This window comes from Rhea pennata, chromosome 2 (genome assembly GCF_028389875.1).
Source record: "Rhea pennata isolate bPtePen1 chromosome 2, bPtePen1.pri, whole genome shotgun sequence".
NCBI classification, from domain to species: domain Eukaryota; kingdom Metazoa; phylum Chordata; class Aves; order Rheiformes; family Rheidae; genus Rhea; species Rhea pennata.
Window position 1 is genome coordinate 130127532 of NC_084664.1, and position 144179 is coordinate 130271710.

Below are 144179 nucleotides of genomic sequence, written 5' to 3' on the forward strand. Positions count from 1 at the left end.
TACTTTGTCAGTGCATGGCTTGTTATGCCAGTAAGGTACTGCAGGATTTTTCAGTAGTTTTCTGTGCTTCATACAGCTTAGGCACGTTTTTCTTCAGCAGTATTTTACAACAAGCTTCTTTCTGTTCACCAATGCAAACCATGTAACCATGTAATTGAACTGTATGAAACATTTTAATCGGCAGATTTAATACCCTGTAACTCATGGCAGCCTCTGGTAATTTGCTGTGGCCCAACTGAGTGCCCAGATTATTATTTCAGAGCCACTGAATTTAGCTAGTCCTCCTACCTCCTCCCCTGTTTGCAACACCCTATAGTTGTGCTATAGTAGGAGCTACTGTGCTTGCTGTGGCTGTGTGTTTTAAATAGTAGTGGAACTAGAGCTGGGTATTACCTGTGTTCATGGGACTGTGTGAGCTGTTGGGATACTCTGGCCCTCTTATACATCATATGATCAGCATCCTCCCCTTCAACATAAGAATTCAGCCCTGAGCATCAGCATTAAGTCTGTTGTACCTGGGAAAGCAGCTGTCACCAAGTGGTGGACTAGCACTAACCTTATCCCCTAGGCCCTTTGTTAGAGTGGTCCATTTTTCTTACTAAGCATTAAAGCTGTTTTCTAGTCACTAAGCTACAAGTCTCAAATTCCACCATTACTCTTTATCTCCCTGTGATCCAGCAAGGCTATTAATCAGCTTTGCTGCAGGGGCAAGACTGCAAAAACAATCTTGGACAATTTCATTGAAAATACTGCATAAGCGGCCAGCCATATGACAGCTGTAAACCTGCCTGGATAGGGACTTGCCTAGCCAGAAAGTATTGCTATGCATCAGAGCCTGTATTTCATATTGTATCATCTTTAGTTTAGATTCTCTTAGCTTGTCTCACAGTGCTCTTTTGCAAGTGTGATATTAATGCACAGCAGCAGGTCCCAAATTGTGATCCCTGGTCCATTGGTGGTCAATGAGGCCACAGGTAAGGTGGCTGTGAAACCTCATCTGCCTTGCTAGTGCCTTCAGTTAAAACCTCAGTGCATGGTGGTAATGAGAACCACTGCTTCCTACTCTTGAACACACAGAGTACCTTACTGGGGAGGAAAAAAGTAACAGGCAACTGTTTGGCAATGTGTGTTTGAAACTTGATCTTGTTATTTATAAACTAGGGTTTAATCTTTGTAAGTGTTTATTATTATGGCTCCGTTCTAAAGATGAGCTCTAAAATAGTGTCACAATTCTTGCAGATGTAGTTGTTCTTTGCATTCTGAATTTTTTAATGAAAATATGTTCATATTTGCTACTCCAGGAAGCCATTTGTTCCACCAAAAAAAAACCAAACTCTACATATGAACTGAATTCTTTTCTGCTTGTGCTTTTAGTCAAAAAATGGTTAAGCAATGGCCTAACCTCAGAGCAAGCTGTGTGTATGGACTGGCTTCAAATAATGGTATCACTTTCACCTGTGCAATTGATTATATCAGAACTGCTTTCATGCAAAGCAGAATATCATCTGAGGTCAATGAGGTGTGTCTGGAAGCAGCATTTGGACTGTAAAATGCTATATGAGTAAGAAAGAATGTAACTTGATCATCAAATCCTAAACTGAGATCACAGAGACTGACAGTAATGGAGAAAAAAGAAAACTTTGGTTTAAAACTGGGGGGAAAATCCTAGAAATCACTAGGGTACAGGCTGAGGAACCCCCCCTTTTTTTCTTTCTTTCAAAGTAGGACTGTAATTGAAGTACTTAGGAGATAAATTTGAATCCTTTAGCAAGATTATAAAGTAAGTTAGTAGAGACACAATACTATCTTTATACTGTAAAGCAGTTCCTAGAAACCATTGAATACTCAGGCCTTGAAGGGTTTGGTGTATTGTACACCAAACAAATGCCCAAAGAAATAAAGTAATGATTGTGGAGAAGAATACAATTATACACCCTTAAACTCTTTAAAATCAGTTTTAGATTTCAGTTCTGTCCATTTCATATTTTAGGCAAAAATCTTCCACTTAAGAACCACAATAGTAGTGTACCTTGATCAAAATCAAATTCTACTTTAAGAGCAAGGGATATGTTTGGTATGTATCCTCTGTTGTACCATGTTATATCCATATAGTTCTTTAGATTATAAGTCTCTCGGTATCAGCACCATCTTCTGTCATGCAAAGCAATGAATAATAAAAGTAACATTAATAGCTAACAAAAAGTTCTTGGTATATGATTGAAATATAAACAGGTGTATTCAGCAGGACTGATTCTGTGTTCCTTCTCAGCTTGAAGCATAGATTAGGTTGAGCAGCTGTTGCAGCATCAGATACACAGATACGTTTTACTTGTAGAAATACGACACGCAAGCCTGGAACATGCCCATCGCAGCCACAGGTTGTTGTGGCTGTGACATACATACTGCAGCTTTGGGGTTGCAGACTGTATATTCCCGTGTTGTCATTTTTAAAAGCTGCTGTTATCCATTTGTTCTCAATGACATTTTAGGCAGCCAGGGAGCTCAGACATGCCTGTTTGCTGCTAATGTATTCTGGTTCATACAGCTTCCTTTTTCCTTGCATTGCTGTTGCAATAGTAGTGACATGGGAGCTGCCTGGTGCTTTGCAGTGGGTGGCCCTGGGAAGGGAGCTGCTCCCCCTGGCAGCGCAGGCTTGCAGCCCTACTCCGCTCCACAGAGGGCTGCACTGCAGCCCCCACACCAAGCCCACAGTAACGTTGGAGCTGAGCGTGGCTGTGAAGTGCAACAAGGCCATCCTGCAGTGATAATGTCTCACGGGACGTACTGTGCCGTATCATTGGCTGCCTTACAGGGAAGTCACGTTTATTAAGAATATAAGTCTGGCTGGTTTTAAATGTGCTTTAATTGCATTCATGTTGAAAGAAATTCCATGTCCCCCTGCTCCAGCCTCCAGCAATCAGCTTGAGACAAGAGAATAAGTTGAATCAAGTCTCTTTAGTTCCCAAAATATTCCCCTCTTCATGTTCAAAATTGAATTCAGTAGATTCCCAAAGAACAATGCAACACCCATGCCATAAATTCCTTGCTCTCTCCATGACTTGGTTTAGGAGTCAGCATCACTATAGGCTGAAACCTGAGATAGGAACAGAAAGGTTTTTAGCAGAAAAGGGTAACAAGAAAATTACTTTAAAAAAAGGACAACCAGAGGAATGGGAGGATGTGGATTTTGAAAAAAATGGTATGAAAAGTCTAGTCTATCCTCCCAAATGAGACTTCAGACAAAGAAATCTGGGAACAGTCCTAATACAGACCCTCTGTTTTATGAGCTTATATTTTATTATTGTGTTCTGTAGCATTCAAAATCCCTACGTATACTCCTATAATTGTCTGCCTGCTTAACAGCCCCACTCTCAGACCTTTTCTCCATGCATCCTTCTTCCCACTCCCTCAGCCAACTTCCCCTGCCAAGCTTCTCCACTACCTTAATCTAATGAAAAGAGGCTGTAACAAGTACACTTCTCTCACCAGAAGGCTGAAGTTATTGGCGAATTTATAGCAGGGATTGTCTTTCTGCTGTTTTTATGTAGTATATGTGGGCACAGAAGCCTATGCCAGAATTACTGCCCCCAATCACTCTCAGAAAATAATGAAGAAAGCTTTCCTCTTTCCAATACAGACTCATCTGTCTATTGCAGCCTGTCCTTTTCATCACAACTTACTCCCCCAAAATACATTTTCTGTGAAATTTTAAGTGCAGACTTTTGCTTAAAAATGTAAAATGACAGTGCTGCTCAGAAAAAGAGTATAGAATACCCACTGCCCCCATGGCTGCTTACTTTACTGCATTCTTAAAATTACACTCAGGTTTCTTTGGTCTTTTTTCCCTCAAAGTGTCCCTAAGTAGCTTATGTTAATGCAGTGCCTTGGGCAGCAGCAGGATATTGCCTAGTTGTGCCTTACACCTGTGATGGCTGATCCCTGAAAGATCCCAGGGTGGGATAGCACCAAAGGAATCCAGAGACCTTATTTACTATTAGGTTCCCTTCTGATAGGGGCTAGAAAAGGGGCACCTTCTGTTGTCAGGAAGCCCCACTGGCAGCAAGGGCTGTTGACAGGCCCCTCACATCCCTAGGTCTCTGCACTCCACTATATAACAACTTCTATAATGTATTATTAACACCTATTTTTCTAAATCCTTCCCAAGTAACTTGTATCACATTAACAGGTGATAACACAGATTCGCCATCCTCATTAATCTCTGCTCCAAGTTCATAAGCTTGTTTCGCTGTGAATTGCAATAACAGTTTTCTCTCCTGACAGTCTCCAGTCTCAGTACCAGATAAGATCGCCATCTCTGAGTTGCTATAGAAAGATGTGTTTGAAACCCTCTGGCTGAGCTGATCTAGAGTTCAAATAGGGTCAGAAGATGTCTTTGGGACATTAGGCTTTCTCATTTGGGTAAACAGCTGAACCCTTCCCAAGGCAGAGAATTTTCCAACTCTTCTCTGCTTCCGCATGTTTTGAGTGCTGCTGAGACTCCTCTCGAAGCATCCGCACTGCATCCTGCTCACCAGTGAAGGAGAACAAGAGGAATAGAGAACAACAGGAAAACATTGCAGGAACCGTCTGCAGAGCCACTGCTGCCCAAAGGTAAACTCAGGAGGAATGGGCACCACGGACCTTTGAAGTCCCATGAAAGATCGGTGTCAGATGTCAGCAGAGCTGACATCCAACTGAAAGTGGTGAGGGGTGAGGAGGCTGGAGGTAGTGTCAGGTTTTCCAAGATACTTAATTGTCTAAAGTACAGAAAGATACTTCCTGAAATGTTCAAACTATTTAGCTGCATAAGTCCCAAAAGAGTGCTCCAGTGCATGGGCAGTGCAGCAGGTAACGTAACACTGAGGCAGTTAGCATAAGCATTATAAACCTGTGAAAACAGAGTCAAGAGAGCAAAAGCCACTCTGAAAAAGTATTGAAAACAGGAAGGCAAAGCTATGTTTGTTTGATTTCTACCAGAACGGCTCCATAACTTTAGCAGTAAGTTTACTAAACAGATTCTTGAAATAAAACACCCATCGTACTGACCGCATGGGATGTGATGGGAAGACAAGACAAAATCTCTATGTACAATGCTAGTTACTATATCCAGCAGGTGAAACAGAGCAATCATTTGTCTTTGTCCTGCTATTAACCTGGCTGCTCTCTGTGGACAGACTTGAGCAGCTAAACCGGTCCCCTTGTTCCAGTCATGTTTAAGTGACAGTTCTCTATGAACTCACTTTAATATATGTAGTTATTCCTGCCACAGGCTAATCAAATGCTAGCACTCAGTATTTCAGCTGCTTCCTCTGACAGTGACTTTGAGTTGCTTAATGCATCTGACAGTGATCATTCTTGCTTGGAGCCATGTGAAATGCATTCACCAATCTCTGTGGTTCATTTACTGCTGGGGCATTTTACTGGAGGCATTCAATAGATAGAGTATCTTTCTTTTCTCCAGATCTGACAAATTACAAGAAATACATGTGAGTTAATATATTTCAGTTTAGAAACCATTTGCCTTGATGTTCTAGAGATTTACTTAAGGGTTGGAGAAGAATGTTTACAGCTGAACCTGGTTGGGATTTAACTAGTAGTGACAGATGCAATTCATCTGGCAGATGCAAAGAGAGGATAAAACAGACTTGGGACAATATTGCAGTTCTTTCTGTCAGGGGGACTTTCAAGTCTTTTGTCCTAGTGATTGCTTGTCCTTCTCTACATTTCACTATGCCGTCACCTATCCCTCTCAACCGCCTTCTTCCTCTGGAGTTTTCCCCACCTGTGGATTTGCGACCCTGCAGCAGCCCCTTAGTGATCCCTGATAAAGGTGGAAAAAACTTCTTGGGGGGAGCCCCTTCATGCCGGACTCGCCGCCTGCCCCCTCGCCTGGCCTGGTGCTCCATAGACTGGGACCAGCTCTGCCTCCTGAAGCCCCTAGGCTCTGGGGGCTTTGGCTCTGTCTACAAAGCTACCTACCATGGTGCAACTGTGGCTGTGAAACAGGTGAAGAAGAGTAGCAAAAACAGGCTGGCATCACGACAGAGCTTTTGGGCTGAGCTGAATGTAGCCCGTCTGCAGCATGCTAACGTGGTACGTGTGGTGGCTGCCAGCACCTGTGCTCCTGCCAGCCAGAACAGCCTCGGCACTATCATCATGGAGTATGTGGGCAACATCACCCTGCACCATGTAATCTATGGTACTAGTGATGTATGGAGGCAGGGTGAGGATGAAGGAGGATGTGGCAAAAAGGCCCTGAGCATGAAAGAGACTGTGTGTTATTCTTGTGACATTGTGACTGGCTTAGCCTTTCTTCACTCACAGGGTATTGTGCACTTGGACCTGAAGCCTGCAAATGTCTTCATCACTGAACAGGGAGTGTGCAAGATCGGAGACTTCGGGTGCTCCCAAAAACTGGAGGATGGCTTGTCCCAGAGTCCCCAAGTTTGCCAACAAGGGGGCACATACACGCATCGTGCCCCTGAGCTCCTCAAAGGGGAAAGAGTCACTGCCAAAGCAGATATCTACTCATTTGCTATCACCCTCTGGCAAATTGTCATGCAAGAGCAGCCCTACCTTGGTGAACGGCAATATGTCCTCTATGCTGTGGTGGCCTATAACTTACGCCCTTCTCTGGCTGCTGCAGTCTTCTGTGAGTCACCTGTGGGCAAAAAACTTCAGAGCATCATTAGCTGCTGCTGGAAGGCTGATGTCGAGGAACGCTTAAGTGCAGCCCAGCTGCTTCCTAGCCTGAGGTCCCTTAAGGACAGCCTCTAGGAAAAACTCAAGATTCTTAGCATCTCTTTTATTGTTGATTTTTTTTTTTCTTATCCTCCTGTCACCACTGCCTGAACACAATGAATTTAGCCTCTGTGTGGTCTAAGAGCTTTGTTGCCCCTCCTTTTTATATATATAAAAAAGGAACTGCTTTGTTATGAGAAGATTACAAATAAAGAGATTAACAAAATTGTTTTATTAATGTGGGAAGGGATAGAATCAAAGATGAAGATGTTGGCAAATATGGCTCTGATTATTTTGTTGTCTGCTGCCTCGCTCAGGAAAAAATGGGGAATGCAGAAAAAAAGCTATTTTCGAACAAGTGGTAAAGGAAAAAATCTGTTTCTGAAAGGTTCTTGGTACATAAAAACTTTGGTATTTCCAAAATATGAGATATAAGCAGTACTTTAGACTTGCTGCATTTGTGCATTTGAACCTTTCCTCTTCATTTTCCAGGGAACAATTATGCATTGTGAAACAGTGGATGCACCAAAACAAATGCAGAGAACCAGTGTTTCTCTCCTGTTTTTAGATGTACTTAATTTCAGAAAGTATGTTGTTTCTGAAATGGAAAAATGTAAATTATCCAATCTCGCTTTTGAAAAAAGGAACCTTTTCATCTATGACTATTAAAGGTAAGAAGATGGCCAAATTAACAAGCTGTGCTTATATAAAAACTTCTATGCTGTCAAGTGTCTCTGTCATAAATTGCTAGTTGATATATTATAAACTATTATAAACTGGTATATTATCTGAAGCATCATAAGAGTATCTTGTATGAAATCAGTTTCTAGGTTTTGGAGATAAAGTGGGAGTTTAAAAAAAAAAAAAAAATCTGTAAAACCCATGAACTTGAAGTGAGATATGTAAATATGAATGCCTCAACTCCTGGGAGTTGGAGAAAGGTTGTTTGCTCTCCTTAATGCAGGGTCAGTACTATGTAAGATACTCTAAGTAGTCAAAAGGAAGGTCACTTAAAGTAGTAATACTGATATTCTGCCGGTGCTTAGAACTTACACTAATGAAGTATCCGTTGCTCATGTCATTGCACCTGCTAATGTTTTATCTACTTGCTTTTCTCATTTGGTTGTAAAGTGTTAGAGACAGCAAATATTCTAAGCAATGCTAAAGACAAAGAACTCTGATCCTTGATCTGTCAAAAATTGTAATTATAGATCTGTGTAGATCACAACCCTTATCCAAAACTACAGATCTGGCTGCTCTAGTTCATGTTGCCATTCTTCTTAGACTCTGCTCCCTTTTAAGAGGAGAGAAAGAGTGATGTTTCAGTTAAATTCTTTTTCATCTCCACTACCCATACTTTCATTCTGGGAGGAAAAAATCCCAAAAGAATTCAACCAGTTTCTTGATTTCTGGCATGCATCTGTTCTAGTCCTGTGAAATCCTGGAAATGAACAATGGTGAATTTGAGGTGATTCTGTAGGTCTTTATGGTATTTGGGCTGTTAAAGTAAATGCTTTATAAAAGCTTAACTTAAAGCTTAACTTAGCTTTCTTGAGTGCTGGAATTAAAAAAAAAATGAGGTAAACAGGTAAATTTTGGAATAGATTTGTGCTTTCCCCTTCAAAATAATTATGCTAGAGAACAAGAAAGTTTTTCACATTACATAAATTTTTTCAATAAACCAGGACTGTCTTATAAAGTTATGATAAGCCAGTTGCCTTTTAAAATGATTAAACAAAGGGCATTTAAAATAAAATTTCAGATAAAGCCACTGGTGTGCCTTACATTAAACAACAAGTCTTCAGTAGTGCTATTTCTCTATTCTTATGAGCTGTATTGTGTTTTGTCATTCTAGACAGCTTATTGCTTAAACTGCTAGAAACATAGTATCTTGGGGGCTTATCTAGGCATGTATTTCTACTGTTCATTGTAAGTTAATAGAAACTTCTATCTTGATATATCAAAATGAATTCCTTCCTACAAAGGTATGTGAAAGACATGTTTATACCTATGGCCTCATAAACTTGCATTGCTTGAATATTACAAAAGATTAGTTGGATCTTCTCTCTGGAAATTCTCTTCTCTTATTATAGTCTATCCATTCAATGGACAGAACTTCATATCAGAAATAGCAGTGACAAACCCTTTCCCTGTCTTTTCATAGATTCACAGAATCAGTAAGGTTGGAAGGGACCTCTGGAGATCATCTAGTCCAACCTCCCTGCTCAGCAGGGTCACCTAGAGCATGTTAGACAGGGTTGCATCCAGGCAGGCCTTGAAGATCTCCAGAGAAGGAGACTCCACAACCTCCCTAGGCAACCTGTGCCAGTGCCCTGTCACTCTCACAGGGAAGAAATTCCCCCTCACAGTCAGGTGGAACTTCCTGTGGTTCAACTTTTGCCCATTGCCTCTTGTCCTGTCACACGGGACAACTGAAAAGAGTTTGTCCCTGTCCACCTTGACACCCTCCCTTCAGCTACTTGTACACATTGATAAGATCCCCCCTCAGGCTTCTCTTCCCCAGGCTGAAGAGGCCCAGCTCTCACAGCCGTTCCTCATAGGGCAGGTGCTCCAGCCCTCTGATCATCTTCGTAGCCCTCCGCTGGACTCTCTCCAGTAGCTCCATGTCTCTCTTGTCCTGGGGAGCCCAGAACCGGACACAGTACTCCAGATGAGGCCTCCCCAGGGCTGAGGAGAGGGGCAGGATCCCCTCCCTCCACCTGTTGGCAACACTCTCCCCAATGCACCCCAGAATACCATTGGCTTTCTTGGCCTCAAGGGCACATTGCTGCATCATGGTCAACTTGTCATCCACCAGCACTCCCAGGTCCTTCTCTGCAGAGCTGCCTTCCAGCAGGTCAGCCTCCAGCTTGTACTGGTGTCTAGGGTTATTTCTCCCTAGGTGCAGGACCCTGCACTTGCCCTTGTTGCACCTCAGGAGGTTCCTCTGCCCAGCTCTCCAGCCTGTCCAGATCTCTCTGAATGGCAGCACAGCCCTCAGGTGCGTCAGCCACTCCTCCCAGCTTGCCATCATCAGCAAACTTGCTGAGGAGGCACTTTGTCCCCTCATCCAGGTCATTGAGGAAGAAGTTGAACAGGATGGGACCCAGTACTGAGCCCTGGGGGAGGCCACTAGCCACAGGCCTCCAGCTAGACTCCATGCCACTGAGCTCTGCCTTTCAGCCAGTTCTCAATCCACCCGACTGTCCACTCATCTAACCCACACTTCCTGAGCTTGCCTAGGAGGATGTTGTGGGAGACAGTGTCAAAAGTCTTGCTGAAGTCAAGGTACACAACGTCCACTGCTCTCCCCTCATCTACCCAGCCACTCATTCCATCCTAGAAGGCTATCAGGTTGGTTAAGCAGGATTTCCCCTTGGTGAATCCATGCTGACTACTCCTGATCACCTTTTTTTCTTCCATATGCCTGGAGATGACATCCAGAATGAGCTGTTCCATCACCTTTCCAGGGATGGAGGTGAGGCTGACCGGCCTAGAGTTGCCTGGGTCCTCCTTCTTGCCCTTTTGGAAGACTGGAGTGACTTTGGCTTTCTTCCAGTCCTCAGGCACCTCTCCAGTTCTGCAGGACCTTTCAAAGATGATGGAGAGCAGCCTGGCAACAACATCCACCAGCTTCCTCAGTACCCCTTCCCTAGGTGTCCCTAAAATGTCACCCATCTACTTCTAACATTGCATAATTGCTATTCAATCTACTAGACCTGACTTTGAAATACATTGCCAGTCAAATATATAACCCCGAAAATGCAGATTCCTAACATTATCATAAATTTGTCACAGAAATTGCATAAATTTTTCCCTTGTAACCTAAATGCATTAGGGATATGTTAAACTAAAGTGTGGAGTTAGACTAACTGCTGCTTAAATAATGTGCTTGGGACACAGTTGTCTCATCAAGCAAAAATCAAGCAAACCAAAATGATACTTACTATGCCACTAAAGCAGAGACTGACAAATATAATTCCTAAGCAATACAAAGCTAATGCTCATGCTCAAGTTATAAACTTCAGCCATGATATATCTTTTAGCAGAGGAATTCATAACACTGTCTCAATATGAAGAACTAGAATGTTTGAACAGGATACAGGCAGAGGGAAGGGCTATGGTATATTAGGTCTATGGAGAAAATAAGACACAAATGCAGAGATTAGCTCCTTTCCCTCGCCCCCCCCCCCCACCCTGGAAAGGGAAACAGTCACCTTGAAAAATCTCAATAAGCTGCACATTTCTCTCAACAGTGGATGTCAAGTGATAGGCTTTGAGCTGAAACTTACTAGCTATGGTAGTTATCTTTCAAGAAGCTCTAGTAGATATTCTCAAATCTATTTAGTTGATCTTTACTTTAGAATGAAGTGTTACCTATTCTCCTAGTAGCTAACTGGCTGAGCTTAAAAGCCTGAGTGATTTTAATGGCTATCTACCTCTGATCTGACTTTGTATAGCATAGCTGTAGCCTAAAATATTCAAGGAATACTTTAGCATCAGTAAGTACTATTTGAGTCTCTGAAAGATCAGGCTTCTTTCAAATTTTGTTACACTTGATCAGAAGAATATTGGGTGGCCTAAGATCCTCCCTTGCAGTAATATCAGCTCTGAAGATGTCTCTGTCAATTTTGCTGGATGCTCTTCTGAGATGAGAATTTTGTACAGTAGAATTGATACAGGCACACCATCTACTGTCACAAGTGTTCTTTTTTAATAATTTTAATAATTTCTAACATTTGATTTGATCTTTTGGACTGCTACTAAGAACTGGTTTCATACTAATAAACAAAAGATCTCAGGCCTGATATGTCAGAGTGAGTCCATCCTTTATATGCATTAGAGATTGTTTTACCTGTTTGCATCACTTTACCTCAATCTGTCTTGAATTTCATTCTGCCAATTTGTAGTTGGCCCTTGCCCTTACTGTCCTGAATAACTTCATCATCTTGCTCCTCTTATGGCTTACCCTCTTGCACTTCATTTAGCAATATGCTGAACAGCAAAGAACTCTGAAAAACAGTAGTGGAGTTTGCCTAGGTGAAAGAACTAACATTTTACTTTCACCCTCTGTTCCTATCTGCTAGGTTATCCAGTCCAGGATTTTCCCTCTTAGACATGGCTGCTCCATTCCTTTAAAAGTTCTCAGTGAAAGATTTTTTTTTCAAAAGCCCCTCTGCATGCGGTTGGCTCTTCTAAAGAATTCCAATAAAATTAAACACAATTGTAAAGCACAACTCCTTTCAACAAAATCAATGCTGACTCCAAAACAAATCATATCTGTATGTGACTGTTAATTCTTTTAATATAATTTCCACTAATGTACCTGGTCCAGATGTTAATTTCAGAGCTATTTCTAAACTTACTAAAAAGGTTACTGGGAGTAGTCAGCATGGATTTATGAAGGGAAAAACATGCTTGAGCAACCTGGTAGCATTCTACAATGAGGTGACTGGCTTTTTAGATCAGGGGAGAGCAATGGTTGCTATCTCAGCCTTAGTAAGACTGAGATAGCATAGACTGAGATAGCCTTAGTAAGACTGAGAATGCTGGCTCCCATACCATCCTCACAGATGAAGTGATGAAGCAAAAGCTAGACAGACAGTGAGATGGACTGAAAACTGGCTGAACTGCTGAGTGAAAAGGCAGTTATCAGTGGCATGAACTCCAGCCGGAAGCTAGTCACCAGTGGTGTAGCCTGAGGGGGGTTGATACTGGAGCCAATACTGGTTAGCATCTTCATGAATGATGTCACTGATGGAACTGAATTCACCCTTAGCAATTTTTCAGATGATACAAAATTGGGAGAAGTGGTTGATACACCGGATATTTGTCCAGAGGACACACTGGAGAAGTCACCAATAATCACAAAGTCAGTAAGGCTGAAAGAGACCTCTGGAGATCATCTAGTCTAACCTCCCAAAGATTTCCTGGTGCTGGTTCCACTGTGGCTTGAACCCAGGACCTTCAGTGTGTAAAGCAAATGTGATAACTGCTACACTATCCCTCTACCCCCAAGTCAGCTGACAAGAATAGTCAGAAGTTCAGCAAAGGGAAACAGAGGAATAACCCTATGGACCAACACAGGCTAGGAGCTGTCTGGCTGGAAACTAGCTTTGCAGAAAAGGCTCTGCGGATTCTGATGAACACAAAGTTAAACACAAATCAGGAATGTGCCCTTCCAGCAATGAAGGCCAACAGCCTCCTGGGCTGCATTAGGAAGAGTGTTGTCGCCCTTCCAGCAATGAAGGCCAACAGCCTCCTGGGCTGCATTAGGAAGAGTGTTGTCAGCTCATCCAGAGCATTGCCAGAAGTTATTATTCCCCTCTAATCAGCACTGGTGACACCACACCTGGAATACTGTGTTCAGTTTTGGACTCTACTTGAACAAGTGCAGCACAGGGTCATGACGATGATCAACGAATTGGAGCATTTGTCATATGAGGAGAGACTAAGAGAGCTAGGGTTATTCAGCCTTGCGAAAAGAAGGCCTGCAGGGAGGGGGGTCTTACAAATGTGTATAAATAGGTATTAATGGGAATGCGAGGAGGTAAAGAAGGCAAAGCCAGGCTCTTCTCAGTATTTTTCAGTGAATAGACAAGAGCCAGTAACCTCAAGTGGGAATAAAGGAAATTCTATTTAAAAATAAGAAAAAAAAAACGTAAGGATGGTTGAATACTGGAACAAGTTACCCAGAAAAGTTAGGAAGTCTTCATCTTTGGAGATATTCATAACCTAGTTAAACATGGTATTGAGCAACCTATTCTAGATGACCCTGCTTTGAGCAGGGGGTTGGACTAGACGATCTCCAGACATGTTTTCCAACCTCAACAATTCTGTGATTTGGAAGTAACATCAATAGTTTTTTGACTTTCAGATAGTTCCTGAGTCCTCCTATAAAAATGTTTCTAGTATGGGACCTTCTCCAGGAATAGCATAAATGCAAGGAACACTCTTTGAGTCTTTGTAATGACTTTGTTGTCTGGGGGGGGGGGGGAGGGAGGGGCGGCGATTTTTCATGCTCCAGTTCTGAATTCTGTGTTCATCCAGATATTTCCCTAAGTCTGTCTAGAAGCTATTTTTGCTCATTATCTCTTCTTCCCTATACGTATTTAACACAGCTCTAGATTAGTTAGGTTAGTAAGACATGGTTGTAAGTCAGGAAAGACTTTAAAGGTTATACATCCCTAATTTATTCTCATAATTCCTGGAACTGATCACTAATGGGTGATTGGCCTAAACAGAGCTATCAAAGACCTGGAGAAATTGCTACAACCAGGTAGTTAGTTTCTTAACATCTTCCAGTGCTTTCTGAGCCTGAAATATTTCTGAAGTCAGTGCTGCCCCAATCATCCAGCCAACCATTTCTAGTTTTGGGGAGAGGGAACAAGGAAGGGGGGGAGCATTCTTTTTTTTTACCCCTGTCTGTGACTTCTGAATGAACTAAAAATATGTGGTGATGGAATGAAGGCACAGAGCATAGGTTCCAATAACTGTGTAACCTTGCCATGATACAAAGTATCGAAAGAGACCTCACTTTTTCTATGGACTAAGTTCTTGTCTTGACAGGGTTTCCACATCAAATGGAGGCAGTTGTGCAGGCCTCATGAAAATGATTCAAGGGGAGAAAGGGGAGAATGATCTGCTGGAAAAGATGCATAATGAGTTTTGCTGGACAAGCATTCTTCTCTAGATCAGCTCTATAGGGTCCAGAAATTCTGAAGTACGAGACTCAATCTTGCACAGATTTGGATGATGTAGTAGTACTGTAAATCTAGCGCAGTGGTATTCTAATGTGTCTGTAAACAGTGCCCTCTAGCCTTCTGCTAGTCAGTGTGCAAGTCCTCTGATACTAAGGCAGAGAAAAACTGGCTGGACTTCCTCAAATAAGAGTGACCGAGCATCTTGAGTGTGCTCTTACAAAGAAATAAAGTCTCATTTGTCCTGATTGGTAAATGTCAGATCTCTTCATGTCTTAGCAATAAACTTGCTTTTGTAATCAGGTAAGTAAGTGCCACAGTTTGCCCCAGTCCACCAACATATATCCCCAGATGGGCATGTGGAAAACTTTACAGGATATGTTTAACAGATTTTATCTAACACCAAAAGAACTGAAAGCCCAATAAGAGCCTTCCTAGTTAGTGCTGAAATAGTTTTATATCAAAATTAAATTACTTTTTCTCTTTGTTCTAACAAAGAACTTCCATGTGTGCATGGAATTCAAAAATTACCCTAGAAGTCAAGTGGACAGAATATAAGAAAAGATGGCTACAAGCTACTGTACAACTGTACTAACAAAAAAGTAAGTTTCTAAGAAGAATGAGAAAGAAGGAAAAGAAAAAGCAAGGATTTGGAAGTGTAATTAATTTTATCATTCTGTATTACTTTTGATTTACTGTCCTACAGCTGTTACTGAAGGTTTAGTGTCCCTGGTTCCCCAAATTAAATGTTCAGTGGATTAAGAATAACAAAATTGAACTTAAAAAAAAAGAAAAAGAAGTAAGCATACTGCAATTCTGACTCTACTCAGGATTCTTTTTTTAGCGGGGGAGAATCATAATTAAACACATTTGCTAATTAAGGGGGCAGGGCTATCTGATTCACTTTTACATAGCTTCTGATTTCCCATCTCTATAACCTTGCCTTTACCTAGTTCTATTGTATGCCGCTCTTTCCTTGGAGGCTTTTTCTGTATCCACTTACTTCATATTCTGTTTTGCGCTTCTCTAGTGTGAGAGAAGCCTTATCTCAACCCAAAAGGACAGAGTTAACAGTATCTACCAATGATAAAAAATACTCCATAATTTGGAGCTGGAGACGTCCTTAATTCAGAGGGTAGGATGGGGAGACATGAAGATGATATATGGGTTCCTTCTGTATACTATGGGAAGATATGAATTACAGGACATTTCTGAAGTAGACTTTTTCATATTATTTTCCGCAGAACTCAAATGTAAATAATTTCAGCAATCATGTAATCCAAGGTTACTTTTAAACTGTTTTCCACTTTCATATCTTTTATGATTATGATCTAAACATAGGCATCTACCTTCATTCTATGCAGTAAAAAAAAAAAATCCACAAATACTTGTAAATTCAGCGGGACTACTCTGATTGAATTAGACTCATGTATCAATTTCTGTAGTATTAGCATTTGGGTTTATAAATTCATCACTGGAATTGAGGTGAAAATGGAGGTAAAAAAGTGATGATTATTTTTAAAATTAACTTGGCTTTGAACTTTTTACTTATATTTTATTTTAGCTAGTTATCTGCTACCAATACTCTACATAGTATTAAGATAGCTGGCTTTTGTGCTTCAGCTGCCAAATATTTGTCTGCCTCTCAAACAAAAACACTTAAAACCAGCTCAAGAAAGAAAATGGAACAAAAAAGGCTACTGATGCCTATCCGATTATTCCATCAGCTAAGGATGTCATGAAACAATGTGATAGTAGAGGCACCATCAGACCCTTGACTTCCCAGAACATATGGTTGAGATACTATGCTACCTACACAACCTGAAGTTCAATAGCCTGAGTGTTCAGCAAGGCAAGGAAGTGATTGCATTTGCCTTTGCAGGGCACTTGGGATAATAGGGTAATTCATAACTTAATAAATATTCTGCTGCACGTGTGCCAGGCTACAAAGAGCAAAGTAGGCTGAAAATTGGAAATGTAAATGTCCAGCTCTTTTTAAGTTACTTCCCCCCCCCCAAAAAAAAAGGGGGGGGGGAGAAGACAAACATTTTTACTTTCAAGTCATGTATTTTTCTCGACCATTTATTTAAAAACTGGTGAAAAGGTTTTGACTCAAATATGCACCTGGCCTCAGAGACAAGTATGGAAAGTTGTGCCTGAGTATAAAGCTGAGTTTAAATATGGGAATAGATACACTATGGATGCTGAATTTTTAAAATAGTAGTTAGTAGTACCTGTTATGTATTACAGTATGTTTAGAGGAATATCATGCACTTTTTTTTAGCCACATCCTTGTCTGTCTGTTATCAAGTAGTTCCGTTTAAACGATTTGCAGGTAACATACATCTATACACAAAGCTTTCAAAGGTATGTATCATTGTATTGCTATGCCAGTGGATGAATGTCATCTGAATCTCTATTTTCATAAAAAGTAACAGAGCTTTTCCAAACTTCAGTTAAAATCATCAATACTTATATAGCTTTTAGAAATTAAATGTTTGTTATTAGATATTTTCTAATTTAATGTGGGGGGAAAAAAGGATATTCCTGTCAAAGGCTGACTTTGGCATGGAATCAATTTCTTTAATTTTTTTCAAGTATTTTTCAGCTTTGAATACTTTCATGTTTGCATAGTTCTTTGGAAAAGTTGTGTGTTGAATTGCAAGCAGCATTTGAAAAAGCACCCCAGCCATAAAAATTAGCACTAACTGACAAAACCATGATAAGGGTAGTAGGAAAAAGCAATGTGTGCAGGGAGATGGGGGGAGGGGGGGTTGCTGGGAGAGGCAATAAGATCCGCCAGAATCAGGAAAAGGGGAGTCACTCCAAAATTGAAGCCACTTGCTACAGCTCTTCAATCAGGAAAGCTGTCTGAAAAATAAGTTCATGATGGCTCTTGAATTTTTCCTTTGTGTTAGAGGCACCTGCCACACAGACTAAGTCAGGCTCTTGTATAACTTAAAGCTAAGGCTTGAAATAGCGCTTAAAATTAGACAAGAACACCAATTCAGCGCAGATCAGTCAGATAGAAATGGTCTCCTGTCTAGTTAAAAAGCACAGCCTTTTCCTCTGGTCCCCTCCCCTACACACCCCCTAAAAACCCACAAATGTCCTGGCTAATCAAAATGGCTAATAATTGGCAAATTTTAAATACTCTGTATATCACTATCAAGAAAAAAAAACCTCACAGATATTTTCATAGAATCACAGAATCAGTAAGGTTGGAAGGGACCTCTGGAGATCATCTAGTCCAACCTCCCTGCTCAGCAGGGTCACCTAGAGCATGTTTGACAGGGTTGCATCCAGGCAGGCCTTGAAGATCTCCAGAGAAGGAGACTCCACAACCTCCCTGGGCAACCTGTGCCAGTGCTCCGTCACTCTCACAGGGAAGAAATTCCCCCTCACGATCAGGTGGAACTTCCTGTGCTTCAATTTCTGCCCATTGCCTCTTGTCCTGTCACATGGGACAACTGAAAAGAGTTTGTCCCTGTCCCCTGGACACCCTCCCTTCAGGTACTTGTACACATTGATCAGATCCCCCCCTCAGTCTTTTCTTCCCCAGGCTGAAGAGGCCCAGCTCTTGCAGCCGTTCCTCATAGGGCAGATGCTCCAGCTCTGATCATCTTCGTAGCCCTCCGCTGGACTCTCTCTGGTAGCTCCTCATCTCTCTTGTCCTGGGGAGCCCAGAACTGGACACAGTACTACAGATGAGGCCTCCCCAGGGCTGAGTAGAGGGGCAGGATCACCTCCCTCGACCTGCTGGCAACACTTTTTTGGGGGGGTTCCTTGATGATTGCACTATTTCCAATTATAATGGTGACTAGACATTTGGGCACAGCTCTTTACTGTGATACTTTATTGAGACAACATAAGTGATTTAACAATGCATACTAATACACAAATAATATTGGATCTTTCACTGAAGAGCAAATTTTCTGTTATATATACAGATGATTTTACAAGCTGGGAGTTCATTTCTGCCTGTTGAAGCTGTGTTTTTTGTTACTAAGAAATAAGAGAATCAAGTCTTGCATCCCTAAATATTTGTATATGTATCTGTGCCTACAAAAACAAAGTGACTGGCTTTACCTCACACCAGGAATAGTTCACAAGAATATATTAGAAATGGTCTTTTTCTGAAGAGAAAAGGGACTCTCAAGCTCTGGAAGTTTTCAGAAAGTGAGACACTGACAGAATAAAGTACATGCTGCATGGTCTCAGAACTGTCTTTCAGTAATTAGACTGTTTCAATGTATTTTGTAATGTAAGTATTTTGTACTTAAAAAGAAAAATCTGAGATCATAATGATGAAAAAAATCCCCATTTTTTTCCCCCAATCCCCATTTTTTTTCCCCAGGGGTCATGACCACCATGCTTACATCCACCTTATATGCATACTACAAGAATTGCTTCATTTGCCTAAAAAACTGAATACTTAACCACAATCTTCCTAAGCCATAGCACTATATTTCCTCAGTTCGAACAAGGAGACAATACCTTGATCTGTGCCTGGAACACCTGTTGCTAGTGTTTTCACTGTGCATAGAGAGAGGCATGATTGGAAAGGAAGAGCAATTGTTCGTGCCTACAGATAGTTGTTCACACAACAATGCAAGTGGTTGTTGCATGGGGAAATACTTCTTCATATTAGAGTGCATTTCCTGGGAGACTAACCAATCCATATTCTCACATCTCATAATAATTGATCATTTGCAGACAGTTTGTACATTTCCTTTCACAGCTATTTTTTTATTACAAGTGAAATAGGAAATTCTGCTGTGTATTTAGGTCACAGTTTATGGGAGACTACAGCAAGTCTCCTAAACTTTTCTCTTAAACAGAACTGCTGAATCTTCTATGAAAACACATTACAAACTCTCCAGTTGTTGTTCCTGCCCCCCAACCACAACCTCTTAATTTCTAAGCAGCAGGCTGCAGCTGCTGCTTTGCCATATTAACTTTTTTAGAGAAGTTAGCAAGCCCTTTGAAATGAAAACTTCTTAATATTTGTTGCCTCTTGGATCACTTTCATGTTACATTGTGCATCTGACCAGTTGTTCTGAACAATCATAGTGTAATGATTTCTTCAGTAGCTATTAACTCCCATTTCCAAAGCACATCTTTAATACTAGAGCATCTCCTTTAGTTCCAGGTCCTAAATTTTACATTGTTATTCCTGTTCCTGTCAGTTTTTGAGTAATTTAACTTTGCTAGTTCACACAGGGTCAGGTCACAATAGGAGAAGCACTACTGAATTGGCTTCAGTCTTTCTTTATAAATAGATTCCAGAGCTCGGAAGGTATCTCTTCTCAAGTCTCACAGAATTCAACCTGACATCTATATGTAAGCTAAAGAAAATCATGAGATGCAACCAATATCCTGCTCTAATGGTCCCTTAATACCAAGATGGCGATAATATCTTGCTTTAAATCTCCTTCTCATCATCTATGACAAGCATTTGCCAACCTGTTCCAGTACTCAGAAGTATTCATCAGCTAAAAGCCAGCTGGTTCAAGACTTTCATGAGGAGGGAACTAATCTTGGTGGGATGAAGAAAAACTTAAAAACTCTTTGAGAGGAAAAAAATGTGATCAGTGACTTTATAACAGGGCTCTAAAATGGTAGACAAAGTTATAAACTACTTTTCCTTCTTCAAGGACAGACTTCTAAAACCGTACAAACACCCTGCTGCTAGTAGCTTTCCAAAAAGTCTTTACAAGAGGCAGACATAAACAGGAAAGACAACTCCTGAAGTTTTTATGCACTACTATATACTGCAAGTTCCTAAATGCTCCACATACAAAGAGTCTGTGGTGAAGCCAGTGAAGTATGTGCAACAAGCCTCAGCAAACCAACAAGTATCCTGGAAGCCATTTCCAATTCACCTGTTAAAAAAGTTTGGTATATTCAAATAGTTCAATTTTATTTGAATAATTGCAGGTTTTCAACACTTCAAACTATGTAATTTCAGTGTTTCAAACTACCACAGAATCTTCTTGAACTGTATTTTTCCAAAATAAAACACCTAGTGCTATGTCGTATTGCCTAAAGTGGCAAAATCTGGGTTAGAGAAATCTATGTAGTTTGGAAAAAACTTTTTATATGATTAAACTTTCCACACAAAAAGACTTCCAAAGTGATTTCCAAAATGATAACTGGATGCCACAATACCAGTTTTGCTTGTATATACACTACTTCTATTCTTACTTGACTGATGTTAGGGATTTTTTGTACAAAAATTGCATGGCCCCCTCTTGGTAATGTGGCCTGGATAACAACAGATGATATGGTAGGAATGTGAGTGTAAATAGTGTGTGTGAACAGAATACCCACATCTGCTTGTTCTGAGAGGATGTTTGCCCAAAAACTGATAACGCTAAGAAGAAATTAACAATGACAAAGTTTGCTTAAAACAATGATCAGCCAGATTAAACAGTAACCAGGAGATTACCAAGAGCCTTTTGAGAAAATGAGTTAGCTTGAAAAGTAGTATAAGCATAACATGAGTATTTGTAATTGTGAGGAGAGATTTTGGAGTGACAAAGCAGTAACAGAGCACTGGTGAAACTAGGCATTACCACTTCTGTCTAGGCCTCACAGAGCATCCTCCCCATCAGACACTGCAAGTAGCCTCACAGAGGGAGTGGGGTGACAGCTAGCAGATCAGCAGCATGAGGTGCAGCAGTAGGGAACCACCCCTCAGGTGTGCACATAGGAACTCGTGGGGTGCCTTCCATGTGGTCTCGATTGCAGGGAACTATGCAGCTACACATGTGTCCATAGTATCCACATCTGCAACAGGGTATATTTATAAAGAGGGGACCTTGCACTCCCCAAGAGGGGTGTGCTCTTTTGACCCACACTTCCTGCAAGACAGGAGATACGCACACAGAACCACATGGAAGCATCTGTGGGAGCAGAATTTTTAACGATTAGTTACAGAAGGTTGTTTAAGAAATGCATATATGCTTTTTAAACTACAATACTAGAAACTTGGTGTTATCTACTGTATTGCTGGTACTGATCTACAATACGTAGTTCACTGATTACTGACAAACTGCAAGCTGCTAATCAATAAACCACTTTTTGATCCTGTTTTGATTTAAAGCATGTGAGTTGAACAATTTTTCCCCTGCAAAAGTTTTTGTTCAGTTTTGTTATTGCCAAAGTCACAAGTGTCACATTGGTAAAGCGAGGAATAGAAAGGCACATACCTTTTCAAACAAGCACAGAACACATAATTCAGCTAAACTATGGCTGTTTCAGAACAAATTCAAATTATATTCTCCTGAAAGCAGTCCAGATGCACAATTTGCGTTCAAAGATGTGTTACAGTGATATACCACGGATTCAGCATCACTGGAAATGCTGCAGGATATTAGCAATTGAGTATTTTGTAACTGTAATTTGTGTTAAGAGAAGACAGCAGCAAAGACTAAGGAGAAGGTCCAGAGGAATCAGGCTCTAAGCAGATCAACAATGAGAAGTCACGCGTATTATGTATTAGGAGAAAAATTATGTCTTTGTAAAGAAAAGGAGCTTGTGAGGATAATTTTGAAGCTGATTCTGCTCACTTAAAAGAGATTCAGTTAGCAACATTTATGGTAACTTTTGTCAAGTGTAAACAACTTCTTCAAATCCCAATTGCTCTTTTTCTGAATCATGACTCTAGTTCATGGCTTCCTCAATTACATAAGAAAAGAAAGAAAACATAATATGTTGAGGGGTTTCCCTATTTTTAAGCTGAACCTTATGCAAGTATCATAAAAATTTAGGGATGGGTAAGCTAGATGCTACACTAGAACTCCAGCTATGGGCTTGTGCTCATGCACAACACATCCTACACATCTGTCTCCAAAGAATGTTAGTTACCAGTTAGCTACACAAATCCACATTTAAAGTGGGATATTTTCAGTTCAGCTGTGAATTCTGGAAGAGTTACAATAGCTGAGGCAGCTGTGGACATAAACGTAGATACCCAAAATTTAGAGAGCACAAAGAAATGTCAGTAGATACTACCCTTCCAGAATGAAGAACTTGTAGAAGACTTCTGAGTCATGATATAATAGAATTACCTCAAGCTGACACAAAGACCTGCACATACTTACAATTAAGATCAAGCAGATCCTGAAGCTTTACTTAAAATGCCTGAAAAGAACTTTCGTTACACTTACGTATACAATTGGACATATCTTGTCAGCCTGCTGACCAGTTTAGATACACCACCATCTATCAATGATTTCATGAGAAATCTTGATTTGCAAAGCTTGTGGAACGTGCCTGTCATTAACAGCAAAGGTGCAATCAGAATTCAGCATTCACAAGAAAGCAACAATTAAAAATGCTGAAATGTAATGGGAAATCCACCACAAGCAATCATTTCAAGAGCAATTAATACAACATTTTAGCATATACTGACAGACAACATACACATTCTTATTCAGTTAGTCCTTCAGTCACATAGGCAGACTTATACCTGGATCCATTCTAAATTTATGACTGCTCCAGCACTACAAAAACATCTAGAAGATCTCTTCAAAGACCCCTTATCACATGATCAAAAGACAACAAAAAGCTAATTAACATCTAGGCTTTAGATTTGTGGAATACTGGGCAATCTTTGTGGAGATATGATTTGCTTCAAAGACAGGATAGTAAAAAAAAATTCTATGGGAAATATCAGCAAGATTAAATAAAATGGCATTCAATAGCTAAAGCATCAGACAACCACTCCTTTAGCACAAAATAAAGACATTCAGGCTAGAACTAGACAAAGGACAAAAAAAAATAACGATGAGAAGAACTTAACTGCCTATATGTGTATTTGGAAGTATAAACTCAATTTAATTGGTTTTACTATAACCTAGTGGAAAATACATGGATTACAATATATCATCAATACTTACAGACCATCTGAAGGACCAGCAGGTCAAAGGAAGGAAGAAAATAGCAGGAATATTTGAAAAGCAAAATAAAGTCAGAAAGGGGCATGAATGCACATGGATCAATGTTCTGAGTGAAAAATCATGCAGTTAGATATTAAATAGTTTCTGCTATAGACTATTAAACAGATTATTATAGACTATAGACTAGAAAAGAATGCCTTGGTTCCTAATCCCTATTAATCCCTATGTGATGCGAGGCAAAAAGAGGTGAAGCTTTCAGGACCTTTTTTTTTTTCCCCTAAAAAACATAGGCCAAATGGCCAAATGTACATTAGATATCCAAAGTCAATCCCATAAATGAAGTAACACTAATTGAGGAGAAAAACCTATTCTGAAAACAATATGTAACAAAAGGAAAACAGGCAGAGTGCAAAACGTGGATAAAAAGCTAGAACTGCAGAAAATTCACAAGACAACAAAAACCTATATTTGCAACAGATGTTTACCCATGCGAGAAAGAGGGAGGAGTCATCTTATATGTATTTCACAGAAAGCATAACATTTAGATAAACATTTCTCTTCTACTTTTGAGGAGAAATACATTCATATCAGAAAATTCTAAATAACAAAAGAAAGCCTTAAATATAGGAAATAAAGTAAACTTTTTTTTTTTGAATATGTAAATCAGCACCTCAAGATTACTTGCATCCAACAATTTTAAGAGCTGGCAAAGGAGACCTCTGTACTTTTAATGTGGATTTTTCATAAGCTTTGAGAAATCAGGGGAAGCTCAAAAAAATGTTTCAAAGAAAGCTAAGGTGGTGCCAATATTCTTAAAAATAAACAAACAGGTCAGAATTTCAGGAACTGTCAACCTTGTACTAATCCCAGTAAAAAGTGTGACTGATGCCTTGACACATGACCAAGAAATAAAGGAAACTATTGCTTAAATTACTCAAATGTTTTTTTTTTTTTTTAAAAAAAAAGTCTATTTAACTTTACTTCGCATACAATTAGAGCATAAGTGTGGTAGACAAAAGGAATAATATCGATGTATCAAATATTTGTGAGCTGACTTTTTCCCTATGACACTGAGAAACTGACATAGTAGTGCACACATTTCATGTTAAAGGAGTTTACATTAAGGTGACAGGTCTATATTTTAATTAATAATAAATTAATAATAATAATAATAATACTTAATTACAAATCAGTCAAATGTATTTCTAATTGAATTTTACTGGGAAAAGTATTCTTGGAAAAGAATTTAATATTCTATCAGTTTATCAGAAAATAAAATTTAATGAAAAAGTTCATAAAAGCTCTAAGTAAATAATGCAGAAATACTGCTGATTCAGAACCGTTTGGATCACTGGAAAACTAAGTGTTTAAGTGTGATCATATCACATATCTAAGAATGATTAAATAAAACACTTATAGGATGGAAAACTTCCTCAAGAAGTAGTTGAACTAGCTGATAACAGAGTAAACACTGGCTTCTTATGCATAATTGAGTCCATATTTGCTAATGTAGTTAATCAGCTCAGAAAATAAACCACCAGAAACAAACACTGCTTTTAGTGTAGGAAGAGGCCAGGGAAATAGAACTGTCATCAAAACAGATTCTTCGGCTATTGTTCTCCATTGGCAAAAGCCATTGCAGGTTCCAGCCAGGAGCTGTGGGATGACTACTTCTGAATTCATGTTTATTGCAACTACTTTATCAAAATATAGCATCTCATTCAAAAAAAAAAAAAAAAAACACAAAAAAACAAAAACAAAAAAACAAAAAAACTAGTAAATTGGGGATTTCAAAGAGCAAGTACAAATGCTAGAAGAACTGCAAGACAAGTCTAAAACAGTGTGTTGCAATGTAATGCTTAGCATATCAAAAAATTACCTCATTTGCATGAAGTGTAAGGATCATACAAAGGAGTATAAAAAAAATTGGTGATGAGAACAAAAACTATTATTGGGGCAAAGGCTTAAAAGACCCACTGTTACAGTTGAATTACAGTTCACATTAAAGTACTGTGCAGACTGTTTTTTTGAAAAACTGTAGTAATTACTAAGCTTCCAAAGGTGGCAGCAGTTTTGCTAACACTATATATACCTATGACTATTGAACTACAAAAAACTCCACAGAAGCTACTAAGTTAAAATGTTATTTCAAAAGCACAGCCAAACTAAAAGATGATCACAATAATCTTAGTATAGGCCATAAATCATAACATATAACATCAAATTTTTCCAATTTGATAAATCTGCGAAGTAGCGATATAACTAGAAGCAGACATACTCACAGGATGATACTTTTGTGAGTGACAGCTATCAGTGCTCAGGCCAAATCATTGGCTGTTCTCATTAGAACACTCTCTCTAATGCAGAATCAGGATAAAGCAAGGGGACTTCAATAAATAAACTGGGTCCAAGTTCCTTAATCCAGGCATGAAAAAAGCTAGGGTTTTTACTTGATACGGTTTAAAGCTTCCATTCTTCCACCTCCATTTCTAATAGTGAGTCTAAGATATAATGCTACTTACACAGGGACGAGTCTGCTACCACTAGCAGCAAGGAAAGGGCGCCTGCAGATCAGAGTCTGATGTTACCTATCACAGAAAGCTGACTTCTACCAGCAAAGAGAAACACGGGTGTAAGGTGAGTGCACAGGCCTCGGCGCAGGGCCGCGGCACGGCGCAGGGCCGCCTCCGCCGCGCCCCCCGAGGCGGCCGGGAGGCGGCGGCGCCTGCCCCCCGCCGCGGCGAGGGAAGCGCTGCCCAGCCGCTTCTCGCCCCCAACACGGCGGGGAGCGCCCGTGGGGCTCCCACCGCTCCGCAGCACGGGAAAGCGGAACCCCGACCCCCCTCGCTACCACTACTGTCATTGCTGCCGCCGAGCCCCGGCCGCCGCCGCCGCCGCCGCCCCCGCGCTTCCGCGTCCGGCGCCGCGGGCAGAGCTCCCCGAGCACCCGGATGGAGGCGGCGCCGCTCCCTATATAAGCGCGTCGCGCCCGCCGCGCCCTCCTCTGCCAGTGCAGCCCGCCGCTGCCGCCGCTGCCGCCTCCTGACTCACCGCTGTTCGCTGGGCCGCCCGGGAATAAGTCGGTCAGGAAGGCTCCGCGCCCGCCATGGTGAGGCGGCGGCCGTTGGCGGTGGCCGTTGGGGGAGGGGGGAGCGCGCGCCGCCTCTCGCGGCCGCCGGCGCCGCGTGGCCGCCGGGCCTGGGCCTGGGCCTGGGCGGCCGCGTGCTGCGCCGCCGCGCGGGGCCTCGGGGCCGCTTTGTGCCGCGGCGCTTCCCTGCTGAGCCCTTCGCAGCCCGCCGGCGCGGGGGTGGGCGAGCGTTTGTGCCCGCTCCCCGCGAAGGAGGGTGTTGGTGCGAAGAGCTGCCTGAGCTCCCGAAGCAGCGCGCGCCGTGGCCTTGGCGCTTCCCCCTCGAAGAGCCCCCTCCGGTACTCTGCATATAAACCGGCCGTGCGGCCCGCCGCAAAACGTCAGAGAGGGAAAGGGGGGGAAAAATCCGTGCCGGCGTGAAAAGAAACCGTGCGTTTGTCCTGAAAAATGGCTCCCATTAGAGGAATGAACGCGAGTTAACAGGCATTGTTTGATCAGCCAGCGAAATGCGATATTTCAGCCCCTCTTTTTTTTTTTTTATTCCCCCTATATTTCTTCACTCATTTCTTTCCTTCCATCCTTCCATACACTTGGGCCTCCAGGTTTTTGTGAGCGTTGGGTTGCATAAGCACTTCAAGTCAGACTCCTAAAGTGGCCTAATTAGTTTTTCTGGCCAGGTGCCCCTTTTTGTTCATGTTGGTCAAGTAATTCACACAGCTAAGTCATCGTTTTGTTGATGTCTTTGGTACTCGATTTATGGTGAGGTTGAGTTGTAAGATGCGTAAAATCTTAAATTTTTTTTATCTTTGGGTGTGAAGAGGATTAGTGACTAGACAGCCTGCTGTATATAGGCAAACCATGTGCTCGCAGCTTTCCAAGGCGAAAAGCAGTTAGGCTCAATATTGCTTATACTCCGAGCAGTTAGAGCTAGAATTTTGCCCTTCCTGTCTGTTCTCCCCCTTTGGTCCTTACTGCTCTACCCTCATCTAATAAGTGTGATAAGAGTATAGCTAGATTGTTTTTTACTTGCTAGACCTGTGTTTAAAGACGCTGCATATAGTGTTTGTTGGTGTTGACTGTGATGTTTGATATTCCTGTCTTCAATGTTTTAGGCATTTAAAGATACCGGCAAAGCACCTGTGGAACAAGAAGTAGCAATTCATCGAATTAGAATTACTTTGACAAGTCGCAATGTAAAATCACTTGAGAAAGGTGAGTGATGCTTTTTTTTTTAATGGTGGTAGCTTTTTAACTAATAACGTAAAATATAATGAGATCAATACCAATTAGCATTTGCCCGTTTGCACTGGAGTTAGCTAGGAAAGCCAACCCAAAGGTTTTCATACGCAGACTAGTAGGTTCCAATTTTGTTTTGAATGGAAACTAGTGCTGGAGGTTTTTCAGTGTGCTAGAAATTCATGTCATGATTGCTTACTTTAGAGAATGCACATTCTGCCCTTTAGTTCTTGTAGGATTTTTAAATATTACTGTTTTAATGTACAAAACAGGAAAATATGATTTCTTAATTTGTCACTATTGTTATAAAGAGTTTAGTTTTAGTTTAACATTCTTTAAGGTTTTATTTAAACTTACTTAGGAAATATCTATGCTAGTGTTTTAACCATATATTGCAAATATTGTAGAATTGTTGCTTGATGCAGGATCTTTGGGCTGATACAGGCTGATTTAAATATAACTTAAACTTGTAGTAATGGCTTTTGCCAGTAACATGATTTTGTAAACTATCGGGTAACTCTTCCAGTGATAGGTAGTTGGCTATGAGGATAATACTTGTATATGAATTACTGTGATCATTTTATACGCTATTCTGAGCCAACATCTCATCTGAAATTTTCTTTGCTTAAAAAACAAAATAAAAGCATTCATGACCCTGAATCTCTGTTTTACAATTTTTAGTCTGTGCCGACTTGATCAGAGGTGCTAAGGAAAAAAACCTAAAGGTGAAAGGACCTGTTCGTATGCCCACCAAGGTACTTAAGCTTTCAAGAAGATGGGAAAAGAATTTTGGTTTTCCTGTACATGAACACTTGGAACATACTGAAAAAAAATGTTGAGGTGGAAAGCAGTATTACTAAACTGAGAAGGGTGATGTAGTTTAACCTGATCATGAATTAACAAATTTCTTTGACAGTTAGGAAAAAATAGTGCAACAAATGTTGAAAGCAGAAGTTTTTTGTCCTTAAACTTACTTCAATGTTGAAATCTTTCTTTTTCGTGTAGGGAATAGGCATTAAGAATGAACATCTGTGGAACAGCTCTTTAACAAGTAACTCTCCAATGACGTTATAGATTACATATAGTATTTTTATAGACTGATTCGAGACAGTCTTCTGTGTACATCAGGTTAATACTCCTTGTTTATGATTTTGTTGCAGACTCTGCGAATCACTACCAGGAAGACACCTTGTGGTGAAGGTTCTAAGACTTGGGATCGTTTCCAAATGCGTATCCACAAGCGACTCATTGACTTACACAGCCCTTCTGAGATTGTCAAGCAGATCACTTCCATCAGCATTGAACCAGGTGTAGAAGTTGAAGTTACTATTGCCGATGCCTGAATGATGGTCATCTACTTTTAATAAAGTTGATTTACAAATTTTTTTTGCTGTCTATTTTTATATGTGTGCAAGAGTCTTGGGTAGTTATGTGATGATTTTCATGAAGTTCAAGTGAGATCATAATGAAAATGCTCCATGGGAGGACTATATTTTAAAGAACACTAGTTCAGTTTTAAACATGAAGAACATGACTTGTGGGCATCATAGTTTCATTAGAGTTTGGTGATTGCACAGACATGAGTATATAAACACAGACAGCACTTAAATTATTAGAAATAGTTTTCCTATATAGGATTTAACTTTGGTTGAGACTTTAGTCTATGCCCAGACAGACAATAGCATTAAAATTGATGTTTAGGTAAACTACAAGGTTTTGAATTCTTAGTTTTTGCTGTGCAAGGCTGAGCTAACATTTAGCTTTCTTTGAAGGTTTTTTTTGAGCTTATTCACAGTCAACGGATCCTGAGGATGTTAGTTACAAAACTACATTTGCAGTGAACATGTTGAATTTGGCAAGTTCTTTGTTTAGACAAATCACAATCAAAAAACTCAGCTGTGGAACTCTAGTTCTCTTTCTAGGTTTAGATTTCCAATAAGAAATGTAAAAGGTGAGCTAACTTAGTATGTCAAATAACAAAACAGCTATTTTCTTTGCTACTACTTAGGGCTCTCAAGGGGTAGGAGTGTATGTGTGGTATGTGTGATTAATTCTTAAACTTACAAGAGGAATAGCCCAGAAATCAGTGAAAGATCACTGTTTCATTTCATGCATTAAGATTAGGTTGCCATCCTAGCTTCTGCTCCAAGCACAGGAGAAAACTTGAATTCTACTTAAGCAAGTAACGGAAACAAGGGGACGTGCATTTGTGTGAAGATTGAGATTCCATTCACATTTTCCGAGACCTAAGAAGGTTGCCAGAACTTGAGCTTCTTTCCTCAAGGGTATTCAAGAATCTCATCTGCTCACCCATCTTAATTTTGTTTAATTTAAGTCTTAGAAGGATTCTGTCACTAGCTAGCAGGTTGAGAAACTTTGCTGGAAGGGAGAGGAGAGGGAGTCACACACTGAGATCACAGTGAGCCTGTTTCCTTGGGAAACAGCTTAAAATAATTGTTTTCTCAAAGAATTGTGAGAATAGAGAAAGTATTGGGTTTTGTAAAGGTCAGTTTCTTGTGATACATTATGATAGAACTATGATAAAATTTTCCAGTCTTCATTTTACAATTTATTTTACAGGGTGCTCTCAAAAGCGTGTTAAAATTTGACTTTGTTGTGAACATAAATCAGACTGGTTAAAAGCGGCTAAACTGGGACAGACAATATATTAGAAGTGCTGCCGGCTGAGGCTGGCTGACCTTTGCATATGAGTATTAACTTACACCCACGTCGTCTTCCCTCTGCCTGTTTAACCCCGTAACTTTCTGACCTAAAGCACTGGGAGGAGGGAGGGCTAGCTTTGAAATGAATATGAAACTTCTTCACTTTTCCCTTCCTGTTGGTCAGTAGCTATTGCTATTGAATAGCTTTCTACCAGCTCACGGGCTGACTGTATCTCAGTGTTAAATTACGCCCCTGAACATACCCAAACGACGTAGTCCCATCTATGTTCTTTGGGTAGCTGGACCTCTTTAAAAGAAGTTCTCTGTAGTCTTTGAAGGTTTGGGGTTTTCTCTTTGCCTTCAACTTGTAAAAACAGGAATGCTTGACCTTACTTTGCACCTACTTGTGCTTTTCAAAAATAAAGCCACCTTCCTACTCTCCTAATGTATATGGTCATCTCACATGTATTTTTTTTTTCTGCCAAATAAGCTGTCAGGGAGGTTGTGTCCATTTGCTTGTGTAATGGCTTAAGTTGATGGCCTGTATGCTCTGCTTCAAAGTTACTCCACTGGGGAAACGTCCCTTCTTTCCGTGGACGTGGTTTATTCCACCTAGTATGTGCATAGTTCACTTAAATTGTCCTCATCGTATTTCCATTATAACCATAATATTATAAATATTATTAAATTACAACGATGACAATGTGAACATTTTTGTGATTTTTTTTATATAAAAGTACTATGTAGCGTCGAAATAGTTACCTAGCAGTCATAGTAACTTTACATAACTTCTGATGGAAATACTTAGATACCTGTTTCTCACTCCCCTCCTCCCCCCGCCCCAGCACGCTCTCAGCTAGCTGAAGACACTTACTCCTTTGGCTGTAACTGCTGGCATCACTTCACGCTGCCCCTCTGCCGTTCATAACAAACCCCCTCGCCTTTCGCCTGTTGAAAGTACCACACCGCGCGTCACGGCCGCACGCCGGCGCAGGGCCTCGCCGGCGCCGCGGCTCGCCGGGCCGCCCGCCGCGTTGCGCTGTGCGGCGACGCCGCCTGCCGGGCGGAGGCGGGAGCCGCGCGGCGGCGGTAACCCGCTCCCTGCCCCCCCTCCCTTTCGGCCAATCAGCGGCCGGCTCCCCCCGCTCAAATCCTCCCGCCGCCGGCGGTGAGGGGGCGTTTCTGGGGTTCCCGCGCGCGGCAAGGTAGCGGCCGTTGGTGCCGCGCGCGCAGGGCACGGTGGCGGCCGTTGGTGCCGCGCGCGCCGGCGGCCGGGGCGGTGCTCGGCTGCCGCCATGCCCGGCCTCGCTCCCGCCGCGGGGCGGCTTGAGACCTTTCACTGCGCGCCCGGCGGTGCCTGCCCGGCCCCTGGGGTCGCCTTGCCGGGCTGGCGATGCTTCGGCTCACTGAGGCCAAACCGGCGCGTTGGTCTCGGTGCCAAAGCGCTGACTGCGGGCTGGGGCTGTGCCTGGAGGGGGTGCTGAGGGGCCGAGCTCCTGGCAGCTGGGGGTGTTTAGCCTTTTGGGGAGTGAGGGATACCGGCTGTGTCCCCAGCTCTTCCAGGTGCATGAGCAGTTAACTGGCTGGGGCAGTTAGTGTGCTTTGGCTTATGTGTCTTAATGTACCCCAGCTGTCTGGTCTTTAATTCATACTTGCAAACTTATGATGAGGACCTTACTTTCTTAAGAAGTGTTTGGTTGCATACAGTTTAACCTGATCCCTGTTTCAGTCTGTATATTTTTGCCTGTTCTCTGACAAAACAATGTCATTTTTTTTTCTTGAAAGTTCATCAGCACAGAACAATGGATGATGGGAAAAACTATGTCTCTGCAGAAGTATCTGATATGTCAGAATCGATTTCTTTTCTGGATTTAGGGGGTAAATCCTCACCTATGGAGTCAACAGTATTGCCTAATACAGAGGAGCAGGAGGTGTGGATGGGTTTTGGAATATGACTTATAATTATGCTTTTTTTTTTCTTCAAGCTTTGATTCTGAAAAATACATCCTCAGTAAGAACATATCTCTTCCCTTGCCTTGAAGATATATTTGATTCTTCTGCTAATTTCTAAATAATTAGATCATGTCCAGTAGTGAATGGTTAATACTGTTCTAGACTTTTGAGAAGGAAGTAAAGAATTTCAGTGCTTGTACTTTGGATGTATTGGAACCCTACTGTTTTGGTTAGCAGGCTGAAAAGGTTATATGTCCTTGCTGAAAACCTTTTAGATGCTTGGAAATAAAAAATGATAATACTGCATATTGATTTTGAAGATAAAATAACTATTTCTGATGAAACTTAATCATTCCATTTAGGATAGTAGGTTTCCCAACTGAGTTCCCTCAGGTGACTATGTTTAGTAGAGTGCTGGTCACCACAGGGCTCTAGAAAAGTCTGGTAAATCTTTCTGCTAAATGAGGAAGTTGCCAAAGTAGAGACATCTGAGCTCTAAGAAAGGAAAGGATGTTGGGATAGCTGTAAAAATCTCCCACTATTATCACTGTGTCTAGATGGGAAGACTTTTCCTGACTGGATGGTAGAAAGAAAGTTATCTGAAGGTAAAAAGGTGTTGATCTAATAACTGAATATGCTCCATATGAAATGGAAGTACAGAACTGCAGAGCAGCTATTAGAAAATACTGCTTGAATTCAGTGCACACAGTGACCAGAAGGTGGAAGCAGTGCAATTTAATTCTCAACGTGCTCTTTTGAAATCATAGTGTTGGCTTGGTCATACGAAAGAACTCTAAATGCAGCAGGGGAAGGGGGGCTTGAATGAAAAAGGGGTTACTTTAGGATGTCAGACAGTCAAGAGACAAATGACTGCTTAGGGTATGAAGTTTACACGGGAGGAGAAATGGAGGCAGTAAGATGGGAAATACTGCATCAGATGTATGCTGATAAGTCATTTTGGGAGTGTCCAATTTTAAAAGGGAAAATTGTAACACTCTTCTCCTTTATGAATAGGCGTATCAACCTTTGAAAGTCTTCTTGAGAGTGCGGCCCTTTTCTTTAGCAGAGCTTGAAAACAATGAATCTCAGGTTAGTTGTAGAGTCAAGTTATTTTTCTCCCTGAAGAACAGCTTATATTATAAGATGAGATTTCCTTTTATAAAAAGTCGTGTTTACTACTTCCAAATAGAATTAGTGGATGCCTGGGTGAATGTGGTGTATGGGGGTGGGTTTTATTAATCAAAGGTTTAGTAATTTGCCTGGTACAAACATGCTTGCACACACTCCCTGTACCTGTAGTTCTGCAAAACTCCACTGGTACCTTATTTAAAAACTGGTATCGCTCTCAGCTCTGTGCAGTGTTTGAGTAACAAAGGATATCATACAAGAGATTATGCACTTTGAGGAATAATACAGGTTTTTGACATTTGAGTTCCTTAAATGCTTGAGTGGGTAAATGCCTTGTTCTGTCAATTTGTTCTATAACATCTGTGGTTTCTTCTATCAGTTTTAGAGGCTTCAGTGTTTTGTGCATGCACGCATGCATGTGTGTGAATACTGTTTTTTCCCCTCATTGTGAACACCGATGAGAAGTTTGGCTTTCTTCAGAGTACAAGGCCGCTGCAGTGTATCTTCTGTCAGCAGTGATCATTGCTAGACCTCATAGGCTTCCTGATAGACTCTTTTTTGCTGACCCATTAGAATAAGGGTTTAATATTGGTTCTGATCTTTAGCTGATTTTCTTCTTGAGGTTTGCTTGTTGTGTGTTTTTCTTCTTTCTTTGCCCATTCCCATGTGTAATTGTCATTTTGCATTTAATCTGCCAAGTTTGGAACCTTCTTATTTTCTTCACTTGAATGCCTTTTCCAGAACCCATTTACCTTTCTTCAGACCTTTCTTGTTCAGCTGTATGACCTGGCACAGTGTTTCCAGTGTGGAGTTATTCAACGATTTGAGATGACTGTAAGGATAAATTGATCAACAAAAACAAATTGTTCTACAGGCTACCTCTTTCTCATTCCTCTTCGGAATGGGAAACCTCTAAATACCTACCATTAATGAAACTACTATTTCATTTGTTTATGTTCTTTAAAGCAGGGGCTGCAAATATTGCAATTTGTATTAAGTTTCTTAACTCTTGCCTTCATGTAGTTCTTCATCAAATAGTTGATCTTTTGATATATTAGCTATATGTATTAGTTTTGCACTGTATGAAGGCTTTCCTTCTCAGCCTCCAAAAACTCTGAATCAATCTGCAAGAAAATTCTTTAACATTTAGTATGTGTTGTGTTACTGATGATCTTAACTATCACCTGTATCCATGAGGAATGTGCTTGGTAACAAATAGAAAAGCCTTCTTATCTCTATAATAGAGAGATCAAATTAATTCTTCTTTCTTCTCCCTGCTATGCCTATTTTTCGGAAACAATCTTTTCTCCAAATATTTAACACATTAAAAATATATATTAATCATAGTTGTAGGTTCATGCTTCAAATGGAGACATTCCACAAGTTAACTCATCTGTTGTTGCTTACAGAGACAGTAACATAAGCAAGCGAGGCAAAAGTGCTCAGGATGAAATTCTATAGTCTTTATACAATTACCAGTTGTATCCAGACAGTATAACAGGTTCAAGCATTGTACAGATGGAGCAAGTGTTTGGTCTGAGTTTAGTACCCATTCTTAAAGCTTCTAAACCAGTTGATAAACTGACTTGTTAAATGAGACTGCTGAGAAACTTGATATGTACATGCTACACAGATTATTAGTATTACCAGCTCTGGCTAGCCTTTAAAATGTCAGATTGAGTAGCAGTTAATAATCCTTGTGCTGATGCTTCAGAATGCTTTTAAGCTATTTTAGTAGCTCAGATTTTATTAGCCTGTCTACTGTCAAATTCTCTGGTTGTTCTGTATTTGTCTAGTTAAATGAATGCTATTTCTTAACTAAGTAAATGTTGGATATAATTACCTAGCAATCAAATTACACATGAAACCAATTCAGATCTCAGTGATGACACCATCTATCTGTCAAAGGATCGTGCTTCAAATCTGTCTTATTTTGTTGATCATAGCTTGTTTTTCACTGAAAATGGTTCAAGTGGAAAACTACTAAGTTTCTATATAGCTCTGTTCACACAGTTTATATATAGGGTACTGTAAGCCAGAATCATAATATAGTAGTGTTCAGGAAGTGTGAGAAAGAGGCTGTAAGGAATCCTGGAACAATGTTAAACCTTCTACAAAACTTCAGACAATTGCCTTAACTTTATTTGCTTTCTTTCATGAGAAAGAAGTGTCTTTGTAGTTGTTGAGTATCTTAAGAGAGAATATGAATTTTGCAACTGTTCATAGCTTCAGTAAATGGATGAAAACACTATTTTCTTTTTAATGTAATTTTCCTTTTAAATGTAGGGTGATGTTTTGTTTTACTTTGTCTTGTTTTTTTTAAGGGTTGTGTAACTATTGAAGATTCTCAGACAGTAACTCTTCATGCACCCAAAGAGTCTTCTGCAATGAAAAACAGTGAAAGAGGGATTGGCCATTCTGTACACAGATTCACGTTTTCTCAGGCAAACATTTTTTCATATTTTTATTTATGATTTTTCACTATAATGCTGAAAATTGAAGCGTTTCTATTGTATTGTACAAATATAATCTTTCATCTTTGAATTATGTCTAGTACATCTTGCCTTAAAAAGCATACTGCTTATTACTTCTAGGTTGTTAAGGAAGCTGTGTTACAGTGGAGATGCCAGTTAGATGAGACAAGGAGGCTTCTTTGAGAGTTCTGTTTTCTTTGATTAGATGCCACAGAAATTTATTGTAGGTGCAGACTCACTGTGGTTTTGCTGTTTCTACATGACCTCATCTGGGAAGTGTTACAGGAACTCAGGTGTTTAAAGGGATTTCTGTAAGCATGTTTTTAATGATGTAGTTCTTTATTGAAAGAACAGCAGCCTAAGCACTTGAACCTTCTACACTGGAAGCAAGTTTTTTCTTGATTTAAAAAAACTCACCTATTGCAAGAACTTCCAGTATTAAAAGATAAACTGCTGCGTGATTAGTAAGTCATTTAGACCATTGTAACTGCTCATTTTCTGTTCAACTGTGGATGATTGTTACAGAGTTAAGAGCATAGCTCTTGAAAATATCCACTAAAAGGAATGTATTCAATAGCATTCTGAGCAGTTTATCTTAGGAACAGGAAGATATTCAAGAGTAAGTGCAAGTCTGAGTGTATCTCAGAGTTAAGCAGACATGCTATGATAACCCAAGAGAAAACCCTGAACTAGAGGGGATTGAGGCAAGACAAACTGAGCTGGTATCCCCTGCTCAGCTTGCTTTGAAAAACTGGTCAGTATTATTCAGTGCTTATATGATGATATATTAAGCATATTTTTTTAAATTTATATATGTTCATCCACTTTTTATTCTCTGCTCTTTCCCTTCCCAAAGGTTTTTGGACCAGAAACTACTCAAAGTGAATTTTTTGAAGGCTCAATGAGAGAAATAGTAAGAGCATATGTTAATGGAGTAAATGGACTAGTGTTTACTTATGGAGTTACAAATTCAGGCAAGACATTCACTATCCAAGGTATAAAATGTTTGCCAAAAAGCATATATAACAACCAAGTCAAATCTATTGAGAAGTTCGTGTGAATGTCTAAATCTTGTTTTTATTGTTATTTTTAAGGGTCTTCAAAAGACTTTGGTATTTTGCCTCGCTCACTTGATGTGATTTTTAAGCACATAAGGGGAAGACAATACCTGAAGATGAATTTTAAACCATATTTGAGTAATGATGTTAAGAAACTAGAAGATGCACAGGTTAAGCAAGAGGAAACCATAAAGACTACCATTCTTGCCTCACTAAAAGAGGTCAGTAACCAAATACTGCTTAAAGAATAAAGATTTTTAAACTTCCTTTCTAGCAATTAGACTAGTTCTAATAAATCTCGGTTTAACTGTTAAAGTCATTAAGTTTATCTTAATCTATAGTATGGGTACTTTGTGAACATTGAAAAATAAGGCAACTTGCCACTTTTAGAACTTGGAGTAAACTGGAAGAACTTTTTGCAGCCATCAGTACATAATTCAAAATAAAAACATTGCAAAAGCCAAAGCCTGAATTTCCATAGGGGAGTGGTTTTGGCACTTGTTTGATGCCAGCCCTTGAAAAGACAGAAAGCTGACCTATCTAAAAGCTGTTTTTTGTTCCCCAGCAAGTCTTTTTTTTGTTCAGTTCCCTTAGGCTGCATCTATACTAGAATTTGAGCAACTATCTACTGGTTCAGTGGAGATAGTGACAGCTTTTTAGCAGAGGTAACAAAGCAGAAGAGTCCCTTCTGAAAGAAGACAATCTTAAGTCATATTTAAAAGTTTGTGAACCTGTAACTTATAGCTTCACAAAGAATTTTTCTGATGCAGAAAGCAAATTGACATGTCACCAAATTAAATTCCTGGAAGGACTGCAATCTGCTTTAGGGGATTGTATATATCTTAACTTGTATTTCTAGTCTCTGAAGAATATAAGTGGAATAGAAAAATCTTTCCTTTGGCAGCCTTCTGTTCTCAATATCTCTATCCAGTTCTTTCAGTTGCAGTGTAAGAAACAAGCTCTACTGAATGTGCAACCCTTATACTTCTAAGTCCGATTGCAAACTATCACAAGATATCTACCTTTTTCCTTGTAGTCTGAATATCTTTAGTCTGGTAAATCAGAAATGGGGGCTGACTTAATCTAAAAGTTCAGTAGGTTCATCTCACTATCATTCAAAGCAAGTCTAGAATTAGTGATTGACTTTTTTTATTTGGTCTTTAATATCTTTAATAAAGATATTAATATTCTTAAAGCACTCCAGTTAGCTCTCAAAGAATATTCTTCTAGAATCAAAATCGTATGTGAGGTTCCACTCTAAATTCTATTGCTTAATTTAAACTCTGTGCACTGAACTTCACTTATTCTGAATTTAGTTAACATTTTTGAGGAAAGACCTCAGATGAAAAATGTAAAACATGCTAAAGATCACATTTCTTTTGTGAATGTCTTAAGTGCACATGCCCTCTGTGTGTGTAAGGGTGGGGATCCTAAAGAAAATGAGTTAAGAGAAGTGGTGGGTAAATATTTTTAGAGTCTTCAGGAAACCAACAGACTTGTAGGAAAGACAAGCGGCAACTCAAGGTGTAGAACAGGAGGTCAGATACCGTATTTTGAATGCAACTCTTGGAGTTATTAATCAAATCAATGATTTAACATAGAGAAGTTTGTCAGTTACTGAATGTTATAGTAAATGGTCTAGATGCTGATGCAGTACAATGAAAAGTAAGCAAGCCTACACCATTGGGAAGGAAAATTAAAATGCATATAGGAAAAAATGCATATAGGAAATAATGCGTGACAGACTGGACTATTTTGGCTATGCTGCTGCTCACAGGTCTGCTGCAATGCTTCATGTTGATAGCTCAGCTATCACCAATACTGAAGCCATGCTTTTTGACAGCTTGTGAGCATCAGAACAGCAATGCTATTCACTTAAGCTTGTAATCTGAGAGCAGATAAGGCTTGGTGGGATGGTTTTTGTTTTTTGTGGATTTCTGTAGGCCCTTTTCCCAGGCTCAATTTACATGTTGTGTAAATTACATGTTGTGCCACTGTTCCTTTTATTCTCTCAGCATAAACTGATCTGAATTACTGCAATACCCTTGTATTTAGAGTTTATATGAACAGTAGAACATTAAAGTACTGCTGCAAAAAGTTATTGTGCATGCTTCACATCCTCTTCCCTTTCACCAGGGGATTAAATATACTGGATTAAATATTTCTTTTTTACTGAGTTAAAAAGCTGCTTTACTTGCACTGCAACTCCCACCTGTCTTCTCTTATTCCCTGTCAATTGTCAGCTTCTGCCTCTGGAAAATAATGTTGGTTTTTGTTCCCACTTGTTTTTAGGCAGTTTTTTTTTTGTATTAAGTCTCATGAGTTGAAGACTAGTACAGTGACATAGCTAACTCAGTTTTGTTGAATTCTCTTTGTAAAAACTTATACTTTATCATGCATGCAAGTATTGGGGCATTGTTTTTGTACTCCATCTTTGACATATGTGCCATACATATGAGTCTTGTACCTTGCTTTATAATCCTGCTGTGTGCTTTACAAACAGAATGAATAGGGTTCCTGCTAGTGGTGTCACTTAACTACTCTAGAACATAAATAATTGAATATATTACCAGTGCCTGTCTTGGCAAAGTGAACATTTATAAGTGGATGTTATAAAATAAATGGCAATGAAATCTCATGCAATTTGCATCTAAAATGCAACAGCTGACTTCCTTTCTGTTTGTTTAAAAAAAAACCTGAACCACTCTGTTTTGGATATAAAAAGTTCAGTAACATAGGCTTACTATGAATTGTCTAGTGCTGCCTGTCACTGCATTGTAACAGGTGAACCATTGTCTGAGACTTACTACTTTCTAAACATCTGCTCCCCTGTTGTACTGTGGGGTGACTGTCTCTCAGGATTGCTTTTTGGAAATAGAAGTGAATGTCCTAATGAAAGTGTGTACTGGTATATAAAATAAGGTGGAAAAGGGAAAGTAGTACTTGAAGATACAGGATTCTCTAGTGGGAGGTTTTAAAATAATTTTGTTTATGTAATGGAGTTCAGTGAAGGTGTATACTTAAACTGTGCTGTTATCCATACAAGACTTATGGCCTTTTAATTGAGTCATAGGTTATTGGTTTATCAGATCTTCAAGTACTTTATAAAGCTATCGTTTCCTTTTTGAGGTCTTAAAATAAGTTTGACTCACCCTGCCAAGCCTGACACAAGCCTGTGACTTTTTCAAAATGTGATTTGTTCCAGGCAAATAAGAAGAAATAAGACTGCTTTAGTCTTTCTTTCCCTCCCCTGCCCCCCAACACATACACACACACAGCCATCTGCTTCTGGAAGACTTACTTCTCCAGCTCGTCTGGTTTGTTGTAATACCATTCAAATTTATGTAGTAGTTCATAAAGGCATTCTTGACTGTTACATTCAGATGGAGAGTCTATTGCCTTGTTTCTCCCTGAACTGTAAAGTAGGTCTCATGTTAACAGCAATTAGCCTCCAAGACAGGCTGCTAGGAATAACAGGAGGCAAAAATTCTTGTGTATCTTAAGTTCAGTGTTAGAAACACTTCATTTGGCGTGGAAGTAAGTGTGGCTTAATATTTAATGTTCCTTGAATATTGAACTCTTAAATAGTGGAATTACTGTCATCTTCTATTTTTCTTCTGCTGTTCTCATCGTCTGTTTATCTAGATGTAACAGTTTCTTATTTTTTTTAAGGATACAGAAAGCATCTTGAATACTGTTACAAATGCATATCATTTGGAATCTACTTCATCTATCAATTCTACTTTGAAAAGTCTACCTTCTGATTCACTAGGTAAAGAAAGTGGAAAATTCCAATGCAATTATGAATAGAAATTCTGGAATTTAGGAATGGAAGTGGGTAACTCAGAGGATTTAAAAATTGCCATACTATATACAGTGTAGAAAATATTTTTTTAACTAAGCTTAAAATGGAGAGAGAAATGTGCAAAGCTACCAAAAATGCTTTTTACCTTTTGGGGAGGAAGAGGCTAATGGACAAACTGCGAAAGCTTGTGGTAAGCAGAGGGAATGGTTAAGAACTTCATCTTGTGCATATTCTGGTTATAGATGACTCTGGAGAAATACAAATGTTCTTGCATAAACTTGGAAGTTATGCACTACAGTGCATCTCACTGTACCACACATGTATATGCAAGCCTCTTCTAAAAGGTTCGGCACACTGCTTTAGTACTGGAGTTTAGTAAGTAAATTAAGGTTCATCAATGAAGTGTTTGATCACTGAGCTCTTCTCTTTTGGTTGTCAGAAAAAAACTTTGTTCCACCTGACATATATAGGACTAACATGCACCAAAGAACACAAGCATCTGTGTGGATTTCCTTTTATGAAATTTATAATGAATATGTGTATGACCTACTAAATGTATTGTCTACATCAAAAAATCAGAAACGCAGAGTCTTAAGAATTTGTGAGGATCAAGGAGGAAATTCTTATATTAAAGGTAATACTATCTTATTACCTGTATGGTTTCATAGAATTTTAACTAGTGATCAGAAGTGTCTGAAAAAAGTCTCTTTTCACAGACTTAAAGTGGATTAATGTGCAGAGCACTGAAGAAGCCTGCAAAATACTAAAAATTGGAAATAAGAACCGAAGCTTTGCATGTACTAGAATGAACGAGCAATCAAGTAGGAGGTTTGTTGATTTGTTTCTCTAATTATAAGCATACCCTGTCTCTTCTCGGCGGGGAAGGAGGAGAAGATTTTATAGTCTCTCTGCAATGAGCAACTCTTCAATAATAGTTTAAGAATTTCCTTGATTATTCTGATTTTAAGAAATCTCCTTTCTGGAAGAAATCTAAGATGGGTGTGGAGAGACCAGACAACTTTAATAGTAGCTGGACTTCAGTTGCCATTCATAGCTTTGTACAACTAAGGCAGATCAAAACACGTTCATTTTGAAGTGCCAGCAGGGCTGCAGGTCTTGGCAAACACTAGTGAAGCTGGGTGGGCTTTTGCTGTGCAAGGATGTAGAAAGAAAATCTGAATAATTCTTTTAATCACTCCTTTAGCAGTATAACTCTTAGAAATCTAAAGCCTGTCAACAGGGACATAGGAATATGTGTGGCTTACAGTACCTTTCATTACTGCTAAGTTATCTAGATCCTGATTGTTGTTCTGTTGCTGACTTTCATTAGTATCTTAAGAGTGAAGAACTTACCTTAAGCACATAGCTCTTATCCAGCTCTGGGAGAATCTGATTTGATGGTATGGGAGGAAATAAATGGAGAAGGTAATATACTTTCTGTTGAAAATAACCTTTCCACACATATTACAGGAAAGATTAATAAGAGGATGCAAAAATGAGTAACAGGGCATGTTATATATTTAGCTAATACAATCACACTAAGGATACTTTTTTCTCTAAAAATCAGGAGTTATGTTCTTCTGTATTAACTATAGGCAGTTGCTGTTAAATTTCATGTTATGCTACCCCCTGAATTTCACTCAAGCTTTCTTTAAGAATTGCAGAAGAAAATTCCATGCTTTTTCTGGTGGAATTCTGTACTTAGAATTTTCTACTTTTGCTCCAGGGAATACACTGACTTCCATTTGCTTCTAAATTGTGCTGGTTTTATATACATCATTCAATTCAGTTTCGCTTTGTGCTGATAGGTAAAACCCTGCTTTAAAATTATACTGGAGTTGTTTGTCTTTTGCAGGATGTGCTTCATGATTTACTGGATAAACTGGGGACAGAGCACTTCTAGTTTTGGAATTTTCTCTTTGGTTTAATATAGCATAAGTCCATCCTCTTGCCTTTGTAGCTTGATGGTTAAAACAGAGGAACTATGTCTTTAAACTATTACAAATGCAACCTGAAAACTGAAAAATCAAAAACTGAGCATTTAACTGTAGAAGAACTAGGCAGAATTTCAGCTTCTAGGCTGTAAATGTGGTATTTTTCCTTCTACTATATAAAAAGAGATAAAGTTGCGAAATATACTTTAACTTTTATTAGCTGCTAAATGAAATGCATTGCAAAGGTAATTAATGTAAATTAGTGAATTAATTGCTGTTACTTTTTCAGCAGTGAATGTTTTGTGGCCTACAGGTTTTACTTTGCTTCAGTGACTGCTTAGTTTTCATAATTCTAGTCATTAACAAGGACTCTTTTCCATTCCAGTCACAGTATATTTTCAATCAGGCTACTGAAGCTAACTGATGAGCATCAGCCGCATGTTCTTGGTGTTTCTGAGTAAGTGAATGCTTCAGTTGATTAAGTTAATGTTAAGCAGCTGACTTAAAGCAGTTGATGCTTAAGTTGATAAGGCATAAGCATTCCAAACTGGTGCACTTTTAATAGACAATTCCTCTAGGAGCTGAAGAAATCAGAAGCGCACTGGTTACATAAACTGACTGTAAACCTGATAGAAGTTTTTCCCTACTTTCTCTGTTAAGGTTTGGCTGCAGGAACCTGTGAAAACTGTTGTTAATTCAGGGAAAATATATAGTCTTAAATAATCAGGGGAGCACTTGGGACAAAGTAGTATAATGTATGTAATACCACACTATTCAGTTAGTAGAAGCTGTATGGCTGTCTGATAGAAGCTGATCTCTAAAGTCAGTGCAGCAACTAGTGCTGAAGATCCAGTGTGGATGCTGTGCCACTGCTGAGAATATCTTTGTACTTTAGGACCAAACCAACTAGTTTATGGGTTAAATTTTTGTGGCTGGGGATGTTCGGTGTGTTCCTGGAACACAGTTTCCAGTGTCTCTTAATCCCAAAAGAATCCAACTGGTATGATCTGTGACTGTTTGGTGGTGCAATCTACAGCACAGTTAAAAGGGATCATCAAGAGATTTGCTTCAAAATTGCTCTTCTGACCTGAAATGCTAATGTAGGCATACCCTGTGAGAGCAGTGCTAAGTCCTTACTGCTCTCTGGTCCCTTCTGATTTGGAGGAAGTTACTTAATGTTTTGGCCTGAAGCTGTTACAATTCTTTTGTGTGTTTTTTCTCTTAATTCTCCACTTAGCTTGAAATAGAGTAATGAGTGCAGTCTTGAATTGGAGTATTTTAGTTCCATACTAATTCCTTGTGATTTGTCTCTTGTCTCTACTGAGCAGAGATGGTAATAAATAAGCATTTCACTATTAAATAATACCATTTAATGTCAGATGGTGCAGTGATAAATACTCTAAGGAAAGATAAGCTGAGGAAGTGACTGGTTCTGTATGCTTTGCCATTCTGTGTCTAGTGTATTCCACTGGCAAAGCTTGCAGCAGCTGCTAACTGAAGGACAGAAAACTTAGATGTTCAAGAAAAAGCTCTTCATCTTGTACTTAAAAGGATTGAGATCATAAGATTATATCCTTTCACACAGATAATATGCATTATTAGTATGTATTAATGTGTACTTATTTCAGCTGTATGAAGGGATATGATCTTAGTTCATCTCGTTTTATATAAATCAAATCTATGTATGGGTGAGCAATAATTAGGTTACATAGGTTAGCTACCTTCTGAAACTTCATATTTTTGAAGAGCTTTGTTTATATTAAAACTGAGGTTCCATGAATATTTGGGGTAGTTTTCTCTGACCATAGCTATAAAGCCATGAGTGGCAATTCAGTAGCCTGAATTTAATAGCATGTAACTGTTGCAGCCAAATAAAGAGCTATAAGGTGATCGTGTTAAAGGACTTCTGGCCTTTTAAATACAGTGTGTTGAAGTGTATCAGCAACAGTATCTTGTTACATTAGTTTTGGTGCTGAAACTAGTGAAGGTGAAAGTCAAGTGTTTTTATAGTGTAGCACCACTGTACAAAAGTGCTTCAGAAATTCCTTTTGTCTTGGAACTGGTAGCACTTGGGATTGTGTTAAAAATTAGGTTCCTGAAGTGAATACTTGTCTAAGAATGCGTATGGAGTTTTAAATGAAGTCTATGTGAGTCTTCAAATGCACTAAAAACTGCCAGAGGAGCCACGGTTTTGTTCAAGAATTTTTACATGTGGGAAAATAGTTTAGTACTGGTATTCTAAATGCTCTGCATAGTATCTTCAGAACAAAACTTCAACACTGAAGAAGTGTAACTTCTTAGGTGTTCTAGGTGGGCTGAAATGAGCCAGTTCTTATACTTTAGACTTAAATATGAAGACATATAGTTTGATTTTTTTTTCTCATATTATTTAGAAACAAGTTTGTATCTCTGTTCTGGTTAATTCTTTCACCCAGACTGTCTTTCTGTGACTTGGCTGGATCAGAGCGGTGTAATAAAACACAAGCCTTTGGAGATAGACTAAAAGAAGCAGGGAATATTAATAATTCTCTTCATATCCTCGGAAAATGCATTGCAGCATTGAAGCAGAATCAAAATCCAAAGTAAGTGACAAATCTTAAACAGCATACTTAGCCTTCAGCCTAAAACTTGGTACCTCATTATGTTTCTGGATGAGATTTATAAGGTAAGAGGACTAAAAATGCAAATCTGCAGTATCTTATCAGTTGTCTTTGAGATGTCACTGGAACTGTATTGAACATTCTTATTTGTGGAGATTGTGGAAAGGGAAACTGGAAACAAAGCTAACACGCTTTTTTAGTGTGTGCATATGAACAATGTTTTGTGTACAGTTTCCATTTTGTCATGTTCCTTTCCATCTGCAAATTATACAAGTGAACTTGTCAGATGACAGAAGTGTCTTGTAGTTAGCATTTGGGTTGTTCTAGTATATGTTTTCTTACAGTAGGGACTGTAGTGCAGAAAGGTTTTACTTGCTCCTCTTGTTTTTAAATACTTTGGAGAGCTTCAGAGATCCAGCAATGACCTTGGTCTTTGAAATAGTTTAGGCTCAGATATGAGCATCCTAATGATAGTTCTCTTTTTATCTTTGAGGGAAGAGATATAGTCTAAGTGAACTTATGGTATCACGTAGGCCTTTCATAACTTTTTGTTGGAATTTTATTATTTTCTCTGTGAGGATGAAGCCAAGCTATATTCCATTCAGAGAGAGCAAACTGACTCGTCTGTTTCAGCCATTCTTCTGTGGAAAAGGCAAAGCTTGTATGATTGTAAATATTAATCAACGTGCTTCCACCTATGATGAAACACTACATGTCATGAAATTTTCAGCTATAGCCAAACAGGTAAGGGGGAAGCTTCTTTCCCAGCTATTCTGCATTCTGTTACTGTAGAGCTGTGAATGATCGGGTTGTATGAACCTCAGGGTTGTTAGGGCTTTTGATATGTCATGTTATTTTTCTACGTGTAGCTTCTCTCTAAAGACTTTTCAGTAGTCTTTTCTATCCTCAAACTTATTTGTTGTAGCAAGATAAGATAGCTGCAGCTGTCTAGCTTGTTTAAATTCTATGCCTCAAATGCTTTGTGTAAAAGACTAGGGACTTTCAGATATGCCTAGTTATAGCATATATTTCAGCAAATGCAGGATCTGAATTCAAGCTTTTGATCACTTAAATGTCTATGAGCTGAGTTATTCAAACCTTTTGGACAACAGCAGTGCTACAAAGAGATGTCCTTTTTCATTTTGCAGTCTACACAAGATCTCTTGTGCCTACACTGTTCTTATTTGGCTAAGTGTAAGTTATTAATACCAAATAAAGTTTTGTGCAAGTTAAAGCTTGAAGGTAATGTGCTGTGCTCTTGTGCTTTGGAGGTCTCTCTTAAAAAAAAAAAAAAAAAAAAAAAAAAAAAAAAAAAAACACTAAGTCTAAATTATTCTGTTTTTCCTGCTAAATCTACTTACCAGTCTCTTTAAATTGAAGACTTGAGTGATGTCTAGTCTTAACCTTTTTCAGTTTCCCTGGAAGGTGCTGCTTTGAAGAGCTAACTTTGAGTGGGGTGGTGGTGGTGGGAGGAGGAATGAAGGGGGGAGGTATTGGTGTGTTCCACAGCAAAAAAATGTCCAGGACGCACAAAGGAACTGTGGATGAGTTTTTGCACCTTTCAAATGTCTAATGATCAGTCTAATATGATCCTAGTCAGTTTTTTTCCATCTTTAGCTGCAATTTCCATTATAAGAGCATGCATTGAGGACACTAGCTTCTCTGACTTGTCTTACATCAAGTCTGTCTTGACAAACTTAGTCTTTACTGGAGAGACTTGTTGGATCCTTGTCACAGTATTTTAGGAAGCAACAAATATCTTAAGGATTTGCTTTCAGTTTTTCAGAAAACTACACTGAAAGTTTCAGGAAACTACACCAGAAACTGACACTATCTGTAGACAACCATATTAAGCTTGTCAGTGTATAGTCTTTCAGTATTCTAACAGCACGGTAACTAGAAGCTTTATATCAATACTGACTTTTTTTTCTGCTAAAGGCATAATAAGTTTTGTTAATGTTTTTGTAATCATGAAATAAAATGTAAATACAACAGTGCACTTATGCCCCTTCTTTCTAGTGTTCCTCTGTCCACAGTATTGACAGCATTGATAAATCTCTGTGGTCACTTCTGGTTTGTGTTTTTGTTTTTCAGGTAATCCAGACGATCCTACCCAAAACTTTAAGTTACTTTACCCCCAAATTAATTGGAAGTGATGGCAAGCCTATCATACACTTTGTTAACACATCTGTAGAGGATTTCCCTGATGGTACTGAAACCTCCATGGAAGAGGAAGTAGACATCACCATTCTTAGTCATGAGGTAGATATACATCTACCCCAAACTGTGCACAAGAAAGCCATTGGTATTAGCTCTAATACTAGAAACTTCTGCTATAAGAGATATGCTAAAGCTCTTCCAAATGAGATCTGTGAACTTCTGCTCATTGTTAGATAGATCCAGACTTAGTAGTCTGGTCTGAAAGAGCAAATGAGGAAGGCCTTTTTTAGCTTGTAGTCACGTCAAGTGCCAAAACGCAAGGTTTGATGCCAAAAGGTATCAAATTAGTAACACTTTTGATAGCAGAAACCAAGATGGAAAAAAGCTGTCTTTGCAGTAGAAGTAACTGAAGTTTAATAATACTTTCACCCCTTACCTTGAAAACATGGGTTTGTAGAAATGGCCTCTGAATATCTGTATTAATAGATCAGTCTTTCCTCTGACACTCATATTGAGATATTTCTGGCTTATTTTCTGAAGTAAAGTATTTTAAATTTAGGATCTCTTGAAAACTACTGAGAACCTAAAGGAAGAGCTAGTTGCAGAAAGGCAAAGTAAACTTCTCCTGGAGGTGAAGATACGTAGAGAGATGGCAGAAGCAATGTTTCGACAGCTACTGGAAACAGAAGAAGCCTGGAGGTAAGTCAGATAGCAATCCTATAAAAGATGTGAAAGATTCACGGGGATCAAACTTAACTCAGTTGGTTAGAGCGTGGTGCTAATAATGCCAAGGTCGTGAGTTCAATCCCTGTATGGGCCACTTGTTTCTCTGCTGTGCAGGGGGGTTGGACTAGCTGATCTCCAGAGGTCGCTTCCAACCTTACTGATTCTATGATATGTGTATGTATGACTTGTGCTGTTTGGAGAAGTTAGGGTGGGCCAGTTCTGAAGCTTCTAATGAAAAGGAATACTAAAACTGTTTTACAGATCGGTTGTGTGACTGTATTTGTGTATGCTTCAGGTAGATTGAATTGCTTATCTTCAAACTATCCTGCTGGCTTTTTACTCTTAGATGATTTATAAACCTTTGTTATTTTATTGCATAAATTGCTGTGGCTGTGTGCACAGATGTTACTAATGTAGGGATTTTTTTCAAGTGTGTCCAGATTACCAGTGACACTACTTCTCTGTTGGAGTAATCTCAGGTGTGCTTGGCCAGAAACACAAACAATTTCAGATCCAGGGCAAGTGTTAAATGATGGTGTGTTCAGTTGGCAAGTTTGCTCCAGCTGAAATCTGAATTGCTGAACAGAGGTTAACCTGAAGTTATGTTCTGTGTTTATGCTAGGGGAATTTTATTAATCATAGAAGAACTAATGCATATGCTCTATTAATTTGAAATAATGAGGCAAGGTGAATTTTGCATTTATTTAAAGAAATATACTTCAAATATTAGGTCAAGTCAGGTGTAGTTGTGGCTACAGTTACATATTTGTGGATTTTTTTTTAACAAAACTTCATTTGACTGATCTCCCAAGAAGAGATCTAAATCCTGTAGCTTAAAATAATATTCAGACTTGAACAGTCCTGATATCGCTCCTGGATGATTCTAGTGTTATAGGTGCAAACACTTCGTGCTATTAGTATGCCAACAGAATTTAAAGTATGTTGTGAGGTTTGAGCACCTCAACTGAAATTGAAGCAAGGGCTGTGCTTACACTCAAAGTTTTCAGGGTGTGTCTTTTAACTTCATTCAAAAGTGACTTGATGCTTAGTTGTAGCTGGAAGTATTGGTGGTTGTTCATGGGGAGGGTTTGTGCTTTGGTATGACAAAAGGCTTGTGGCTCTTCTGTAGTTAAGTTAGTCAACAGAGGTACGTATTAACAGAGCATCTTAAGGCCTCGACTGCCATAATCCCATTTGTTTGGGTGCTTGCATCACATTGAAATAAACTTGATAATAAGTATTTTTTGCAGCTGTAAATAGAAATATTAAAGCCTCATTTAGAAGCTGAGTTTGTACTGATATCTTTAGCTGTACTTGGCAGGTAAATTTCTATTGTCAAACCAAAGAGCAGAAGGGATCAGCATAACAAAAATGAGACTGAGTTCAAGGACTAAATATGTATTCATCTAGATAACTTCTGTTTGCATATACCAAAACAACTTATGTCTCAGTGTGGCTCTGTAGGATCATTAAGAACAGAAAGGAGAAAGGAGAGAAAAGTACTGCTTGGTATCTTAACTTCACTGCAAGTGATTAGATCTGGTAGCTTTGATGTTACCAGGAGAACACATGTTGTCAAATGTATTAAACTAACATTCTCCTCAGCAACCGCTTGGAAGATATGAAAGACAGTTTTGAAGAAAAACTGGAGAGCAAATTTGAAATGTATAAAGAAGCCATCAAGAAACATGCATATATGTGTGCGATGGAACAAATTGAAGATCATTATGTTCCCATAGAAGAATTTCTAGCTGAGCAGGGGAAAGTTGAGGTATGACTTCACTGTTGAAAAATGTGTCCTAAGTATCTTAACCATAAACAATGCTTTTCCTTAACAGCATCATTTGAGAGTCCTAAATGTAACACAACAGTCAAAATAATAGTAGCATCTCAGTTTAGCCTTGTTCTTAGCAAGAGCCACTTGAATAGCTAGAGACATGTTTTGTCTAAGGTTGTGTAGCACATACTTAAAATACTTGATATTTGAGGGCTTCCTGATCTTAGAGCTGTAGGTGTAAAGTAAGAAATTTAAGGGCTGGTGGGAGATTGAGTAGAGAAATAGCTATTGTAATTATAATGGGCCTCTGCCCTGAAGATTTAGAGGGAAGATTGTGGGGTAAAACTGATGTGAGATCAAATTTTAGGCAGTTTAGACTCCTGAATGTACTTAGACCTAGAACTGCTCAGTAGTTGTGGTCAGTAAGTTGCTACTCCTTTTGCAGAACATAAAGTGCATGTACTGTCTCAGAACTGCATAAATATGCCACTTAATGATAAGTACACAAGTATAAAAAAAAATACCCAGCAGCACATCTGGAAATCACACACCTTTGAGTTGTGTGGATAAAGCTAATGGGCACTTGTACAAAAACTAATACTAGATTATTATTGTCGGTTGCATGTTTAAGCTGGAGTACTAAATGATGCTTTGGTTTTAGTAACAAGTCAAAGTAATGTTCTTTTTTTAAAACAAACATGTAGCCCTACTCTTGCAGAATAAAGAAAGTAAGTGTTGTAAATGCTTACTTTAACTTTAGTCTGTCAAACTTGTTTCTGGACTTAAAGTATAGAACTCTTTTCCAGTGGTCTCTTTCTATTGCAGTGGTCCTGAGTTAAACAAGACTTATGAAATCCTTTGTGCTCTCAAATTCATAGAAAGTATCTTACTGTATCAGAGCTGATTAGATAGTTTTGATTTTTTTTCCCTTTTGCCTAGTAGACACTAAGTGCAAATGCTAGGTGTACATGACAGACCAAGTTCTCTGAATAGCAGTTCTTGTGGTCAAGCCTTTTAACCTCAGCTGCTGCACTTGCAAAAGGGCAGAGTAGCTTCAAAGGCCACTTAGGTCTTCCTGTTGCGTATAGGTGGGAAGCAATGTTTGCTGTAACCATTCAGACTGAGATGTGCTATAAGGAACTGAGGCAAGACTTGAATATTTGCAGTGAATCCTTTGCCATCTTTTGTATTGCTTTAGGCCTTTGTGTAGGAGATTCTCATTCTGATGTAAGCAACTACTTTAAACAGCAAGATTCTGGATTTCCATAGAATCTATTTGTGTGAGGTCCTTGTGACTTCAGAGAGATTCCTGCTGTACACTAAGCTGCAATCTAAAAAAAGTTAGTCAGCTTTATGTACCATGTTCATAGAATCATAGAATCAGTAAGGTTGGAAGGGACCTCTGGAGATCACCTAGTCCAACCTCCCTGCTCAGCAGGGTCACCTAGAACATGCTAGACAGGGTTGCATCCAGGCGGGCCTTGAAGATCTCCAGAGAAGGAGACTCCAACCTCCCTGGGCAACCTGTGCCAGTGCTCTGTCACTCTCACAGGGAAGAAATTCCCCCCTCACGGTCAGGTAGAACTTCCTGTGGTTCAACTTCTGCCCATTGCCTCTTGTCCTGTCACATGGGACAACTGAAAAGAGTTTGTCCCTGTCCCCTGGACACCCTCCCTTCAGGTACTTGTACACATTGATGAGATCCCCCCCTCAGCCTTCTCTTCCCCAGGCTGAAGAGGCCCAGCTCTCGCAGCTGTTCCTCAGAGGACAGGTGCTCCAGCCCTCTGATCATCTTTGTAGCCCTAAACTGGACTCTCTGCAGTAGCTCCATGTCTCTCTTGTCCTGGGGAGCCCAGAACTGGACACAGTACTCCAGATGAGGCCTCCCCAGAGCTGAGGAGAGGGGCAGGATCCCCTCCCTCCACCTGTTGGCAACACTCTTCCTAATGCACCCCAGGAGACCATTGGCTTTCTTGGCCACAAGGACACATGGCTGCATCATGGTCAACTTGTCATCCACCAGCACTCCCGGGTCCTTCTCTGCAGAGCTGCCTTCCAGCAGGTCAGCCCGCAGCTTGTACTGGTGCCTGGGGTTATTTCTCCCTAGGTGCAGGACTCTGCACTTGCCCTTGTGGAACCTCAGGAGGTTCCTCTCTGCCCAACTCTCCTGCCTGTCCAGGTGTCTCTGAATGGTGGCACAGCCCTCGGGTGTGTCAGCCACTCCTCCCAGCTTGGCATCATCAGCAAACTTGCTGAGGAGGCACTCTGTCCCCTCATCCAGGTCACTGATGAAGAAGTTGAACAGGATGGGACCCAGCACTGAGCCCTGGGTGACACCACTAGTCATAGGCCTCAAACTGAACTCCAGGCCACCGATGACAACCCTCTGAGCTCTGCCTTTCAGCCAGTTCTCAATCCACCCCACTGTCCACTTGTCTAACCCACGCTTCCTGAGCTTGCCTAGGAGGATGCTGTGGGAGACAATGTCAAAAGCCTTGCTGAAGTCAAGGTACACAACGTCCACTGCTTTCCCCTCCTCTACCCAGCCAGTCATTCCATCATAGAAGGCTATAAGATTAGTTAAGCAAATGTTACATCAGTGGTGAGGTAAACCACTGAGTGTTTTACCTTTTTGCTCTAAAAATCTGAAGTTAAGTCCACAAGGAAAATGCCACTCCCTGATCATATTAACTGGGACAACATTATATTTCAGATCAGTGAGAATGTGCCTCCTTCAGCAGTGGCTTCAGGTGAGAATAGTTTCAGATACTTTCTAGAGTTGTTGAAAACCTACTTTGAAATCCTGAGCCTTGTTAACCATGTGCAACTTTATCACAGTCTAGCCTCTGGATGGATGCATGACTGATCCAGGCAATGGATGAAACTTGTGGGTCTTAACCTATTCAAAGCTCTGTAATGGGAGAATAGAATAACAAAGGTGTATAGTAGAGTTGCTTTCTCAGTGCTCTCTCCTGCACAGGGCTTCTTGCCCCACTGATAGGCAGTGTCCTTTCAAGATGTGAGGGAAGTGGTTTTCTCTTGTAGACTGTAGTGTATATATATGTTTCTGCTTTTACAGTTCTCAGTTTAGGTGTTGACAAGAAATACTGCATTGTGTAATGGCCTCTGTTCTTCCTGTTCCTCCACACTTGTCTTATATTGCAAGCGTTGTGGCTTTTTTTTTGCGCATATTCACTATACTATTCAAATGGCTGAATACCTAATTTTCCATCAGAACATTCAACAGATTAACCCCTAAGGAGACCTCCTTAAGAATTTTGATAATTCTTTAAATCACTCCTCTGTGACTTCTGTTGGATGACTTTTCAGCAGTGGACCTCTTCTCTTTAGATAACATAACCAGAACAATAACATTCTAACCAATGAGTCTGGCTGCTGGAAGGGAAGGAGAGATCCTGGCCTTTGTGATTGGTCTCTGATAAGTTACTTTTGAAAAGTAAGAGATCACTTGTAAGTCTTATCCTAATTTCTTTCTAAAACAATTCTGGATTTCATGCTTAGATAATTCTTATTACATTGTAGGTAAATCAAGATTTCCTTTTCAACATAGGGATGGTGTTATTTCTTCACTTAGCGCATAATCTTTTGGATCTTAGCCCAGTCTAGCTATGACTTTTGCAAATTGGCTTAGAGGGCAATCAGAATGACTCCAACATCCACCTGAGAGCTAGCTATGACTTGTATTACTTCCCATTAAGGGTTTTTCTTTTTTAGAAATAAACTCAGATAAATTCTGGTTGCTGCCAGGAGGCAGATCTAGCACATCCTTATTTGTTAGGTCAGGCAGGCAGACTTGTCTTGAAAGGCTCTCCCTTCTCCCCAATTCCATTTTCCACTAGATGAGAGAAGTAAAACATTTGTTTTCTAGTATTTGATCAATGTAATTGATCTTGCCCTCTTAGACTCAACTTTTATGGTCACTTGAGCCTCAATTATACCTCATTTGGTAGGTTTTTAAATGTGTTTTAATAGTACTCTCTAGTTATATAACTGCCTCTTACTCAGCCTTGCAGCCAATGTTACAGAAGATTCAAATAGGATGGTATTCATAGCAAAACAAAGAACTGATGAAGTGCTTAAGATATAAAATTCAAAACTGAGGAAGGAGAGCACTTCATAAAATCGAAGTGGGCAGCCAAAATCGAAGTCTTGGTGAGACTTGTTTGATCTCTGGTACATAACACTAGCAATCTGGTGGTACCAAACAGCAATGAGGAGATTAATATTCAGCTCAGTGAGATGTATTCTTCCTTTACCAAGCTAACTGGCAATGGTGTTTAATACAGATGCACTGGAGTTTCATTTCTGCATTATGGTTGCTCTTAAAACAATTTGGAAATCCTTAAGCTAGAGGAATTAACTCCTGTATAAAGATTCCTTCCTCTGAGAAGAAGGCCTCAAGATCTGAATGGCATTCTTTACTGTGGTTTCTCAACCATAACTATCATAACTTCCACTTCAAATAATTTAAAAACTGCATATACATGTGTAGTATAGTTGAAGGATGTTCAGTAGTACAGTCAAGTTAAGGAGACACTTGAGACAAATTTTGCCATATCCTCCTCTTTCAGGAGAGAGAGAGTAAAATAATGCAACTGGAAAGGCAACTTGATGAACGATCAGGGAGACTGGCTCCGGAAAGTCCAAGTTCAGATGCACAGACTACAGAAAGTAACATGGAACTGGGTAGGAATCTAATCTGTATATTCATACTTCACTGGCTTTTGGTACTGGGTATAAACAAAACTCTTTTGTTGCCTATAGGTCTTGCAAACAAGAAGATGAAGAGAGCCAATGAAGGATTGCAGAAGCAATGCAAAGAGAAGGAGGAGGTAGCTTTTGCTTAACACTTAATAAATCTGGGGATAGTGGACCTAAACTTTTGAATAGTCAACATTAAAAGATCTGCACTGAAGACAAAAGCATGAGAATTCCTGCAATGGTGTCAAGCTTACAAAACAGCACTTGCCCAGCTGTTGCCTCTTGTCAAGAGACTGGCTGTATTCTGGCTTTGCTCTAGTTTGTAAAGGCAGATGCTATTATAGCTAGTCACATGGTGAATATAGTGGGAGTTGGAAAAGAGGGAAAAGCTGGCCTTTTATTGGAATGTGTTATTGCTGTTATGGCCTCAGTGCTTTCCTTTCTGAAATGCTGCCCTCTTGGACAAAAGGGAACAGGATGAATGTTAATCAATTTAGATTGAAACTATTTAGATCTAGAGCTAAAACAGTGCCTTAAGCCTGTCTTTGCTGTTAGTGCTGAACTCATCCTCTTCCCCTCACCTTAAACTCCAATAATAGACAATTTATCCTTCCATTTAAAAAGTCTGTTTTGCTTGGCATGTGGAGGTGGAAATCATGGGCTTCAGAATGCTACGGAAAACAGAATATTAGTCACGTAAGGTGTGTAGGGGGGAAAGGTGTACTTGAATGAACTTAATGTTAGGCTGTAGTTACTTTTTCCGTGTTTAAAGAGGTTGGGGAGGAGGCAAGAGACTTCAGCCTTGCTCCTTTCTCTTCCCAGAATAATTCCTAATAGAAAATAAGAGTAGAAGTTGGAGAAGGAGTTCCAGCTGGTTCTAATAAAGCATGAAAATGGAAAGTGAGCTTAAATTCTCTTCTATTGAAAAAGTGTACTCCAAAAAGTATACTCCAGAAAGCTGGTTTTCCTTACCAAGGTTAATGTCCCATTTTTATGGCCCTGGCATTTGTTCTCTGCTCCTGTTCTCTGGAGCTCTACAACAATTTCTAGTATCAAAATTTGAAATTGACAGAAAAACTAGAAAGCAAGTCTGGCTTTCATGCTTGATATACAAGTTCAGTATTGTTTTGTGTGGCTAGAAAATGAGAGAGATAGTTACTGCCAGGCAGCAATCCTGAAGTGAGAACAATTTAAAGCAGTTACTTCCGTCAGTGCCATTCTGCTTTGTTTCACAATATCTGAGCGTGTGTGATGCGTGACTTGCTGCTACTTGTCCTTCCCTCCCACTCCCAGCCTTTAAATGTGGACAGGGGTTTTCTTCAGCTGTGTAGGTATTTCCCTCCAACTGTGAAGATGTATGTTTTCTGTCATAATTATACTTCAGTTCAGAGCATGAATAGTGTTAATGAGATGAGCGCACCTTTCTAACTACCCTTACTGAAAAGGAGCAGACTGTTGCAGGAGTAATTTAGCCTGTGTTAGCATTCTTTGTAGTTGACATATGTCTGTGCAAACCCAGTAGCTTTAGCACAGTGGCCCTTGAATGCACCATGACATTATTTTTAACCAGAAATGATGGGTTGGGGCACAGGGGTTTGAGAGAAACGGATTTCATCTCAGTTGCTTTGGTCTTCATTTGTTCTGTTCAATACTAATCACTTAAATGCTTATAGTGCCTGTATGAGTTTTAATTATAAACAAAATTCATATAAAACATGTGGTCTTGAACTTCAATATGTAGGGGTTTTGTTTTCAGCTTATAAAATCTCTGAAGTTTAAAATACAGAAACTAAATGAAACCCTACTGGAAGCTAATGAAGCCTACAGAAGAATGGCAGAAGAGAACAGCAGACTGAAGCATACAATCATGCTTAAGGTTTGTCAACTATTTAAAAGAAACTATAATGTGGCATGTATCTATAGCTGTATCATGATATCTAAAAACACTGTTCTGTCTTATTTGTTTTTAACATGAGCGTAATGTTTTTGAGTTGCTTTTGTGCTTTTTTGTTTCATCCCTAATTTAAACTGAGAGTCAGTTTTCACAGCCCTTGTGTTTCATTCCTTGACCTTATCTTGTAAGACAAGGCTCCTTTTTGATTTAAGGAATAAGCTTGGTGAATTAAGTAAGTAATTCTATGCTGTAAACTCTTGCTAATCTAAACATGCCAGTTTAGTCAAGCACAGAAAATGCTATTCAGAACTCTCTAGAAGTTTCCTCAAATCATGAAGTGCTCTGCTGAGGCCTAGCAAGCTCCTGATGCACAAAAGCACAACAATACCTAAGATTCTTTGGCTTTAAAGCTATGCTGGCATTCCTGCAGAGGTGGCTTAGCTGAACAAGAGCTATGGGCAGGTAAATCACTTAATACTGAAACAGAAGAACTCTCCCCTTCAAAAGTAGGGCCTTTGTAAAAGTGAATGCATCTGACCCTGGCCATCAACTAAACTCCTAAATAGAAACTGAGATTTTTTTAACTCCTGGCATCTTGTACATATGCCTCATTTGCAGTCTGCAAATGAAACAAGGCAGGTATAAGACTACATAGTATTCTGAGTGTTAAATTACTTTCTGCATGCTTCAGCTTAAGTCTGAGACTGAAAATCATTCATCTTGAACTTCTTAATTCTTGGAACCAATTAAAGAAAATAAAGGGGTGGTTTTGTTAATCATGAGGTTTAGAGAGTCTCTTTAAGTTTCTGCCCATTTGGAGCATTATTCAGTCCTTGTTAGTAGAATTACAGCCATGATATGGGTTTTGATTTGACCAATTTTGCTTTTTGGTAATTATTTTGCAGGTTAAGACAGTTATTCTAAGAACTAAAAAGCAGCCTTCCTGAAGTTCTTTGCATGGGATGGCTAAGTGTTACTGTCAGCTGCTCCAGTCAGACTTAGTCTCTAACTAGATCTGATGTCCCGTTAGTTTTCTGTACTCTAACTCAAGGTACTGAAGAGCCATTTGGAATAGTAATAGCTGAGGTATTTACTGGAATATAAAACTGGTTCTATGTCTAATGTTCACAATACCTAAAGCAATCTTATCCTCATAGGATCAGGAAATGAGTAATCTTCAAAACTGGGCTAAACGTGTTCTTGAGCTTGAAGAAACAGTATCTTCCCTGCAGAAAGAACTTGATGAACGCAAAAAGCATTTGTGTGCAGAAGATCCAAAACAGCAAAAACCGAAGAGAGGTTTGTTAGCTAACCTGAAATCCACAGTAGCAGGAACTTCTGGTACACCTCTTGGTAAAGGCTGGGGGAAGAATGAAGACTCTTCAACATCTTCAAGAAAGCAAATACCATTGGCTCATAAAGTAAAAGAATAATATTTGATTGAAGTGTGCAACTACTGGGCCTCTGCAACATTCTTAAACTGTTGGTAGCTTTTTTCCACTCAAAGTAGGTGCAGGCTTCATTGTCATAGTAACTGAGAAAAATGTTTGATACAAGCTTTAAATCAGGATAGAACTTACAGAACTCTACAAGTGTGAACCTAAACTTTGATTTTTAACAATTAATATGGGGATATGTTTTTTTTAAAGTCTTGAGTAAGTGCTATCATGGACTCCTGCATTGATAAATGCGCAATTTATGTGAAAAGGGATGTTCTGCTGCTGTTCTTGTTACCTTTTTATATTAAATACTTCATTTCTATTGAATTCCTAAAATCAATGGCTTGTAAGCTTTACCTCAGGCACTTTAAATAGGTTGTTTCTTTAGTAATAGTCTGATTTAATATCTTGATCAAAATGAGCACATTCTTAAAAGATGTCAAAAGGGGGCAACATAAAGCTAGATGTTGTGGCTCCTTGCTATTTTGAGCTAACTTTGTACAGGAACTTGTTTTAATATTGTTTGAAGTTTCACTAAGACTGTGCGTGAAGCTTTATAATAAAATTTTAAATTACTAGATTATACTCTGTTTATTTGATAAAGGTGAAAAATCAGTAGAAACTAAGATAAGGAGAAATTTTTAACTTAAAGGCTAAATTGTCCTATAGTGAATGAGGTATGATTTTGGTTCAAAGAATCATAGCTGTGATTCAGTTTATGTGCTAATGTAATAGCAAGACTGGATGATGATAAAAACATAAGAGGTTTCTTAAAGCCATTTCAGTCAAGAGCAGTGAGGTGCGGGGGGATTGTCTGCTTGTGCTGAAAACACCAGGGCTCTTTAGCACAAGGCTGAGGCTGCCGGTAGGCTGCAGCAGCCTGCTGCTGTAACGCTGTTTCAGGCAGTGTGAGAGGCTGTGGTGCTGAGCAAGAGGCTCAGCCTTGCTCTGAAGACACTAGGTGGTGCAGCCTCGCTGTGTGATGCTCAGACCAGCCCTTCTGGGAGGTGGTTGGTTGCTGCTGACAGTTTGAACCAAGTTTCCTCTAAACTTTTTGGATTGATCTGTTCAAGTGCAGTACTGTGTAATTGCTCTGATACATCTTTAACCAGCCTGAAGATGTAGGACCTGAGCCAGTGCTACCTGCATATTTAAGGTGCTTCTGTCAAATGTAGGTTATCTGCCTCTGGTAACTTAAAAGGCCTATAATGCCCCAGCATAGAATTTAAGAAATACTATTCTGTGCCCACACAAACTCTTCCAACTATTACAGACTATTCTGATATAGTGATACAATGCACTGAGTATTGATCCCTTGACTAAAAGTAAAAAGTAATAAATACAACTTACTTGAGAAATGGCAGTATTCAGATAGAACTAAGAAGCATTTATCCATTACTAGCCTGTTTAAGTTACTTACTGCAATAAGCCAAAACATGCTCTAGTGCTATACAATGACAGTGTGCATCAAGTTTATGTAACACTAATCTTTCACTCACTGAGCAACTGCTGTTGCTATATGCCATCCTACTTTCCTTAGAATAAAACCAAGGCCTGTGTTGAAGTGCTGAGCAATGTTTTTTTTTTCTTTTTTTTTAAGCTGTACTGTTTTCCTAAGTGTTGCAATGGACAGTGTTACATGAAAGAATTGTGAGAAGCTGTTTTAAAGGGCATCTGAGGACTGAGTCCTCCTCCCTTCCTGTCCTCTAAACCAAAAAAAAAAAAAAAAAAAAAAAAAAAAAAAAAAAAAACTAAACCAGGATGTGGAAACAGCTGTCTCAGTCCTTTTCCACTTCTGAAAACTGACTGAATGTAAGGAAAGCAGAATCTATTAATACTTAACTGTGGAATTGTTAGTGGCAATGCACAGATGCTCCTATGTTTTACACCAACCTACCATTCCAGATAGAACATTAGCCATTTGCAACTTAAACAATTACAGTAAAACTTAAAGATTGTGTTTATTAAAATTAAAAATCATCATCAATAGAAACAATATTTACATACTTAACTGATAGTCTGCTTAAACTGCACAGACTGAATGAAGGAAGCCAATGGAGGGAAAAAAAAAGCAATGTTTATGCTGCAGGCACACTGAAGCTTTATCAAAAGGGTTTTTAATCTTCTGCTAAGTACCATTTGTCTAATGGGGGCTGGGTTTTAATTGTAAGAAAGTGTCACTTCAAAAAAAAATCTACAGTAGTTACATTGCGATTGCACTAACTCAGCTTTTTGAGAAGTCATTTTGACAGAACAATTTAACATGTAGAACTTAACAAAATGCATTAAGTCCTTGTTACGAATTACAGATTTGTATATTAAGCAACAAGCCTCTAGTGTCACTGCAATGTAACTTGATATTTTATTGCAAACTGTCAACTCTTTCTTTGATCATGCTAGAGCTAGTTTTGGCTTTAAAAGAGATTTCAGGTTAGTTGATTAAAGCAGCAAAAATAAGGAATGTTCTTGAATGTTTATGACAATTTAAAATAATTAAGAGGAATATTTTTACTGGTAACAGTTTTAGTGACTGTAATGACTATATTAACTTCCTTCAAAATCCTGTGCTTTCCCAATGACCTCAGCTGGTGACTCCAGGCTCATAGGAAACTGAAGATCAAAGACAGCTGAGCCTGCTGCTGCATCTGCCACCACACACACTGGTATTGCACTTCTCTATCTGTGATGGCTGTGCAATGCTTTGAAAATTTTTTGAAATTTAACATGAGTAATACAGCAGTAGAACAGAATCAACTACAGTATAAAAAATTACATCCATAACCTTTTCTTAAAGGAAGTTTTGTACTTTCTAAAAAGTCTTGGAAGAGGTGACAGTACTCCAGATACTAATGTGAAATAACAAGGATATAAAAATAACTTCCCCCACTATGTTTTCTTTTGAAAACAGCTGTTCAAGCATCTCCTCATCCTTTTATAAAGGTCTTCTATCATTTAGATTCTGAAAGTGCTTTGTCAATCTATACCCTTCTTCTCCCTCCCCATCCAAAAAATACTTGGTTTGGGATGTTTCTGCATATGCAGAATGCAGGTCATTTAAAGAGAACTTCACCTGTTAGAGGTACTCTTTTAACCAAAGAAAAACATGATTAGTTCTCAGCAAAATTACTTTCCTTTAGCATTTCAGCTTCCACACTTGATTAAGACATCCAGACTTGCAAAGTAATTGGTTTGACCAGTCTGTCCTAATAATACTCTGCACCAATGGTCCATGCCAACAGAGAGGGAAAAAAAAGCGTCCTTTGTTCTATGGCTGTTGCTGGTACTGCCCTTCTGTTGCTGTATAGAAGTCATCAAGTACGCTCTGTAGATAATCAAATGTTGGCCTCTCTTCTGCTTTGTCTTTCCAGCAAGTTTTCATGATATCGTACAGCTCTGCTGGACAGGTTTCCATACGTGGCATTCGGTACCCACGCTGAAGGGCAACCATCACATCTGAATTGCTCATACCTTAAACCAAAAAGAAAGTTTTGATCAAATTAGTTCTGACTCCTAAATAAAGTATTTTACTGGGTTTTTTTTTTGTTTTTTTTTTTAATTTATGTCACTCTAAAAAAATCTTCATGTATCTAACCAAATGATACAGGACTACTACTGCTTAATAAGGGAACTACTAATATGGGCTCAATAAACAAGATAGAGTCACAGAGGAGCTGTTCTGAAAATCTTGAGGGAAGATTTCCATTTCCATGGTTAAGCATAGTGATGGCTTTAGTGGCAAGTTTGACAAGACCAGGGAAGAGATCACGTCTGTTGCCTCTGGAATTAACTCTGTTCTGTTCCTTGGATTCTTCTACTGTTTTTGCTCTGCTTTCAGAAGTGGTGGGAGTCACAGGCAAAAGCCCAGCTCTGGCCAACCACATCAACGGTATAAGATCCTTTTCACCTTTCTCCCCCAGGCTGCATAGCTTCTAACCCGCTTGCTCCGAGGCTCCCACACCAACAGAGAAGAGCATATCTATTTGACCACAATGCCAGTCACTCAGCCTTTTGCATCAACACAGTTTCTCAGATGGTTTCTTCTACGTCAGCTTTTGTGTAACTGCTGCCGATTGCAAGACACTGAGCATCGTCAGGGATATTCTGTCCTGTAACAGGCAATTTCCGCTCCCTTCTTCCTCCTGTTCTTACTGTGCAAGAACCGTCTTGCTGGCTATGATGAGTTTTGCTCATTTTCCCCATTATAGTTTTCTTCCTGAGGATAAGAACCCTAACATCAAGAACTCCCTCCTGAGCCTCAGATGCAAATCAATAGAATCAATAGACTGATCACTTTCAAAACAACACCTGCATCCTTTCTTTTTCTTTTCTTTCTTTCTTTTTTTTTTTTTTTTTTTTTTTTTTTGTAATCATTGTGAGATTTGTTCACAAAGCAAGCTCAACACCTACTTTTACGAGGCAGTGAAACGTATGAGGGCAGGTATGCCAGGGCAGACCCAAAGGCATACCACTTCCTACCAAGAAGCCCTGCCTTTCAGCTTGCACCTTCTGCTGCAAATCTTAGGCAACTCACGGAAGTAATATGCCAGGATTACCTTCTCCAATGCACAAACTGACAGGTCTTCGCACTCCAGCAAGTACTGTTTTTTTTCCATGACAGGATGTGCAGAAGCACTCGTATTTCAGCCTAGGTATTAGCCACTGTCCATGAACTAGACTTTACCTCCCTGGGGAAGGGTAGTCCAGGCTCACAGCTGCTGTGTGCTTCTCAAACTGCTCTACATGGCACCTTTCACTTTTCTCAGACAGCATGATACCCTCTGGTCAGGTGAGTATGTGACTTTTACTGCTCCTGCTTATGTCAGTCCCACAGCAGTGCAGGGAGAGTGGCTACCTACTACTCTGCTTAGAGGGGACAGGGCTGCACCTTCCTTGAGCAAAGGCGCAGAAGAGATGTGGTGGCTTCCCCGAGTCCTCACTGACCAGGCAAATCTGTAGCTGGACTTTTGTCTCTACTCTTCTGAGTAGTGACATAGGATATGATTTAAGCCATTTGGCACATAAGGACCTATCTGAATTACAACCAAATGACATCTTTATTTTGTAGAACGACTTTGATTACTGAAGATGACTATATGGAGATTTTTTTAAAAAAAAATACACATGGAACTTCTGCCAACTACAATATACAAACTGCATGACTAAGCCAATTTTTCTCCTTTGAAAGACAGGCACCAATAAAATGGAACATAGTAGATCTCTTTTCACTTCATTTTGACGGGAAAGGTTATTTCTAAAATCTGTGTAGGGGAGGACTAATATTAAATAATTTGCAGAAAATTAACAATAGGACTGACTCAAAAACTTGTTTCCAAATTCTTCCAAAGGTCAGAATTACTTCAATTCAATCCTTTTGACTTTCACTTGTTCTAGAAATGTCAGCCATGAAATTGGTTCTGGATCAGAATGCCCATGTTGGACACATTTTGTACTTTCAAAGATCCACTTTAGAAGGAAGACTGAAGTTTTGCCATGTATACAAAAATACCATTTTGAGGGTAATTGTAGAATGGGATATTGTCACAGAATAAATATTTTTACTATATAAAAACAAAGGAAAAGCCAAAATAAACATAGGAAAAAAGTGGATAAAGCATTTTTATAGAGAATATGTTAATGATCTATAATAGTGATTTGATTGGTTGCGCTTAAAGAAGCATAGTGTATAATGTATACCAAAACAGTAAAACACTTGCTCATATTCTACAAAGTCTTAGTTAACTATGTATAAAGCATGAGGACTGTTGCTGCTGGGCTTTTGCGCTGAAGGGAATCGATCCTGTGGATTTAAGTACTTTGAAAAGTGGTGTTTAGATCTAGTGTCTTCAGGACTGATTGTTACATTCTGAATGCTAAGGACAAATACTCTATTTCAGCTAACTTGCAGAAAGCCTATTTGTGAAAGAACTATTTAAGTTCATGAGACAAAAATATAAAATCTTTCATCAGTATTGCAAAGTAAGTACAACATCATGAACATACCTGCATACATGTTGAGTCTTTTTTGTTTTTTTGTTAAGCACAATTTACCTGTCTGCCCCAGGTTCCATCTAATACTTTCAAAATAGCTGCTTGTTTAAGTTTTCTGAAACTATTTTTTTTTAATAGCTAAAAAATTAACTAACTGTTTCATCAAACTACAACCTGATCAGTAAAATAAAAACTTTTTGCATGCATATTTCTTATAGTTATACCCACTCAAGGTCTTGCAAAGAACATTAAAGGTATGGTACATGACTGTAATTAACACTCGTTACCTGTTAAAAGTTTCACAGTCAAAGAAGTATTCCCTTATGTGAGAGCCTGGGAAAAAAATGTGACCATATGGAAAAAACATCCTGCTCTATAGAAAGGGGTATATCTAGTAAAGGGCACCTGACACAACTGGAATGCAAGCTTGGATGCTTCCAATATTTCACATACTGTATAATCACCTGGAAATTAGTTTTAGCAACAATCCTACTTGCCTACAAAATCAGATACTTGATTCATATTTCAGAGGTAGATCCTGAAAGTATAGCCCCATTAATTGCTCTAAGTTTCTCAGGAAGAAAATCAGCTGTTGGAATTTAAGAAAGAAGATCACAAAAGCTTCAGGTTTCTTGGCTAGAAATGCTTCCTGTCAAGTTGCCTGCTTAGATTTTCTTTACGGTGGCATTAACAGCTTGTCAGTTTTAACTCAAACCATGTCTTATCTAGCTCTAAGCTGAATCCTTTCTAGTTGCTGGAGCTAGTTAATAACTGAAAATAATGTTTTGAAGCATTCCCATTAATCTGAAAAATCAATTTATTATTTCTACTACAGTGCCTGCTAGTTACAATCTAGGTCACTCTTGCCACACTGTGATAATTTGCCAAAACTTGTCACATCTGTTTATGTGAAATAAATTGGTCACCCATTTATTTTGCTATCCTGCTGGTTCTTCAATATCATCTTTCAGTCCAATAGGCTATTTAAATTCCTACTCTTATTTAAAATGAACATCTCTTCCAATTTCATCCAAGCAATACCTGCAAACTACTAAAATCTTCCAGTGTGCTGTCAAATGGCTTCCCCCTCTAATTGCTGATTGAAAAATGAACCCTCAGTCTATGGCCTATTTATGGTGCTCCTAAAAATTCTTCCATGTTTAAAAAAATATTGCTCATACTTCCCCTAGAAGAATATTTTCCCACACTTGTCAGAGCAGTCTGCTGTACAGATTGATTTTGTTCTTAAAATAAAAATACGGCACCTGCTTTATTGAGATAGAGAACAGACTTAGCTGCATTTTGTACTTTTGTAGAGCTGGTCTCTAGGTGGGCTCATAGGTTTGTTCATGGACAAGGAAGGACAATCTTCAGGGCAGCCAGAAATAACCTTGCAAGGTCATCTCAATATAGATAAGCGTCTGGATACTTAGGCATGTACCAATAGGAAATAAAGCATCTCCTTTGTGGGAAAAACCATGCATGTCTCCACTGCATATAACTCCCATTTGATGTTTCTTGAAGGGGTGAACAGTGTTTAGAACAGACTAGTGGAGGGGTCTGCTACCCAGTAACACGTCTTATAGTCCTTACCTAAAAAAAAAGCCCATCAGCGTATGTTTAAACATTTAGCTGTGCAAGCGGCCCTATCCCATCTTGAAGTTTAAGGAGGCTACTCTTGAGCTTAAGTGCTTTCCTGGACTGGAGCCTTGCAGAGCAAAGAGAATGTCTGTTTTGGCTCTACCTTGCATAAGGAAAGTTGATTTGTTCTTCTCTAACATAGTGTTAAAACTTGCTGCCACCATCACCTTCCCCCACTACCTGAGTCTCACCAGAGGTCTGGTCTCCTTCTCCCCAGAAGTGTTAAGCCTCCTACAGTCATTCCAGGGTCTGGGACTCAGATCGCCCAGCTCTGCCTCTGGCATTTCGGGATGCAGAATTCCAGCTGCTCATGAAGTGGTGGTGAAAATGTTTTCACTGTTTAAAAGCAAGAGCTGCTCCACTCAAAGTGCTGGAAAACCTTTGCTTGAATGAATAACTTGATCTCCCTTTACTGTCTGTAAGCTGCAGGACCCTAAAGCTCCCTCTTAGAAGTTACTCCATTTATGAAAGTGAGATGTGCCGTACAGGTGAACATGGCTATACTTCCCTCATTTTGCCCACAAATAAAGAGAATTTCAGTTAACTTTCCAGAATCTCAGTAAACTTAAATGAAGAAGGCAGTTTGCTTCCCAGAGATAATCAGTTATGCCTGAGATGTGAGACATCTTTGTGCATACACAAACATCCTTTATACAAGCTATTCCTGTATGCTGAAAACATTAAAAAACATGTAACCGTTTCACAGCTACCTAAAGAGGCCATAATTCATATAGTCCACTGTTGTTTCATATCTGAGCCATACTGATCAACAAACAGTAAATATTTCCAGTGGTATGACTGCACTTGTTTTGTTCTGTTTTCTTATTTGTTTAGATTAGATAATACTGACAAAACGTAACAGTCTACTTGCTATGAAAGCACATTTTTTAGTACTTTATTTCACATATTCTGATATTCAACAATCACCACCACCATCAGAACTCATATGGTTCCACTAGAACTTCCAGTACTGCATCCCCAGTATCAACATGCTCCTTAGTATCAGCTACTGCAAAAATCAGGATCTGTGACAGTTACTGTAATTCAGCATTTGCTGCAATTGTAACATCTTTCGAATACATAAAAATTATTACTTGTTTATTATGCCATTAGTCTGTTTGCTAAAAATTGCCACAGTGAAGTACATGGTTTAAACACACAGTCTAAGTTTCCAAAACAATAACATACCCTGAAAGTCAGACTTTTTCAATCATTGCTGCTGCTACTGTCAGATGCCAGCTCTTTCTTTTATTTTTTTTCTTTTAAAAGGAACAAAGTATAAATACAGTGTAATGATAAACACATGCCCATACCTGGATAAGGAATCTTTCCATATGTAACAATTTCATATAGGAGAATCCCAAATGACCACACATCAGATTTAATAGTGAAGGATCCATAGTTAATTGCCTCTGGTGCTGTCCATTTAATGGGAAACTTTGCACCTAAGAAACCATACATTCTCAATCAGTCAAAGGCTAATTTAAACACTATATCAAGCCACTAAAAGCTCTTCAGTGACTTGTCCATGACATCCCCAGATTAGCAAAGATATTAGCAATTCCTTCTGTTCAAGAGTTATCAAAAGAGATGTGCTACAAGATGCATGTTACTATACTGTATGCCCAGTATTAAACGTGCAAATAAAACACTGAAAGTTGCATATCTTGACTCTCAGTTATTGTGAATTTTTGCCAAAATTATACTAACCATCTATTTTCCCCTCTGCCCAATAGTCAGGGAACAATGCAGCATGTCCCATCAGCTGGAACTTTGCAAGATTTTCTTCATAATGAGAAAAGTTAGTTAAAAAAAAAATCAATCTAGCTTCAACATACACTTTAATTCTTGTATCACATTCTGTTATTTCTGAACGGTCATAGAAGCAAAAGGAGTTTTAAGCTATATCTCAAAATATTATCTTTCTACATAACTGATTCCAGAAAATCCCCTATAAATACAAACTCCTGCTAGTTAAATAAGAAAAGTTCAAACAGCCTTCCCTGAGGAACATTACTTTAGCTCTTTAGGCAATGAAGAGCAATACAAACAGGTTCTCTCCATGCCCTTTTTAGCCTCCTATGGCAGTCTGGCACAAAATAATCAGCTAAACTCGGAAACATTACTGAATACTTCAAGAAAGGCATTTTGTGTCTAACTCAGCATAAAGAATTTATAACATGAAAAGTTTATTTAATCAATACAAAATAGATTAAAAAAACTCACAAGTATGTTTTTTTTGCCTTTAAAAACTGCTTAATCAAGGCCTTCCCTCTACACTCCTATTGAATTACTACTACCTAGTGACTTCTGAATAGCTCATCTTCCTTTAATCTCAACTGTGGTGCATTGTTCTCTTTCTTCCATCTACCTCTGTTTTTCTACTATCATTCAACATGACCAGAGTTTCCATCCAGACCGTGTGAAAATATTAGGTAGTCTTTAAAATGAAAAGAGGAAAGTAAGCAAAATGTGCTCAGAAAAACTTTAGGGAGTTACCCTCATACAATCCATGCACAGAAGCAAAACTAAAAAGTTTTAGTATTTGTTTGCTTATTCTATTAAAAATATGTTGGCATTAAAACGCTGCCTTTAGGAAATTACTATGGCATCTTCTATCCTTTGTATCCAAATAATTTTTAGATAGAGCCTCACTGCCTTCCAGAGACTTGATGCTTTAGAGACAAAAAATAAAAATACATACCTTCTCTTGCTGTGTATTCATTATCTTCAATGACTCTGGCTAGTCCGAAATCAGCTATTTTGCACATCAACAAATCTGAAACCAGAACATTAGCTGCTCTCAAATCTCGGTGGATATAATTTTTTCTTTCTATGTATGCCATCCCTTCTGCAATCTGTAACGAAAGAAACACTGGTTTTGGTATTTTGATATGATATAGTGATATCAACAGTTATGAACACTGTTTTTCCAACATATCTGAAAAACCCAATTCTACTAAGATTTTTCCTACTCCAAAATGTTAACAGGTTCATTGTCCAAGTAATAAAAGAATGGATGGAACCAATATATATAGCAAGCTACAGATGTTTCTCTAAGGACTGATTAAGCAACAGTGCAGATAGAGAAGAGGTAAAAAAAAAAGAAAACCAAAACCTCCTAAACAACAAAACTTTCTAATTACCTAGGACAAGCTTGGACAATCACGAAACAATTACTAAGGTCAAATAACTTTGTGTTTATTTTAATCTACAGTATGCATTTGTTCATACATAAGGAACATTTGGCAAGAGCCCAGCATTTGAGTACTATCACAAGTAAAATTAATTTTCATTTAAGCAACCAAAATTAATTTCCAAACCAAATCAAAGTCCTCAAAAATATGCACTAATGATGATTTTTTCAGTATTTGTCCATACTACACTTTTTTTTTTTTTGAAAAAGAAAAAGAAAATGAAACAACAGGATCCAGCTTAGAGTGATAAAATTCCCATGTAGTTAGTATTCTGTCCAAAACTTTGATAAGAGCTAGGAAAATATAGGCATAGTGGCTATATGCAGTCAATCTTTCTCTTCCTTGTGAGATTCTGCAGACAGATCATTCCTGAGCTAGTCTAATCTATGCTTACAGAAGTTATTTCAGAATTTCTGTAGATGATATATTTATTTATGTCATCCACATCGTATAGGGAATGCAATAATCTCTCAGATTTGTTAATGCTAAACTAGCAAAATATAAGGGTCCTTTTCCAGTACTAATCCCTCGCATACTCATAAATCAGCTGTTTCCTCTCCATCTCAGAAGACAAACACACAGATACCTTTTCAGTGACAGAGTTCCACATTTCAACTATGCTGTGAAGCAGACAGGAGTACCTGATCAAACTTTAAGAAAACACTACTTCTGCTTATCCACTTAAAAAAAGTCCCCAAGGGATTCAACAAATACACACACGAGCACTTGCAACACCAAACCCACACTGTCTTTGTTCCTCTTTTTCAGTTTAGGCAATGGAAAAATACAACCACGTTCCCCCAAACTCCTTCCACTGCAACCCTTCTCTTACAAACCAATATATTGCCACTTCTTCAACATACAGCTTTACATTTCAATATATAGCACACAGAAGTTCTCATATTACAGGAAAAAGAACCTCTGTGATAAAGAGGAGAATGAAGAACATCTGCATTGTGTATTTTCTAGAAATAAGTAAAATACATTTGTGTAATGAAGGACGTAAGGGGGAATTTCTTCCCTGTGGGAGTGACGGAGCACTGGACCAGGTTGCCCAGAGAGGTTGTGCAGTCTCCTTCTCTGGAGATCTTCAAGGTCCGCCTGGATGCAACCCTGTCTACCATGCTCTTGGTGACCCTGCTGAGCAGGGAGGTTGGACTAGGTGATTTCCAGAGGTCCCTTCCAACCTTACCGATTCTATGATTCTATGAAGCAGGTACTACTGAATAGTTGCCATAGAGCCTTGCTAGAGACTTAAAGCATACTCACAAGCTGAAAAAGCAGTGCTTAATTCTCAACTTTCCTTGCCTCTCTCCCTCCCCACATGTGGTTACTTGAGTTTGGGGAGGAAAGAGAAGTGAAAGTGAAGATTTTGCTCGAAGATCAAAGCTGTAATTGGACTGTCTAGCTTGGCAGATACAGTTAAAATGCAAACAAGTTCACTGATGTCATTTAAAATACATCAACAATTGTGAAGGAACTAGCTTTCCTCCTACTTCCCTGTACGTATTTAACATGTGAGCTAACTGCTGGCTGGTGAACGAGGAACCACTTGATGAAAGAGAAGTTTGTGATGGTGATTTTTATTTTCCAAGCCCTAACAACTAACACCATTGGAAAGACCAAGTTTTATTTCCTCCCATTTGTGCCAGACCCACTGAAGTCACTACCTGACTATTAGTCACAAATTAAGAATGCGGTATCAAAAAACCTATTATGTTTTCAGCAAATACAGATTACACTTCCGTGAAATTCCAGGAAAATGGTTTTGAGCATATTGAATTGCACAGAAAATCAAAGAAGCCATGTACGTACAAACATTTGGGCAAGAAAACAATTTCCAAACAGGAAAAGAATAATGGTCAAGCAATTTTGAATGGGAAAAGGAGGGGAAAACACAGCAAATGAACAACTTAAGCCCTTTTTTTGGTCACAAACGAAGATTTAACATGAGTGTTTGATTTTTTTTTTAATCAAGGAAACAGTGCCAGAACACATGTGTTAACTCTTTATAGTAATTAGTGAGATTTCATTGACAAATGGTATGTTCAGCACATAAAAAAAAATTCAAGTGAACAAAAGTAAAATATGAAAGCACTCTTTCCCTATCCTTCAAGGGTCATTTGCAGCTATCAAGACTTTTCAGCTATATGTAACTACTAGTCAGGAGAAGAATAAGAAGGTTGATCTGGGTTTGTGATTTTTTTTTTATAGCCCTTAAGGGAGGATTCTGCCTACACTGCACAACTGTTACTACCAAAATGAGATCAGTTTCCTCTTCCCCTTTACTGAACTACTGACACGCTTCAAAACTACCTAAATTAATATGTTTTAAAATAAACAAACAACAAATCTCTAGATACTAGAACGATGTACACAGTATAAAAATGATGAGTAACTCTCTTGGAAGAAATAAGACATAAGACATTTCTCCATAAGATAGCCTCTATCCTGCAAAGTTTCATCTAAAAATCACATAGTAAGTCAATCAAAGCTGAAGTTCTGCATTCAGTCTGCATTCAATCTGCTGATTTGTTGTGTGATTTTCAGCTAGCAGTGCTGTTTTCCTCTCTGTTTCAGTTCTTTCTATCTGTAAAACAGGGTGATAGTTCTCGTTAACTTTCCAGAACACTTATGTGTCATCTCAAAATGAATATAAAGATCTTTAAAAACGCTGAAAGAAAAGGGTAGCAAAAGCATGGTATAAACGATGTTGCTTGACCAAGCATTTCATACTTTCTGACCAGTTCTTTGTACTTTCTGAGGGAGTTTGTAAAAAGTGGCAAAAGCAGCAGAGGACTTTTAAGTAGGCAGGGGAGAATCTAATAAACCAGTGTATCAGGAGAGGACACTCAACTTTCACAGAAAGGCTATACCTCCTGAAAATGAAGAGCACTTTGTCACACCTCCTCAGTGAAATGTCATAGCTGAAGTTAGACAACATAAAGGGATGAACAGCTATGTTCTTTTTTTTCCCCTCCTTCTTTCTTTCAAAAGGTGAAACTCTTTTCCCCCTTTCCCCCCCGAACTGGAGAACTTCTGGATTCCTCAGTTGCTCAGTTTTTCATCCCACAACGATATCTTTTATTTCTACTGCCTTGCCAAGGTTTGTGACCCTCTTTTGTAAGAGTTATTTCAAACAAGACATGTTTTCAACATAGTTTACAAAGCTGTTTATTAAGTCAGAGAGAGAGTTATAGTAACATCTGTAACATAATCCACTTGTATATTTCCAAGCTATATGTAAAAAATGTGGTATACTGAGGAGCCCAGACTGGTTTGTTTAGGCTAAACAGGATATATTGTTTTTATATCATGTTGCAAAAGAAAACTGAGCAAGAGGGATCATGAAACAAAGTGGAATGAAAATGAAATGGAATGAAAAAATGGCAAGATAATATGACAGAATTTCAGGAAAGCAAGTTTCAAACAACCTAGAGGACTGACATATACAGCCTCATGGGAAACAAGTCTCAGGAACTACTACACCTTCAAATAAACAGTAATTACAAGTGTAGGTGCAAACCATAGAAACTGAAATAAAGTGTCTGAAGAGAACAGTTCGGCTAAATCTTATATGGTCAGAAACTCCAGCAAATGGTAAGGTCAAATTACAAAGTACAAAATAATATCTCAGCTATGACAAAAATCAGAATGGCTCAGCCACAAAAAGTGCTACAGTTAGTAAGTATAGTCATGGAAACATTCCAGAGATGCATTAGTAACTAGACCAAGATCAAGGAAAATATTCACATTAAATAGAGGAAGAAAGCTACATACAAGTGGTGCAGAGAACTTCTTAATGCCTGCTTTTGCTTCAGCCTTTCTTGAAAAGGCCAAGGGTGCCCGCACGGCTAACATGAATAACAAAGACAAAGAACACAGGATGGAAAAGGGATGGAACAATTTTCAACAATTCTGTTGAATAAGAGTGATTTATGAGACACTGAAAACTGTATATAAAACCAAACTCACACATGTTCACTTGCACGTAGCCAGGTAAAATGGGGAAAATGTAATAGATGAATCAGTATTCAAAGTTGAGCTTAGCTTTTATGTGGTTATAAATGAAGTCCGTTCTGGGAAAAAACAAAGGGTGTGACCTATGATTTGTGAAATATTGGGAAACACTGTGGTAAAAATATCCTCAATCCTTTCCAGGTGTATTTTAGCTATGATTTTAAACCAAAATCTCATAGAAATGATTACTTTGAGATGGTTTAGGTATACTTTTAAATAATTCTCTGTGTTAATAAATGTGGCTTTTTAGTCTTTTCAAGATCCATACTTTAAAGCTACAGGTGAAACTGCACAGACTAGAAGCCAGGGATCTGTGCATAAAGGCAGCTTCAAAATTCCCTCTGCATTGCTGTTACTTTCGATACAACATGCAGTGCTGGAATCATACTGCTAGCTCACCCATCATACTGCTGTTCAAAAGATCTGAAGTTGCTTCTGAAGGATCAGCACTGAACACGACATCCTGGTCACATACCTTTTCCTCTGCTAGCCTGGCAGGAGAGGGTGGCCTGAGAGCTGTTCTACACTGGGAATGGGCTCAGGCTCATAGCTCTGAGAGACACTCCTGCTAAAACATGTAAAACAGCCTAAAAGCCAGATTACATGGGAAATCAGCGAGAAGCAGTTACAGCGGGGCAGAGCATCTTACTGATGAAGTTTAAGCACAGGAAATAAGGTGATATATTCTGAGGTTCATGCTGCTTTAAATTTTGTAATTTTCAGTTCTTAGAAGAGAGTGTCTCTAAGAGCAAGTTCGGAAAGGCTTTAAGCAAACACGTTATGCTATTGAACTGGATAGGACTGTCTTTTAGTCTAGGATTAACCAAAATCAGATTCATTTAAATAATGTTCAGACACCTAATAAAATAAAATATGCTTCTAGATCACAGATTTTTTAAAAAGGAAAAGATTATACTTTCGCATGACTAAGAAATTTGCCTATGAAAATCTGAAGGCACCTTGTACCTGGAAATTAAAAACCATTGATGAACAACCATATTTTCAGGTCATCTTCAGGCGATACATTAATGTAACATTAATTTTCAGGTTGCAGGAGTTACTGAAATATAGGTATATTATAAAAAATAAAAAATCTTGGAAAAGAAATAGGATGAGATAGCAGTGGAAATCTCTCAATGCCAAATAAGAGTTACAATGTATTCTGGTTTAAGATTCTCTCCCCTTAGAAAAGAGGGGAAAGGGAGGGATTAAAACACTGCAACAAAAATGTACAATAATATTATTATTATTCTAAGGGCATTGTAGTCTTAAAAGGAAATAAGAGGGGGATAAGAATTACGAAGTTGCAGATTGTAGAAGAACTAAAGTAAGTATCAGCATTGCATGAGACTGTTTTTGTGATAAAGCTTGGACCAGTTTGAAAAGTAGAACTTGAGTATATTCAGTAACTATTCATATAATTTTCTAAACATAGACGCTCAATGCACAGTGGCTAACATATTTGCCTAGGATGAATCCATGAAATAGTCAGTGTTTATAAATGCAATAGGTTCATGGAATTTGCACCATACACTTTTAGCTGACTTCATAAATCAGAAGCAAGTAAGATTCCAAGAACTGTGAAGCTTTTCAGATAAATTAAATCAGACCTTGGGCAGGGCAAAAAAATACCCACTAACAACCGAAGTTTGTTAGTCACTCTAGAGATAAAATAGTTAGGCTATTATTTGCAAGACTGCTCAATTAGGAAGATGCCAGATTTTATGGATAAAGTGATGAAATTGGCCCAACATTTCAACACATAACTGGGAACTGTTAACTAATAAAACTTTTGTCTTTCCTCAGTCCTGTGGCTGAGCTGACAAAGTTCCAGAAAGTAGAACTGCCTCTAAATTGTGTCAGGTAATGACTGTCAGACTATGGAAGTTACAAGATCAGCCGATGAAACTGCTGTACTGCTAAACTACCCAAACACTGGTAATGCAGGCAGTCAGTACAGGGAAATGGGCTCAGATTTTGGTCTATCCACATTTCCGATTCTGCTGAATTATGCAGGATTTGCCATAGTTGTTTCCTATTGTAGCAAGCAGTATTTGCTGAAGGTAAGTTTGTAAAACCGTGATTCTTTAAAACACTTTAATTTCAGAGACTTCTAGCAGTTATCTCTAGAGGTCAAAATTCCCTTTGCCAGGGCACAGCTGATACTAGGTTTTCCCAACCCCCACTCATAGACACCATTAAATACAGAAGAGAAACTTCATGTCTTTCAGAGGGCAGATTATTTTAGAAAATGAGCTGGACCACCTTCTTAGGAAGCATTTTCTTGGCATGCTTTCTACAAACCTAACTTCGTAAATTGTGAATGCTAGCACAAAGGAAAAATACTTGGAGTCTAGAGCTGTATGTTAAAGTAGGCTCTGGATTTTCAAGTGTAACTAAGTAAACATTCAGCTATTACTGCTAAATTGGCAATCAGTGAGTTTAAAGGCTAAGCTAACAAAACAGTTAAACCAATATAGTACAGTAGAAGTATATTTGATTACTTGCTTGAAAAATATTAGCTTTTTACAAAATGTTTGTTTCATCTGAGGAAGAAATCCTCTTTTTTTTTTTTTTTTTTTTCCCAAAATCAGAACATTTTCTCCTTTGTAAACAGGTAAGATTTCTTTCAAGATTGTTCAAGGTAAAGGCTTTATGAATTCAGTGATCATAGTACTAATTAACTTGTCTTAACTTAAATCATTCTTCTAACACAATTTAAGAAATTGGCTTCAGCAGAGAGTTCAAGTTTAAGGGCTACTACATTCATCAGCTGTTAGTTGCACAGACCACATCCTCCCCCCTTCTCCCATTCGCAACCCTTCCTTCTCTGACAAGGCCATTGTAAGGTGACAAAGGCCATTCCCTCTGGATAAAAAGACAACCTATTAAGTGGAACCACTTCCTGTTCATTTTCCTCCTGCCATATCACAAGTCCTTTGCTAATGTGTTGTTCTGCAATAGGTAGTGTCCTTTCAGAAACTTTTTCACAGGCAAGCCAGCTATGCAGTGTGGTTGTGAACAGGTCCATCTAATGCAATATCACAGGAGATGTACAAAAGCTAAAAAAGATAATCCTCAGCTACCGTTTGTTGCATTTTCAGTCTTCCTGAGAAGCTGGGTTAGGCTAGTAAACTGCATTATCAGAATAGTGTGAATTAGACAGTCATGCAGAATTCAAATCCACGTCAACCAAGCAAAATATATGCCTGATTTCATTTAAGTAGTTCACCATGGAGTTTCCCTCCATGTCTCTTTTTAAGTCTTCTGAGACAGAGCTTTCAAACTTATTTCCTCTTAGGCTAAATAGGGAGGTTAGCACTAATACTGTAAGGATATATGCCATCCATTTACAAAAAACAGCTATGTACTAAAAATACTAAACACATTTTATGTCCTCCTTCATTTAGCATAGCTGGTGTTATTGAAGAGCATGATCCACAAGTGTACAATGAAATCATCATTACCTTAGCCACATACCAACAAAGTTTGAAAATATGTGTGTTTGACCCTAAAGAAGAGTGAATTAAATGTTCACAAACTGTCAGGGTTAGAAAAGAATGATGTAATGTCTTTGTTGTTGTTATTCCACTCTGATTATTGTCGTCTTTAGTGCATAAGAGGGAGCAAACTCTCTGGTCTCATAACCATATGCAGCCTGTAAGACTATTCCATACAGTACTGCTATTACTGAATGATATTGAGGGCTCTTTAAAAATGTACTTGAAAAAACCTATGAAGTCCTTTCCATAAAGGAGATTTCTGTATCTCTGCTCCAAAGTTTTGTTTGGTCTGTAGTTAGAAATCCTCAAACAGGGTTTCATGAACATCCTTTAAAGATGACTGCAGCTGAATGCATGGCTTGCTCTCAGGAACTTCTCTTAATAGCCAGTCTACATCTTACGTATGAGAGAGACTTCTCATACTACCTACCCTGCATAAAGTCCTGGCGTCTGAGGCTGAGTGCAGGAATAGGCTCTCAGAGAGGTTACTGTCAGATCAGGGTGACCAGTCATCTCCATTTCAAATGACTCAACCCTTCAAAGATTTGTAAACGAGGATCGCTGACCTCTGTGACCTTGGAAATGATTCTCCTGAGCTGTAAACAGTTGTTTTCCTGACTCTTCCTCTCTAGTTCTTTAACCTTTCCAAGCCTTGAATTTCTAAAACCAATTCTCAATTTTAAACAACACAACATCCCTGAACTTCAGTAAAGCCACTTGCGCTTTCCTCTTCGCATCCTGGATCTCTTACTGTATTGCTATTCAGATGTTGTTCTTTCTCATTAATTTTATGCACTATTTTCAAAACTATGTAAATTTTTTGGGGGTCTTTTCTGTCCATTGTTGTTCACATCTGCAAATGAAGACTTAGGAACAAAAGTTTTCTACACCTACAAAACATTTATCCCCACTAAATTCTCAAGGATGAGTTATCCAGACAGTTCAGGAAACTTAGTAAACCTGTAGCTACATTGAAACAACAATTACAGCAAAACCAGTTTGAGAGTTGAATCTGTGTCTCCATTTTCTAAACACAGTTCTTCAAGTTAATGATTTCACCAAGGGCAATAACTTCAACTTCCACACACCTGATAACCCAAACAGTACCTATATAAAGCACGTGAGTACTATTAAAACTAGAACAGCGATTGGAATAGTCATACTGATAATCTATATAACAACATATAACACATAACAATGACATACAACATCATATATATTTACATAACAATAGTTATATTGAGTGGTTATATGACAACGTTATATTGAATGTTTTGGCATAAATGATCTATGATTTATTATGTCATTTAATATCTTTTTTGTCTTTTCTCATGAATCATAACAAATTAATACAACAGGTTATAACAGTCTGTAGAAGTCTTATCAAAAGAACAAAAAGATTGGTGAACCAATATCCTACCAAAAATGCCTTCGTTATATATTAGTTGCATGAATCACAACTTGCAAGCTCTATTTCCTATATGCCTCCGTAGATGATGACTGCTGCTGGTCACTGTCAGAGGCAGAATACTGGGCTATAGTCTCCTTTGATGACTTACAATGTCACTCATGATGAGACAACTCTTACATAAAGAGACCTATAAGCCTAATATACAACCTTTTCCAGCAAGCCTATGATACTATGATATAGTATAACTGGCATACTTTGCAATCATCATCGTGATTCATAAATTAGATACTAGTAACCTGAAACATCATTTGGATAGATTTAAATTTATTTTAGAGTTTCTTTGAAATTAACAATATTCTGTTGAAGTCAGCAGAAAGGTTTGATGAATTGTCCTAACTTAAGAATTAAAAATGACACATTTATCAACATTGTTTCAATGATTCTCAGAAACCTACTCTGCAGAGCTTTTACTTATACTTTTAGCTAAAAGTAAAAACAGCCTTTCCATGAAGAAAAGTGACTGTACCACTGTCATCCAAGCAGATCATTGGCAATATCTAAGAGGGAGGTCTGACTTTGCATACTCCCTTTGAAGCATCTTTTCTCTATTCTCTCCTTTCAACAACCTTATTTACTCTGACCAAAACATATTTGAAAATAAATTATTTGTTTATGCCATGAATTTTATGATAAAGTTGCCCAGCATGAATTTCATCCCGAGAGATAAATAAAATCCCTTAATTTTGAACACAATTCTTAATATTTACCTGGGCTGAGAAGTCAATTAGTTTCGGAAGCATCAATTTACTTCCTTCATCACTCTTCAGAAAATCCAGCAAACTCCCTGTTACAAAAGAGAAAGAGTAAGTCAGCATACCTTATTACCGAAATAAAGTTCACACGTCTCACAATTTTCTGGATCATAAAATTTTAACAGTGAAAGGTTTTGACGTATTTTCAAGTTGGCTATAATAAGCTGTAGATTCTTTACATACTCTAATAATAGCAATATCCAGGTCAGCATATCAAGTGTCTAAGTTCTGCAACTTTCCAGGATGTAAAAATCCTCTCCAGGTCATGCCTTAGCTCAATGGTGTTGAAGTTGATAATTACCTTGTTCTATGGACTATCAGGAAAGCTGTCTAGGATAATCACACATAATAATCCTTTCCAAGTCATAAAGAATAAGCTGCTGTTGTTTATAAAGTCATCAGCAGAACTGTTTGACAATGGAACAAAATAAAAATACCATTACCCAAGATAGTATGAAGAGGAAGTCTCATTTATTTTGTGTAGTGCTGCTCTATAAAGGTTGTGCTTCTCTAGGGGTGCAGCAATCCTTGCAGGAGCACTCATTATACAGGTGAGTATCAAATGAAGGGCTACATAAAGAGATTTCTAAGATTTGCTTTAATTAGTAAGCGTCTTGTTACAGCACCAGACACAAAAGTTAGGTATGGAACCTGAAAGTAACTAGAGCTATTTTGGGGGTTATAGTTGCATCTGAAACATTTCCAAAATGATACATTCAAAGAAGCCTATAAAAATAGTTTAGTTAACAAATGCAATAATGAATCATAAAATTAAATCTTCGACGCACCTCTAAGATAGGTGCTTCTTCTAGTGACATGAGAATATACAAAAGAATAATGCTAAAATCTGAAATACTCTTTTCTTTGTTCATTTCTTTTTGAAATAAAGAAGATTGATTCATGAGAAGCAAAAGAGTTGTTTAAAACATTGTTTATGGTTCCTGTGTTGGTCTCACCTTTTGCCATGAATTCTGTTATAATATAAATAGGTTCTTCTTTGGTCACTACAGCATAAAGCCTAACTAGCTTGTCATGCTGAAGTGTTTTCATGAGGTTGGCTTCCTCCAGAAAGGCTTGCACAGACATAGTTCCAGGCTTCAGAGTCTTCACAGCCACTTTTGTACTATTATGATAGTAGCCTAAAACAAAGAAGTATATTCAGCGCACTTGAAGTCATTCTGCACAGCACAGCACCCTGTGTAGTAAGAATCCATAAAAGAGGTAAGGGTAGATTTCACTAACAGTTAAGATCCTGAAAGCAAGCACCCAGATGTAGCACAAACTCTTCTGTTTTGCGACTGATACATCAATGCACTCAACAATAACCCATTTTCTATTTTTATAAATCATTTACTTGAAAAACATAAATCAGGAAAGCAAATTGCCACACTTAATATTAAGTTTTACTTTATAAAAACCCGTAAGAGATTATTCAAACAGTTGAGAGATGTTTTAATGAATGGTCACATAAATTGTCTCAGAATCTAACAGATTCCATGGATTGCTTGCAAGAGCCTGCAAAAAATCTGTAGATACCATGACTATAATTATTTTGTGCATACCGGTCATATGCTAACAATCCTTTCTGCAGTGTTCTCTACTCAAAATGGAACCTTACGGTAAGGTGGGACCAAATAAACATTCTCAATAACAACAAAGATGTTCTGCCAGGACAAAAAGCCTGCAGTGTTCAAAGGAAGACTTAAAACATGATAATTTCTTATCCCATAGCCCATGCCAAGAGTGGAAGAGATTGCAGCCATTTCATTCTCTGTTTATTACACATTATAATATTTTAATTATATAAAATATAGCTACCATAGAAAAGCAATGAACTATCTTGTGATCAAAATATTAAACATCTTAAAAAATAGGAAGCATTGATCTTAAAGTTTATCTTGCAAACCCTTTTAAGTTTAAAAAAAAAAAAAAAAAAAAAAAAAGATGAGACACATACAAATATAACTCCTTCCAAACATTTCAGATTTACAGAATGTTTTGATAGTGTAAAATGTCAGCCTTTTGTGCCCTACTATATGCTTTTCAATATTGCTGAAACATTCGCAGAAGACGTAAAGCTTCCGTGACTCAGTGCAATTGCTGCATTTCCGTACTCAGCAACAATCTGGACAGTATTACCACAATGTATGTACATCTAAATTAAAGTCCACAATTTCCTAATACTGTTTTTCATCTTACTGTAGGCAATTTATGGCAAAACAAGGAACTTATCTCTGATTCCTAAATGATTTCTCTAACCTTTGCATCTTCTATCATCTTTTTTAAAAAAGGATGTTTAGCTGAATAAAACCAATATATCTGTCACAAAATATGCATCTTCATGGATTACTTGATTTTTTTTTTCCCCAGGCAAAGTAAGGTCAACTAAGTATAACAAAGATATGCTCCCAGATGACCGGGTAGTAAGAATTGACAACTTCAGGTCAAATTCTGCCATTGAAGGCACAGACATACAGTTTCTACCTATCAAAAACAAATGTTAAATACATCTCTTTGTGATTAAAAAGGAGGAAGCTCATTTTTACAGTTTCTGTTGTTCCATCTCATACCCTGAAACGGAGCACTAATTCTACTCTCTATTTTGTCCAATTCTCTATTGAGATTATTAATAATTAATAATATTTAAATTACATTACATATTTATACTTCAACATAATATAATTTATAATATAATAATATTAATAAAAATATTATTTCTGTGAACCAACTGTAACTAACACACTTAACATTAGTGAGTGTAAAATACTGTTTCACAGTTCAAGAGATCCATCAGACTGGGATTCTACTTACAAAAAGTTTACATTACTAACAAAACTCACTGATACTGACTTCTGCAGGAAAACAGTCTATTCCTAACCCTCTGGTGGTAACATACAGAGCAAATTAGCTGATGAGAAGACTAGAGATGTTTGATCTTGATCTCTCTTACATTCACTTATTTCATCATTTACTGGGGGGGGGGGACACTAAAGAAGGGTGGTCGTTAACTATATATGTTCACAAGCACCTGCAGTGGCATCTGTAAAAAATGGATCCTTGACAGTTTGACAAAACTGGAATTCTTCCCCTCTTCTGCTCACCCAGAATAAGTAAAACAGCTGTTAACTTGATTTGGGCTGTGAACCGCATCAGAATCGAATGCTCACAGAGCATGAGTTCCTACCTCTTCAGCTACGCAGATGTCGCCTAGCTGTTAGTGGTAGAAAGCTCTGATGATTGGTGCATCAGAGCTGGCAGAGTAAGAATGAAAGTATACGTGAAGGGCGGGATTATATTAGGATGCCACACTAGACAGACCTGGAGCAGGAAGCGTCTTTTTAGTATGTGTTTGTACCACACCAGCGTATCAGTGTCATATTCCTCATATTAGGTCATTTATTACCATAAAAACCTCTATGCAGGTTTCCACATAAATTAGCTGCTTTGCAGGCACACTATAACTGTGCAGGCATTTGGAGACTGCAGCCTTTGTGCAGGCAGAGGGAAAACGTCAGGGCACCTCAGCAAATGACAGGAAATGGAATATTCAGTTCATACCATCGAAGAATTCCTCTGGTGCACAAGCTGCTGTGGGAGTGTGTGCTTATAGCAGTGAACCGCACCATGTCATTTCTATCTCAGACAGTAATTGCAGCTCTGGACCCTTCTCCAATGTCGCCCTCAGTTGAAATGAACCTGAGTCTAGGTCTAAGCACTTGTGTCACATTATTCCTTGACATAAGATACAAACAAATGCATGTTCAGTTTGCCACCCAAACATGAATTCAAAAAGATAGATAAGTAAAGAAATTCTTGTTCACAGCTAAAACATCTGAAAAAAAATATGCTCTTTGCAACTAACATTCAGCCCATTTATGCACTGTAAAATACACTCCTGGTTCATTTTAGATGCCTTTTATTTTAATAACAGTATTTTTTAAGTATGATTTACTCTGCTTTTTCTTACAGCTGCATAAGAAAAGATAAGCCAAGAATGTATATTACTTACAGATATTCTAATTTGGGCTGTACTAAATGAGAGAATCTTTTATACCTGAGATGCAAGCAAAAGTGGCTCATTAATAAAATACATCATAATGGCTCCACTTGGGTAGTTAACTTTTCTCTTAGCCCTGCTTGAGAATTCTATTCATGGATTATTAATGCCACAGAGCATTACGGTTCACATCATATCAGTGCATGCTACAAACAAAAATGCATAAAACATAGACCCTTCTCTTGCAGTGCTGTTTTGGTCCATCACATCAGTAAAGAAGCTGCCCAAATGCACTAATTTCAATAGTCTGAAAACCTTCTAGACTTCTATACTATGGCGGGAAGCGTTAAAAACTAAATATGATGCAAACAATGACATAAAAGTCTGGGGAATCTGAGCAACTCTTAAGCAGACCGCCATGTTCTCCACATGTTAAAACACAATCCTCCAAAGTGTTTAATGTTTCACCTTTCTGAGGTTTTTTATTTATTTATGATGGTTTGGCAGTGTAATGTCCTGGACAGCAAGTTGCCACCAGATTCTTGCGTGGGTTTCATCAGGCTAAGCTGCTATATGAATTTGTAACAGGCAATAAAGACAATAATGATAAGATTGAGTCCACCAAAAGTCTTTCTGACCAGATCTTTAGGATTGATTATGAATGGTTTTGTGAACAAGCCTACAAAATACAGCTTCTTCCTCACTCCCTGACAAAGTTATGCTGGGAACATCTTGGTTGAGCTACATAGCAACATTTAGAAGCCAGATAATGTCTCAGGTCATTACAGCTGCAAGAGATATGGTGTCTCCTAGACACTAGCTGAGGAAGTGATGGAGGAATAGCAGCTTTTCTGCTTCCTGTTACATGTCAGCACACCACTCTTCCTTCACCAGCTACAGCCATCACTCATTTCAACAGCAGAGGAACACAACTGTAACCACCTCTCTGCATCCAAGACATTAAGTGTGAAGGCAGAAAGCATAGGTCACATGTTTCTAACTGCTTCCATGGGTGAGCAGTGCACAAAACGTGGACACCATTCTGTCATGCTCTTTTGTTCTACCATGCCAGCACAACTGCTGCCCAAACACACACGGACTATTGAGCAGCCTAAAAACAGAAAGTCTTTATAAATTGTATAAAATTACACATAGCTGTACTTAAAAAAAAATAATAAAATAAAAACACGGTGCTTGCAGTGGCATGCAGAACTGGGAAACTGATAAGCCTTTATGGCAAGTTTTCTCTGTGTAAAAGAAACTTTTCAGAGTTGAAAGTGATTCGCCTTTCTGCTTCACAAATAACCAGGATTCTTTGCACAGAAGAATCTGTGCAAAGATTCTTTTGCACAGTAGGTTTCACAAGTAGGAAACCCTTCACCTCACAGGGACATTCAGAAGGAGCACAGTAGAATGCCTGGTCGGGTGGGAGGCAAAGGTTTATTCCTAAGGTTTTTTCAGTTCTTCCAAAACATAAGTTAACTTCCTTCAAAACCCCAAAGTAAACACACAGGAGGAAGATGTCGGCTTGGAAGCCCAAAGGATACTTATGGCTGAACTAAAAAGAAAAGACTAAAACGGAGTGCTGGCAAATCTTCACATTGCAGTAACAGTATTACCTTTGACTCCCTACCCACATTCCCTCTGAAACCACAGTCCTAGGTATCCTTTACGAAGCTGAAAATTCTTTGGTAATTAAGCCATAGGATTAAGTTAATATCCAGTTCACACTACTGTGTTAATGAATAATTTTGTTCTAGATTAAGTAAGTTATCAGGAAACTATAAAAAATAGCTTAGAGGAATAAGCAGTACACTACATAACTCCTGATACCTCTAGTTGGTCACTATCACAATAGTATTTGTTGATACCGTGAGCTGCAGAGATGACCTAATAGGTATTTTACAGCTCCAGCTTCTTTGGTTCTAAAATTCACAATGCTTCTGATTAGAAAGGATTTGTGCCATGCAAATCAGCTTCTCTTGCTTCAGAAAGCAGAGAGAAGAGGAAATACGGTGATCAGTTTCACAGTACAGTAATTTCTCTCACAGTGTAGCAATTCAGATACAAGAGTTAAGCCCAATTTAGACACTAAAAAAGAAAGAAAAAAAAGAAAAAAGACACAAACAAGAGGAAACATCTTGAACCAGAAACACCCTTTTTAAGTTTTACGCCTTTGTGTCTACGTGTGTGCAGAAGTAGCCACTTCCCAAAATGGTCTGCATTTTCAGACAAGTGATAACATTCTGCCATAAAGCCTTTCACTGCATTTCAGTGTCAGGTGAATTTTTGTTGCCCTGGTTTATTAGGCAGAAGAACTGTACAATGGCTGATACTTGTCTTCACTAGAATGTAAAATGCCCCTCATGTATATCGTAGCTAGAGGTTTTCTTAACTCTCTTTATGAAGGCAGATGAAAGGCCAAAATTGGCTATATTATAGAGATACGTTGCTTGCATTTTAATGTGATTTATATCAAAAGATTATACTTATGGTTGCAATACAGCTTTCTGATTGACACTGTAATCATGTGTCAGATTTGTCACTCAAATAGCATCACTCTGTGCTTCACTTTTCTAAACAGAAGCATCTCTTCAAAACAATGAAGTTCCAAGCAACATGTGCTCTGAGGACCCACGAGAGTGTAAATGTCTAAAGAGAACACTTTCCAGCTTTGTATCTTCTACTGAGCTTGGGGATACACTAGTCATGCAGAAATGTCCTGCCTATAGAATTTTGATAAATAATAAACTATTTGAAACAATTTTATCACTATTTAAATAAAAACTCCAGAAAGAAGATTCAGAGAAGGGTTAAGAGAATGATTTGGACTAAAAAAAAATCATAATGAAGGCACTTTGTTATGAGAGAAGTTATAGTTTATCTCAAGTAAGTCAAACCAGATGGTAACTGCTAACATGTATGCAAGTAATGAATAATACAGAGAACATATAATATGGAACCCAAAAGAATTCTCAGCTCCCTGAACAGGCAGCATTTCAAAAGCAAGAGAAGTAAATGCTTTTTGCAGAACATATGATTAGACAGTGGCAACAGTCCATTGCCACAGAGAGTCTGTGAGGCTAAGAAAATAGGACTTTTTAAAATAGATGGCAAGGCTATTTACGATTATAATAATTAACGCTAGCATTTTTGCAGGGTATGTATTAAAATTTACTTCTTGTAGGTCTTTTGATACTTTCATTATTAGAGACCTGCATTATAAACCAAACCGGATTAATCTGCAATCTTATTACTACATAAATCACCTACTTTCCAGGTAGCGAGCTGGCAGGCTATGATCTTGGATTAAATGTTTCCTTTTTTCACCCAATATGGCAGTTCCATGCACTATTTCAAGTCTTTTCTTTATCAAGAGACATAAAAACCGTACCTATTGCTCACTAAAAGACATAGTTTCTTTTTATTTCAAGTTCTTTACCACTGTTTCTTTGAAACAAAGTTCCAAGATGCCCACTGATTTTGAGAATCAGGAGTCAGTTCAGCCTCTCAAAATCTGTTGTATTTGACCCTATAAATTGCAGTACTTACTTATAAGGGGCTACCACTAGAATTTTGCTATAAAAAAATACCAAGGATATGTTCATTCCTTTGTCAGATGTCTTCCCCCTTACAAATTCTCTTTCTTACTATTCTTGCACATGAGAGTGGATGTTCTGGGTCTGACTGTCCTGTTTTTAGAAGCATATTGGACCAGGCTTAGCTTCAGTTTATTCTGAATGATTCTGAGATGGCATACTTTCAGCAGATTTAAGTATTATTTTCAGAGAACTAAACTTACCCATCCAGACTTCTCCAAACTGACCGGCTCCAAGTTTCTTCACTAATTTAATTGATTCTCGTGGAATTTCCCATGCATCTTTATCCCATGGTTTTTGAGGCTTAGGACTAATACAAGCTTTTTCCAACTTTCTGCATAAGCCATCTGCTTGCTCTGTTTTTCAAAAGAAAAGCAAAACACAAAATCCATCATGCTTCTCTGCCTCAGACATCTCGAAACAAAGAACACTTAATTGCAGATATGCACCAATCAGCTCAAAATCAATTTTTTCATTGGGTGCTCTGATGGACATTAAAAATTTCTATTGTTTTTACATAACTTTAAATCCTTCTGTCATGAAATCTGGTATTCAGAGCTCAAAGACTGATTTAAAAGAGAAGTATGACATGCATCTGATGTAAAAAAGGTTCATGCAATGATCAGATTTTTTTTTTTTTTTAGTACCATTACTGCCAAACAAATAAAACACAAGATCTCATTACTGACAGTATGTTGATGAAGATGCAACTTGGGGTCAGGCTTGGAACCTGTATTATGAATTTGTTATTAACTTCTTTTAGTATGGTTTCAGACATACAGGCACACACAATCATGCAAGCCTAAGTAGGTCACAATTAATTTTTCAGTCATTGAACAGCTGTAACTTAAATACAAACGTAAAATAATTCTCAGGTTTTCAAGCGGTGCCAAAGAACTACCATAGATGTTACAATTCAGAGAAATGTCATGGCTAGGTCCTCATCATGGCTTAAAAAAAACCAAACAACCAGACAAAAACCCTGTCTCACTAAAAGTGTCTTACAGTCTCCATATTTTCAGTTACAAGATAAAAAAATAAATATGTATTTTGGCTCTATTCACCAGGAAGTTGTATATAACGAAAAGTCACTTTTGTAGCTAAGAAGTAGCTGGAAACCTTCCCCCTGCCCCCCGCCCTTTTTTTTGTAATATTGTTACCATTCTATGCAATACAATATTGCTTTCTTTGAAGTCAACTGTTTTTTACTTCCTTCAAAAAGCCATTCACAAAAAAAAAATACAACTAAATATAAATATAATTTTACAAGAAAATAAAAATGCTTCCACATTCATCACCAAATACAAGAAGACATTTATAAGTCTACATAAATAATAAACATTACCTGTTATCATGAGTACAGGTTTACTATCAAATAGAGAATTTATTTATTTATTTACAGTGTAGTCAATTCTCTTCCCTCACTAGTTTCACATCAACATAGCTTTGATGAGACCTTTTATAAAGCTATTTTTTATTTTACAATGATATACAACACATCATAATCAGCCCTAGTGCTGCTTTCTAACATGGTTACTTTGGTTTTAACCAATTTCGCTGTATCTTTGATAACATCCATGTTTGGGTTACTTGGAAAAAAAAAGTTAAAAAGGTCTGAAACAAAACAAGAAAGCATTTATTTTCCTTCACACAAAAAAGGCTGTATTCTATTAGGTAGTTTACTAACTGAATTAACTTACTTTGATAATGTTTGATCATATCATTGATGTTGGGAAAAGTTATTCTTGGAGAGATATAAAATCCTCCATTGTCTAGACTCCTAATTTTGTAGTGCTTAATAACATCACCATTTTGTGGATCATAGTCTCGTATGGACAGAGAATAGCTGCCTGTAAACAAAGAAGGAATGATCATTAACAGATTATAAGTGTTTAGTGTCAAAACAAAAAGGATTTTTTCTGGATAACAAAATTTTCTTTTTAGTTTTTTATTTTTACTCTGCTATTTTCTCAGAAAGTATTTTGCAATCAACACAAGGAAGTTAACCAACAGCTGGTTCTGAACTGATCCCCAAAATGCTTATAGTCAAGACTTTCATTTTCAATCTTTTTCAATACATTTGAGTTCCATAAGCCAGATGGTCCCATGACCAATGTCCACTTCTGCAAAAAGACCCACTGATGTGAGTGGGAAAGCAACTTCACAGTTATCACACTAGTCAGATACAAGCTAAAATTCAAAGATATGCACATCAGAAAAACATCACACTGAATGTCCTCAGCACCCTAACAAAAGAATAGTTTGGAGATGGCTTGGGGCATACAGAAGGAAAAGAAGATCTGCTGGTGCCAGGGACCCTAACCTCAGCAGAGATTTAAGAATAGGCAGCAAAATCTGTCTTAAACTAAAGAGTTCTTCATTTCTCCCACTCGTACTATTCTTGTCCGTTTTCTAAGGACAAGAAACCACTTCAGCCCCTTCTTTCTTCCCACTCACAGATCCAGTGGCAGAAAGGGATAGAAACAAATATTTTGGTGGTGCTTTGCCCTACTCCCAAGCAGGCTATGTTGAATTTTTTTTCAGGGTATAGCAATATGGGCCCATTACAGAGAGCTACCTAATCAAGAGTCTGCAGTATTAGGACCAGGAAAAATTATGCCCATGGAGAGAATAGTCATATGATCAAGATACTGGAAGAGAATTCTCTTGCATTCTATTGAAAACTTCAGCTGAAGAGTCTGGTGCTTTTATTAAACATTTTAGTACAGACAGCTATCTTTGTAGTAGAAATCCTTATCAGAAAGGGTTTTTTTTTTTTTTTAAAAAAAATCAAACTGCAGTGCAGAAGTGTAAATTTTCATCCTGTAGTAAACACATTTTACAACTTGTAATGACAGATATAGGTTCCATAATGAAATACTTTATAAAAAGCAGCACCTTCTATTCACAACTAAAAAAAGTCCTTTATTATAGGAATCACAGGTGTTTGGATGGAAAAAGACTTCCTCATTCACTACCACTTGTCAGTGTAATGGGTCATATTTTTTTTGTTTCTACCTCTGCTTTAAGCGTTAAGCTGTAACTCTCTTCTCTGATTCCCTGGTGATTTGCCCACCCATCTCGCTGCTATGTAACTGCAGTAAATTCAAACAACAGAACACACTGGAATAACTCCATATCCAATGTCACTTGATGCAATTTTGTGAAGATAGATTGTATCTTTTCAAATCTTCTATCAGTCCCAAAGTAATCAATTGCCTACCTTTTAATGTTTCACTTTCTCTGATGAGGAATGCTCCAGGACCATTTCCAGGAGCCAGGAGTTGCCTTTCAGCATCTTTTCGGGTTATATCTTTGAAGAACCATCTGAAAAGTGTTTTGAAGATTAGAATTTTTTCCCTCATCCCCAGAGGATACAACACTATAAAAAAAGACAATTGCCAACATTTAGAGTGTAGAAGAACCTACTCTTCAGTTTCCAAGGTGTTTACTTTTGCTACATAGTTGCTGGGAATGAAGCCTTCTTTTCTTGTTGTGAGAGATTTTGCTCTCCACCATTCTCCTAGCCTGAAAAACAAAAACAACAATAATATTCAAAGTGTGTGAAGGAAAATAATGAAATGTTATTCAGCCGCTGCTGTGCCAAAGGCTCTGTCTGGGCTGGGGAGGAAAATTTTTCTCTGAACTAAAGCCCCCATAGAAGCTGTTGGCTATTTCAGATCAATGTTTTGTCACTCTTACCAAAGGCAACTGTCAAGCCCTACCAGCAACTAGGCATACATCTGTATTTTTACATACAAGGGAACTCTTTTATAATATTAATATACTCACAGTATGAGTATGAAACAAAGAAATTATAAAGGGATTTAGATATGTCCAAAGAAAAACTACAATACAATCAATACTGTCATACTTACTCCTCAGTAACTTTCAATTTTTCTCCTTTTTTGAAGGACAAGTCATCTTCATGAATGCCATCATAAGGATACAAAGCGACCACAATGACTCCATGCTCCTCTATTTCTACAAAGGCAGAAAACAAAAGGAATATTCTCTTATTTCACAAGTTGGTATGGGCCTAACGCACATTAGTAAAATTGTTACGAAAACATACCTTCAGGGATGAATCTCTGTCCTGGTAAAAGTTGTGCTTCTGTATTTGCCTACAACAAAACATGCCTTTAATTAAGCAGTTTCATATCTTTGACATTGTCTTTTTTAGGTGTATGCACATTACAACAAGATATTCTTCAGTTGCTTTAAAATTGTCTTATATATCTTAAATGTCACACTGTTTTCTGACCATTGCTTAAAGTGAATTATAATGCAAACATACAGTAGGTCCCAACTATACTTCGAATTGAGCAGCTCAGAACTCAGGAAGATAGAAAAAGGTGTGTGGAAGTTCATAGCTTTATGGATTTTGCTGAAGAGGCTTTATGCAAAATAATTCAAAAGGACAATTACTGTCCTGATGCTAGTATGAGGAGCTAAAGAACCACACACACAGTTATTTTCTAACATTCTGCAGGACAAAAAGTAATTTAAAAATGATTTTAACAGCACTTGTGATTTGTGTACATTGATTCAGAGTGCACTGAGTCTACAGTCCCAGCTGGTGACACACAACAGAAGGGTGTCACTCACACCAGCAGAGAATATGGCTCCTGATTAAGGAAAGTCAGGAAATGCTGTTTCCTCAACAGAGTAAATACGATGGGGAAAAGGGATACCAGAAAATCTGAAAAATATCAGAATATCAAATATCTTAATACTCTATGGGATTCCCCTCCCAGCATCCTTTCTTTCCAACGCTAGACATCACACAGGGTACTTCCACTGGCTTATTCCTTTTATACCACACTGCTGTTTACCTCAGAACTGCACCCATTCTGTTCCCATTCAGTTCTGGTGAGAGATCAAATTTTGGCTTTCAATGAATAAAATGGAAGAGGACTAGAACTGGTAAAAAGTCTGATACAAAAACCCTATCCTGTTATAAATAGAATAATTCATGTGTGGACCTTTGAGTTATTAAGTAACTGCACTTCAAAAGCAACAGTATATTCCGTACATTGCACACTGGAAATAAAGAAGGGTTATTTCTGTGAAGAAACCTGATGCTTTTCAGCTCTTACAAGCTTAGGAGACAGACTTTTAAAATATTGATGCTTTTTAAAATGTTTCTAAACTACTTCAGATTTTTTGAAATTACCTAGCATTCTTCTACAGATATAGCTATATCTAGAACAAAAATGTCTAAGGATTATTGTTTTTGTGCAGAAGACTATGACAAATATTAACAAAATAATCAAGCAGTAAAGAGACAGATGTTTTAAAAAGTATTTATTCTTTGAGGGTGAATTGCACAACACTAAAAGCCAAATTGTAGACTAATGATCAATTTGAATTTCTTCATGCACGTGTTTCTGATTGAAATTTAAGTTATGCCAGTCATGCTTTGATCTTGCTACTGGAATTCTCCCCTGAAACTATCTACTTACTGGCCTTTGCTGTTTATTGGACGTTGGATCCCTCACATAAATAGTTCGTTCAGTTTTACGTACTGGTTGATTCTTCAAATCTAGCCCATCTCCATGCAGATTCTCTTTCCTTTTTGATTTTATACATCCCATATTTCCTGTTGGAATAAAAAAAGATATTAAACAAAAACATTATACCATAAACCAAGCAGTTTCCCATGCAATCATTTGGTTTATGCAAAAAAAAAAAAAAAAAAAAAAAAAAAAAAAAAAAACTTACTTCCTTTTCACTCACAATAGTTCACAAGCATAACAATTGAATGTTGAGAGCACCAGCTACAAGTTTTTTTTTTTTCCCACTGTAAAGGAAAGAGGTGACTTCTTGTCTCAATTCACAAATGAATTAAATACTACAAAATAATTACATATCAGTTCAATGCTTCCACATTTATCACCTTTTTTTCCTCAAGAAAAACGCCAAAACAAAAAAGTCTTACATCTTACTGATATTTCTGTGAGTTTCAGAACCAATATAAACAAGTCAGCTTACAAATAACTACTCTGATAAAACTTGTTTCAGTATGTCTTAGATAGAAGGTGGTTTTGCAAGATAACACATAGGAAATGTTCCAGAGGCTCTAGCATGGTGACTCTAGAAAACCTTCACTCAAAATATCCAGTTCAAATGGTGGGAATTTTATTCGGAGGTGCCAATGCCTGCATAGCCACACTTTGTTTTATGTATGCCAGTCTAACCGGGAGCTGAGCTTGATACAGATCCCTGTCTCATATGAGGCTGATAACTTGTGCATCCCAGCTCCATGAGACATGCTACTACTGTGGCTCAGCAGTGCATCTCTCCTTCAGATAGGCCTGTTACAACAGTCTAAAACAGTCAATACAGGTACCAGTGATAGTAAATCATCACACAAGTATTTCTCCTCCAATACATTCTAGCAGGATAATCCTACTCTCTGGATGTTCATCCATGCCTAATCAGATGAGATACAGCTGCTACATGACTGGAACCTGACTGCTAATCCCATCATGTAATTATATAGTACTTGAGCAAGCATATACACAACATTATCTCTATATTCTTCCCTCAGAGGATAATAATTATAAGCACTCTTCAAGGAATCTGCTATGAATGCTTTCAAATCCCTTCTTCCTTCCTCTCTCCCTCCTTCAGTTCAGTGCATTCATGCTAGGTTCATCATATTTTCTCTTGCAGACACATGCTCACTCCCCCCTGCCCTAGTTGTCTTTAAAGCCAGTACTTTGAAGAACAATTTAAAACCTAGAATGAGTGCTCGGTGCATATGCAGGCACAGGGAAAACAGCAGTGACCAAAACACAGCCAGACAAACCAAAGCAGATTGTTATGCCCTACACTACATCTCATATTCACCATCATCTCTATGATAATAAAAAGATCATCACAGTAAACAATTAAAGTAGTACAGTTGTCCTTTTGCAGACACAAATGTTTCAGTGGAAAGGTGCCTTACACATTATATTTCTGTAGACACGAGAATAAGTCATGCCAGTGTGGGTCCATATTAAGACTTGTACTTTTGCAGTATTGAAAATGATTATAATACTAATGAATGTTACCGTAACAACAAAACACTCCTTTGTGACAAAATTTCAGCTTCCCACACCACCTTCGTTTAACATCCCATGCTGCTATTGATGAAGCACCACTTAATGAGAAATCCATTGTCCTGTACAGGAGCTGAACTTCTCCTTCTAAACATGTGAGGAGGGGGTCTGCTATCTCCTCCCATTTCTACAAATTATCTGTTACCAACTGCCAATAAATCTTGGATGTCCATGAAACAGGTTCATCAATGCTGCACAGAACCACAATATTGGTTTAAAAGCATCATGAGAACACAGTGCTTCCTTTTTTTTAGTTCAGGAGGGGAAAAAAAAAAAGAAATCACACAGAAAAATCAAGAGGCACTGACTAGGGATCACCACACAACAGAGAAAGAGAATAGTTTCCCATTCTTGTGTATCAATATTTCAACATTTTCACTTACTTATTTGAAGGCATGGAAAGGGACCTTAAACGAGGATCTTCTCTTTGAACCAAAAATCTCTACCTCTTAATTTGCACTAGACAGCCAGGAGCTCAGCATCTACCTACCTGCTGTATCTGCAGAATCAACTATTCAGCCATCTAAGTGCCAACCTTTTTGCTCTTGAATAATCCTGCTTCTACAGAACAAAAGCTAAAGTTAAGGACATGATGTAATTTGATCCAAATTGTCAGCCCAAAATCCCCTTGCCTATTGCTGTTAAGAAATCCTGAAGATACCTTTACATACTGCAACTTGCCCAATGTCAAGGTAAACATTGAGAAAATCATTCTTACTTAGATTTTTTATTATTTTTATTTTTTAACAGATTAAAGCATATCAATAGCTTTAATTTAAGCCTGAGTGAAGTTCTGCCAGTATGCTGCTCAAGGTTAGCGTTGTTTCGTGACAATAGTAACAGCGTATTAGTTATACCAACATGCATGTGCTACGTAATTCTACAAAAGTATACTTGATGCTATGTGATATTACACAGATAAAGTATGTGAAATGTATCACACATGACAGCATCAAAAAAGAAAGAGAAGATCCTGAATCTCTTCGTTCTCATGAAGATGAAAATTCTTAACCCTCACAGAACTGAAGCTACATCCACATTAGCAAATACTAATTTCAATCACCACATATTAAATACTTGATATCACAATAGTGGATTTTAAAATACAAAATGCTACATAATCACCAAAGTTAACTTCATAAACATTTAACCCTAGCAAACATATGATTACCCTCCTCCACACACACACAAGCTTTGAGATATAAAAAGTGCATGCACACCTTTCTTATTTTTTAAGAATACTTGTAAAGGAAAAGCTTAAAAGAAGTTCATTCATGCTTAAATAAAATATCATACTCAGTGTAAAATGTTTATTTGTATAGCTCTCTGTTGCCTTATCACAACGAACATCAAGGAAGTGCTTTGTGTAGATATAAAAGGAAAGAATATGGTAAGCTAAAAGCTATCAGAGTGCAGTATTTTTACATATGGAATTATGTTATTGTTCTTCAGAGATAAAAATAATTTAGAGATTAAAGGAAATGCTCAGTCCCTACTCGAACATTACCCATTCCAACAGTACAATAGAGAAGATACTACTTTTTATCTATACTTTTCATCTATTCTTCTTATCTACAGGTCTAGACACGAGAGACAAACCTTTAATTAAAATAAACTCTATGTGACTTAACAGCTAACTTTTATAAACATATCTAAAAAACAACACATCATCTCTGACTAAAAAACATCACAGTATATTACATGGCTAAAATGTAAAGACATACACTCTCATTAACATCTACAATGCGCTAATAAAAGCCTAACTTCAGGCATTTTTCTAAAAAACAAAGAACTAGCCATAAGAATTATCACAATAAGCCTCTTTAAACAGATTTTTCCATAGACATCAATTTTGAAGTCTACAGAGAACTTAAAATTTTCTACTTGAATCCCTTATTATCTGCCCTTATTTCCCCTTGCTACAGCAGCACTTGGCCTTGACTTCAAAATAGAATAAGATATCAGAAACTAGTGCAACCTACTTTTCAGTTAAAGATACTGTTTATCCAAGATCACTGTTGCCTTATATGCCTGTTGCTATAGTACTAGTAATTTATCTAAGACCTCATACTTGCTGCTTTCAACGGTCAAAGATCTCATGATCACTGACAGCTCATCCACCACTAGTAGCATTTGATGTCTCATTTCCTCCAAGTGCTTATCTTTGGTTTCACCTAAAACTGATGGTATTTTTCATTCTGTTCATGGTCACAACTATTGGCATCCTTATGATTCTGTTACAGGTATTATTTACAGTGCACATCAGAAAATGTTTCCTAAAACAACTTAAAGTATCAGGGCTTTTTCTGAATAAAGCCATGTGTTAATGGAAATGATTCTCAAATTCTCACAGATTTTTCAATGGTTTAGGGCAGCTTTACTTTAATCTTTATAGAAAATGTTAACTTTTGCAATTAACTACAATTGATTATTCACTGGCTGATTTTTAAAAACGGATCAAATAGATTATACATTGTCATTTCCAATAATAAAATAACTTCTTTAAAGAATTAGAACTATATTGTGTATATGCACAACTTTATCTTATTCAATAAATAGACATTTTTCAAAAGGATAGTAATCAAATATACATAACAAACACCAATTCTGTGGGTAGATTAGGCTTTTAGCAGATATATATGTACCTATTTTAATAGGCACATAAAAATAATTTGTATTCAGTTACAAGGTTTATGAGCAGTAAATTCATTTAGCCCACAGAATTTCCATTTTACTGTTTGCCTGCTGCATGACACCTGTGAAATATCATTAAGCAAATACAAAAAAAATTGTTTTTTAGCAGCACAATATCACACAGTAAAGATGCATTTAAAAGTAAAAAGAAAAATCAAGATCCCAAACTATTCTGATAGTTCTGAGGATACTCCTTGGTATCATTTCTCAACTTTCTGTATCAGTACCTTTGCCTGCTGAAGTTTCCCATTCTAGGGAAAAAACAGATGGACAAATCTTAAGTTTGAAGAATGCATTTATCTTAACCTTTATTATTTATTCCCTCTGTATTCTAACCTGCTACCATGACATCATGGTATTTGAGTGTTGCAATGATCTTCTACACTTCTGTTATTGGGAGTATCAGGAGGAATAAATCACCTCTGAGGGGCCTGAGTATACTATATTCACTTCTGATCTATTGTCACATGGTGCAGAACAGCACAGCAACTTCCAGGGAACATGGAGGAGTTTAATCTGAGGTGCGAGAGTTCAGCAAAGGCTTATCTGTACTGTTTTGTGATGATGTGTTATTAGACCAGAGTAAGAGTAACAGTGACAGAAGTAAATTAGCTGCAGTAGGGGTAATGTAGAAGAATTAAACTGGACAGAAGCTGAATAGGAGTGGATTGTTATACACTTGCCTGAAACAATGTGCTGTTTCAAAAATATTCAATTTTGGTTTTATTCAGCCCTGTTTTTATTTTGCAATTCATTGTTAAAATATTTTTTTCGTCTTTCTGTGAGTCCCAACTCCACAGTAATTTTCATTAGTCTCTCACAAACACAGAAATCCTGGGTCAGTTTTCAGTTTGGGCTTGGTATTAGAGACCAATTGGGTGAACATAAGCAGCTTGTTCTTTCTTTGCCTTTCTGCTGAAATGATTATGCATGTATCAGTCAGTCCTAACCAAATATATTTTAATCTCCTCTTTATTTATCTATCTTATCTCTATGGGCCCAGATTACAGCATCTGTATTTTTCCCTAATTTTAATCAATCCCTTATGTGATACAGGGATGCAAACCCAGCAGTCTCTGAAATGTATTTCAAAAGCAGCATGAATAGCCTGAATCTACTCAATGTTTAACTATGACAAAGGCTTGGCCTATGCAGGCTGCCTTTGTTCCTGTGATGCAACAAGCAGTACCTTTCCTAAATCCCAATCCCAATCTTCCAGTTGACAACATTTCTAAAAAATGACAAAAAAATCTGAAATTCTTAAACTGCTTCAATTTTTTTCTGGAAGAAGTTAGACAAAGCTAAAATAATATTTTGAGCAAAGACGACATGCAAATTAACCTGCTGTGTAATCAACAAAGCCCAATTACTACTATAGCAGAAAAGTAGGTAAGAAGTATGTTACTGTGAGATTTCCTCAAACTTGTTCTCATTTAAGTCAAACTCTCAAATTCTCTTTGTTTGTACTTTCTATAAGAGCAAGATAACATGGTTATTAAATTTAACACCCATGATTAGAAGACAAGTCTGAAAAAATTTTTCTGAGAAAGACAGATTCATTCCGAACAGCACAAGCACCTCATGAACTCTAAGCAATTTTATCAAGCTCCATTTACAGAGTAGTTAGTGGATGATGGTGGGGAATAACAAAATATTATTGCTGAAATGGTTTCAGACCTTCACTCCACCTGGGATAGAAAATATCTCCTAATTCCCAGTCTCAAACATGTTTTTGTGCAAATAATGACAATTACCCTAAATAGCTCTTCCTCCTCTCTTAGTGATTAGAAAGAACAGTCACACCTCTTTTGGCCCCTTTTCTGGGTTTTAAAGACCAAGCTCTTTCAGTCTTGTGTTACTTCCACTGTTGATCTCAGAAGCTCTTTTCCACACCCGTTTCAGTTTGAATTCATCCTTCATAAGGATGAAAGACTGTATTTCATCATGTGTTTCATGATGACTTTGAGCCGTGTCTTGCAACAAATAGTATTTCTACTTCCCTGAGTCTACAGAAATACATTGCACAATGGATTCCAGCAATAAATGTCATTCTTACACTTTCATCACGCTGGCCTTCATAATCATCTTGTGATCAACTAAGACATGCAAATTTTCATACAGCTTGGTCTTTGGCTTTGAGTGCTTTAGCAACAAGACTCCTCAATAATTTTTCTTTCATTTTTTAAACCAAATCAGCTAGTGCATTTTTAACTCCAAAACTACTTCCTAAGTATCCTACCTACAGTATTCTTATTAATTATATCAGTCCTCAAAGAATGCTGATTCAGTAACTATTAAATGGAAAAATCTATCACCTACCATATCCAGCAATAACCAGGCCATATCATTATTAGTTGTATTTGTTCCAAGCAATAACAGGAAATCGAAGTATCTATAATAACAGTTTCCATTTTTAAGGAGGTGTCTGAAGGAGGAAAAAGTCCCTTTCTAGGCTAGCAGGAGAAAGAACCAAAGTGCTTCCTTGAAAATATAACATTAAGCAGCTGAGAGTGGTATTGCCATGAGTTTGGGGAAGTGCAGCAGATAGACACTGCTGCTCCATTCAGCTTCTTTCACAGTTCCTTCCTAAGCAATTGTGACTGAGACAAATTCTATTTTTTCCAGGCTATCTCATCTTATTTCTTTATGATTTTCCTGTATCAGTTACAGAAAGCATTACCCTATCAACCTTCAGCAGCACTTCCGCTCCTCATCTTTGGGGCTCTGAATCCTGACATTCACACGCAAATATCTGTCTGAGTGAATTAATTAATATCCTCTTTCTTCTCACCACTCACTCTTCTGCATTCTGGTGTTCTGTTTTCCTTTCCTGTATCAGCCTGCATATTGAAATGAAGGGTGGGACTACTTAACTTTCATGTTTTTTTTTTTTTTAATCAAAAATCAAATTAAAAGGGGGAGGGGAAGGTGAGCTTTCATCTGACTATAATGGGCATGCACCATGTATTACACTGTAGAAAAAAAAATCCCCAAAAGCCGACATAAGGACAGGAAAACTCTGGTGAAATAACAATCTGGAGATGCTGGAGAATACACTTCTCCTTGCTCCCCCTTCTCCTCTTTTTTTCAAGCTTATCAATACAGGCATTTTAGCTACAAAATAGTTTATATAAACTAATGTAAATAGAAAATACATACTACTACACTAAATAGAAAATAAATCATTTAAGTTATTTTATCTCAGTCTTCCAAGTACGAAGTGATCAAATACAGCTACATAGAAATTAGATGTGGTCAGGTAAGCTTTGAGGATTACGTATTGCTCTTCACAGTCTTTGAAACAGTCTTCACGGACTGCTTTGGTAAAGCTAGCTGTATTGTTTCAGGTAACAGTTCGCTGTACTCAGATGATATTAGTCCACAGTCCAACCTTTGTCTGTCTAGTCTTTAAGTCTCTGGAAAGTGGAAAACTTTATTCAGTGCTCAGCTAAATGATACCTGATCTTTGTTGAAATTCATAAAAGATACCATAGTAGACAGGTAATAAACATCATCATAACTGACCACATAAAAGGTAGCTCTAACAAGGACTAGGGGAAAAAGAAAGAGAAAAAAAACTCCAAACCCACCTTACTCAAGAAATTGCCTTTTATTTTATACAAATCCACCATGGTTTTGCATATATTTGTTAGAAGCTTGGTTTCATACAGGTATTTTGTCTGTCATTAAAAAAAAAAAAAAAAAAAAAAAAAAAAAAAAAGTAGGAACACTGAAAAGAGTTAATGGCATCATGGTAACACAGTAATATTATTAAGCTTGTAAAAGGGTGAAAATAAAATTCTGAAGCAAAACGTTGCTTTGAAGTGAAGAATAACATAATGTATATTAAATTCTGATTCTTTTTCTTGCTTTCTAAATTGACTAAAAATATCAAAACCCAAAAAGTTAACCCACACAAGATTGTAAATTTTGTTAACATTGCATAATAGACTGTATGTATTATAAAAATGTTCCAGTTTCATGTAGTTAGTATTTTTGGCAATGATTTTAAACTGAGTCTTACATTAAGCTAACATCTGCTTTCTGACCTTATAACACTCACTCCATTCTATTACAATCATTTGCCTGAACTGCATCCTTGCAAATTTTGAATCAATATCAACAATGAATTAATTCATTTTGCCAGCCCTACGGCAACTGCATCTTCCATTTCCTCAACTTTTTTCCACTGTACTTTATCTTTTGAAGATAAGGGGAAAGGTCAAATAACATCTTAATTTGTCATAGCAAATACTTTTACCAAAATCTTCAAACCAAAGAAATACAAAATGGAACAGAGAAAAACCGTACCAACACGTTAACCAACTTATACTGAAGGTTCCCAAACACTTTACGACTTAAGTGTCATGCAAACTATAGGTTAAAATGTCATTTTCTTTATTATTAAAAAACTCAGTAATGACAAACAGCAACTCCATATAACCAAGTCTCCATTTACAGCTGAAAGTCTGGCCAAATCATTACATTAAAGAGCATCAAAAAACTTTCCCTAAATGTTAGCAAGTGTTCCACTCCAGCTGACAAACACAAAGGAATATGTCTGCACTCCAATCTGAGGGTATCTATAATTTATGTATACTGTTTTTTCACCTTTAAACATACCTCTTTGTATGAGAATAGCAGCGTAGCTAAGTTTCAATTGTCTAGTATTTGTCTTGCGTTTTGTATGTATCAGTGTCTACTAATAGTAGTAAGATCTTTCCCCCTTTCCTTTTTCATGACTAAAGTAATCAGCATAGCATAAGAAAACAAGGAACTACCCTTAAAAATGACAACATCTTGGCGTAAGATCCAGCAGTAGCCCAAATGACAGTATGGAAATCCATGGATCTTCATAACAAGTCATACACCAGAAGGATGGAAAAACAAACTTTATACAGTCTCTTTCAAGAACACATTTTGAGCAGCTGCAGCATATCACACAGCTGTGTAAGCCCCCCTTCTGGGCTTTGCCCAATTTACAAATCTACAACCTATCCTTCCCTAATCCCAATATTACTTACCTGTCTCCTTGGTCTCTCTTTCTCCCTCACACTCATACACTTCACCTCCCAATGACTAGTTTACATACACAGTGGTTTTACTCAAATATTGTGGATTCCAACACACCTGCTAATATATTTGGAAACAAGAGCATAACCAGCAAACAAATTATAGAATAAAAAGTTGCACTGCATCAGTTACTTTGTCATAGCAGACACCTGCATTTACTTTGTGATACATAAGAGAGAAATTATAGGTAGCTTCTCCCTGTTCCACGGAGCCTCAGATGAACAGATGGGAGAAAAGGAGTAGCTTTCTAAGGTTAGCGAACTTGGGGCCAGTTAAATTGTCTTTCTAATATCACTATCTGGCTATATCCCAAATATTTCCAAGTGAAATCTGTCACTCTGTCTACCCTCTCTTGAAGGAGCATAGGTAGGTATATTTGCAGGTAGCAGATAATACCTGAAAACTATCATCTTATTATAATAATGCTGTCCAATGCTCAACCTCCACATGTCTTGAGGAAAGCATAAATATGACTTTTGTTATGGAGACTCCTTAATGACCAATATCACTAAGGGAAAGTGACGGTTATTTACGAATAGGCCCCCAAACTGGTTAGGGATGTTGTTGACAATATCTTTTCCAGATATGATGTTATGCTTTGAGATGTACATGTAATTCAATTCACACTGATAACAGAGGACTCAAAGATCATGAAATTATCACAACACCTCAATGAAAACATGAGGAAGGACAGCCAGTTCACAGCCAACAAGCACTATAAAGGCTTTTATAGTGGCCTCATGGAAAGTGTACCACTTCTCCTTTGGGTTTATCTTCTGTTTTCAGGTGCATTTAGTGAAATAAACAAACATAAACAACATAACAAATAACAACATAATAAACATAAACATAGAAAATTATATATTACTATAAATAACTATAAAAATATACATTATACATTTTAGTGAAATAAATACATCACCACTATGTAGGAATTCACTAAAGAAAAATAAAGAGCTGGATCATCTGTGCATATTAGATTTTTTTCTCTCAGACTCAGGTAACTATCTCCATGGAATAAGTCATACTGCTACATTTCTTGCCTATTTTTATGCATTTTATAATCCACTTTCAACATTGATGCAATGGTTGTGATCAAATTAGTGCAAAATGACTTCTACATGAATAGGTCTTAGCTCCATACTAGCCTGGTCACTTTCTAATGCATATTACTTTTATAGTACATTGTATTTACCTCCCTACTCCATTATTCAGAGGTCTTCTTATCTGCTGTCATCTCCATGTTTAAATGCTGACACATGTTCATGACCAAACTTGTGAAACACACCATTCTTGTTATAACAGTATTATACTATGCCTTAAGCACCTGTCTAAAGCTGCCTAGAGCACTAAATTTCACAAATACCTCACAAGAGAAAATCAGACTTTTTATCCTCTTCAAAAGGAATATATAGTTCAGCTGCAAAGAAAGTTACTTCTCCAATAGCCTGTTTTGTGTTTTGTTAGCTGTACTGCTCTGAGCATTAGATATGCACAGATCAACTCTTCTGAAGCACAAGTATTGAAACACAAGCCACTGCAGTGGGATATGTAATGTGAATCTAAGACTGAGCTTTACATTATATGAAAATTTGAGGTTAAATCATTCATGCTGATGTGGGGAACATGCTTACTCAAGTTCCAGTTCTTCCTGTAACTTTGTGAACTTTGGACAACTTTTGTTAAGTTGCAAGAGGAAATTGCAAGAGTTCTTTAAAATCAGACTGTGTTAAGAATCCAGAGTCAGTAAATTACCCTAGCGGAAATGAAGTCTTGTGCTATTTAACCTTTTCAGTGATATCACGGAGACTTTCAGCACTAACTGTATAAGCATGTATGTTAGGAACCACCTGATTTTATTCTCACTGATGTAAGTAGCAGAATCTTCCTTAACTTTAGGAGTGTAAGATTGTACACTATGTTCTGGCACTTTAGAGTCCTATTTATGACTTGTTTAATTTTAAGCTCTGTGTTAATTAGATGAGCATGAATTTAAAACATTCACGTTCCAATTGATTTCTTGCCCAGCTGTAGCTAAGCAATTGTTGCAACTAGAACACTCTGGAAACTCTCTTTTGAGAGAGGATGGTGAATAACTGGCATCACAGTCCACTTGTTTTCATTCTTCCCTTGAGAAAGATCATCTGCTAAGACATATATGCATTTAAAATCCGAAGTCTCTATTCCTTAGAGCAACATTTGAACCAGAAACAGTTCCCCAAAGCACTGTATCAGCAGCTATACAAGAAATAACTTGATTAAAGTCTTTTTGTATTTGACATAAATTACTCTATACTAAATGAAGGTTCTGAGTGGAGGACTGCACCTTGAAACAAGACTTCAAGAAGCATGCTGCATTTGCTTAATGTGTTGTCTTTTTTTTCATTTTCAGAAACAGATTAATACTTAGACTTTCTTGCTACAATTTTGGCTATGCCTTGACCTCTCTTGTTTTCTTGCTCAAAAAACAGTAAACATTTCTCTTTTTTTAAGGTATCATCATTAGTGGATTGCAGAGCATTCATTTTTTTGTGTTGGCTCCAGCCCTGCTGAACGGTCAAGAGCCTAGTAATTCATCACAGATGCAGACCTATTACTATCACAGCCCTTCTACTGAGTCAGATTCTGATCCTATAACTGACTGCATGCAACCCCTGCACTTACAGGAGCTCTATAGACTTTGACAGACCTGGGCAAGGACTCCTAAAACAAAAGTGCAGGACACAGACCTTAATGAGTAGGACAGCATATATGGTGCTGGCAGATTCAGACTCATGGTAAACTAGAAGTTTATGACAAGATTTATTTTTGTATTTATACTGCAGATTGCAAGGATTTTACAGCACTCTTTTTATGATCATACTGTTTGCTCATTAAAATTTGAAACCTTTATAATTTCAGATATCAAAGGTATGGCTTGTAATCAAGCTATATGATTATACCGTACCAAACAAAACCCTCTTAAACTGTGTGCAGGCTCCATTGCTCATAGGTGATTTTTGTACCTAGCTAACTTTCCAAGCAAGAAGTAAATCAGTCTTCAGGATAGTTACTGAATTTGTTTCAGGAGACTGTAATAACTCCACATCATGTGGAGTTAATAATGACCCATCATGTGAATCCCATGGAATGAAGTGTTGTGTAGTAAAGACATCGGAAAAACTAGTAGTACTGCTTCATTATTGGGCGCACACAAGAAGTTCTCAGGACATCATAAACCATACAAGAAAAGGTGGACAGGGGAAGCTTGAAGATCTTGAAAGATCAACATTGGGGCTGTTGCAAGGAAGTAAATGCAGACAGAAAAAAGTATCAGAGAAACAATGGATAAAATAATCCAATAAGAACTCAAAGAGAGACAACTAATGGGTAGAGAAAATTCCAGTCTCTAGGGAAGCATATTTTCTCAATGAGCAAGGCAAGACACAGAATACTTAATAAACGTAATATAGTTACATCACTGAAACTGTTTTCTGTTCTCAAAGAAGCAATGACTTTCCTGTGCCTTACTATACTCAATGTCTTACTGTTTTTGCTTTTATCACAGGAGCAAAGAAAAGGACTTCTTCTTTCAAACATAGCAAGAGAGGACTTATGCTGTACATAAATATATTACAGAAAAGAATATCTGATTCAAATAAGCTATTCTAATGATGAATTTTGCATTTATATCCAATGCTCTCAGAATTTCTAAATGTTCTATCTAGAGCAGAAACCTCTCACTTGAAGCACCTTTCTCCTACTAATCTGCAGCACCAGTCAAGTCTCTTTTCTGCTGGTAACTGCTCTGCTGGCAATTGGTTCTACAAAGCTGCTGCTGTCTTCTCAGTGCTAACTTTCTTAAGTTTCACTTTCTTAAGTTTCTCTTCAGGGGACAAAGCGTTTGGGGCATGTTGACATGAGGGAGAACGGCACAGAAATCCTGGAACTAGAGCTGTTGTCTTAGCACCAAACACCCACATTACCAACCCTTGCTTTCTTCTTCACAGGCCAGCACTCATGCTGGTGTGTCCACATCATACTCCACTGAACCAGATAGATTTACAAAAAAGTCAGTATTGGCTTGAAAACTCTCCACATATGCCACTGCACACGACAGAAACACCTGCTGCATACGAGAGAAACAAAATCTGACCAGAACAACAGTTAGAGGCAACATCACAGAATGGAAAAACAAAGGGATAGCAGACAATGCACTCTCTTAATTTTCAAGATAGATACTAACTTATTTTCTGAAAGGTTGAAGGACACCAGTTTAAAATTAAATGTGATAAACAGTGATACAGTTGACTCTAAAGATAGATTATACCTACACATAATATATACTCCAGTTAGAAATGTTTTACTGGCTGTCTATAAAGTTGCCTTTTAAGGAAGCACAATCTCCTCAAAACACTGTGAATACCATGTTAGTATTGTAAGATTGTTAGGCTAGAGAACTTCATACCTCTACAAGAGGCTAGGGGCACATATTGCTGGGCACATGTTCCCTGAAAAAAGTAGTACAATGATACTACAAAAGACAAGTATCTTATTAAAGTAGTTTATTGAAGCTTATTTTGTGGAAGGGGAAAAAAGAAAAGTTGCTGTGCAGAGATCCAAAATGAGAGATGAGGTAAATAGCTTATATCATAGACAGACCTTAAGACAAATCTGGAGACAAGGAAACAACAGAATGTCATTGTTGAAATAAAAGAATGATGGGAGAAGAAAAAAAGGAAATAGTAGTAGGAAGGGACCACTGCTACAGTGGGATAAAGGTTGAAATATGGATTTTTCTAGGAAATAGAAAAACAGAAAATATAGCACATTAATGTTAATGAAAACATTCAAAGCAGTGCAGCTTTTCAACCACTCTGATGAGTGTCATGGTAGAGGGATTGGAAGTGCTACCAAGCAAATTGCGAGATTTTCAAGAAAAAAGCAAATTCTCCTAGTCAGGCCTTGTGAGAATACTGCTGTCCACTGCCTGCCCAGCAGAAACACAATTGGACAGGCCATCTACATGCCAAGAAAAATGAGCTTAGCATTCACCTTAATATGTCCCAATGTGTCTTCACTGGCATCTGGGTAGCTGTTTCAGTATCTCTCTCAGCTAGTGCAAGTACAACTGGAAATCAGTGAGAGCACAAAGACCTTGCAGAACAGAAAGAGGAAGACAAAGTGCCATACTTGCAATAAAGCTGGAGAGTTGCTTAAAAAATAAAATTTCCCTACCCTTCTCATGGGCTGTAACACTTCTCTCTACCCTTTGTAGAGTTTAGCAGATCTTTTGCAATGGTAGGTCTGTAGTTATAATCTACTCGGAATCTTATTTGTATGCTCTGCTACCCATAACTGCACATTCAAATGACTCTTGCAATGTATTTTGAACACGTTGAACCCAGAACATCCAGCATAGGATTTCCTCTTCCCCTGCCCATCCCCTTCCTGAGTATTTACCAAAAACTTTCATTTCCTCAGTGGCACAGACACCAGTTCTGGCAATTGCTTAACTAGGTTCTCCAGCTCCTATCTTCCCGCATCTGAATCACAGCTACTTTAGGACATTCAGCACCTTACTGGACAGTTTTAGAAATCACATCAAGCCACACAGTAGGCCTGGGGCTTGCCCTAGAGAAAAACAGTTTCTATCCACTGAGTCGAATGAACATAAGCCTCATGATGCTGGATACCAAAGCAGGAAATTTGCATAAATATAATAGATACACTACTTTTAACATCTTTTCCCACTTGGTTGATACTACTGGGAAATATCACCTTTGTCAAGGCAGAGGGGGGAAAAAAAAGACATAAGAAAGGTCTACACATTTATAAATAATATCACCATTATATAGAAGTTTATTAAACATACTCATATCTTCTAACATTCATTTATTGGAAGCCCCTAGTGTAGTTATATATGGGAAGAACAAACCTGTTCATCAGCCAAACATACTTCTGCATTAACTCCTGTAATATCATATTATTTGAATTTATGTCCAAGGAAAATTCTGAATATAAAATATCACCAAAAAATCATCAAAATGGTTTGTATACAAATAGCTGTCCAAACTAATGAAGGAGAGATGAAAAATAAGGCAATATATATTTTATATAGTATATATTAAGTACATTTCCCACAACAGAAAACTCACTTAACAGACTATTTTGTTGTTGACAAAGTTCTTTACTGGTTTAAGAGAAAGCAATTTCAGGGAGTAGTTAAGAACATATTTCTGAAAGTCCCTTCCCTCTAAACTTTTATCATCTCTGGCTTTAAGTAGTCTTATAAAATAGAGGAGATTGCAGAAAACACAATTCTAGAAAAGTAGTTGTGTCCCATACTTTAATCCCTAGAGTGAGTTATCAAATTCTTTAGTCTGAGATCATGCAATTTGCTATCCTAGGTACTTTCAAGAAATGGCTAAATCACAAGAACATGCAGAGTAAAGGCAGACCTTCACAAAGCAACTAAGTATCAAAATTTTCAACTACAATTTAGACAGGAAAAACTAGTCTCAGGCTACATACCACAAAGACCATAAAGGAAGAAGGACACATTGCTTAGACTGTTTATCATTTTAATACTTTGAACTGAAGTGAGATAGTATGTCACACAAGCACAGGAACAAACTGTAGATACTTAAGATGCCAGCAGTTGAAAAAGATATATAATGTTGCCCTAAAGGATAGCAAGTATTATGTTTCCCTAAGAAAATTCGCTCTTTCCCTAAGAACTGGCAGCTACTCATTCTCCTCTTCATCTGTACCTGTTTTTCTCCTCTCCCCGGCAAAGCGTTTCTTTCAAAATATCATCTTGGTTCTGATATTCAGCTGACAGAACTAACTAATCTATTTATTCCCTATGAGCAATTCTTTAGGGTGCACAACAAATACAGGTGTTTCACGAATATTTGGAGCAAATATTTCCAACACAAGATGAATGCTGCCTTTACATTTTGTTCTATAGAGCCACATTTTCAGGAAAGATGCTGAGGACTACCATGACTAACCCAGTCCTGGAAATTACCATATTTGATAATAAAGTCAACAGGAAGTATATCTGAATCAAGCAAAAATAAATAAGAAAGTACAGTCTGCTCCCATCCTTCTCTGAAGCACAATTACCATTTAAATCTAAACTAAAAACATTTAGATTGACAGTTATATTCTACTTACCATTTTATTAGTAGGAATTAAATTTCCTAAGAAGTGATTACAGTTATTCATAGTATAGCTGTGTCCTATCCTTGTTTTCTTTACTTAAGATTGTTTTCATACAAATGCAATTTTATAATGTCCATTTGCATAGCTTGTTTAGTCAAGGCTTGGTAAGTCTCAAGTCCTTATATCTATACTGTCTTTAGTAGTCATACACTCGTATGCAAGAGAGGACACACATAGAGGGAAGGAGGTCATTGACAGGAGTAGGAATATGGTCAGCAAGAAGAAAATCCTAATTTTCAGATGAACTACTGTTGCTTCTCAGAATGAACCTGTTCTTCTTAGAGATAAAAATCCTTTAAAGGTAAAATAACAATTAATACTACTTAATAAAGTCACATAGTTTTCTTTAATTACATTTACACACCAAGCTTAATGGCTTGAGAAGAAAGTATCCCCTAATACACATGAAGTGAATGCAACTCTAAGAATCCCAGCCAAGGGATTCTCTCATTGCTTGCATTATCACACAATGTCTTGCATTCTTCAGACGTTACTGATACTTGTAGAAATACAACTCTGTTTACAGTCATGTTACCACAGGCAGAAAGCTAGGAGTTCTATTCTACAGCTAACTTCTTTTTTTGTTTAAACCTTCACACTATTCCTCGACTGATTTTTTCATCCACTTTTGTAATAGCAGCATCCACCCCAATGGTAAAACTGACTCCATATATCCCTGATCACAAAGAACGAATTCATGCCTGCTGTACACTCAGAAAATGCACATATGAAAAGGAGGAAAAAAACCATCTCCTTCTCAGACCACCTAACCTTTTGACAAAAATAAAAATTGGTGCATGGCCAATACCTTACCATACAAAAAACTCAAAAGACACCCACTGAGATTCCAAACAACATGAGAAGTAGAGAGGCAGACAGCTCCTTTTCATCATGGAGATGTAATCATATCTGAGATTAAATACTGCAATATGTAATTTTTCCTGAATAACTATAGATAGGGCAAATGCTATTCTCTAACAAGAAAGACATCAAAAGTGTCTTTCTTTCTGGTCTTGCAGGCTACCTGCTAAAGGAGATAGAGCTCTTTCACTGCCTGTTCCAGGAATTCCTTCTCACAAGACCTGCTTGTGAGATGCTATTTATCTTACAAGAGCCTACACTGTCATAAGAATGTATCTTACTTCAATTATACAGATAAAATGGACAGAAACAGTATAATGAAAGAGTTATTTATATATTCATAAATACATATAAGAAAGAAATTCACATTTAAAGAGCATCTATCTAATACTGCCAAACAGATAACATTTAAAAAACAGGAAAATTAAATATCCTAAAGGCAATAGGGTCTATCTCATAGATGAAAGTTTTATAATTGGTTGCACTGTCAGAAAAAGCATTGCTAAGTCCACTGGTCAAGGTAATTACAAGGAAAGACCCAAGGCTTATCCTGTTCCCTGTGCATTTACAGGGCAAAAAGGCTTATTTACTCAAAAGACTACAGAGAAAAGAACAGCAACTTCAAGTCAGCAATTACCATACTGGAAACAATGCTCAATCTAAATCACTACAGTTAAATCTATATCATTACAGTAAAAAAAAAAAAAAAAAAAAAAAAAAAAAGTAGCATACAGGTAAAGTAGATCTTTATCTTACTAAATCAGCTAGTTTGTAGCCTATCAGGCTGAAATGGAGAAAGAAAAAAAAGCAGAAAAAGAAAAAAGCTATAAATCTCAGAAGAGATCTATAGAATGAAAAATCTGTTGACTTCAGAGTTAATTAATTTTTAATTCTTACCCAAGATTTCATAATGTCCTATTAACAAGCTAAATTCAACTGATTTTTAGCTTGTTTCTACATTTTTCAGGGAGAACTATTTTATTCTCCTCATCCACACTGGAAGTGCTGGTAGTACTTATCATAAACATACAAAATCTAGACAAAGAAAACATAAGACGCATCTACACTGCATTCAATACAAAGCTGGAAACAATTCACACCATTTCATTATCTCCTCTGTGAAACTGAACTACATTTTCCCAAAATAATTTAGTAACTTCTCAACAAAAAATCTTTAAGATATTCCCTTTTTTATAACTCTTTAGCAATGCTAACATTAGTATAGACTCATCGATTTGTCACTCATACCTTATAGACACTTGCAACGAACATCAAGATATCTAAAATTACAAAAGTCTTCAAGGTACCCCGTGGGATAAATTTCAAGAATTTCATTGCTTATTTGTATTTTGGTGGGCTAACATTCATTAAGTTTGGTTGTACTGGCATTTTTTCAAATGTAGGAATGAAAGGCAAGAGATAAGGTCTTGATTTGGGGGTTTGGATGAAAGAATAGAATAACAATTCAACCTTTCTGCTCTCTATGTGTATTCACATTAATATGGTCTGGCTAAACAACTTCTAAATGTTAATCAGCACCAACAGAGAGACCCATGAAACAGCAAGATGAGTTCTTGCAAACCTGTTAAGTTCAAATACATAAAAGATACATTTGCAACAGAAATCCTAAACGTAGACTCTTTACTGAAGGTGAGGCATCAACTGTAAAGATCTAGCTTGACCTTCAGGTCCTAAATTAAATTTTGGAAGGAAAAAAACCCTCAAGGCTACTTCTTGGGCGTACAGTATCATTACTACAATAGTCAGCAAGAAACACCATGCATGAAATATCACAACACTGTTTTCTTTTCTCTCTTTCTAGTAGAAGTACATTTGAAAATTCAGTTAAGAGGAAGCAGCTTAAACTTGGAAGATGCTCCAAGAACTAGTCTACTAGAAGACACAGTTAACAAGAAATACCCAGAAGCCGCATTCTCTCTCTTAAATAAATTAGATCTATTGCCTTGGCATAGGTCACAGACTGCAGACCCGGATCAGTGAATTTTCCATGCTTTCCAGCGCATAACCGCCAGAAGACACCCTAGCCCTGAAGATCAAGGCACAAGCTGGGCAAAGCCTCAAGAGGTAAATCGTTCTTTTTAGAATCACGCGTTTATTTGCTGTATTTCCGATAAGCCCCATCCGCTCCCGCCGGGGAGGTGGCGGGCAGCGACACCTCCCTCCTCCCTGAGGGCAACTCACCGCGAAAAGCAGCTCTCGCCTCTGGTAACCTGGCAGCGCGGTGACGGCCCGGCCCGGCCCGGCCCGGCCGCTCCCTCCTCCCACACGGCCTCGCCTCACGCTGCCCCCATCGTCACCGACCTGGCGGCGCCGGCGGGGCTTCGCGGTCCCACAAGCCCCGCGGCCCGTTAGCCACCGGCGGCGCAAGATCTCGCCGCGGCCCCGCTGCGCGGCCGGCGCGTTGCCGTGCTCGGGCTCTGCCTCCCTCCGGCCGCTCCGCGAGGGGACGACGGCGCGGCGCGGCGCCGGCGCCGCGGGCCAACGGTCGCGGCGGGCGCGAGCGCCGCGCGGCCCCAACGGCTGCGCCCCGCCGCCAACCGCCCGCGGTCGGGGCGGGGGGCGAGGGGGGCAGGAGGCGCCCGCTCCGCTGACCCACCCGGGCGCCGCCCGCCCCCGCCGCCCAGAGAGGGGCCCCGCGGGCGGGCGAAGGCACTTACTTTGCCGGGTGCGAAAGTTGGGCAGCGGCGAGCAAACTCCACGGTTGCTGCCGGGCGGAGGGGCGAGCTGCGCGGCGGCAGCGGAGAGCGGCTTTCCGCCCCCCGCGGGGAGGAGGGCAGGCGCCGCGCTGGGGCTCGCCTCCGTGCGCGGCGGGGGAGCGCCGAGCCGCCCGCTGCTGCCCCGCGGCCGCTGCAGCCCGCGGAGGAACTTCGCACTGGCTCGGGCGGCCGGCTCGGCGTTTTCTCGGCGTACTTCCTGGTACTAGGTCAGATTTGCATAGAGGGAGCAGCGGGGAGCGCGAGGGGAGAGCGGGGCGAAAGAGGAAAAAAAAAAAGAAGAAGAAAAAAAATGTTGTAAGCGCGGACCGGCCGCGCCGCTCGGGTCGCGGCTTCTGGCAGCAAGCGGGGGAGGGGCGGCGGCGGCCCCGGGAGGGCGGGAAGGCGCCGGGGAAGGGGGGGGGCAGAGGCGGCTCCCCCGGCGGAGGAGCCGCGCACCGAGACCGGGACCGCGACGGGGACGAGGTGGGACAGCAGCCGCGGGGCGGGGGGGGCGGCCCCGGCCCCGGCCGGCAAACTCCGTGCATGCAACGAGCCCCCGTGGCGGGTCGCGGCCTCGAGAAGCGCCGTTAGCCCCAGAGGCGGCTCTGAGGGCCGAGGCGGCTGTGCAGATGCCCCAGCAGACTGGAAGACCATCGTAAACACCTCCAAAATTCAGCGACGGCAACGCCTAGTTGGACCCGCAGGAGCCCGGGTTGGAAGAAAAAAAAGAACAAGTACCTGAACTAAGTTTATTGATAAAAAAAAAAAAAAAAACGGTTTGCTACCCCCTTAAAAGGTGAAAAACAGATCTCAAATCAACAAAAGTCCGAAGCGGCAATATGGACTGCAGATATAAAGCAGAGATGAGGCCGCTGGAAAGCTCTACAAGAACTGGAGTCAGGGTGTGAAGTGCACACTGCCAGACCGCCTGAGGAAGTTTGGGGTATGGAGATTTTGAAGGCAGAATTTCAAAAGAAAAGCATTGAAGCTTCCCACACAAAGTGCTGAGAAGCATGGGGCAAGTTTAGGGGATGGTCGAAGTGGTACTAGCAGCAAAACACAGAATGCTCGAAGGGAATGAGTTGTGCCTGCACCCTTTTAGAAGTCCTCCTGTAAGGTCTGACTGTGAGGTGGAGCTGACTGAGGAGCTGGCTAGGATGCCTAGAAGAGCTGAAAATGGCTTAATGCAGCTCACATCCTAGAAGTTTACGAGAAGAACCTGAAAAATATCCAGGATAGCAAACAGTGGCGGTAGGATTTTTCATAACTTTGGCACGGATGCCAAGGCCCGCCACACACAGTGCTGCGCAACAATTGTTTCATTGTAGTCTGTGCTGCAGTCCTGCCTCTAGGCTGCGACTGGAGCATGTCGGCCACTGCCTTAATCCTACAAAAGGCTCGGTCCCTAGAAGCACTCAGAACATAATTTGCCACATTTCTAAACCAGTCCCAGATGTCCCTAGACATCTGCAGAGCTGTGATGGGTGGAGGTGCAAAGTTGCTTGTCTTCTTTGAACTATATCATTGATGATCAAAATAATGTGATTCAGATACAGAGTATAAGATCGGACTCTAAAATATTGTAGGATGAGGTTATTGGAGATTCTTTTTCTTTCCCTTTTGTTTTTTTAGTGAAAAATTGGTAAAGGTTTTCTCCCTTTTCCCAGCTATGTAGAGTTGTGTAAAAAGAAAAAGAATGACTTTTTTTTTTCCTGGTGAAAATTTTGTATATAAAGGAAATACCTGATTTAATTTACATTATCTTTGGATTTTTTTTTTTTAAGTTGGAAATTTGGATCCCAAAAGTCTATCCAAAAGTGAGCTACTTTGGAAATGCTATCACTGTGGCTCAGGAGAATGAGGCACTGCAACTGCCTTAGGCTTCCCTTGTCTTCCATAGGACAAGTTCCTTGAACTTTATCTTCCTCCTTGAAAAGAAGAAATGGTGCAGAGAGCTCATATTTGTACTATCCTCCCTTCTTTCCTCCTCATTTCCTCTTTCTCTTCCCATTATGAAGTATTCTACTTGATTTAAAATTCACGTTCCCATGTCAAAGCATTAATATAAATAAAACAAAAATAAGTTTTATAAATGCATAACAGTTTCTAGCAGTCTAGAAAAATACTTTAGTATCTGTAATGTCATTAATTCAGAAAAAATCAAAAAACTATTAAGTAATACTTAGTAAGCTGCTGTGCAATATTCGATTCAGGAAGCACAGCAGAAACTCATCAGTTCTGCCTCTGAAGAACTAATATGAAAAGAGTTTGGAGTAGAATGAATATACTGTGGTTTGTACAAAGAAGAAGCAAAGACAGATGGTTAATATTATATGAAATAAGTCACCATTTTATGCATCTTAGTTCTCTCTGATAAGAAGAATCCATACAAAATCTACCTTGGGAATTGTAAGCAGGAAGGGAACCATCTCTGTCATTATGCACCAAAAGGAAAACCAGAGCTGGCACCAGCCTCCACACATCTCTACTGTTAATCACATTTTTTAAAACATGTCTTTGTGTTTAGATCAACAGAGATGAGATGCAAAACAGGGTGTGAAAGAAACTTTAGTCTATCACTAAATTTATTTTTAAAAAAAGATTGTGAGTCGTGTTAGCTAGTCAGTGTTCATACTCTGCTGTTGATTTTCTGCTTTGGGAGCCTAATGCAAATCATTCAAAAACCTCCCAGACTATTTCTATACTAGTGAATTCAACATGCCTGCAAGATAGTTCTGAGGCCAACAGGCACTGAAATAGTCAACGTCCATACTGTTAAATTCTCTTGGCATCCAGAAGAAGGTGGCTACATGCAAACTGTTATTTGAATAGTCTCTGGCACATGTTCACTAACTGCTAGATAAGCTCTGGACATTTTTTGAGAGTGATAGTTGGCCTGGTCCAGGGATTAGTCTAACAATTTGCCAGTAGACTCAGAGCTCCAAAATCCAGGAATGTTCCCATGGATACTGTATAATTCCTGGCATGAATGTAGTCCTCTAGACCCTACAACAATCTGGTTGTTCCTACCCAAGTAGGTCTTACCCGTGTACCTCTGTGTTGCACCTACCCAAGTAGTTACTGATTCACACTACAGTCCTTGTTTGGATTGTATCTGTGAGTAGGCAGGGGCAAAAAACTGTAGGGGGGAGCAGCTCTGGACAGTGAATCAAACCTTGTCAAAGACAGTGAAAAGACAGTAGATTTCAAATGATAATTATGTCTCTTCTATGCTTTGATATATTCCTTAATCTCACAGTTTCTGAGTACCTTCTGCAGTATATTAGAACACAAAAGCAGAATGGCAGTAGAAAAAGAATAGTGATGAAAATGTAAGGGGAACAACCACAGCAGGAATTTGAGAGAGAACCTATGGCACACTGATGTTCATTCAATGGAAGAAGTATGGAAAAGATCACTTTATTCAAAAACACATCTACAAGAATTTAAATTCTTTGTAGAAGAACAGGGAAAGATAGAGTATGTAGGAAAGCAAAGATACATGTAAAACTAAAACATGAAAACATCTGGCTTTGTAGATGGAGTCATTTTTGGAAACTGGACCTCAACTTGTTGACACAATAAAATGTCTTTTTGCTAGAAATTCCAGCATTTACAGGGCCACTGCCTTCAATGTTGTACTGTGTTTTATTTCCTCCTTGAAGGATTAGTGTTAAGCAGTTAAAGTCCAATTGTTTAGCTGCTTTATAATAATATCGCGATTTTTAACAAGTAGGAAAGAATGGATTTTAAAAAATGAGATCCAGGTGATGCAGACTTCTTCACTATTTTTGGGGAGAGAAAGGGAAACAATTAAAAATCAGAAAGTAAAAGACCAATGTATTTTTGCGTTCATTTACTATACCCTCCTTTCTCATAGTACCTTAAGACTTTAGAGCAAGCTATATTGAATTATGTAACAATATTTATAAATCTTATTCTCAGAAAAGTGCTTCTCATGTGATACAGATTGTTTGTCTTCATTTATTTGTTCAAAGAAAAAGAATATAGGAAAGCTTGAAAGAACAGCGTAATGCACTTTTATGTGTGGATATTCATCCGTTCCTCTTCCCAGTTCCAATATGGAGCCTGGGAAAACAGGCTTTGTTACTCTAAAGAAAACTGAAAACAAAAAAGTCTTATTTTTTAATTGTAGACTCATTGTGATTATTTGAAATTTATCATACGTTAATTTATAACCTCAACACTAAAAATTTTTAAATGACTGAAAACACTTTTCAGAAAAAAAGCACAGATACCTCTGTAGAGTCAACCTGCATTTGACGCATCATTCAGACTAACACTACACTTATTCAGTAGGTTAAATTTAGGAAAGTGATGTCTTTCCTGTATTCAATAGTTGGCCTAGCACAGCATCTATTACATTTTATTACATTGACATTTTCTGAAAAATTGCTAGTTATTGTTATTGACCTAAAATATGCCCAACGCTGGAAGCCAACTGTAGAACCTCTTACAATGAGCTAAGTTGTGTTTGTGGAGTGGTATTGGTGAGTATCCTTAGAGAGAGAGAAAAAGGCCTATACGCATTCTATAGGATATCTTGAATGATCTTTTTGTAGGAATGACAGATCAAATAAAAGATCCACAGTAAAATAAGAGAAATAATCAAAAATGTAATTTAAGATTGATCTGAAACTGAGGAACAGGCCCACACATTCCTTGATTCTATTGAATATCATCTTGTTCATACAGCCAAGAAAAAGAGCAGAACCAAGGGGTTCTTAACAGATCATTCCTATAGGCAATAATGAGGACGAGCAGGTGAACAAGTGGTTCCAGGAGCCCTTTGCTTTCAAAGATTTGAAAGTAGCCATTTGTAGATATTCTTATAGGTCTGAAGAGACTGCTCATGATATTGAACAATGTGTTTAATTTATGCTTAATTTAGGACACAATTTTGTGATCACTAATACTAAATTATCTGCAGAAACAGATTTGAATGAGTTTAGGAGCAGGTATATAATAATTTCAAATTAGAAAGATCACACAGTCATGAATTCTTTTGTTTTTGTTTTTGCTTTTGCTGCCTTGTATTATGGGCATTATGCGTAGTATCACCAGCCAGGATAGGCATCCAGCCTGCATCTTGCCCATCCTATTTCACATGAAATGTTAGTGCAGAAGCAATGTAGTGTTTCTGGAGGTAGCTCCTGGATTGAGGTACTGTGGAAATGCAGCTTTCCTTATCCAAGATCAGCCAGTTGCTACAGACAACTCTCACAGGCACCAGACCATCATCAGCTTCTCATCTCTATGATAGTTTAAGCTACTCCTGGACAACTGCAGTAGCAGTAGAAACACAACCCTGTTCCTGATCACAGTTTTACAGCAGTATGAAGCATCCCCATGCCTCCACAGCTTTCCTTTTCCTCTGGGATAGAATAGAGCATCAAGCAATGTATGTGGACATTGTATTACTGAAGTCAGAGGTGGTAGCATTGATGAAGGCATTCCAGCACTGGTTTTGTGAGAAGAGGGAGCTCTTACCTGGGACAGAAGATAGCATTGAGAAAAAAGTTGTTTTCATTCTTTGAAACCACCTGACTTTTCCTGATCTGTTGCCAGTCAGCCTGGGCTTAGTTAGGTGACATCTACTTGTGTGAGTTAATAGGTGACACCTGCTGTCCGTAAGGTTCTCAGCCTGCACCATCTGTGGACATACAAGACATGCTGGAAGGCTCCACTACCCATAACAGCAACTTGATAGGATGATTCCTTTATTCCCTGCCTCCTCACCTGGTACAGTTTCTCATGAGCAAGAAAGTCAAGGTGAATGATAGAGAGCCATCATGGATCATTATAGATACTTTACAGCTGTCGACTCAGGCCAGCTGATCTGGCAAGGCATATGGCACTCCCCTTTTTCATAACTCATGCCTGTCTGATGCTCTGCAGCCATGCCAAATACAAAAACTGCTGCTGACCCCATTTGGAGCAAAGGACTTGCCAAATCATCCTGGTACTGGATGAGTTTGCCTACCTCTTGTTACTCGCATTAGCAGCAGTATAGCTATTGCCAGATCCTCTTGCACTGCCACCTCAGTGCTTCAGCATGACTGTGCAATGTGTCTAAAAGGAAGCTGGGGGCTAGTGAGCTGCCCTTCCAAACTACCTTCCTGTTTGCATGTTATTTCCTTCACAAAAAATCAGAGAGCCAAAAGAGCAGATGGTGGCATGATAGGAGTGTAACAAGTGGAACTAGAGCAGTCCCTCTACCAGCTGCAGCTTGTTCATTTCCTCTGAACACTGTGAGGGTCACACTCTCAGGGACAACCTGTCTAATCGTTTTCTGCTGAGTGGCTGACACCTGTTTGCTGTAATTTGAAATCATGCGTATGTCAGACACAAGCAGCAAATCAACTTTTCTCTGACTTTCCTGTTCTCAGTTGCTGCTTCCCTCTGAAGTCCTTTGTATCTCATTCTTGGATCCAGGCCTTACTGACTTTGAAATCCCAGTTGTGCCATCCCATCTGTCCCAGCTCTGCAGTACTCAGCCCCAGACCTTGAAGTCTTCTAGATTTCAGTGCATAACATCTCTGATGCCATCCAGCAGTGACATTAAATCCCACAATAAGATTCTGAGCTGGAAACAAAGTACAAGAGGTTATTGTAAAACAAATGCAAAAAGAAAATCAGACTCTGAACAAAATTGGACATGGTAGCTATTTCCAGACAGCTTAGTTATAACTACATTAAGTGTGTGTAAGACACTGCCAGAGTTCTTGTCTAGAGTCAGGTTGTAGCAAGAATCTCACTGATGACCATAGAGTGTCTCCTGTAGGCAGTGCTTACTCTATGAGGAATTGTTCTTTAGAAGCTGCTAAGCCTTGGGTAAATTATCTGATGTCGAGGAGTTTAGGATGAGATATGAAGGAGTCAGGATGACCCAGTTTGAGGTAGCAGGAGCTTTTGACTGAGCAGGAGTTTCTGATATTTAGTACTGGAACAGATTGCCCAGTGAGGTTGTGGAGTCTCCTTCACTGGAGATATTCAAAACCCACACAGATGTGGTCCTGTCTAACATGCTCCAGGTGAGCCTGCTTGAGCAGGCTAGCTGATCTCCAGAGGTCCCTTCCAACCTTACTGATTCTGTGATTCTGATTCTGTGATGTTCCCTATGGCCACTACCAACCTGCTCCAAGTCTATGCCAGTGCTTGCAAGCAGTAGTTGTGTTTGTCTCCTGGCTCTACTCTGTAGATGCCCTAGAACACTTTATCTTGTCCAGTACAGGGTTTGTTGTTCTTTCTGCCATAGAGTTGCTTTAGCAAGAGAACAAAAGTAATCATTGTTCTTTCCTCAGCTAAAAAGGTTGTTAATCTTTCCAAGGATTATTTGAAGATTAACACCAATAGTTTCTCCCTTGCCTGGAACTGTTGACTCAACGTTGGTACTTACCGTATGCTTACTCATTTGACAGGTTACTCCCAGGCCATGAAGGGCTATGGGTTGGATTCACTAAAGGACAAAAAACCTATGTTGTTGCCAGGTGTGGGGGGTGCAGTCCCAGGATGAGTGGAATCTGCCAGGAGAGTGAATACTCTCCTGAAGGATGTGTGGCTTGACATGCTGCCTTTGAGACACAAAATACAATGGGCCTGCAACAAAGTGAAAGATAGTGAAGGTGGATGGCTTTTCTGGTGAAACCTCTTCTTCAGAGACAAGCTTCACTCTTGACAATGTCTCAAGTAGTTCTTCCAAGGGAGAGGACTGTTGAGAATAAGAAAGCAATGCTGGAACATGGTGGGATACCAGACCTGGAAGATTTTCAGGACTGTGACATGTAATGTGGCAGTGGTGGACAGGGGACACCCTGAGTAGTAGTATTGGAGAGGTGTCTTATGGTGCAAGCTTTAGATAACCCAAGACGGGTTTGCCAAGCTTGGCATAGGCTTAGAGGAATGCAAGTTAGGGAGCAGCATTCTAGATCACATACTAGGTAGCCTGTTAGCAAAGCACTTCAAAGAAGAATAAATGCCTAAAAATTAGTAAGATATCCCAGGAAAAGAAGAAAAGCTGTTGGAACATTTGGGAATAGATAGAGCTTTTGGCTACCAAGGGAGTATCCATTCTCCTTGTTTTCCTTTTACATGGTGAGCAGGTCCTTGTGCTCAAACTCCTCCTCTACCTTAAAGGGAGTGCATTTACTATGACGAAGGGAAACCTTCAAATCTCTACCATGGAGAAATGTACAGGCAACACCTGGCCTTTCCTTTCTATTGGTGTCCCTCGCCACCTTGCAGAATTCTTCAGAGACTTGTCTTCCCCCCTTAATTTCTGCAAGTTCCTTTGATATCCCCACTGAAGCATCAGTGGGAAATGATGAACTGTTTATTTAAATGAATTGCCCGCAAAGGTCCACGCCACAATGCAGTGTAAGTAGTGGAACTGGGAGAGCATGAGAGTTGTATTTATGGCTTGCAGTAGGCCTTATTTTAGTTAGCCTGGTGCCTTGCTCCGAGTCAGCAACAGTGCTTATTGCCAGACTAGCTGCATGAATGTTGAGGCAAAGGCAAGGCTTGAGGTAAAGGTCTGATGAAGAGATTTGATGCAAGATCTGTGACAAAGAACCCTGACTACGGTGTGCACAGACACGTTGGAGATGGCTAGTGCGACTAAGATTATAAGTTTGCTGGAGACATCCAGGGATCATTATCTTTAAATAGAATGAGTAGAGTGGAGGCGAGAGGGCAATGGGATGTAGCAAGCTGTGGGAGATTCACTGAGGTTGTGCTACACAAAACTACTTTAAAATCTTTTGATACAAAGTTAAGTCATCAAAACTTTTAACATCTGTACCACAACAGTTCTTTGTATCACATGGCCACTGCAATTTTGATCCCACAGCGTTTTTAAAAAGATTTACTACTGCATTGAACCACAGCCTTAGAGACAAGGAGAGACAGCATAAATACATCTCAAATGCCAAAACAATTTAAGACTGAGCTGTGGGGGTGGGAGGAGAGAGAGAACTACGCTAACATTGTAGATAGCATGCATATTAAGAAATGTCTGATTAAGTTAATTTTCATCTGTATGAAGTCAAATGACAAGTATCTGGACATGTTTTTTTCTATGGCCCATACTGTAAAGTAAAATTGTATTAAACATAGCTTTCCATAGATAAATCAAACAGTTTACACTACTAACACAAGATTATTAGTACAATCTCTGATGAGCTTCTACATGTGCACTCATGGCTATCACTAAGCCAGTCCTCTTACTCAAAAAGAGTTAAACTTAAATGAACTAACCTCAGAAGTAAACCCAATTTGCTCACCAGAACAAACACAGAAGTGCACTCTGTAATCCCCACAACACTAGAAATTCATACACTAGGCCTGCAATTGCACAGCTGATTTGCTATTTGTGTGAATGCATTGCCATTTGTTCAGGTGCAGCTGCAAGGGTCCTCAGAAAATGCGCAAGCTCAAAGATAAACTGAAAGAATCCATCTTTAACATTCTTAACCAAAATACATACTACACATTAGATTCTAATCTCATTCTTATCTACTATCTAAGCTACTGTACAGACAGTTTTCCCCAGTTTACAGCTTCTTCTAAATAAAGCTGGTAAAAGTAGACAGAATAAATATTGTTTGGGGCCTGACCCTTATTGAATGCTAAGTCTTAACATTCTCTGGCTTAAGCACAAGTTAGAGAAATCTTAAGGACAATACATCTTTTCCACGTCTTTCATCTCCCAATAATACCAAATATTACCAAATAGCGATTTAAAGGGAGAGTGAGGTATCAGAACCAGCTAGAAGTAGTGCGCCTGGTAAGGGATTCACTGCTGCTTGGATGTGCTCACCAAAAGAGCTAAACTGGATTCTGCCTCTTTAGGGCTCAAATGGGACAGAACTGGCCAGATAGTCTGACTCTGCATGCTCCCCTACTTCTCTGCTTGACTTCTGATCTCTTCTTCAGATTGGGATTTAGGCTTGATGTGCTATGGAATGATATGCTAGCTACAAATATTTTAGATTCTTCTGTAAACTTGCTAATGCTTTTTATTTATAACTATTATTTTAGTATAAATCACAGTTCTGGAAAAGAACTGACATTTATTCAGCTGATTAAGTAGACTGATTAGTCATAAAAAAATAAGATGACAAAAATGAAAAAAAAACACAGCAGAGGTAGCTATATGTTTCAAAATTTACAGACATAGCTGAAAATATAAAATATGTACTTGACCAAGTAATACAGTAAATGATAAAATCTATCAGAAAATCTCTTTAGCTATATAATGGCTTAGATTTGTGGGTAATTACGCAAACATTTTCTCTAAAGAGGGCAAATTATTTTTTTAAAATCATGCACACTAGCTGTCATCCTATTGCTCAGTGACATTACTCAAAATGTCTCTCTGCTTTGCCATCACCATTGCATGAATTTAAAGCTTTGTCAAGGACTGACATTACCAAGCTCCCAAAGTAGCTGCATGCCTTGATGTGTCTAGTTGATATCTGCCAAGTATGTTGATGGGGTCATTGAGCAACAGCCAGTTGATCTGTCAAGCTCATGATCAGAGGAGCAGTTCACAGCACTCCCAAAGCAATAAAAGAAATTTCTTTCTACTAGTAGCAGCTACAGTCCTGATAAACATGTCAAGCAAAAATTGCCAAATGACACTCATGCTGGTGATCTGGAGAGTGCCTTCTGGAAGATCAGAACAAAACAAATGAGCAAGTGGTTGCACAGCAAGCTCAAGGCCAGGCCTGCTGCAATAAAGAAAACCAAGAAAGCAGAGCCCAGGCATCACTTTATGCCATCTGAATGTTTGTGTCTCAGAGTTGTCTAACTTGAGACATCTCATTTGTGAGAGAACAAATGTAACGCAAAAACCAATATCACTTGTTTTTATGGTGACCTTCTTATGTGAATAATCTTCCATTTCATGCTTTCCATAATTTACTCAAATTACTACAAAATTAACTAGTTTTTCAAGTAGCTATTTTTTAAAGCAAATCTGGTCAACTCAAACATTAAAATGAATCCATGGGACCACAGCTCTCTCAAATAAAAACTTCCAGGGCCAAATTCTTGAGATGATCAAGTAATAGAGCTACTACAGGACATAGCTGGAACTATGTGACCACTTTCCTCCTGCTACTTTTTTTCCTTCCCACTTTCCATTTTATTTTGCGTATACTATCCCGATTGCTCTAGAGCCTAGCTTTTTGAAAGTTTTCTTCTACTTTTAATTTCCTCTCCAGCCTTTTCTCTTATTTTGTTATATCTTTTACCTCTTTCTGACCATGGATCAATTTGCTGCTGGTACAGCAGAGGGCTGCAAAGATGATTAGGGGACTGGACTGCATTACATATGAGGAAAAGCTGAGACCTCTTTTCATCAGGGAGAAGAAATGTCTCGGGGAGGTCTAGCTGGAATTTTTAACTACTTAAAGGTATGTTTTAGTGAAGAAGGTGCTGTATTCTTAGAGGTACAAAGCAAAAGGACAAGAGACAATGGCCAAGGTTGCTGCAGGAAAAATTCCAAATGAATATAAGGAAAAATATTTTAACCACAAGAGTAGCTAAATGCTTAGAACAGATGCCTAGAGAGCCTGTGGTTTCCCTGTCTTTGGAGACGCTTGAAATTTCTAGACAAGGACCTGGACAACTGGATCTAACTTTGATGTTAGTACTGCTCTGAGTGGGAAGTTGGACTAGATAGCCTCTGACCTATATTATTCTGTGAGTCTGCCTTCCACACAATTTGATCTGCTGTTTCTCACCTCAGTCTTCTCAATGTCCTCTTCTCAAATAAGTTTCCTTTACCCCACTCTTGCTCAAACTTCCTGCTTTGTTGGTCAGCTGCCAGCAGCACTAGCACCAAAGTGAGACCACATTTTTGATTCATGCACGCCATCCATTCTTTGCAATTTTTCATCGATATCCAGTTACCTTTGAACTGGAAGAAGTTATTTTTAACCCTCAGCTGTTCTGCAGGTAGTGGTTGGAAGAAATTTATGGAACAGTAAAAACTGCTGAGAGTGAAAAGCAGCTTGTTGTATCTGAGGCTAAGCCCACCCATCCAGATCACATCCAGTGTTTGCCTAGGACATGTCCTGTCCCACACCATGGATGACTACTTCACTGCTTGATATTTGAAAGCCAAATTTAAAAATATGACTCTTAATATCCAATTTAGTATCATGACAAGAATAACAAAATTCTGTTGAAAAAAATATAACAAAGATGAAGACATTTATTCTCATCCAAAAATACCATTAATGCAAAGCGTAAGAAAAGAAGACTATCAATTGCATAAGTTTAACCTTGCCTGCCAGAGCAAAATTTCTGTGCTCCATCCAAAGGCTGAAAGACATTTTAAAAATGAAGCATCAGGTACCTGACAACTGCATGGTTGCCATAGCCAGTATTACATTGTTTCTTGAAAGGCAAGTTATAAATAGCAGTTTTGGCAAGAGTCTGGTTTTGACAAGCAAGGGTAGTAACTTGCTATTAAAGCATACAAAGCAAAGCTGAGGCTATTTGCTAATGTAAGCACACAGTAAAACCTAACGATCCATTGCTTCCTGAAAGAGTTAGCTCAGATACTATTTAGAATAATAAAAATATTAAATAATAGCACTTAGAAATAGTATTGGACAAAAAGACCCCTTGGTCACGGCAAATAAAATCTTCGGGTACTAAATCGCCCATTTATCTTTGACCTTGTTGTTTTCTCCTCATCTAAGAAGTGGAGAACACAGATGAAGATAAGCAGGAACAAGTGTGGGCTACTTGCTTAAAAGGAGAAGCGCTGAAAAGCTCTGTGAAGAAGTCCTATGAGACTTCCACTGCTCAAAGAAACTGTCAGGTTGCATGAGACAGCCAGAGAAAAGAAGGACTCAGCAGCATTCAGAACCTCTCCACAGAGTGGCCTGTTCCTGGCCCACTGCGTGACCACTTTGTTGGCATCTGCTAGGAGGGAGCAGGCAAGGAAACCCCAAGGAGGTCCCAAGAACTTATGGAGCCTCAGAAGGGGATTGTGTGAATATGACGACGTGTATGTAGGGGAAATCACTGCTGGAGCCCTGGGGGAAGCTTCAGCTGGGTTCACAGGAGCACCTTTCTGGATCTTACACTTGTGATAGGGGATTATGTCTGCCACACTATACTGCAGGATATGAAGTCAAAAAAAAACATAGGCAGATGTTCACTAGGAATGAAGATGTGCAGGACAGACTGATTATTATCATTCAGCTGGCTGTGCTGGTGAATGGAAGACTGCAGAGAAGGTTGTTGATACAGGAGGTATGTTACACCCAGCCCCTGCTCCAAGACAGTTAGGAAGCACCTGTACAAGATAGCCACAATGTTCACCTGCTTCTGCCAGCAGCTTCTGAGAGGTTTCTGATGCTGAACACAAAAGCCAGGATCAAGATGCTGTGCAGAGGAGAGGCACAGCACCTGTAAAAACTTTGTGGCATGGAGGCTGTGATGTCTGCTGGGAGGTGACTTCTATCACCTCCCTGGACACTGCACCTCCAAGCTTCTGCACTGATATGTGAAAACTAACAAACAAACAGCAGCATTATACAAACTCTATTTCCCTTCCCAATTCCACTGCTTGTTTTCTGTTTAAATTTTAAGAACCTTTTCAATTAATTAATGAGAAAAGATTTACTTTTGTGAATCAGCTCAACCATGTCAGGCATCAAAGATAAAGGGAAGTACAGCCCTAAACCAGTTTGTTAGGTATATTCTGCTGTACAAGGAGAAGTAAAGGATTACAGTGATTACACTATACTAAGTGTTGAGAACACAACAGAGAATTGATACCACAGTCACCAACAACAAACACCAAATGCACATTAGTAAGTAAACTAAGGAAAGTTCCCAGTCTCTGCAGAAATATAAGTACCATCTGTAGCAAAACAACACTTTCTTTCCTGTGGTATTTTTCATAGCCTATTTTATTAAGCCAACTAAATCAAATATTTTAGGAAACAATTGTGGGAGAAAAATTAGGAATGAAAGATAGGTTTCAGATAGAATTTGGAGAAAAGTAGAGAAAAAGTTATTCAGGAAAGCTATCCCAATTAAAAGGGAAAAAAAGAAAAAGTTCTACACTAATGGTGAGAGTTGTCAGAGCAGAGGCTGAACTAGATGAAAGCAAAAGAGCAGAAAGATGTTTGGGGACTGAACTCAAGGGCTGATGAAAGCCACAAAGAAATTTGTAGTAACTTTTATAATAACTTACAGTAACTTATAAGTAACCCTTTGGCCAAGGCAGGGAAGTAGTGTTTCAGTAGTAGTTCCAGGTGGTTCTTGGAATTAATAAGTAACAGCTTTTTTCACCCAAACTAGCATTATTTATTGTAATAGAGTGTTGAGGTTTGGAGTTAGGGTTTTTGGAGATACTATACATACACGCAAATCCAGAGACAGTCCCTGCCCCAGAGAATTCCCAGAGGTGGAAAGCAGATAGGGAGTGGAAGATGTTTTGTTGACAGAAACAGCTGTGAAATAGATGACAGTGGTGGAGGACAGGAGAATCCGTGGCTGAAAACTGGAAAAAAGAGTTTGCCAAGATAAAGAATAAAATATTTGCTGTCATTATGCCTGTGATCAGAACTGGAAAAGACTCAAAGAATGAAGGAATAGAAGAAGTGTATATGATATCTGTGTAAAAGAACGAAAGAAAAATTTTCATCCTGGAGAAAATGTTGATTTAAATAGAAAATGAAAACAAGGATCCTTACAAGGATCTTTATTGTTCTGCCTATTGAGGTTTTATTTGTGTGTGAGAGCAAGAACAGTGCCAGAATTAAACAGATATAATAGTATTTAAACACTGACTTTGCCTCATTTCACTGTCAGAGCATGAAGTTATAAGACTTATTTCTTGACATATTTTATTACTGGTCATTAATAATGGGGTTTACTGAAACCACGATAACTAGAGACCTACTTGCTACATCCTGTGTTAAGTACCGAGTGGCATTTCCTGATAATAAGCAAAAAGAATACATGCTAAGTGGAAATGAAAAATTGAAAAGAGAGGGCACAGGAGCAGAATGTATGTTATGTTCTGTTATGTTATATTATGTTACATTATGTTATGTAGCTCCTAGATATCTTGGTGGTTCTAGTTGTCAGTCAGAGTAAATAAAACCCTCTCTCTCTCAGGGACACATGATTATTCTATTTTGATTAGTTACCTGCTTATAAATGTCACAGAAAAGATAAGTCTTGAGAAGAGATTTCAAAGAGGAAGGTGAATTTAAGGAGGTTGCCATTATTTCTGGTGCAATGTCATGCCTCCAAAATTTATTACTGAAAATCAGGCATCATTCATTTTTAATCTCTCTGCTAATTCCCATTTACTTGACCTGTAGTTATAAAGCTGACTGTTTAATTTTTAGTGATTATGTATGTGTACACACAAACACGCACTAACATAAACAACATAAACATGCTGTCTCTCATGCTTACTCTAAGATTTCTGACTAAATGCTTTTCTACCTGATATCATAAACTTTTATCCAAAGCCTTTATGTGATAACAGATGTGCTTTTCAGATCTATATCTGAATTTCAAAGCTCTGTTTATACTTAGAAATGGCTTGGAATAAGAAAAGCACTTTTTTACCCAAGTGTTTCAGTTCTTCCTTCTTTCTCTGTTGTGTTTAAATATATCAACGGTCTGAACAGAATTACTATATTCTGAATTATTTTTTTTCTTTTATTGGGGGTAGGATTTGTTTGAATTCAGTTATGCCACTTTTACTGGTATTCTGATCAGCTGTATCTCCTTATCAGTATCAAAAAGGAAAACTAGAATCTCTCAGAAATCCTTCTGCTCACGTGGGGAGAGCTAAAAAAAAATGTTTGTGGGGGGATTAGGCTCTAAACTATGAGTGAGAGAAAGGACTGTTGGCACAGAACTCGCTTCAGACCTCTCATCTCTTACACGTCTTCTCCAGGAAGGCTCCAGTGAAAACTCGCAGCTACTCTCTCCCTCTGATGCCAGTCATTGCTGAAACTTCTTCAAGAGGCACAAGGCTCAAAAGAAATTACATTAGCTTCTCTAACCTTCCTCAGGATGCCTTTAAATTCCCTACTGCTGGCCAGGAGGAGACCATAAGCCACCTTGCTGATGTAAAGAGCACATCTCCATAGCTGGATGGGCTATCAGGTTGACTGATTTCCCTCTCATGACACATGAGGGGATCCAAGCGTAGAGGAGAGTATTACTGCACAGGCGGGAATCCACTGCCACCTTCTTCCCTACTTCACCATTTGTGTTGTAGCAAAAAAAAAAAAAAATGTAGAAGTTAAAGAAACTGCACAACGGTTACAGGATGTCCTGTTGCATTTATCTAGCTATGCAGGCGAATGACTCACCCCAAATATTTGATAATCGGAAACTATTGTGTTTTTCTTTCTTTCTCACATTTCTTTCTGAAAATATCAAGTATTCAAACTTTAAAACATGGTTATCAGCAAATGTCTTAAAGCTATATGAACGAATAAGGGAACCAAATCTATTTTTAAAAGCTTACCATAGTCCAGAAGAGTGTCACATGACAAATATGTATCTGCCCGTCTTTGAAAGCTGTGTTACAAGGCATCAAAGAGTGCCATCCAGATCACTGGAAGAAATCCTGCCCAGAACATATTGTTTGACTTGGATTATATACTGAATTTTTTATCTTGATCTTTGAGGGGAAGGGTTCTTTTTTTTATTTTTAATAAAGGAATGTCCATAAATAGTCATGCCAGCAGCAAATCACACCAGCATTAGTAAGTTTAACTTGTTCCCCAGTTTGCATCCTATGGAAACCAATGCAAGCTTATTCACCTGCTGGTAGCCAGGCTGTAGATTGCTAGCTAGTGCCTTGTGCTCAGATGCAGGGATGTTTGGATTCTGCTTCTTCCCCTTGTCACATCCTGAACCAAGCTGGGTGAGGGGGAAACCTGACCTTCAGTCCCTGCTCCACAGACCATCTAGCATAAATGGAGATCAGTTATAAAGCTGTTGTGTTTGGCCTCGTACATACCTGTGCTAAGAAACAATCTCTGTTCAAAAGAATTTACAGTCCAGAACAGATCAGAAAAGGAAATATGATTATCCCTATTTCATACAGAAAAATTGAGGCACTGTTAAGTGATTTTCTCAAAGTCATGCAGGAAGTCTGTGAGAATGGAGCCCAGATCTTCTTAGTCCCAGCCTGACCACAGACTGTTTAAGGGAGAAAAACAACATGGGAGCCCTTTATTAAAAGTACAGAGAAAATGAGCAATGTGTAAATTGTCAGAATATCCAATACCCATTTCTGTAGGCTGATTATCAGCACACACTTTTGGACCAGTAAAGGAAAAAGAAAGAACCCTAAAGCTGTCTGATTGGGGATGAGAGCAAAGACTTTTCCAGGACATTTCACTTTGAAACAGTTTTTTTTTTGTAGTTGTGTAACGGAAGCAGCAAGGAAATGTTAGGCATATTAACCCAGGAGGAGTGAAGAAAGGATCAGAATGACAATGAGACGATTTTATTTACCTTCAGGATTTAATACTCTCTTGCTTCATGTTTTCTCAGCAACCACAAGACTAGAAATTTATGTGTGATTATGTTAATGAAGTCAAGATTATTGTGTAGTTCCTTGATTACCATCGGCAGGAGAATTAAGAAAACATCAGATCCTGTGACATTCACGAGGCTGTGAGATTTGATCGGACTGACTCTAAGCACGCAGGATAATCTCTACACGCTACACTCGTTTTGCGTACTGAGCTGCTGGCTACTCTTGGCTCCCTTGCTCTGCTGGTCTTCAGGCTTATGCAACAGAGAAACAGATAGGAAAGGGCAATTCCTGTCGCAGAGAGAAGGCAGAAAAAAGTGGGAGGCAGAAGAAGGGAACAATTTAAGCAGTTCAATGGCTTAGCTGGACACCAAACTCTGCTCTGACTTTCAACTCAGAGCTTTTGACCTCAGTGCCACTTACATGTGACCTATTGTTTTAGGAAAATCCACTGGGTTATGTAAAGTAAGGCATAACCTAAGGCAGTGTAAGAATATCACACATAAGACTCACAACGTCCATGTTTTAAAAAGTTCTTTAATTGACCTTTCCCAGAATAATAGCTCTCCTCAAGCTCAAATGCCTCATACCCAAGCAAAGATTGTCTCTAATTCATAAAGAAGTGGATTTGTCTGTTAGCTTGTTTCTCGGGGATCAGCCTGTTCACAAATAGAAAACATACAGACATCCAGCTGGGGATGGTTGCTGCCAATTTGAAGGCAATAAATGGTTCACTACAGTACAAAATTCAGAACTTCTATTCCACAGGGCAATAAAAGCATCAGACATTGCCTACTGGTTCACTGCCAGGGTAAATATCACCTACTGTATAAGTTTCCACTCAGAGCTTTCATCTGGTCGAAGTACAACTACAGAAATCATCAAGCTTTATACTGCATTAAAAGATATGATTACTCACTACATCTTAATAGGATGCAATCTCATTCGACAAGAGTTGGCACTGTTTTCCTAAAGATAAGGGTTTTATTTGGGATGAAGGTTCTTAGGGATGAGTGGTTTCTGTGGTATTTCTGGCACCCCAAGGCTGGTGCCCCCAGTATATAAAAAAGAGGTGGAAGTGTTGGAGTTCAGCACACCTACGATACAGCCCACAGCAGCAGCTAAGCCTGGAACAGAGTTTGGAGCTCACCTTTATTATTTAATATTGTTGGATTTGTTAATATAGCCAACTGTCACAAAAAGGGTGAATGTGGGCTGTGTGCATCAAGTGAACCACTGGTAGATTAGATTAGAGAGCCACCTCCAAATACTGGTGGACATGCTGGCTACAAATATGCCAGCTAGATATCAAATATACATGTATCTTTAGTAAAACTGCATTCCATGTATCAATTCACAGCTTTATACTGTGATTTGCACCATCAGAGTGAGATGCCCGATGTGCAAATATGCACAAAGAGGGATCAACAGATCTTGGTTCTGTCCTGAGCTCAGATAATTTTTCATTTAATTCATTTAATTTTTCCTCATGTTGGCTGCTAAGTGGAGAAGATATTTGTTATTTGAACAATTTGAGCTGTTAGAAAATGACATATCAGTCGTAAGAAAAATATGCTTTATGTGTGTGACTGGACGGTTAAGTGATTTGGGTGACGGTGAACCCAAGGTATGAAGTGAGTTTCAAAAGTGAGGACCTGTGATAATGAATATCTGTCAGCTCATTTCCTTCCATACTGTGAGAAATCCAGCTGAGATGCTTGATGTATTGACAGGAGAGCAGCAAACTTTCAGGTAACAAGGTCTCACATTGCTATTATATTTTCAGATAAAGCAAAACTATGATTTCTACAAGATAGTTACCAGAAGTCAAGATGAATCGTGAAGTGCTGGTCTAATATGATCTTGCTACATCAACATCTTTTAAGAAGCAGACTTCCGCTTTCAAATAATATGCATGTGTAATCCAGTGAGCAGTACATTACATTGATGACCTAATTAAATGGAGCTGACTATACCACAGTTTCAGAGCTCTAGCAAAAAGGTATTTCCCAACCACAAAAAAAAAAGATTAGATTCTGTCTGAAAAAAATACATTCTCCACCCAAGAGATGGAGCATAAAATGCGTATGCACTAACAAGCAAGGATTTCTAAAAAGACTGATTCAGTCTGTTCTGTTTAATAACCGTGTCTGTTTTCCTAGGATTAATACTTGTTCCTGAGGAACATATTCCAAGTTTTGTTTGATCTGGATTTCCTTTTTTTTTTTTTTTTTTTTTTGGTTTGTTCTTCCTTTGCAATGTCTCTTCAGAGCAATTTTCCAGCTCAGTACAATAGCTTTTCAGGAAAACATTCTTATATTTTAATATCACACCTTAAGTCGAGGTTGCATCCAGCAGTGCCACACTACAGAATCTCTTTTTCTTCTGCTGACTTGCTCTAGCACTTTGCCTCTTTTTGGGTCAGAGTCAGATTTCTTTAAGGTAACTTTAAAAAGCAGGATTTTTCTTTACATTAACTAGCAGATACCATACTGCATATTTGACTGCTCATCACTGCATGCTGGCAGTTGTCTGCAATGTCTCCTGCCAGGGCTGGGGAATGCATGCACAACTGATAGGAAATGTAGTAGTAGCCCACGAGAGGCTCGTATGGAAGCTGTTCATTAGAGCTGGTTAAACTACCTGTGCACCACAGCAACATGCAAAAGGATGGGAATTATTTAAGAAGTGTGTTTTTATTTCATTAAGAAAGAGATACTATTTTTCAAGACCTGTCACTGGGTGGGGGAGCAAACTCTAAAGAAATTGTTGGCATTGCTGACAGGAATGAGTCATGGAAGAGACAGGGGTAGGAAGGATGGTCTTTTGGACATCAAGAGTTAAAAACTAGGAGGTTGTAATCTGTTCATGGAAAACAGCTAAAAGCTGTATATATGCAGTAACCAGTCCCAGCTCTTGGAGCAACTGAGGTGGCAGAATCAAACTGAGAATGTTAATTACTGTAAGTGAAGAATGACTTATTATCTGATATAAAGCAATTTTAGAAACACACACAGTTTTAAAATAATGGTAATAACAGTAATTGAGAACATGAACTGACAAGTCACTAACATCCCATTATACCACAGCAGTGTGCAAGTGCTCATATCTTTTACAAAGCACCTTTATCAATCCAGACCCCCAACAAAAATATACACTGAAATGCAGCCTGAAGAGCTATGGTATGGAAGATGTTAAAATCTGTCACAGGCTAACCCCCACATCTGGGTTTTTCTTCTAGACATTTTCGTTACTGTTAACCTATTAGCTGCCAGTCTACCTCTTAACACGCCTGGAAACAAGCGTGTTTCCAACAGGGGTCTCAAACTTCTCTTACTTGGGCTCATATGGGCTAAGAATAAAACTACAAGACAGTGAAATGGAAAGACATTATTTATTACATAGACAAGTGATTCAGAAAGTGTGTTACACAGAACCACTTGTCACTTGAGCCAGAAGAGCTGCAGCTCAGCCTGCCTGCATGTGTCCTGAGTCAAGTCAGAAGAGGTGAGAGAGGAGGACATGGGCACGGTCTCATGTTGCTGTCTTTTTCCTCAGTCTGCCTTGAAAGTGGAAAAGACAAAGTTTTGTAGAGAAGCAAGAAACTTAGTCAATGTCTGATTGGACTCTAGGAAAAAAAAGAGCTTTCTTTTCTTTCAGCTATTATTGCCTTCACTTCTTGGAAATTAAGTCTAGAACAACTTTTTGGAAGTGCTAGCACAAAGCAGTTGAGAAAACAGCTGCATAGAAATTCTCTTTTCCTACTCCACATTGGCATTCAGCAGCTCTAGGGTACCTTGTCCTTATGCCTGCCCTTGGAGGGTGACAGCCAAAGGAAAGGGGATTATAGTTGTACTCCTTGTGCTTTCTGCTTTTGGAACTTTAGTATAACGTACCGGCTGGTCCAGTCTCTTATTAGCCCCAGAGCTAGTGAGCTGCAAGAGCAGTATAAAGTCAGTTCTGTCTTCCTGCAGCCCTTCTGCCTCCCCTACACCGAGCTGCTCAGCTACATCTAGGCTTGCAATTTCCTCTAGATTTATGCAATCTCGGATGATCTCAGTCCTGACCCTAGTCTTGATTATGCAGAAGAGGATAGGGAATTCAGTTCTGACTTTGTCAGCATTTTCCTGTGAGCTCGTACTAGGAGTGTGAATTGCAAGTTTCCATTTGCGATGGACTCCGTCCACTTACTTCCATGCACAATGTGGTTACACTTGGTTTCTCCTTGTGCCTTTCCGAATGTCTGCCATCTGGCAGCTCTCCCTCATGTTTACATTACTCTCTGAACAGGGTGGTAGACCCACTTGCCACCAGTCACACAAACACTCACGTTGTATGTGTCTGGCTGTGTGCCTGGCTTCTCCCAACTATAGCGTAGCCCACCCATTCTGAACATCTCAACCCGGATGCATAATCAGCTTAATGTACAATAATAATTCATTCTTATTTCAAAACAATCTTGCCCTACTTGCTACCACTTCATTAATTTCTTAGATTGGGTTGCATAATTTTTTTTCTGAGTTATGCCCAGCAGCTCCATTTCTGCGTCACAGCTGCAGAGCTGCTCTGTCCAAGCACAGGCAGACGTAAGGATGGTCAGTCTTTTCAGACACATCCATGCACACTCACTGGCTCCCAAGATCTGGATGAATGTAAAAGAGGAGGAGGTAGGACATGAGGTAACCCATCTAGATAACTATGGGTTAAACAGCATATCTATGCTGTTTACATAGCAGCAGCTTTTATTTTAGGAATGCCCCTGGTAGCTATATAATTAATAAAGTAACATTTACTATTAATCTCTGATCCAGCACTTGTAAGGGAGGGGCAGTTCTGAGGCTTACATAAAGTGGCATATAATTTTGTTCCATAAAAAATGTCAGTGAATGGAAAGACTGATAATTTTAGAGAGGCAGCTAGGATTTGGGTATTTCCTGCCCATGAGACTCCTGTTTACTGCTCTTTAATCGCTTCAAATCAGCATTCAGAGCTTGGTGGAGGAGCAGTCCTGTGTGTCTTGCATTTGCAGTGATCTTGCTTGAAGCTGGTAGGTACTATAAAGGCGGTCAGACAGCCCCAAACCACTCAACTCACATTGAAATTAATTTTATTTGAAAGCAAAATGAGATTATACTGACATGCAAATGAGAAGTGTTCAGTAGCTCTCTGTAGAGACAGACACATACAGAAACAAGGAGAAGTATCCCCGAGGGAAACCAATGCTTTTTTTAGCTCTAGCTGGTCCTCCAATTCTTCCAGCTGGTGAGGTTTCAGGATGTTGAATTGGGCCAAGTATCTTGGCAAGGCATCTGTTCTCTCTAGGTGCCTTTACACTGTCATATTAATTTGGATGAAGGCTATATTCTTTAAATTAATTTCCTAGTTGCCCCCACTTACTGTGGCTCACCTTGCAGAGCGGTCTTGGACTGTGTAAACCGGGTTCCTAGCAGGTGGAACATAACTAGAAGATGACTTCACCCACTAATGTGCACTCAGCCCCTGGGACCAGATCAGAGCTAGTGTGTGGTAAAACCTCAGCGATATGTGCCACATGGGTGCCCTGCTCCAATGGCTTTCCTCTGCATCCGTTTGCTATGGTGCTGCACAACTCGCTGGTGTAGCCATAGCTGTAGTAACCTCTCCTGAACTGGATGCTGATTTGGGGATTGGAGCCTGGGTTGCTCTGGTAGGAAGGCAACATGAGAGAAAGCAAGCTAGAAAGAAAACTGGGAGTCTCTCTTTAACTATGAGAGAAGGAATTTGGGGCTCGCTCCATTCATGGTATCAATGAAGTGTTTGGCTTAGCCAGAGATCAGCACGCCGTCAGGAGTTATAACCAATAACTTCAGAGCTTTTGCTCTATCCCTTTACATGTACTGTTTATTCCCAGCTATTATTTATTCCCACAATGGTTTTAGCAAACACATTTTATACATTTTGTAGCAAATCGTGGCATTCCCCTTTTCTGTTACCAGCATAAAACTAAAAGTTACCATGTCTCAGCATCTAAGCGTTGCTGCATCAGGCCACTGGCCTATTTTGATCTGTTTTTAAAGAAAAAGTAGCCAGGAAAGAACAGTGCAGGTGCTGGCCCTGGCAGATGGGGGGTTGGCTCTCGCTTGTAGTGCCTCTTCCCCCGGCTTCCTTCAGCGACTCATTTGGAGCTGTGAACTCTTCCAGCCACTGGGAGAAAGGACCCGGCACAGCACTGCCCATGCTGGTAGCATTAGCCAGTTATTCTTCATCCCTGGCTCATAGGACAGCTGCCTTCCAGGTCAGCCAACTGAAGTATCTTTGGCATTTTTCTCTAAACTGCAGTTTGCTCTGTGTTTTATTGCATTTTGGAGTCTTGCTGTGTGGCCACAAGGAGCAGTTCTTGTACTTACTTCCTCTGCGAGAAGCTGGGGAAAACTGAAACCACTGGTAGTGATCTGAGCTTTGCTGCTTAGCAGGAAGTCTCCAAAACATGACATGACACCTGTCACCAAGGTCACCCAATCTCTCTCATTGTGTGCATGAAAAATAAACTCCCCTGCATTGACCACCCCACTCTGCAAAAGGCAACGCAAAACTTACATTGCAGAAGAAAAGAGGACAGGAACAGCCAGTGTTTGTTTAACACAGTCTAGACTCTAGCAGGAATTTGATCTTAAGACTGCTTTATCTATGTTATTAGGAGATGCCGTGGACATCACTTCATTGCTGCTCAGCACGTTCTGCTGTGCGAGGCGGCAGCTTCTCCAACCTCATCAAGGCTGTGAAGCAATGCAAGGCTGCCCAATCACTCCCTGAAATGCCTGCCTTGGGCTGGGCATGACAACCTGCTTTCTCTGTCTCTCCTAAGACTTGTGAACTCTTTGCATGACCAGATATCCAAAAGCTGTGATCTGTAAACTCTGACATTTTTTATTGCTTACCCAAGCAGTTGACTTCCAAGCTGGGATCCACTGCCCCTTGGAATTTCTTCTCCTGGCAGTTTTCCAAGGTCTCTAATCCTGACTGCTGGTCATGTTCTGAGCTGGCCAAACATTCAGCTTCTTTTTTTCTCACTTAGAGAAAAACTTATGGTGCATAGCTGTCAAACAGCTGCTCATCTCTTTGGTTCTTCCTCTGGGCTGAGATGAGATCATGAATCTTCCAGGATTTTCCAAGTTTTCTGTGCTGACATAGCTCAATTTTTTGATCTATCTGGACAGTATTATTTTTTCCAAATTGTCCAGATTGGATTTCTTCTTGGCAGACTTTGATTCTGCAGCCACTGCATCCATTTGTGAATGGATTTTGTACTTGCAAAGAATTTAAATGATTTCTTCACTTTGCAGTTTTATCCTATGATCCATGATGCTACTCAACTGACAGCAATTTTGGATTAGGTGATTTTTCTTATTAATAGAGAAACAAATGTGCAAGAAGTCAGACTCTTTTCTGAAACAGGGCTGGTAAATGAGAGCAGCAGAAAAGACAAGCAGCATAGTCAATCCCAAATGTTGAAAAATCATGGCAGCCTCTCTGCATCTCTGTCTTAGTCCAAATCATGAGGTTGTTCAGCCTACAACACAGTTGCAAAATTGCCATTTGAGCTATTTTTATCTGATTTCTGAACTATTATAATGCATCTAGGTCTTGGTTTTGTGTCTTTTTTTTTTTTTTTTTTTTTTTTTTTCCCACTGCAAGGGCTAGCCATTTAGTTTTAAATGACACTCTTTTTTTCAAACAACAATAACAACAATTGTTCTTTAAAAGTTGCATCAATAATAATAAAAAAAAAGTCACAAGATTTGGCAGCAAGATGCAAAACTGGACATGAACATTTTTTCTTGCAGAAACTACAATGCAGGCACCTTGGCATTCAGCTCTATAACCTGAACACGGCCACTTTGGACCTGCACGCTCTGTCCTGCTTTTAGTACTCAACTTGTCCCTGAGTCATCTACGCTTGCTTGTAAAAGACATCTCAGACTTTTACATCATCTCATCCTGAATGATAATTTCTCTAGGAGGTGAAGAATTTCCATGAGATTTGTTTTTGTTGGGAGAGCTGGGCTTTTCAATATAGAAAAGCAGCATTAAAAATACTTCCTGCACAAGGTTTCATAGCTGAAGCCACAGCCCTGGGTTCTCAGCATGGCCTCTTCCTGGGGAACTCCAACTTCCTACTTTGGGACAGTTGATTTCTAGAAGTATAGATTTAAGGCAGATCTGTATACCAGTAAAACTGACCGTACCATTTGCTTGATTGATATAATCACAGGCTGTCCTTGGGCCTGGAACAATTTCATGAATACCTCAGGAGCTGTTTTACTGTCAAATCCTAAGACTGCCTCTCACAAAAGCTGTTTGCCACCATTACAGCTGCCATTTGTGACACTGTGACAACATGAAGAACTCTCAGAGATCTGGATAGCAATTCTCTGAGAGGATAAATGTATTTATTCAAACTGCCTCAGCTGTGCAGAAAAATATCTTCTCTGATGTGCATTCGTTGGTCACATTTTTAGGAGAAAAACTTGGGAAAGGTATTTTATTATTCTCGATACAACATAGGAACGCTGTGAACCTCTCAACTCAAGTTTATCCAGTGCGTATTAAAGTTCTGGTAGAGCCAGTGCACAAACCACAGTGGTTTCACAAGAAGGTTGCAATGTAGTCTTGAGAAAAAGGAAGAAGATTAGTTGAGCCATAAAGAGACAGGAAGAATTATACTGTCATCAAAAACAGTCGCCAACAGCACTTTTTCTTCCTAAGTGATCTGAGAACTAGGACACCCAGAATGACACTGAGCTTCAGCAGGTTTGCAGTGAAACCCATGCTGCTGAGAAGTGCTTTAAATCTCCCTCAGGTTTTGCAATGTTGCAGTGGGATGGGTCAAGGCCTCAGAGAACTGGCAAAACGAAGATCTCAGAAAGCTAATTTGCACAAGATCTAAAGGTTACACAAGTGGCTGATGGCAAAACCTTAATCCCTGACACCCAAGAATATGCCTATCAGGACATTTGCTAAAAAGATAATGATCCTTGGTTCTTTGTATGGAGAAACCTAGGGCTGACATTTAGGGAAGTAAGAAAAGCACAAGGTACATGGCCAATGGCTACTCGGCGTTGCAGCGGCTGTTTTGCACAACTCGGTGCACAACACCTGCCTGGGGAAGTCCCTGTTCAGGGAAACCCTTGAGCAGAGCCGCTGTAACGTCTCCCAGATGGGCTGCTCCCCCTGACCCCGGTGCGGGCACCAGTCCTGCTCAGAGCAGTGACCGGGCAAAAGCTTCACGCATCTTTAACAACCGCCACAAAGCCAAGCGTCTTGCTTTAACCTTGAAGACTACCCTGACTGAAAGCGGAAAACAAATCGTGAGGTGGACAAGCCTTGTTTACAGCCTCAAATGCCAGCTTTCCTCCTGCCTCTTCCCCGTGTGGTTGTAGCCAAGATTTTCACTAGCTACCTTTGTAAATCTCAACGGGTTCAATCAGTCTGGCTTGTTTTTAGCTATTCCTGCCACTTTCTTTCAACTAGCAAACTCTTCTGCAGCCTCCCCACTCACAGGCTTTCTTTCTAAATTTAGGTGGCTACATTTAACACTGATAGGATTATTTGGGGCATTTGAGGGACTTGACTTAACTGGATCACTAAAGCATCAGTCTCAAAACTCCTTCTACGGTGTGTAGAAGGTAACATCGTTCATTGGTCGAGTAGGCTGGAGCTCTCAACATCCTACTGCTCTGACTGAAACATGAAAGTGTCTAAAACAATTTTCAAGTCTGATTTTACAGCATGTATTCCTTCTCCTCCTCCTCATTTTGTTTTTAAACAAAATATAAAAACATTTAAACAATGAATGTTAGGTCTTCGTCACTTGCAAAAATGCGTTTGTCAAAAATCTAAAACTTCCTTGCCACTGAAAACCAAGGTTTTAGTACTCTGGACTTCATCAAGATACTCCAGTGATAAGACTACTAAAATACCTGTTCCAGAAAGGCTAAACTACTCATGATGAAGTAGCTAGTGCTACGTAACAAAACTACTTTCCTTCCTTGGTATTTGGAGGCAGGAGGATTTGGATAAGAAGGGAGGAAAGTTAAAGAGAAACAGTGCAGGCAAATGTAAAAGCAGAGAGAGTAAAGCAAGTGAAAACATCCCAATTTTCTACTGATTTGTTCAGTAAGTTGCTGCAAATATTTTTCTTCCTGTGCTATTTATGGGGTTCCCTTCTTCTAAACGCTACCATGGCCACTGTGGTGTAGCATTAATTTGTTTATATAACCCTTGAGTTGCTCATGTAGACCCAGATGTTACTTCAGAAAGACTACACTTGGGAAAGATTTTCTAAAATCTGCACATTAAAACTTCATGGAACAGTGATTTTTACCATAACATTAACAAGGCCTCCTTCAGAGAAGGGCAGCAACGTTAACTTTCATACCATGAAGAGACGGTTGTTTGGCCTCACTGATGCTACGCTCGGATCCTGTTGAATTTGCAAACTTAAATCTTGTAATATGCTTGTTTTAACTGAATGTTCCATGTGTTATCTTCAAACCATGCAACAGAACAAGGAACTGATGGGCTTGATTTAGTATCAGCTGTAACTCAGATAAATCTAAGGGTTCAAGAGCATGGCAGGAACTGTAAGACTATTTTTTTATTTAGACTTTTTCCTGCACAACATGCTCTAGGTGACCCTGCTGGAACAGGGGGTTGGACTAGATGATTTCCAGAGATCCCTTCCAACCTCAACCATTCTGTGATTCCATGATTAACTCATGTCAAAAAATTCAGCGATTTTTTTTTGCAGCCTATTTTGTAGATAAAAATTTGTCATGGGCCAAACCTCTATGAATATTTGTTTTTCAGAAGCAACATGACTTCTTCATATTCTAACATTAACTTTTTTGATATTATATGCAAAATACTACTCAACAGGGTATTAGAAATCTGAGCATGATACAACCAGAACTTTAATTGTATCTCAGCGTATGTTAATTTTCTTTCTACAGAAAACAGATGATATTTAGGGAAAGCCTTATCATAAATGAAGCTGTCCTCCATGAAGAGTTTGTTGGTTGAAATCACTGGCAACAACAAAGTAAAAATACTTAGATGCATTTTCGAGTTTAACAGATTCACTGATTCACAGCCCTGTGAAATGTCACCTGTTCTGCCCGAGTGTGAAGCTGACAGCAAACATTCACTGCAACTCAGCAGAGTATCCAGAGTCATTTTTTTTTAAAAAAAAAAATGTTTGGCCCTTTTTTACTAGTTGGTTACATAGGTGAACAGACACCAAACGATGTTCTTGGTTGTTCCAGACACTTTTGGTTCTTAACTTGTTTGCAAAGCCCAGCAGGGGCCTTTGATAAGTCTACTCTTTTTACCACTAAGTTTGCCAAAACGGCAGTAAGCATTTCTGGAGCTAAAACTGTACATGTTACATGTTTTATGTCACCTTTCAGCTTCCACACTTTGAATTCTGGGCACTGAACACAAACTGGCTACCTTCTTGAAGGAAAAAGTGAATTCACTGATGTTTTCCCAAACAGCTTCAATTCATAAGAGTGGAATATTGCTTATAAATCTACTCCTTAACTTCATAGTGAGAAAAAGAAAAAAAAAAGATTTAGTGTTTCTGTAAGCAGTTAGGAGCAGAATACAGTCAAATTTTAGAATACACAAGTGTAAGGCACAGCAGAAATTAATATATTAATTTGGCTTCATGACCATTTCTGTCTCTCTCTTTTTTTTTTTAACTTGTAGAATGAAAATTCAATAATATCATTACAATTACATGCTATTGCTATAGTAGGTTTGTTATCTCCAGTAATATTAGATACTCTTGTCAATCCCCTCCTATTAGTAACAAGAGGACATGTATAAAACCAACAGATTTTTTAGGAGAAGGAAGGCGTAAGGATAGAGACTTTCCTTATCATCCTTTAGAAACAAAAACTGAAGAGCAGATAATTTTTTTTCCGACTTCCTTTAAATATTGACACTGAGGCCACTGAGGCTGGCACTATCACTACATTTCTTCCTCTCTGTATTACAGCAGCAAAACAGAGTGACGCAAATTAAACAAAACTAACAGATTATCTTCAAACTAAAATACCTTACATACAGCATGGAGGAAGCACTCATCTCAGTATCAATTTAGCAGTTATTGGGTACTAGATGGACAGTAAACAAAAACTATGCCCTAAGTGTAATTTTACTGCACTTCAAACTTGCACTGTGTCAAGCTGTACTTTTATAATTTTTAACATCCCCTAAGTAAATACTTAAGACCTCCTAACTGTGATTTGAAGAGCTGGACTTCCTTCCTTACAGGGAAAAAAAATACTCTTAATTTAGTTATTTTACAGGGCTTGCTTGGTCAGCACAATTCTTACAAAATCTGAACTTACTCTTTTCTGCCTTCAATATCATGCTTTATAACCCTGCACTCCTTCCTCAAAAATAGTCTTGAAAATGGTCCTGGGTCCTGGGAACTCTAAATCGGTTCCAGTGAGAGCCATCCCCACGCCACGTACGTTAGTCGAAACCCCGCAGCAAGGTTTCCTGGAGAAAAAGGACACTGGATGCAACTGGCCTTGGAGATACTTCTCTGTCGTGTGGTTTGCCCACGACATGCCCATATGCATTGCGCTTGGAGGCGCACATCTAACAGCTCCACAAGGCTCCACGGGGAACCCAACAAGGCGGCACAGGGAAGCCTGGGCCCAGCAGCTCCTTTCCCTGGTGTATAGCACCAGCCTTTCCCATGCTGCAGTTACCATCCGAAGTTCTGGAGAGGAGAGGGGCTTTGAGGGCAAGGTGCAGCTGCTGATGCTGGCTTTCAGGGGGAGCTGCCTTCTGGTTGCACCACCACCACAGAGCAAGAAGGGGCACTAGTTCCCCGGTGCAGTTCTTTTCTCACCTAACTCCTTTTCTGCTGGAGAAGGATCCAAAAGCAACTCTCCCTACTCCGAAGCCAGAGGGGGAACGCAGAACCACATGCCAGAGATAACTGGGCTCCCCTGAGAAAGGACCAGGACAGAGCAGAAGGAAGACACGGGGCTTTTCTTTTCTCTTCCCCTGTGGCCTAAGGCACTCCCTGAAGCTGGCACAAGGCTCAGGTAGCCAAAGGCTTCTGAAAAGAAGGACAGAACAGAAGTGAGAACCTGGCAGGTATGGTGCAGAGGAAAGCCTTGGGGCAGAACTTCTCCTCAAAGCCTCTTTGCAACAAAGAGGATGGGCAAGGAAGGAAAAAATAAAAAAAAAAAAAAAAAAAAGAGAGAGGAGCATTCTGCCCCGATGCCAGCTTTGTGCTTTTGCGCCACATATCTAGTTCTGGCCCTCAGTTGCAACAAGCTGGAGAACCCACTAGAACAAATCTGTGGCTCTTCACGTTACAAAGAAAACCTGAAAGGTTTCCAAGTGAGTAGTGAGCCGAACAGAGAGGTTAACGCAGGGCTGTATCTGGTCTCAGTTTCTAGCTCCATACTATATTGAGATTTTTGTTCATTTCTTAAGCATTGACAATACTTCTTGATGCACGTAGTCTCTTTCAAACTATTCTCTTTGGGACACTTTGTTCAAAATAGAGTACTGAAGTAGTGCAAAGAGGACTTATAAAGAAGTCCTGAACTCCCATTCAGTTAGGGTAAATTTAACTTGCAAGATTGCATTCTTTGAAGATTTTTCCTACATTCATAACAAGTTTAGTTTTAGAGTTGTCAAAATTATTATAAAGATTTATTGACAGTAGCAATAAACAAAAATATTTTTCTGAACAAAAATTACAGCAGAAAACAGGTTTAAGTCATATTTGACAAGGTAATGTATAAATGCTCATACAAACATGAAGTCAAGAAGGTCACATTTAGAAGTATCCACATTTAACTCAGGAGAGGTCATGTCTTATTAGATCACCAAAATATGCAGTTATTGTCTTCAGTTTATTATTGAGAAAATTTTGTTCTATTTCAACTTTCCCTCCTGGTCCTGCTAAGGAAGCAACCTAAAAACAAAGAATGAAAAGCAATCAATCCATGCACAGGAAAAAGGGTAAACCAAAACTTTCATTCATATGAAACACAACCTAGAGCAAATCTCTGCTATGTTAATACTGGTGACAATATTTCTCATCATCTACTACGCCAAGCCTTTTCTCCGTGTTATTCTTTACTCACAGAAGTGGTTAGAGGCTTTGCGAGTCAAAATTCTCCCACACAAAGCCATGAAAGTAACATGACTTCAGAACCAAGATAAATAACCATTGCACTGCTCAAAAGCCAGAGATGTTACACACTGGTTTACTGGATACCTGCATTTGAGAGACCTTGCTGCTTGCCTGTAACAGTCACGGTAAAGAGCAAGCTTGTAGATTGTGCCATGAAAGCATCAAAATGCAAAGTTTTTAAGTTCTTTTTTTTTCTGTGTGTGTGGGGGAAACTTATGAAAATATGTCTTAAAACCAGGAAACAAAGGTTGCACTGAAAAGGGCAGTGCAAAAAAACAAAAACAAAAAAACAAAAACAATACAGGATGAAAAGAAAGGTCACAAAAAACAGCTAAAGATTTTTTTTTTTGTTGCTGTTGCTATTGTGTGCATTTGAACCTCAAACTGTGTTTAGGTAAAACTGCTGGCAGCTGACTAAGGGCTGTGGAATGCTGCAGGTAGAGTGTCCTGCAGGAGCAACGTCAACACACGGCCCACGCTTAAGATCAACGGAGGGAGAATTTCACTGTTTATGTTCTGTTGACTGAACCTGGCAAACACCTTTAGTGCTTAAAAATTACAGAGGA

The 144179-nt window shown here is 38.8% G+C and overlaps 5 protein-coding genes and 1 non-coding gene across 11 annotated transcripts in view; 4 read left to right on the forward strand and 2 right to left on the reverse strand.

The window, feature by feature from the left end:
- The first annotated feature begins 5682 nt into the window (after positions 1 to 5682).
- MOS (MOS proto-oncogene, serine/threonine kinase) lies at positions 5683 to 6893 on the forward strand. Its single transcript, XM_062570354.1, has one exon. The coding sequence runs from the start codon at positions 5731 to 5733 to the stop codon at positions 6775 to 6777; it is 1047 nt and encodes a 348-aa protein (XP_062426338.1). The 5' UTR covers positions 5683 to 5730; the 3' UTR covers positions 6778 to 6893.
- A 19445-nt stretch (positions 6894 to 26338) lies between these two features.
- RPS20 (ribosomal protein S20) lies at positions 26339 to 29056 on the forward strand. The gene is made up of 4 exons (XM_062568217.1): positions 26339 to 26456; positions 27548 to 27647; positions 28353 to 28426; positions 28832 to 29056. The coding sequence occupies exons 1-4, from the start codon at positions 26454 to 26456 to the stop codon at positions 29012 to 29014; spliced, it is 360 nt and encodes a 119-aa protein (XP_062424201.1). The 5' UTR covers positions 26339 to 26453; the 3' UTR covers positions 29015 to 29056.
- On the forward strand, positions 28209 to 28274 carry LOC134137655 (small nucleolar RNA U54). The gene has a single exon (XR_009957743.1). It is a non-coding gene; the product is annotated as a small nucleolar RNA U54 (small nucleolar RNA).
- Positions 29057 to 31629: 2573 nt separating the features above from the next.
- LOC134136625 (kinesin-like protein KIF20A) lies at positions 31630 to 57998 on the forward strand. Its single transcript, XM_062568539.1, is given in 21 exon segments — positions 31630 to 31768; positions 32120 to 32265; positions 33302 to 33376; positions 35740 to 35859; positions 36746 to 36884; positions 36984 to 37172; positions 37272 to 37310; positions 37313 to 37379; positions 40616 to 40719; positions 41192 to 41386; positions 41469 to 41580; positions 43072 to 43143; positions 45122 to 45268; positions 45865 to 46030; positions 47381 to 47548; positions 48006 to 48145; positions 49778 to 49943; positions 54542 to 54656; positions 54735 to 54802; positions 56428 to 56547; positions 57723 to 57998. Coding segments are annotated over 21 exon segments (2763 nt in total).
- Positions 57999 to 59940: 1942 nt separating this feature from the next.
- Positions 59941 to 112043, reverse strand: LYN (LYN proto-oncogene, Src family tyrosine kinase). Of its 3 annotated transcripts, none has more exons than XM_062570357.1 (13): positions 111797 to 112043; positions 91638 to 91774; positions 90248 to 90296; positions 90051 to 90156; positions 89602 to 89700; positions 89396 to 89499; positions 87873 to 88022; positions 86376 to 86528; positions 79533 to 79715; positions 78532 to 78608; positions 68338 to 68491; positions 66947 to 67078; positions 59941 to 61472 (listed from the first exon to the last, which is right to left on the reverse strand). In XM_062570357.1, the coding sequence occupies exons 2-13, from the start codon at positions 91767 to 91769 to the stop codon at positions 61270 to 61272; spliced, it is 1542 nt and encodes a 513-aa protein (XP_062426341.1). In that variant the 5' UTR covers positions 91770 to 91774; positions 111797 to 112043; the 3' UTR covers positions 59941 to 61269. The 3 variants fall into 3 exon arrangements, with proteins under 3 accessions (XP_062426341.1, XP_062426340.1, XP_062426339.1); XM_062570356.1 differs by having other exon boundaries at positions 91701 to 91774; positions 111797 to 111862; XM_062570355.1 differs by lacking the exon at positions 111797 to 112043 and adding an exon at positions 111321 to 111363.
- Positions 112044 to 143145: 31102 nt separating this feature from the next.
- Positions 143146 to 144179, reverse strand: part of TGS1 (trimethylguanosine synthase 1) — a 24914-nt gene continuing 23880 nt past the window's right edge. For 2 of the 4 annotated variants that reach the window (XR_009957500.1, XR_009957498.1), the window contains exon 14: positions 143313 to 143391. Coding sequence is in view for 1 of the 4 variants with exons in the window: in XM_062568218.1 (XP_062424202.1) it covers positions 143275 to 143391 (117 nt within the window). In the remaining 3 variants the exon portion in view is untranslated. Of the gene's footprint in view, positions 143392 to 144179 lie in introns of all 4 variants that reach the window. The other 2 variants (XM_062568218.1, XR_009957499.1) reach the window with 2 other exon arrangements.

Excerpts from the sequence above, each read along its gene's own strand:
- MOS (XM_062570354.1), top strand. The coding sequence starts at position 5,731 with ATGCCGTCACCTATCCCTCTCAACCGCCTTCTTCCTCTGGAGTTTTCC.
- RPS20 (XM_062568217.1), top strand. Across the intron at positions 27,648-28,352 it reads TGTAAAATCACTTGAGAAAG|TCTGTGCCGACTTGATCAGA; the intron begins GTGAGTGATGCT and ends TACAATTTTTAG. Across the intron at positions 28,427-28,831 it reads CTGTTCGTATGCCCACCAAG|ACTCTGCGAATCACTACCAG; the intron begins GTACTTAAGCTT and ends ATTTTGTTGCAG.
- LYN (XM_062570357.1), bottom strand. The coding sequence starts at position 91,769 with ATGGGATGTATAAAATCAAAAAGGAAAGAGAATCTGCATGGAGATGGG. Across the intron at positions 78,609-79,532 it reads AACAGAATTCATGGCAAAAG|GGAGTTTGCTGGATTTTCTG; the intron begins GTGAGACCAACA and ends CTTTTGTAACAG. Across the intron at positions 67,079-68,337 it reads TGAATACACAGCAAGAGAAG|GTGCAAAGTTTCCCATTAAA; the intron begins GTATGTATTTTT and ends ATGGTTTCTTAG.